The sequence below is a fragment of the Bufo gargarizans genome, chromosome 3 (assembly GCF_014858855.1).
Source record: "Bufo gargarizans isolate SCDJY-AF-19 chromosome 3, ASM1485885v1, whole genome shotgun sequence".
Lineage (NCBI taxonomy): Eukaryota > Metazoa > Chordata > Amphibia > Anura > Bufonidae > Bufo > Bufo gargarizans.
Window position 1 is genome coordinate 377929571 of NC_058082.1, and position 144179 is coordinate 378073749.

Consider the following 144179-nt stretch of genomic DNA (forward strand, 5'->3'; position numbering starts at 1 on the left):
TTTGTGATCATTAAAGCCTACTAGGCCAACAATGGGCAGACACTGCAGAATCATTGTTTTCTGGGTCACTAAACTGTCACTGAACTACCTCAGCACAAGCATAGGCTTTGAAAAAAGTCATCACCTGCAATCTCCCAAACATGCGCACAAACACAGTCATCACTACACCAAGATTGACGCATAGAGGAATAAAATTTGTCATGAGTGTGTCAACTATTGACAACTCTTTGCGTTGTCTAAAATTTATTTGATACACATCCCCTGATAGGGGACGTAACAGGGATTAAACTGATAAGAATAGTACTACTTAACACACCACTCATATAGGGTGGCACAGTACATTGCATGGTGCACGCGCAGTGACCCAAATTGGAAGAAGGAGGACCAACCAAGCATCTTTTTCCATCTCCCGGTTCCTAAAATCTATTCCATAGACTGGCCCCTGATAGTGGACGTAACAGGGATTAAACTGATAGGACTAGTACTACTTAACATACCACTCAGATCGGGTAGCACAGTACATTGCACGGCGCATGCGCAGTGCCCCAAATTGGAAGTAAGAGGACCGACCAAGCATCTTTTTCCATCTCCCGGTTCCTAAAATCTATTCCATACACCGGCCCCTGATAGGGGACAAAACAGAGATTAAACTGGTAAGAACAGATTTTTTTAATTTAATAAAAAGAAGATAACCTCTGCGGAGCTGGGTATTTTTTGGGCGCGTTACTGAACGCTCATGCACAATGGCTGTAGGCTCATGCGTCCTTTTGCAGAGGTGACAAGCCTGGTCAGTCAAACCCAAGGTAACATCATCGACCTCATCCCATATGTGTTTTTTCTGGAGCGTGCCCTGCGAAGAGTGCTGGATCAGGCCGTAGATGAGCATGAAGAGGAAGAGTTGTGGTCACCATCACCACCAGAAGCAGCCTTGTCGTCGTCGATTGCTGGACCTTCGGCAACGCAGAGAGAGGAGTCTGAAGAAGTGGAGTCAGAGGAGGAAGGTGGCTTTGAGGAGGTGGAAGACCACAGCAAGCGTCCCAAGGGGCTTGTTATCACCTTTCAGGGACCCTTGATGTTGTACGTGGCTGGGTGGAGGAAGAGACCTTCAATGACGTCAGTGAGGACAAGGAACGGGACATGGCTAGCTTGGTATCCAACCTTGTACAAATTTGGAGTTTGCGGTTGTGCAAATGGACTGTTTGCGGTTGTTTGCGGTGTGTTAAACGGGGAGTTTGGTCTGTCATTGTGAAGCGGGCGTAACCCTTACACTACCTGATCGATACAACATCATACCTGATGTTTTAAAGCACGTTATTCCAAACAATTTAGGAATGTTAGGTTTTTTATACGTAATTTTCCATGGGAGTTTTGCCATGGATCCCCCTCCAGCATGCCACAGTCCAGGTGTTAGTCCCCTTGAAACAACTTTTCTATCACTATTGTGGCCAAAAAGAGTCCCTGTGGGCAGGGCCGTCTTTAATATTGATTGGACCCTGGGCAAAAATTTACTTGGGCCCCCTGGATCCCGCCTTCCCACACCTTAGCAGGCAATCACGCACTCCACCACAACACACACACAAAAAATCCACATATCTGGTAGAGTACAGTGAATGACTGTAAATACTTCCAGTTCTGAAGACTCCAGCGGCTCAGGATCAGTGCTCTGGGCAGCTGGGCTCAGGCTGGAAGTGGGCACCACTCTGCAGGAAGGAGACCGGGGCTCGGCTCACCCTAGTGTTACAGTGCACCCCAGCAACCCACAGTATGCAGTATAGCACCCTATAGTATACAGCACCCCACACTATACAGTACCCCACAGTATATAGTATAGCAGCCCACAGTATACAGCACCCCACAGTATACAGTAGAGCAGTATAGCACCTCACCGTATACAGCACCCCAAACTATACAGTACAGCAGTATAGCACTCCACACTATACATCACCCACAGTATACAGTACAGCAGTATAGCACTCCACAATATACAGCACCCACAGTATACAGTATACAGGCCCCCACACTATACAGGCCCCCCCACACACTATACAGGCCTCCCCCAGTATACAGGCCTCCCCGTATACAGGCCCCACACAGTATACAGGCCCCACACAGTATACAGGCCCCACACACACAAACTATATACAGCCTCCCCCCCTAACACACTATATACAGGCCCCACACAGTATACAGGCCCCACACAGTATACAGGCCCCACCACACAGTATACACCCCACCACACAGTATACAGCCCCACACAGTATACAGCACCCCACTATACAGTAGTTTACAGTATATTAGCATAACAGCCCCTGAGTGTCACCTTTTTCTGATATAATCTTCACACAAAAAAGCTCCACTAAAGGCAAACTTCACCTGCAACACTCCTGCTAGGACCTGTGATGACCTCATAGCCATGTGACCAGTAATATTGCTAGGTTACTGGTCACATGGTGATGATGTCATTAAGGTCCTAGATCACATTCACAGCTCTAACACAGTACGATGCCGGGACTCACCCCCTGTGAAGCTGACAGCCTGACACCCGGGGCAGTGGCTAGCAGGGCTCAAGAGGCAGCTGCCTTGGGCCCCCCAGGAGCAACTGGGCCCGGGGCTGCTGCCCCTTTTGCCCCTTGGTAAAGGCGGCCCTGCCTGTGGGTTTTAAAATTTGCCTGTCTATTGAAGTCTATGGCGGGTCGCACGTTCGCGAACATTTGCGGAAATTAGCGTTCGCCGTTTGCGAATGGAAAATTTTATGTTCGCGACATCTCTATTGTTAGAGGCTGAATGTAATATGAGAGATCAATTGGCTCACTATGTAAGGAATAAAAAGAACAACCGGATAGCATTTCTACATAAATATCACCTTTGCAATCACCATTTTGATAATATAGTACATAAATACTGGCACCTATTGGGTAAATCATAAACAACGGTGGAAGAATTTAGAAATCCACCGCTTATTTGTAATAAGGGCAGCCCCAAATTCAGGGACCAGTTGGTACGTGCGGATATTGGCAATACAAACAGAAGGAATACAACAAACCTTAAGATGTCAAAAAAGTTGAACATTTCCCTTTTTGCATTGTTTGCAGTGTAGTAGGGCCAATACTTTTATCAATATAACAAAACAATCACAAATACAGGTGCACTCTGCAGTCTCACTAAACCCTCAAACTGATTTTAAAATTGAGAGATTAGTCAACATGTCCTACGGTGTAGAACATGTCTAAGCCCGGGCACCACGTCAAGGTTTCTCAAGTAGCCCGGGACCTAACACTCTCCTATCTGAGCCGTATGGGCGATACCAGGAGCCAGTGGGCAAATTACAGGAGCATGAGGCCGACTCACAAACAGCTCACCAGTTACCTCCAGCATGTAACCATGCTTGCAATGGGAGGAGGGAGGAGTCTGTGAGTCCCACTCAAGACTGACTGATATGGCCCAGGCCTCACAGGTGCACCTAAATGTGGCCTGTAGATGGAAAACAGGCACATTTAAATTGGAGTTTATACACCTCCAGGAATCTATATATACAAACTAAAAAGACAGGGTGGCATTAGCAGGAGGTGCTCAAACCCACATGCAGTCGTGCATATATACAGGGAGCAAATCCTGCACTTGTGGCCCGTTGCTAATGGCGATCCCCAGCAAAATGCATACGGTGAAGTATTGGCCACCCTGTCTTTTTAGTTTGCCAATACTTTTATCACCCACACACAGGGAAATCATACCATATCAAGGGTTACTACACATGCAATACCCAGATTGTGATTTAATTAATAAAATATGCCTGTTCCGTCTGGTGGAGATGGAGAGTTTTAAAAGCCTTATGGCTTTCCTACAGTACATCGTGCCCAGCAGCCACTACTTTTCCAGGCGAGCCATCCCTTCCCTGCACAACCAAGTGGGGGACAAAATCAGGTGTTCACTGCGCAACGCCATCTGTGGCAAGGTCCACCTAACTACGGATACGTGGACTAGTAATCATGGTTAGGGATGTTATATCTACCTAACAGCACACTGGGCAAATGCAGTGGTGGCTGGGGATAAGTGGATAGCAGTTTGGCGCATATCCTTCCACCACCGAGGATTGCAGGACGCTTCTCTTTGCCTCCTGTTGCTTCCTCCTCCTACTCCGCTTCCTCATCCTCTACCGCTTCCTCATCTGGTCAGCGTAACACCTTCACCACCAACTTCAGCACAGCCAGGGGTAAAGGACAGCTGGCAGTTTTAAAACATATCTGTTTGGGGGACCGCGCAGAAGCTGTAGATGGGCATGGGACAACAGACAATGAGTGGTTGGTGCCAGTGAGCGACAAGCCCGGCCTGGTGGTGTGCGGCAATGGGCAAAATCTCGTAGCAGCTCTGGGACTAGTTGGTTTGACGCACATCCCTTACCTGGTGCATGTGCTGAATTTGGTGGTGCAGAGATTCTTTAAAAATTACGCAGATATGTCAGAGCTGCTGAAGAAAGTGCGGGCCATCTGTGCGAGCTTTCTACGTTCTCACCCTGCTGCTGCTCGCATGTCAGTGAGGCAGCGTAACTTCGGCCTTCCCGCTCACTGCCTCATATGCGACAGTGCCCACAAGGTGGAACTCCACCTTGCACATGCTGGCCAGACTGTGCGAGCAGCAGCAGGCGATAGTGAAGTTTCAGCTGCAGCACGCATGGGTGAGTTGGTCAGCGGAACAGCACGACTTCACCAGCAATGAGTCGGCCTCTATGTGAGACCTGTGTTCCTTGTTGTGCTGTTTCAAGTACTTCACCAACATGGCCAGTGCCGATGATGACGTTCTCAGCGTTACTATTCCACTTCTATGCCTCCTTGAAAAAACGCTCCTGGCGATGATGGAAGAGTATGTGGCACAGGAGGAGGAGGAGGAAGAGGGATCATTTCATAGGGTTCCAGGCCAGTCATTGTGGCCATGCTGCTGGACGTTACCTTCCTTAATTCCGTCACTGGAGCGTGATCGTAAGATGCGCGAGTACAAGCGCAAGATGGTAGACAAGATTATTTTTTTATTTTTACGTATTTTATTTTAAGTAATTTCACTAATTTGTCTGTTACATTGTCGGGTGAAATTCGCTAATTTTTGGCTGTGATATACCCCTACTCTACCTAGTGTACAAGGAAATACATTTCACTAATTTGTCTGTTACATTGTTGGGTGAAAAATGTTCATCTTTTGCGCTAGAAAGTACATTTGCAGCCTACACGGCACAAATCGGGTGAGGCCAGAACAAGTACATACTATAGTAGATTGGGGGGCTGACAGTGCCTACAGTTCCTTTGCATTGTCTCCCACCCAGTCCCCTACTGAAAGATCAGAGTTGTCACCTACAGCCCATGGTCATCTGTCTTTCAACTCACCCCCTTGCAAATTAGGCAAGCAATCTGAGCCCCAAGTCATGCAGCAGTCTGCTATGCTTTTTTATGACTCTGCTGACAGGGTTTCCGTGGACCATCCACATAGCCCTGCACCAGAAGTGGAACAGCCACTTATGTTTCAGGATGAGGACATTAGAAGACCACCGCAGCACGTCTCTGATGACAAAAACACATGTGCCAACTGCTACGGCTTTCTACAGTATGCAGACCGACAAGGAGGGCAGGGGTAAAGAGTGGGTGGAAGATGATGTGGAGGATGATGAGATACTAGACCCCACATGGAATCAAGGTCATGCGAGTGACCTGTCTAATTCAGAGGAAGAGGCGGTGATCGCACAGAAGCACCAGCACAGCAAAAGAGGGAGAAGGGTGCAAAAGCGTCTGTAACATTCTTGGGTGACATTTTACCATTTTTGCAGATGAAAAACCCCTGCTCTGCATAGGTGACAGGGACTTAAATTTCTAAAATTTGTCTTTAATTGACGCGCTCCCCCTCCTTTCATTTGATCCTTCCACTTTAACAACTTGTCCCACAATTCCGCTCGATCATATTTCAGCCATGGTAGACGCAGAAAAGAACATTGAAAGTTGATAGAGAAGATATCCAATTGGATCGTCAACGTCACGGGGACGTGCGATCAGGCAGAAGTTATTTAGAGTCAACAAAGCTGTATCCCTTCTTTCATTTGATCCTTCCGCTTTAACAACTTGTCCCACAATTTTGCTCGATCACATTTCAGCCATTGACCTCCCTTGGATATGATACCCCTTTCTCACGCTGCCTCTCCAGCATGGAACCCTGATTCACCGCTAACCGTGATCAACATGGTAGGCACAGAAAAGAACATCGCAAGTTGATAGAGCAGATATCCAATTGGATTGTGGACATCACGGGGACGTGCATTATGGTGGAGAAGTATGTGTGCACACGCCTTCACGTACTGACTGATGGGTCTGCCCCCTTCAACTTCTGGGTCTTTAAATTGGGCACATGGGCTGAGCTTGTTGATTGTTTAGCACGGCTGGAGGCGGTAATCACAGGTTATATTTCCCAATATTTTGGGGTCTACCCAAAATTAAACAAAAAAATAATAATATTAAAATAACAAACCAGTGTTGGCTATCTCAACCTCCTCCACCGTCGCTTCCACCTACACCACCACATCCACTGTCTCCTCAACCTCCTTACTCCATATGGACCTCGTCCTCCTAGATCAAGATTATATATTTTTTTATTTTATGTATTTTATGTTTGGGTCCCCATTGACTTCAGTGGGGTTCGGGATTAAGTTCGGGTCCTTTTTTTGTGAATTTCGGCCGAACTCGAACATCCAGGTGTCCGCTCAACACTAGTTACTTGTAATGCACGTTAGCGATGATTTTTTCAATTCTCGGACCGTGTTAAGGGCCCTTGACACTGGCAACTCTGATTGAACAATGTCAGACTGTGAATGGACAGTCTGGGAACAGCTCACCACACAGTACTAATGCAACGGAAGCAAGAACGGCAAGGGTTCCCTTTAAGAAATGGTGACTATAGCGGTACCCAGGTGTAGGAATGGCCGAGTGGTATAGGGTGGCCTATAATGTCCCTTAATATTGTGTCTGTCATGGTGCTCCTACGTGGATACATTGGACCCCAGGCGTTGGCTAAATACCCAAGATAACATGAGGTTAACCAATAAAGACAGTAGTGGGGTGCAAAGGTAGTAATGCCACTCTGTGGCGTTACACTAAGAAAACAATATGCTCCACAATTATTATTTCATGGAGAACATACAGATGTAGCAGGGTTAGCACTCAAGCTCTTAACTCAAATTTCTTAACCCCTCACATTATCTTGAGACAAAAGCCATTGTAAAGCAATTGAAGGTGTTTGCTTAAAGCATTTAGTTTAGATAACACGTCTCATAAATTATGAGTGTTAACTCTACTACATCTGTAAGTATTTAATAAAAGAAAAGCGGTGACAGGTACTATTTAAAAAAATATTATGCAACACTGGCATTGTGGTTTTTTTTTTATTGTTCCTCCAGGATCTTCAATAGCTTCCTGCATTGACTTTTGACATGTTCACAACTACTCCACATAGTGGTGTTGCACCACCATAATTTGCGGTGGAAATGATGTGCCAAATGTAAACTATCATTAATTAGAGGATGTGTGGAAAGTTATGTATTTCTGTTCTGTCCTTTTTAAGTAATCATGACTTTCCTAAAGATCCTTATCATCTAGAGATAAGTGAGACCTTGAACTTTGTGTGCAGCACTGTTCTTCCTGCTTGCATGATCCTCCCTAAATGATGGCCTTCAACTGGATAGCAGTAGTTTCCTAACTAAGTGCAGGGACCTACAGGGAAAAAAAAGGGACAAAATAATAAACGTAGTGACACAGAGTGGATAACTGATGGGATGGGTCAGAACCAGAACAGACCCAAATGGGTTATAGCAAAGTCATACAAGCCAGAGCCAATACCAGTCTCACATGAAGAATAAAATGAAACGCCAAATAAAAAAACTAGAATGCAGAAACGTGCCAAGCCAAGAAGTCAAACCAGGAAATAACATCAGGGAAAAGTGGGATAATCAAGGACAGGTCCAAAAATCCAGATGTAAAAACACAATAAAACAGGGTATATAATTAGACAGCTAATCACAGGTAACTGTGGCCAGCAGTTGCCTGTTTAAATAGAGCGCTCCTAGGTCACGTGAGACATCCACCCAAATGACCTGTGATGTCAAGATGCAGGATCCTAACCTCCCCCATTATCAGCCAGTGCTCCAGCTCATGGAGCCTTGCCAATTACAACAACAGGATGGCGGTAGCACAGCCCACAATGGAGTACGCCTGCCAGCAATACAATGGGGCTGAAATGCTGGAAGTGCAGCAAAGCGGAGCTCACCCACTGGCCAGGATGCCGGCAGAGCAGATCCAATAGATCAAGCTTGCTGGGTCTCGTGTAACTCAGGCAGAAGTGCCAGCACCTCTGACTGCTAACAGGACATGTCTGCTGGTCAGTGATAATCATATTTCTTATTTTCTCATTGGTATCATATTCCCATGCTCTGCGCTCAACTAAGTAACAGGTTTGATATATACTTTTCCCATGGATTGATAAGCAAATACTGTACAGTGAAAAGGTATGGTATGAAAACACTTTTTGCTAAAAGGTTTTAAATTAGGCAATAATGTTATCTTATCAAAACCTGATAGCTAGACAAACAAGGTAACTGGCATACTCCGTACACAGAAATACTTTGGTAATGCACAATATGAATATAAACCTTTTATTACTAAATTATTAAATGTGAACTGTTCTCAGAACTGAAAAGTCATGCCTCATTAGATAAATTTAAATGTAAAAGAGTGTGGATTTTGTTTTATATCACAGGGGTTTTCTATATGTAATACATCTTGATGCCACCTGTCCGTGAGGAGCAGGAGCAGAGGATGTGAGCGGTAGAGGCCCTGATGTTGTGTAATGGTGTACTTCTCAGGCCATTGCTCCCTGTTGATCGGTGCAGTAGAAAGGTGATTCAAAGGCTCCGACCATAAGTAAAAAAAATTAAAGTCTCTATTTATTCAGTGCAAAAGATAACTAGTAGTATATCCAACAGTAGTTTGTGAAAAGTGCAATTTCTGTTCAGTATCCCACATAACAGTTACCTCTACAGCACCCTGCCCCTTTAATAGTGACCTCCACAGAACTCCACCCCTTAAAACTGAACCCCCACAGTTCCCCACCACTTTAAAATGTGACCTCCACAGCACCCCACCCCCCTAACAAAGACCTCCATAGCGGCCTGCCCCCCTTAACAGTGACCTATCACAGCGACCTACTTCCTAACAGTCACCTCAACAGGGCCATGCCCAGTTAACATTGACATCCACAGCACCCTGTCCCTTTAATTGTGAACTTCCACAGTACCCTGCTCCCTTAACAATGAGCTCCTCAGCACCTTACTCCATTAACAGTGACCTCTACAGTATGCCATTGCCTTAACAGTGACCTCCACAGCAGCTGCCCATTTAATAGTGACCTCCACAGCACCCCACCCTCTTAACTGTGACCTCAACAGTGGCCCAATATCTTAACAGTGACCCTCTGACCCCCTGCCCCTTTAACGGTGACCTCCACAGCATCCTGCCCCCTTAACAGTGACCTCCATCATTCCATGCCCCTTAGCAGAGACTACCACAGCACCTGCCTCTTTAACACTGACTTCCACAGTACCCCGATCCCTTAACAGTGAGCTCCACAGTACCCTGCTCACTTAACAGTGTTCTGAACAATGCCCTGCCCCTTAACAGTAACCTCCACAGTGCCCACCCCTTTAACAGTGACCTCCACAGCGGCCACTCCAACGCCCTAGGATGGTCCTGATCAGGAGTATAGAACAAGCTACAGTTAGCTAGTCTAGACTTTACCAAATAAAATGGCTATTCCGTTCTAGGCAGACAATCACAATTTATACTACCCTCTGACATGTTATAGCCTGTACTGTGGGTTTTGGGTTGTTATGGAAACCTGATGTAAAACTGTTCGTATGTCGAGACTGAAGGACCTGTGAACTTCCATCGGCTGTTAAGGTTCATGTGACTGTGTGAATGGCAGTTGGGATCTGAGTGAAAGACCTGTGGGCTTCTATTGGCTAATGCAGGTCATATATACTATCTCTCTCTATCTCTCTCTCTCTCTCTCTCTCTCTCTCTATATATATATATATATATATATATATATGGACCCGGCTTCGCACTGGTATATTTCATCTATTTTATTTAATGTTTGTGTGTCGTTGAAAAATATCAAAAGTATCCGCCATAACAGTGACCTCTACAGCACCCCGTCCCTTTAACAGTGAACTCCACAGCCCCCTACCCCTTAACATTGACCCCCCCCCACAGTGCCTCGTCTCCTTAAAATGTGACCTCCACAGCAGCTTACCCCCTTAACTTTAACCTTCACAGCAGCCCACCCCTTTAACAGTGATCTCCACAACACAGCACCCGCCCACCTAACAAAGACCTCCACAGCGGCCCACCCCCCTTAACAGTGACAGCAACCACCCTGTTAACAGTCACCTTTACAGAGCTCATCCCTAATAGGTACCATCTTAAGAGTGGACAACCGCACTCATCTCTTCAAAATACATATTAGCAATAGGTAAACCTATAAAGCACTCAAAACATTAATTGGTAGCCCAGAAAAGGGGGGTGGGCAGTTAGAATATATTATATTATATACTGAATAGGACTTATTATAAAATATATATAAATACACTGAACAAAAATATAAACACAACACTTTTGGTTTTGCTCCTATTTTGCATGAGCTAAACTCAAAGATCTGAAACATTTTCTACATACACAAAAGACCCATTACTCTCAGATATTGTTCACAAATCTGTATAAATCTGTGTTAGTGAGCCAAAATAATCCATCCCACCTCACAAGTGTGGCATATCAAGGTGCTGACTAGACAGCATGGATATTGCACAGGTGTCCCTTAGACTGCCCACAACAAAAGCCCACTCTGAAAAGTGCAGTTTGATCGCACAGCACGATGCCACAGATGTTGCAACGTTTGAGTGAGCGTCTAATTGGCATGCTGACTGCAGGAATGTCTACCAGAGCTGTTGCCCGTGCAATGAATGTTAATTTCTTTACTATAAGCCGTCTCCAAAGGCGCTTCAGAGAATTTGGCAGTACATCCAACCGGCCTCACCACCGCAGACCACGTGTAACCACACCAGCCCATGACCTCCACGTCCAGCATGGATATTGCACAGGTGTCCCTTAGACTGCCCACAGTAAAAGCCCACTTTGAAATGTGCAGTTTGATGGCACAGCACGAGGCCACAGATGTTGCAACGTTTGAGTGAGCCTGTAATTGGCATGCTGACTGCAGGAATGTCTACCAGAGCTGTTGCCCATGCAATGAATGTTCATTTCTTTACTATAAGCCATCTCCAAAGGTGCTTCAGAGAATTTGGCAGTACATTTAACCGGCCTCACCACCGCAGACCACATGTAGCCATACCAGCCCATGACCTCCACATCCAGCATGTTCACCTCCACAGGCCACAATCAACAACCTGATCAACTCTATGCGACAGAGATGTGTTGCACTGCGTGAGGCAAATGGTGGCCACACCAGATACTGACTGGTTTTCTGACTCCCCCCAGTGCACATTTTTAGAGTGGCTTTTTATTGTAGGCAGTTTAAGGCACACCTGTGCAATATTCATGCTGTCTAATCAGCACCTTGATATGCCACACCTGTGAGGTAGGATGGATTATCTCTGCAAAGGAGAAGTGCTCACTGACATAGATTTATATAGATTTGTGAACCATTTTTTTGAGTAATATGTCTTTTGTGTATGTAGAAAATGTTTCAGATCTTTGAGTTCAGCTCATTCAAAATGGGAGCAAAACCGAAAGTATTGTGTTTATATTTTTGTTCAGTGTATGTGTGTAATACGATCCTAAAGTGCTAGTGCAAAGGTAAAAACAAAGTGACAGTGCCAAAAAGTGCAATGTGCTCGTGAGAATGAACATGCATGTGAACATATATACATGTATGTATGCATATATACCTACATGGCCACCTACATATGGCCATAAACATATCCATACATACACGTGTGACATAAGCAAATGCATAAAGTGCATTATAATTACACATAAACAGAAAAGAAGCTCCAGCACCAGACGTAGACGTTTCAAAAATCCCAGTCTTTATTCACCAAAATATTCCAAGTAAATACAGCAAACAGTGGCACTGGTTCCCACTTACTCCCAGTAGATTTACGCGTTTCGAACAGCAGTGTTCTTAGTCATAATCCAAAGTGTCTGACATGCTCCGAGTTGAAATAGGGTCCAACTCCGGTGTCCCAACCCCCAGGGAGGGGTTTGAGAAAACAGGGTGGACACAAGATCAACTAGGTCCATGTGAAACACCTGTACAAACATGCTCACCCGTGACATATACTATCCAGACACTTTGGATTATGACTAAGAACACTGCTGTTCGAAACGCGTAAATCTACTGGGAGTAAGTGGGAACCAGTGCCACTGTTTGCTGTATTTACTTGGAATATTTTGGTGAATAAAGACTGGGATTTTTGAAACGTCTACGTCTGGTGCTGGAGCTTCTTTTCTGTTTATGTGGATCTAGATCAGAACTGGCTTGGGTCCGCCCCATGCACCGTCACACAGGATGATATAGGTGAGCTGGCCGTAACTTCTTTTGTCTACAATTTACAAGTGTCCGTGCTCACCTGGTCCTGAACAAATTTGTTATACCCTATATGGGTTGATATCACGTCTCGCAACCAAACATTCCAGTGTGAACACTGGCCCACGTGTCTCCCAGTCAAACATGGCTTTTGCTGCATGTCCAGACCGCAAATCCAAAGCGGACAAAGTCTTCTCAACACAGGAATTAAATCTGAGCGAGGGGAGTGGTATGAAATCCCAACTGCAGGAATTAGAAAAACTCCTGACTAGGGATGAGCGAACTCGAACTGTATAGTTCGGGTTCGTACCGAATTTTGGGGTGTCCGTGACACGGACCCGAACCCGGACATTTTCGTAAAATAGCGTCATACTACTTGCCCCAAGAGGCCGTCACAGCCATGCCTACTATTGGCATGGCTGTGATTGGCCAGAGCACCATGTGACCCAGCCTCTATGTCATGGTCTTACCTTCTTGCTGTTCTCCTTCGTTTGACATGTGCTGGCGGCCATCTTGGTTTCTGGGTTTCTTGTAGCCTCCCACCTTGCGGCTCCCTCCTTCCCACTGGGAGGAGCTGGATGCCTAGCTCATATATATAGGAGGTCTATGGCTTCAGTTCCTTGCTTGGTCCTCCTGTGTTCACATGCTTCTAAGACTGCTGCTGCTTCTGGTTCCTGATCCTGGCTTCGTCTGACTACCCTGCTGGTTCCTGATCCAGGCTTCGTCTGACTACCCTGCTGGTTCCTGATCCAGGCTTCGTCCGACTACCCTTCTGGTTCCTGACCACTGTCTTCGCAAGACCCTGCTTCGGTTTAGCCATCCGTTTGGACTTTTGCCTTACAGCTTGATCTTCAATAAAACCTTCTTATTTCCACCTATCTCTTGTTGTACGTCTGGTTCATGGTTCCATGACACTCTATTTAAGCTGGAGTCACATAGCGCCGCCTGTCACTCTGCTCTGATTAGCGTAGGGAGAGGTTGCGGCTGCGACAGTAGGGCGAGATTAGGCAGATTAACTCCTCCAAAGGACTTGATTAATCGATCGATCTGCAGCTGTGCATCATTGAGCTGCTGATACTCAATTGCTCACTGTTTTTAGGCTGCCCAGACCGTTTGTCAGTCACATTTTTCTGGGGTGATCAGCGGCCATTTTGTGTCTTGTGGGGCGCCAGCACAAGCTGCGACCAAGTGCATTTAACCCTCAATGGTGTGGTTGTTTTTTGGCTAAAGCCTACATCAGGGTGAAGCTGTCACACCAAGTGCATTTAACCAGCAATAGTCTGTTTATTTTTTGGCCATATACTACATCAGGGGCAAGCTGCGCCTGTCACCAAGTGCATTTAACCCTCAATGGTGTGGTTGTTTTTTGGCTAAAGCCTACATCAGGGTGAAGCTGTCACACCAAGTGCATTTAACCAACAATAGTCTGTTTATTTTTTGGCCATATACTACATCAGGGGCAAGCTGCGCCCGTCACCAAGTGCATTTAACCCTCAGTAGTGTGGTTGGTCAAGCTATCACACCAAGTGCATTTAACCAGCAATAGTCTGTTCATTTTTTGGCCATATACTAAATCAGGGGCAAGCTGCGCCCGTCACCAAGTGCATTTAACCAGCAATAGTCTGTTCATTTTGTGTCTTGTGGGGCGCCAGCACAAGCTGCGACCAAGTGCATTTAACCCTCAATGGTGTGGTTGTTTTTTGGCTAAAGCCTACATCAGGGTGAAGCTGTCACACCAAGTGCATTTAACCAGCAATAGTCTGTTTATTTTTTGGCCATATACTACATCAGGGGCAAGCTGCGCCTGTCACCAAGTGCATTTAACCCTCAATGGTGTGGTTGTTTTTTGGCTAAAGCCTACATCAGGGTGAAGCTGTCACACCAAGTGCATTTAACCAGCAATAGTCTGTTTATTTTTTGGCCATATACTACATCAGGGGCAAGCTGCGCCCGTCACCAAGTGCATTTAACCCTCAGTAGTGTGGTTGGTCAAGCTATCACACCAAGTGCATTTAACCAGCAATAGTCTGTTCATTTTTTGGCCATATACTACATCAGGGGCAAGCTGCGCCCGTCACCAAGTGCATTTAACCCTCAGTAGTGTGGTTGGTCAAGCTGTGACACCAAGTGCATTTAACCAGCAATAGTCTGTTCATTTTTTGGCCATATACTACATCAGGGGCAAGCTGCGCCCGTCACCAAGTGCATTTAACCCTCAGTAGTGTGGTTGGTCAGGCTATCACACCAAGTGCATTTAACCAGCAATAGTCTGTTCATTTTTTGGCCATATACTAAATCAGAGGCAAGCTGCGCCCGTCACCAAGTGCATTTAACCAGCAATAGTCTGTTCATTTTTTGGCCATATACTACATCAGGGGCAAGCTGCCCCCGTCACCAAGTGCATTTAACCCTCAGTAGTGTGGTTGGTCAAGCTATCACACCAAGTGCATTTAACCAGCAATAGTCTGTTAATTTTTTGGCCATATACTACATCAGGGGAAAGCTGCGCCCGTCACCAAGTGCATTTAACCCTCAGTAGTGTGGTTGGTCAAGCTGTCACACCAAGTGCATTTAACCAGCAATAGTGTGGTTATTTTTTGGCCATATCCCAGTCTAATTCTGTCACTAAATCCATACCGGTCACCCAACGCCTAAATACTAGGCCTCAAATTTATATCCCGCTAAATCTGTCGTTACCGCTGTCCTGTTGTGGCTGGGCAAGTTATTTAGTGTCCGTCAAAGCACATTTTTTGCTCAGGGTTGAAATACAATTCCCAATTTAGCAATTTCATAATTTAGTGGTTTCTGCTATATCAGAGCTATTTGAAATCTATCCCTAAAAGGGTATATAATATTCAAGGTGCACATAGGGTCATTCAGAATAACTTCACACACACGCTACTGTGCATTTCCAAGTCCAATTCTGTTAGTAAATCCATACCGGTCACCCAGCGCCTAAATACTAGGCCTCAAATTTATATCCCGCTAAATCTCTCGTTACCGCTGTCCTGTTGTGGCTGGGAAAGTTATTTAGTGTCCGTCAAAGCACATTTTTTGTTCAGGGTTGAAATACAATTCCCAATTTAGCAATTTCATAATTTAGTGGTTTCTGCTATATCAGAGCTATTTGAAATCTATCCCTAAAAGGGTATATAATATTCAAGGTGCACATAGGGTCATTCAGAATAACTTCACACACACACGCTACTGTGCATTTCCAAGTCCAATTCTGTTAGTAAATCCATACCGGTCACCCATCGCCTAAATACTAGGCCTCAAATTTATATCCCGCTAAATCTGTCGTTACCGCTGTCCTGTTGTGGCTGGGCAAGTTATTTAGTGTCCGTCAAAGCACATTTTTTGTTCAGGGTTGAAATACAATTCCCAATTTAGCAATTTCATAATTTAGTGGTTTCTGCTATATCAGAGCTATTTGAAATCTATCCCTAAAAGGGTATATAATATTCAAGGTGCACATAGGGTCATTCAGAATAACTTCACACACACGCTACTGTGCATTTCCAAGTCCAATTCTGTTAGTAAATCCATACCGGTCACCCATCGCCTAAATACTAGGCCTCAAATTTATATCCCGCTAAATCTGTCGTTACCGCTGTCCTGTTGTGGCTGGGCAAGTTATTTAGTGTCCGTCAAAGCACATTTTTTGTTCAGGGTTGAAATACAATTCCCAATTTAGCAATTTCATAATTTAGTGGTTTCTGCTATATCAGAGCTATTTGAAATCTATCCCTAAAAGGGTATATAATATTCAAGGTGCACATAGGGTCATTCAGAATAACTTCACACACACGCTACTGTGCATTTCCAAGTCCAATTCTGTTAGTAAATCCATACCGGTCACCCAGCGCCTAAATACTAGGCCTCAAATTTATATCCCGCTAAATCTCTCGTTACCGCTGTCCTGTTGTGGCTGGGAAAGTTATTTAGTGTCCGTCAAAGCACATTTTTTGTTCTGGGTTGAAATACAATTCCCAATTTAGCAATTTCATAATTTAGTGGTTTCTGCTATATCAGAGCTATTTGAAATCTATCCCTAAAAGGGTATATAATATTCAAGGTGCACATAGGGTCATTCAGAATAACTTCACACACACGCTACTGTGCATTTCCAAGTCCAATTCTGTTAGTAAATCCATACCGGTCACCCAGCGCCTAAATACTAGGCCTCAAATTTATATCCCGCTAAATCTGTCGTTACCGCTGTCCTGTTGTGGCTGGGCAAGTTATTTAGTGTCCGTCAAAGCACATTTTTTGTTCAGGGTTGAAATACAATTCCCAATTTAGCAATTTCATAATTTAGTGGTTTCTGCTATATCAGAGCTATTTGAAATCTATCCCTAAAAGGGTATATAATATTCAAGGTGCACATAGGGTCATTCAGAATAACTTCACACACACGCTACTGTGCATTTCCAAGTCTAATTCTGTCACTAAATCCATACCGGTCACCCAGCGCCTAAATACTAGGCCTCAAATTTATATCCCGCTGAATTTGAATACAATACATTGGGCCAAATAATATTTTTGTTGTTGTGGTAAACTATAACAATGAGGAAAACATCTAGTAAGGGACGCGGACGTGGACATGGTCGTGGTGGTGTTAGTGGACCCTCTGGTGCTGAGAGAGGACGTGGCCGTTCTGCCACATCCACACGTCCTAGTGTACCAACTACCTCAGGTCCCAGTAGCCGCCAGAATTTACAGCGATTATATGGTGGGGCCCAATGCCGTTCTAAAGATGGTAAGGCCTGAGCAGGTACAGGCATTAGTCAATTGGGTGGCCAACAGTGGATCCAGCACGTTCACATTATCTCCCACCCAGTCTTCTGCAGAAAGCGCACAGATGGCGCCTGAAAACCAACCCCATCAGTCTGTCACATCACCCCCATGCATACCAGGGAAACTGTCTCAGCCTCAAGTTATGCAGCAGTCTCTTATGCTGTTTGAAGACTCCGCTGGCAGGGTTTCCCAAGGGCATCCACCTAGCCCTTCCCCAGCGGTGAAAGACATAGAATGCACTGACGCACAACCACTTATGTTTCCTGATGATGAGGACATGGGAATACCACCTCAGCATGTCTCTAATGATGACGAAACACAGGTGCCAACTGCTGCGTCTTTCTGCAGTGTGCAGACTGAACAGGAGGTCAGGGATCAAGACTGGGTGGAAGACGATGCAGGGGACGATGAGGTCCTAGACCCCACATGGAATGAAGGTCGTGCCACTGACTTTCACAGTTCGGAGGAAGAGGCAGTGGTGAGACCGAGCCAACAGCGTAGCAAAAGAGGGAGCAGTGGGCAAAAGCAGAACACCCGCCGCCAAGAGACTCCGCCTGCTACTGACCGCCGCCATCTGGGACCGAGCACCCCAAAGGCAGCTTCAAGGAGTTCCCTGGCATGGCAATTCTTCAAACAATGTGCTGACGACAAGACCCGAGTAGTTTGCACGCTGTGTCATCAGAGCCTGAAGCGAGGCATTAACGTTCTGAACCTGAGCACAACCTGCATGACCAGGCACCTGCATGCAAAGCATGAACTGCAGTGGAGTAAACACCTTAAAACCAAGGAAGTCACTCAGGCTCCCCATGCTACCTCTTCTGCTGCTGCCGCCTCGGCCTCTTCTGCTGCTGCCGCTTCGGCCTCTTCCTCCGTTGGCACCTGCCGCCCAGCAAACAGGGGATGTACCACCAACACCACCACCACCTCCGTCACCAAGCGTCTCAACCATGTCACACGCCAGCGTTCAGCTCTCCATCTCACAAACATTTGATAGAAAGCGTAAATTCCCACCTAGCCACCCTCGATCCCGGGCCCTGAATGCCAGCATTTCTAAACTACTGGCCTATGAAATGCTGTCATTTAGGCTGGTGGACACAGACAGCTTCAAACAGCTCATGTCGCTTGCTGTCCCACAGTATGTTGTTCCCAGCCGCCACTACTTCTCCAAGAGAGCCGTGCCTTTCCTGCACAACCAAGTATCCGATAAAATCAAGTGTGCACTGCGCAACGCCATCTGTAGCAAGGTCCACCTAACCACAGATACATGGACCAGTAAGCACGGCCAGGGACGCTATATCTCCCTAACTGCACACTGGGTAAATGTAGTGGCAGCTGGGCCCCAGGCGGAGAGCTGTTTGGCGCACGTCCTTCCGCCGCCAAGGATCGCAGGGCAACATTCTTTGCCTCCTGTTGCCACCTCCTCCTTCTCGGCTTCCTCCTCCTATTCTTCCACCTGCTCATACAGTCAGCCACACACCTTCACCACCAACTTCAGCACAGCCCGGGGTAAACGTCAGCAGGCCATTCTGAAACTCATATGTTTGGGGGACAGGCCCCACACCGCACAGGAGTTGTGGCGGGGTATAGAACAACAGACCGACGAGTGGTTGCTGCCGGTGAGCCTCAAGCCCGGGCTGGTGGTGTGTGATAATGGGCGAAATCTCGTTGCAGCTCTGGGACTAGCCAATTTGACGCACATCCCTTGCTTGGCGCATGTGCTGAATTTGGTGGTGCAGAAGTTCATTCACAACTTCCCCGACATGTCAGAGCTGCTGCATAAAGTGCGGGCCGTCTGTTCGCGCTTCCGGCGTTCACATCCTGCTGCTGCTCGCCTGTCTGCGCTACAGCGTAACTTCGGCCTTCCCGCTCACCGCCTCATATGCGACGTGCCCACCAGGTGGAACTCCACCTTGCACATGCTGGACAGACTGTGCGAGCAGCAGCAGGCCATAGTGGAGTTTCAGCTGCAGCACGCACGGGTCAGTCGCACTACAGAACAGCACCACTTCACCACCAATGACTGGGCCTCCATGCGAGACCTGTGTGCCCTGTTGCGCTGTTTCGAGTACTCCACCAACATGGCTAGTGGCGATGACGCCGTTATCAGCGTTACAATACCACTTCTATGTCTCCTTGAGAAAACACTTAGGGCGATGATGGAAGAGGAGGTGGCCCAGGAGGAGGAGGAGGAGGAGGAAGAGGGGTCATATTTAGCACTTTCAGGCCAGTCTCTTCGAAGTGACTCAGAGGGAGGTTTTTGGCAACAGCAGAGGCCAGGTACAAATGTGGCCAGCCAGGGCCCACTACTGGAGGACGAGGAGGACGAGGATGAGGAGGAGGTGGAGGAGGATGAGGATGAAGCATGGTCACAGCGGGGTGGCACCCAACGCAGCTCGGGTCCATCACTGGTGCGTGGCTGGGGGGAAAGGCAGGACGATGACGATACGCCTCCCACAGAGGACAGCTTGTCCTTACCCCTGGGCAGCCTGGCACACATGAGCGACTACATGCTGCAGCAACGACAGCAGAGTTGCCCACATTTTAACCTGTGCGGACTACTGGGTTGCCACCCTGCTGGATCCACGCTACAAAGACAATGTGCCCACCTTACTTCCTGCACTGGAGCGTGATAGGAAGATGCGCGAGTACAAGCGCACGTTGGTACATGCGCTACTGAGAGCATTCCCAAATGTCACAGGGGAACAAGTGGAAGCCCAAGGCCAAGGCAGAGGAGGAGCAAGAGGTCGCCAAGGCAGCTGTGTCACGGTCAGCTCCTCTGAGGGCAGGGTTAGCATGGCAGAGATGTGGAAAAGTTTTGTCAACACGCCACAGCTAACTGCACCACCACCTGATACGCAACGTGTTAGCAGGAGGCAACATTTCACTAACATGGTGGAACAGTACATGTGCACACCCCTCCATGTACTGACTGATGGTTCGGCCCCATTCAACTTCTGGGTCTCTAAATTGTCCACGTGGCCAGAGCTAGCCTTTTATGCCTTGGAGGTGCTGGCCTGCCCGGCGGCCAGCGTTTTGTCTGAACGTGTATTCAGCACGGCAGGGGGCGTCATTACAGACAAACGCAGCCGCCTGTCTACAGCCAATGTGGACAAGCTGACGTTCATAAAAATGAACCAGGCATGGATCCCACAGGATCTGTCCGTCCCTTGTCCAGATTAGACATTAACTACCTCCCCTTAACCATATATTATTGGACTCCAGGGCACTTCCTCATTTAATCCTATTTTTATTTTCATTTTACCATTATATTGCGAGGCTACCCAAAGTTGAATGAACCTCTCCTCTGTCTGGGTGCCGCGGCCTAAATATATGCCAATGGACTGTTCCAATGTTGGGTGACGTGAAGCCTGATTCTCTGCTATGACATGCAGACTGATTCTCTGCTGACATGAAGCCAGATCCTCTGTTACGGGACCTCTCTCCTCTGCCTGGGTGCTGGGCCTAAATTTATGAAAATGGACTCTTACAGTGGTGGGTGACGTGAAGCCTGATTCTCTGCTATGACATGAAGACTGATTCTCTGCTGACATGAAGCCTGATTGTCTGTTACGGGACCTCTCTCCTCTGCCTGGGTGCTGGGCCTAAATATATGCCAATGGACTGTTGCAGTGGTGGCTGACGTGAAGCCTCATTCTCTGCTATGACATGCAGACTAATTCTCTGCTGACATGAAGCCAGATCCTCTGTTACGGGACCTCTCTCCTCTGCCTGTGTGCTGGGCCTAAATATATGCCAATGGACTGTTGCACTGGTGGCTGACGTGAAGCCTCATTCTCTGCTATGATATGAAGACTGATTCTCTGCTGACATGAAGCCAGATTGTCTGTTACGGGACCTCTCTCCTCTGCCTGGGTGCTGGGCCTAAATATATGCCAATGGACTGTTGCAGTGGTGGCTGACGTGAAGCCTCATTCTCTGCTATGACATGCAGACTAATTCTCTGCTAACATGAAGCCAGATCCTCTGTTACGGGACCTCTCTCCTCTGCCTGTGTGCTGGGCCTAAATATATGCCAATGGACTGTTGCACTGGTGGCTGACGTGAAGCCTCATTCTCTGCTATGATATGAAGACTGATTCTCTGCTGACATGAAGCCAGATTGTCTGTTACGGGACCTCTCTCCTCTGCCTGGGTGCTGGGCCTAAATATATGCCAATGGACTGTTGCAGTGGTGGCTGACGTGAAGCCTCATTCTCTGCTATGACATGCAGACTAATTCTCTGCTGACATGAAGCCAGATTGTCTGTTACGGGACCTCTCTCCTCTGCCTGGGTGCTGGGCCTAAATATATGCCAATGGACTGTTGCACTGGTGGCTGACGTGAAGCCTCATTCTCTGCTATGACATGCAGACTGATTCTCTGCTGACATGAAGCCAGATTGTCTGTTACGGGACCTCTCTCCTCTGCCTGGGTGCTGGGCCTAAATATATGCCAATGGACTGTTGCACTGGTGGCTGACGTGAAGCCTCATTCTCTGCTATGACATGCAGACTGATTCTCTGCTGACATGAAGCCAGATTGTCTGTTACGGGACCTCTCTCCTCTGCCTGGGTGCTGGGCCGAAATTTATGACAATGGACTGTTGCAGTGGTGGGTGACGTGAAGCCTGATTCTCTGCTATGACATGAAGACTGATTCTCTGCTGACATGAAGCCAGATCCTCTGTTACGGGACCTCTCTCCTCTGCCTGGGTGCTGGTCCTAAATATATGCCAATGGACTGTTGCAGTGGTGGCTGACGTGAAGCCTCATTCTCTGCTATTACATGCAGACTAATTCTCTGCTGACATGAAGCCAGATTGTCTGTTACGGGACCTCTCTCCTCTGCCTGGGTGCTGGGCCTAAATATATGCCAATGGACTGTTGCAGTGGTGGCTGACGTGAAGCCTCATTCTCTGCTATGACATGCAGACTAATTCTCTGCTGACATGAAGCCAGATTGTCTGTTACGGGACATCTCTCCTCTGCCTGGGTGCTGGGCCTAAATTTATGACAATGGACTGTTGCAGTGGTGGGTGACGTGAAGCCTGATTCTCTGCTATGACATGAAGACTGATTCTCTGCTGACATGAAGCCAGATTGTCTGTTACGGGACCTCTCTCCTCTGCCTGGGTGCTGGGCCTAAATATATGCCAATGGACTGTTGCAGTGGTGGCTGACGTGAAGCCTCATTCTCTGCTATGACATGCAGACTAATTCTCTGCTGACATGAAGCCAGATTGTCTGTTACGGGACCTCTCTCCTCTGCCTGGGTGCTGGGCCTAAATTTATGACAATGGACTGTTGCAGTGGTGGGTGACGTGAAGCCTGATTCTCTGCTATGACATGAAGACTGATTCTCTGCTGACATGAAGCCAGATTGTCTGTTACGGGACCTCTCTCCTCTGCCTGGGTGCTGGGCCTAAATATATGCCAATGGACTGTTGCAGTGGTGGCTGACGTGAAGCCTCATTCTCTGCTATGACATGCAGACTAATTCTCTGCTGACATGAAGCCAGATTGTCTGTTACGGGACCTCTCTCCTCTGCCTGGGTGCTGGGCCTAAATTTATGACAATGGACTGTTGCAGTGGTGGGTGACGTGAAGCCTGATTCTCTGCTATGATATGAAGACTGATTCTCTGCTGAAATGAAGCCAGATCCTCTGTTACAGGACCTCTCTCCTCTGCCTGGGTGCTGGGCCTAAATTTATGACAATGGACTGTTGCAGTGGTGGGTGACGTGAAGCCTGATTCTCTGCTATGACATGCAGACTGATTCTCTGCTGACATGAAGCCAGATTGTCTGTTACGGGACCTCTCTCCTCTGCCTGGGTGCTGGGCCTAAATTTATGACAAAGGACTGTTGCAGTGGTAGGTGACGTGAAGCCTGATTCTCTGCTATGACATGCAGACTGATTCTCTGCTGACATGAAGCCAGATCCTCTGTTACGGGACCTCTCTCCTCTATCTGGGTGCTGGGCCTAAATTTATGAAAATGGACTCTTACAGTGGTGGGTGACGTGAAGCCTGATTCTCTGCTATGACATGAAGACTGATTCTCTGCTGACATGAAGCCAGATCCTCTGTTACGGGACCTCTCTCCTCTGCCTGGGTGCTGGTCCTAAATATATGCCAATGGACTGTTGCAGTGGTGGCTGACGTGAAGCCTCATTCTCTGCTATTACATGCAGACTAATTCTCTGCTGACATGAAGCCAGATTGTCTGTTACGGGACCTCTCTCCTCTGCCTGGGTGCTGGGCCTAAATATATGCCAATGGACTGTTGCAGTGGTGGCTGACGTGAAGCCTCATTCTCTGCTATGACATGCAGACTAATTCTCTGCTGACATGAAGCCAGATTGTCTGTTACGGGACATCTCTCCTCTGCCTGGGTGCTGGGCCTAAATTTATGACAATGGACTGTTGCAGTGGTGGGTGACGTGAAGCCTGATTCTCTGCTATGACATGAAGACTGATTCTCTGCTGACATGAAGCCAGATTGTCTGTTACGGGACCTCTCTCCTCTGCCTGGGTGCTGGGCCTAAATATATGCCAATGGACTGTTGCAGTGGTGGCTGACGTGAAGCCTCATTCTCTGCTATGACATGCAGACTAATTCTCTGCTGACATGAAGCCAGATTGTCTGTTACGGGACCTCTCTCCTCTGCCTGGGTGCTGGGCCTAAATTTATGACAATGGACTGTTGCAGTGGTGGGTGACGTGAAGCCTGATTCTCTGCTATGACATGAAGACTGATTCTCTGCTGACATGAAGCCAGATTGTCTGTTACGGGACCTCTCTCCTCTGCCTGGGTGCTGGGCCTAAATATATGCCAATGGACTGTTGCAGTGGTGGCTGACGTGAAGCCTCATTCTCTGCTATGACATGCAGACTAATTCTCTGCTGACATGAAGCCAGATTGTCTGTTACGGGACCTCTCTCCTCTGCCTGGGTGCTGGGCCTAAATTTATGACAATGGACTGTTGCAGTGGTGGGTGACGTGAAGCCTGATTCTCTGCTATGATATGAAGACTGATTCTCTGCTGACATGAAGCCAGATCCTCTGTTACAGGACCTCTCTCCTCTGCCTGGGTGCTGGGCCTAAATTTATGACAATGGACTGTTGCAGTGGTGGGTGACGTGAAGCCTGATTCTCTGCTATGACATGCAGACTGATTCTCTGCTGACATGAAGCCAGATTGTCTGTTACGGGACCTCTCTCCTCTGCCTGGGTGCTGGGCCTAAATTTATGACAAAGGACTGTTGCAGTGGTAGGTGACGTGAAGCCTGATTCTCTGCTATGACATGCAGACTGATTCTCTGCTGACATGAAGCCAGATCCTCTGTTACGGGACCTCTCTCCTCTATCTGGGTGCTGGGCCTAAATTTATGAAAATGGACTCTTACAGTGGTGGGTGACGTGAAGCCTGATTCTCTGCTATGACATGAAGACTGATTCTCTGCTGACATGAAGCCAGATCCTCTGTTACGGGACCTCTCTCCTCTGCCTGGGTGCTGGTCCTAAATATATGCCAATGGACTGTTGCAGTGGTGGCTGACGTGAAGCCTCATTCTCTGCTATTACATGCAGACTAATTCTCTGCTGACATGAAGCCAGATTGTCTGTTACGGGACCTCTCTCCTCTGCCTGGGTGCTGGGCCTAAATATATGCCAATGGACTGTTGCAGTGGTGGCTGACGTGAAGCCTCATTCTCTGCTATGACATGCAGACTAATTCTCTGCTGACATGAAGCCAGATTGTCTGTTACGGGACCTCTCTCCTCTGCCTGGGTGCTGGGCCTAAATTTATGACAATGGACTGTTGCAGTGGTGGGTGACGTGAAGCCTGATTCTCTGCTATGACATGAAGACTGATTCTCTGCTGACATGAAGCCAGATTGTCTGTTACGGGACCTCTCTCCTCTGCCTGGGTGCTGGGCCTAAATATATGCCAATGGACTGTTGCAGTGGTGGCTGACGTGAAGCCTCATTCTCTGCTATGACATGCAGACTAATTCTCTGCTGACATGAAGCCAGATTGTCTGTTACGGGACCTCTCTCCTCTGCCTGGGTGCTGGGCCTAAATTTATGACAATGGACTGTTGCAGTGGTGGGTGACGTGAAGCCTGATTCTCTGCTATGATATGAAGACTGATTCTCTGCTGACATGAAGCCAGATCCTCTGTTACGGGACCTCTCTCCTCTGCCTGGGTGCTGGGCCTAAATTTATGACAATGGACTGTTGCAGTGGTGGGTGACGTGAAGCCTGATTCTCTGCTATGACATACAGACTGATTCTCTGCTGACATGAAGCCAGATTGTCTGTTACGGGACCTCTCTCCTCTGCCTGGGTGCTGGGCCTAAATTTATGCGAATGGACTGTTGCAGTGGTGGCTGACGTGAAGCCTCATTCTCTGCTATGACATGCAGACTAATTCTCTGCTGACATGAAGCCAGATCCTCTGTTACGGGACCTCTCTCCTCTGCCTGGGTGCTGGGCCTAAATTTATGACAATGGACTGTTGCAGTGGTGGGTGACGTGAAGCCTGATTCTCTGCTATGACATGCAGACTGATTCTCTGCTGACATGAAGCCAGATTGTCTGTTACGGGACCTCTCTCCTCTGCCTGGGTGCTGGGCCTAAATTTATGACAATGGACTGTTGCAGTGGTAGGTGACGTGAAGCCTGATTCTCTGCTATGACATGCAGACTGATTCTCTGCTGACATGAAGCCAGATCCTCTGTTACGGGACCTCTCTCCTCTATCTGGGTGCTGGGCCTAAATTTATGAAAATGGACTCTTACAGTGGTGGGTGACGTGAAGCCTGATTCTCTGCTATGACATGAAGACTGATTCTCTGCTGACATGAAGCCAGATTGTCTGTTATGGGACCTCTCTCCTCTGCCTGGGTGCTGGGCCTAAATATATGCCAATGGACTGTTGCAGTGGTGGGTGACGTGAAGCCTGATTCTCTGCTATGACATGCAGACTGATTCTCTGCTGACATGAAGCCAGATCCTCTGTTACGGGACCTCTCTCCTCTGCCTGGGTGCTGGGCCTAAATTTATGAAAATGGACTCTTACAGTGGTGGGTGACGTGAAGCCTGATTCTCTGCTATGACATGAAGACTGATTCTCTGCTGACATGAAGCCAGATTGTCTGTTACGGGACCTCTCTCCTCTGCCTGGGTGCTGGGCCTAAATATATGCCAATGGACTGTTGCACTGGTGGCTGACGTGAAGCCTCATTCTCTGCTATGACATGCAGACTAATTCTCTGCTGACATGAAGCCAGATTGTCTGTTACGGGACCTCTCTCCTCTGCCTGGGTGCTGGGCCTAAATTTATGACAATGGACTGTTGCAGTGGTGGGTGACGTGAAGCCTGATTCTCTGCTATGATATGAAGACTGATTCTCTGCTGACATGAAGCCAGATTCTCTGTTACGGCACCTCTCTCCTCTGCCTGGGTGCCGGGGCCTAAATATCTGAGAATGGACTGTTCCAGTGGTGGGTGACGGGAAGCCAGATTCTCTGCTATGGGACCTCTCTCCATTTGATTTTGGTTAATTTTTATTTATTTAATTTTTATTTTAATTCATTTCCCTATCCACATTTGTTTGCAGGGGATTTACCTACATGTTGCTGCCTTTTGCAGCCCTCTAGCCCTTTCCTGGGCTGTTTTACAGCCGTTTTAGTGCCGAAAAGTTCGGGTCCCCATTGACTTCAATGGGGTTCGTGTTCGGGACGAAGTTCGGATCGGGTTCGGATCCCGAACCCGAACATTTCCGGGAAGTTCGGCCGAACTTCTCGAACCCGAACATCCAGGTGTTCGCTCAACTCTAGTTATCTGGTTCTTCCTAAGCCGCTGTTCCATCCAGTTCACACTATGCGGTTCCGGAGAATATGGTAGTAATTGGATCCCGGAGACAATATAATCCAGCAAGGGATATCACCATGGACTCACCTCAGTGCAGGAATAAAGGTCTAACCTGTTGTTATGTGTTCTGGGGATAATATTATTAGAACTACATGATACAATGTGTTTTTAGCAGAATGTGACGTAATTAAATTACAGCGCAATGTATCTTGATGCTTTAATTTGCTTCTGTCAATCTAACCTAGTATCCACATGTGGAAACAATGTAATGTGTGTTATGTATGGCTACCTAGACTGCATCAATGTGTAGGAGCTATATGATTTTATTTTTATTATTACTTAGATGGATAGTATATGTCACGGGTGAGCATGTTTGTACAGGTGTTTCACATGGACCTAGTTGATCTTGTGTCCACCCTTTTTTCTCAAACCCCTCCCTGGGGTTTGGGACACCGGAGTTGGACCCTATTTCAACTCGGAGCATGTCAGACACTTTGGATTATGACTAAGAACACTGCTGTTCGAAACGTGTAAATCTACTGGGAGTAAGTGGGAACCAGTGCCACTGTTTGCTGTATTTACTTGGAATATTTTGGTGAATAAAGACTGGGATTTTTGAAACGTCTACGTCTGGTGCTGGAGCTTCTTTTCTGTTTATGTGGATCTACATCAGAACTGGCTTGGGTCCGCCCCGTGCACCGTCACACAGGATGATATAGGTGAGCTGGCTGTAACTTCTTTTGTCTGCATTATAATTAACCACAATTGAAAACCAAGACATAATTCACTCTCTATAATGTATACATAATATAAAAGTGCTACGTGTGATACATATTCCAATTACTACCCCGGGAGAGACGATAATGTGGTCAATGCCCCGAAACCTCAGAAGTGAGCTGTCTGAACCATGCATTTCCTTAAAGTGTCTGGGAATTGTATGTAGTGTACTTACATCTTCCTCATCTCTGGCTGATTGTATCCCCAGCACATGTTTTCTTATTCTACATCTGACCTGACATGTAGTCATTCCTATGTATCTTTTTATAAGAGCAAATTGCCCAGTAGATGGCCCCCACAGTAGTACACGTGATTGTATGTGTAATATTATATTGTCTGATACCTGAAGAGTCCCAGAATCTGTCCGCTCTATCCATGTTATAACATACCACACATTTTCCCCATTCTTTATTGCCCCATGGGGGTCTTCCTGATCCGAAAATACTGCACAGATTTCACATAGTGGCTTCTAACCAAGTGGTCTCTTAGATTATTTGCCCTTTGATAAGAAATGAATAGATATATAGGAACAGAACATCCTAAAGAGCTGAGACCCGGTCTAAAACCTTACCGGACACCCAATGTACACAGTGCCTGGTCCTTTAACAGTGACCTCCACAGTGCCAGCCTCTTTAACAGTGACCTCCAAATCTCTCGCCTCTTTAACAGTGACCTCCACAGCGCCCGTCCCTTTAATGCAAGGGCTACATGACGACATGTGTCGCACAACATTTTTTTGTCTCAACAATTTTTTATAATGATTGGCTATGGTGTCGCAGAGCGACATGTGACATGCTGCGACTATGATACGATAATCACAAAAAATACATCCAAGATGGATGCATGTAGCAGCGTAGTTGTGCCCTATGTGTTGTGCGAGTTATTATCGTGCTGTAGCCCTAGCCTAAAGCTGACCTACAGCAGGGAAGAAAAATGGCTGGGTTGTTATAAAAACCTGGAGAAAAACTGTGTGTATGTGGAGACTAAGGGCCTGTGAGCTTCTATTGGCTGATAAGGGACATGTGACCATGTGTATGGCAATTGGTATATGAAGCAAAAGACTTGCAGGCTTGTATTGGCTAATACAGGTCATTTTTGGGAATATGTCAGGAAAGGTAAATCCTAGAGAGCTGAGACCCAGTCTAACACCTTCCCTGACACCTAATGTGTGACAAATTTGGTGAATATCGGTCCAGTTGTTTGGTCGCGCATAAAGAACAGACAGACGGACGGACAGAAACTCATTTTTATAATATAAGAGAGTAGCAGAAGAACCCGTCTTCGCATGGGTACATTTCATCTATTTCATTTAATGTTTCTGTGTGTCGTTAAGATATCAACAGTATCCCCCATAACAGTCACCTCTACAGCACCCCGCTCCACTGTCTGCTGAGCTGTGTATCTAATCCTATCCTGTGTGATACTGTCTGCTGAGCTATGTATCTAACCCTATCCTGTGTGATACTGTCTGCTGAGCTGTGTATCTAATCCTATCCTGTGTGATACTGTCTGCTAAGCTATGTATCTAATCTTATGTTGTGTGATACTGTCTGCTGAGCTATGTATCTAATCCTATTATGTGTGATACTGTCTGCTGAGCTATGTATCTAATCCTATCCTGTGTGATACTGTCTGCTAATCTATGTATCTAACCCTATCCTGTGTGATACTGTTGCTGAGCTGTGTATCTAATCCTATCCTGTGTGATACTGTCTGCTAAGCTATGTATCTAATCTTATGTTGTGTGATACTGTCTGCTGAGCTATGTATCTAATCCTATTATGTGTGATACTGTCTTCTGAGCTATGTATCTAATCATATCCTGTGTGATACTGTCTGCTAATCTATGTATCTAACCCTATCCTGTGTGATACTGTCTGCTGAGCTGTGTATCTAATCCTATTCTGTGTGATTCTGTCTGCTAAGCTATGTATCTAATCTTATGTTGTGTGATACTGTCTGCTGAACTATGTATCTAATCTTATTCTGTGTGATACTGTCTGCTAAGCTATGTATCTAATAATATCCTGTGTGATACTGTCTGCTAAGCTATGTATAAATTCATATCTTGTGTGATGCTGTCTGCTAAGCTACGTATCTAATCTTATGTTGTGTGATACTGTCTGCTGAGCTGTGTATCCTATCCTATCCTGTGTGATACTGTCTGCTGAGCTATGTATCTAATCCTATCCTGTGTGATACTGTCTGCTAATCTATGTATCTAACCCTATCCTGTGTGATACTGTCTGCTGAGCTATGTATCTAATCCTATCCTGTGTGATACTGTCTGCTAATCTATGTATCTAACCCTATCCTGTGTGATACTGTCTGCTGAGCTGTGTATCTAATCCTATCCTGTGTGATACTGTCTGCTCAGTATCTAATATCCCATCCTATGTGATACTGCCCGCTGAGCTGTTTATCTAATCCTGTCATGTGTGATATTGTCTGGCTCAGCTATGCATCTAATCCTATCCTGTGTGATACTGTCTGCTAAGCTATGTATATAATCCTACCCTTTGTGATACTGCCTGTTGAGCTATATATCTTGTCCCATTCTGAGTGATACTTTCTGCTAAGCTTTGTATCTAATACAGTCCTATGTGATACTGTCTGCTTAGTTGTGTATCTAATCCTATGTTGTTTGATACTGTCTGCTAAGCTTTGTATCTAATTCTATCCTATGTGATACTGTCTGCTGAGCCATGTATCTAATTCTTGATAAACTGTGTGTCTAATAATATCCTGTGTGAAATTGTCTGCTGAGCTGTGTATCTAATCCTATCCTGTGTGATACTGTCTGCTGAGCTATGTATCTAATCCTATCCTATGCTATGCTGTCTGCTGAGCTATGTATCTAATATCCTATCCTGTGTGATACTATAGATACTCTATGCAGTTGGCATATGTAGAGAAACACTTGCAGGCTTATATTGGCTAATGCAGGTCATTAGAGAGCTGAGAGACGGTCGAAAAACTTCCCGGACACCTAATGTACCTGTGTGCCAAATTTGGTGAAGATCAGTCAAGTCGTTTGGTCGCACATAAAAAAAAAAGATAGACAGACAGATGTCCAGACAGACTTCCAGTCAGAAACTCATTTTTATATCTTAAAATACTAGCAGAAGGACCCGTCTTCGCATTGGTATATTTCATCTATTTAATTTAATTTAATGTTTCTGCGTGTCGCTAAAGATATCAACAGTATCCCCTATCACAGTGACCTCTACAGTACCCCACCAACTCAACAGTGAACTCCACAGCCACGCACCCCTTAACACTGACCTCCCCCACAGTGCCCCGCCTCCTTAAAATGGGATCTTTATAGCAGCCCATCCTCTTAACTTTGACCTTCATAGCAGCCCACCCCTTTAACAGTGAGTTTCATAGCACCCCACTCCCTTTACATTGACCTCCTCAGGGGCCAGCCCCCTTAACAGTGACCTAAACAGCACCCCCAAACCTTAAAGGGATTCTGTCACCAGATTTAACAGTATTAAGCAAGATGACATTAGCAATGTGCTAATGTCAGCTAAACCTAACATACCTATTCCTACTTTTATCTATGCCCCGTTAAGCCAAAAATCTAACTTTTATAATATGCTAATTAGCCTCTAGAAACAGGGGGGGGGGGGCGTTGTTCCTGCTCCTAGAGCAGGGGTGCACAACGTTTCCTGGTTGGGGGCCACATTGCCAGACTGAACCAATGACGAGGGCCGAAATTAAAATGTAAAAGTGTATTAACAACTGAAATATTGTACTTATGACATTTTGAACACACATTATATACCATTAATGTCTAGTTACACTTCCAGGACTCCCATCTAATGGGAAAAATACATGAAAAATATATGTGAGTAGCCACAAGACATAGGCATACATGTCAGTTACCAGATGGTTGGGGGCCACACAGAATGGTATCAAGGGCCGCATGTGGCCCCCGGGCCGCAGGTTGTGCACCCCTGTCCTAGAGGCTCCGTTCTCCCACCTTTGTCACCTCCCTCCAAGTCCTGATTGACAGGGCCAGGCAGCGCTCTCATCTGTCTGCCAGTCCTGTGCTCTTGTGAAATCTTGCAGCGTTCAGCATTCGGCGAAGACGCAGTGAGGGAAAGATGCTCGCAGGCTGCCAGCTTACTCACTGTGCCTGCGCTGGATACTGAACGGCACGAGATTTCCCAAGAGCACAGGACTGGCAGACAGATGAGAGCGCTGCCTGGCCATGTCAATCAGGACTTGGAGGGAGGCGAAAAAAGGTGGGAGAGCGGAGCCTCTAGGAGCAATAACAATGCCCTCCCTGCTCCTAGAGACTAATAAGCATATTATAAAAGTTAGATTTTGGCGTAACAGGGGCATAGATAAAAGTAGGAATAGGCTAGTTATGTTTATCTGACATTAGCACATCGCTTATGTCAGCTAGCTTAATAGGGTTAAATCTGGTGACAGAAACCCTTTAATACTGACCGTCAAAGGGGACCATCCCCTTATCTGTGACCTCCACAGCACCCATCCCTTTACCAGTGACTGCCACAGTACCCCGTTCCCTTAACAGTGACCTCCACAGTACACCGCTCCCTTAACCCCTTAAGGACTCTATTTCACCTTAAGTACTTGGTCATTTTTTGCAAATCTGACCGGTGTCACTTTAAGTGCTGATAACTTTCAAACGCTTTTACTTACCCATGCCATTCTGAGATAGTTTTTTAGTCACATATTGTACTTCATGACACTGCTAAAATTGGGTCAAAAAAGAAAATTTTTTTGCATAAAAAAATACAAAATTTACCATAAATTTTGAAAAATTAGCAAAATTTTTAAGTTTTAGTTTCTCTACTTCTGTAATACATAGTAATACCCCCAAAAATTGTGATGACTTTACATTCCCCATATGTCTACTTCATGTTTGTATCATTTTGGGAATTATATTTTATTTTTTGGGGATGTTACAGTTTTAGAAGCAAATTTCAAAAATGTTCAGAAATTTTCCAAATCCCACTTTTTATGGACCTGTTCAGGTCTGAAGTCACTTTGTGAGGCTTACGTAATAGACCCCATTTTAGAAACTAATACCCCTCATGGTATTCATAACTGATTTTACAAACTTTGTTAACCCTTTAGGTCCTCCACAAGACTTCATGGCAAATGGACATAAAATTTAACAATTTTGATTTTTTGGAAAATGTTTCCAATATAATCAATTTTTTTCAGGAAGAAAGCAAGGGTTTAACTGCCCCCAAAAACTCAATATGGGTTGTTCTGATTCTGTAGTTTGTAGAAACACCCTATATGTGGTCGTAAACTACTGTTTGGCCAAAGGAGAGGAACGCCATATGGTTTTTGCAAGGCAGATTTTGCAGGACTGGTTTTGTTTATACATTTGTCCCATTTCAAGCCCCCCGTTGCACCCCTAGAATAAAAATTCCAAAAAAGTGACTCCATCTAAGAAAGTACACCCCTCAAGGTATTCAAAACTGGGTTTACAAACTTTGTTAACCCTTTAGGTGTTCCACAAGAGTTAATGGCAGATGGAGAAACAATTTTGGAATTTCAAACTGTTGAAACTACTATTTGGCTAAACAGCAGGACATAGAAGAAGGGGAACGCCATATGGTTTTTGGAAGGCAGATTTTGCTGGACTGGTTTATTTACACCATGTACCCTTTCAAGCCCCCTGATGCACCCCTAAAGTAGAAACTCCATAAAAGTGACCCCATCTAGGAAACTACGGGATAAGGTGATTGTTGTTTTGGGACTATTTTATGGTAAATATGATTTTTGGTTGCTCTATATTACACTTTTTTGAGGCAAGGTAACAAAAAATGTAAATTCTAAAATTGTTTCTACATTCGCTATTTAGTTTTGTGGAACACCTAAAGGGTTAACAAAGTTTGTTAAGTAACTTTTGAATACCTTGAGGGGTGTAGTTTCTTAGATGGGGTCACTTTTTTGGAGTTTCTAGTCTAGGCTACATCATTGGGGCTTCTAATGGGACATGGTGTAAACAAACCAGTCCATCAAAATCTGCCGTCCAGAAACCATATGGCATTCCCTTCGTTCTATGCCCTGCCGTGTGGCTATATAGCTATTTACGACCACATATGGGGTGTTTCTGCAAACTACAGAATCAGGGCAAAAATATTTAGTTTTGGTTGGCTAACACTTGCTTTATTACTGGTGTTTTGGCACCGTTTTTATTTTATATTTTTAATGCTGTTCATCCGAGGGGTTTCGTCAAATGTTATTTTTATAGAGCAGATTCTTACGGACGCGGCGATACCTAATATGTCTACATTTTAAAATTTATTTAGATTTTACACTATATTTAGTTTACAAAATATATATATTTTACGAACCCCCAAAAATTATTTTAGTATCAAATTTTTTTTTTTTTGTTGGGCGACTATCTAATGTAGGGGCTCATTTTTTGCGGGATGAGATGGCGGTTTTATTGGCACTAATTGGGGGTGAATATGACATTGATCGCTTGCTATTACACTTTTTGTGATGTTAGGCTTTTTTTACACTTTTTTATTTTATTTTTTTAACGCTGTTCATCCGGGGGGGGTTGGGTTACATGTTATTTTTATAGAGAAGATTTTTACGGATGCGGCGATGCCCAATATGTATGGCTCTCAGACTTTGGAGACACTAAGCAGGCATCCTCAATCTGCGGCCCTCCAGATTTTGTAAAACTGCAATTCCCACCATGCCCTGCTGATGGCTGTAGGTTGTCTGGGCATGCTGGGAGTTATAGTTTTACATCATCTGGAGGGCCGTAGTTTGAGGATGCCTGCACTAAAGCTAATATTTTTTTGGGGGAAAAAATGGTTCTGTGTCTCCAAAGTCTGAGAGCCATAGGTTTTTATGTTCTCTAGGGGACTGTTGGGGATTATAAAAATGTAGTACTCCATGGAAGTGTGATACTCACTGAAGCAATCGATAATGCAGAGGCCCGGATGATCAGGTCAAGTGTCACATTGAGTGGTGGTGTCCTTCTGTATCCCCCTCTTGTGACACCCTCTGCATCTTTTTTGGGTTCGTCCCTTCTTTCCAGTATGGGGGACCACACCTGGAAATTGTTGGCCAGGGACGATCTGGGTCCCTCCAATTCCCGAGGTACTCCGGCCTGCTCTTTCCCGGTCTGAAAACATCAGGTTCTTGAGGACTAACTCATAGAATTGGAGGAATGTCCCTGTGCTGCCAGTGCTTCGGGATAGCGCTGGGGGGGGGGGGGGGGGTGCAAGTGGCAGGGGGGGGTCTAGGGTCTCAAAGCTCGAAAATAATAAATTTAGATAAAGTGGTTTTGTTTTTGTTTTAGTTTTTTTTTCCTAACTTACTTTTCCCGTCTATCCCTGCCTAACGGTACCTCTCCCTCACTGACCCTAACCTACCTGGAGGGTGATGGGTGCAGGAGGGTGATGGGTGCCGACGGGGGGGATCGCAGGAGCCTGGTGAGGATGGTTGTGGATGGTGCAGGTGCTGAAACAGGAAGAGCAGGGGAGAGAGGAGCGCCCGGAGTTTGAATCTCCCACCTCTCTCCCCTCACCAATCAGTACCTTGGACAGCACCTCCACCCCTAATCAGCACCATGGCCAGTACCGCCTCTCCCAAATGCTCGGACTGTGATTGGTGGTGTGTAATCACACCACAATCACAGTACTTTTCCGCTTCATCCGGTCACCAGAGACCCGAATGGACCAGAAACGCAGCAAACGGTTTTCTGCGATCGCCGATATGGGGGGTCACATGACCCCCGACGTTGTGACAGGATGCCCGCTGAATGATTTCAGCGGACATCCTGTTCCGATTAATCCCCGCTGCGCCGCAATCCCGTTTTAAACCCATGACGTACCGGTACTTCATGGGTCCTTAAAGGCTCTGGACCCATGCCGTATCGGTACTTCATGGGTCTGTAAGGGGTTAACAGTGACCTCATAGTACCCTATGACCATGTGTGTGGCAGTTGGGATATGAAGAGAAAGACTTACAGGCTTGTATTGGCTAATGCAGGTCATCTTTTAGGAATATCTTAGGAAAGGTACGTCCTAGAGAGCTGAGACCCAGTCTAAAACCTTCCCGGACACCTGATGTACCTATGTGCCAAATTTGGTGAAGATAGCTCCAATTGTTTGCTCAGAGAACAGAGAGACAGAAACTCATTTTTATATATATGAGAGTGGCAGAAGGACCCGGCTGCGCATGGGTATATGTCATCTATTTCATTTAATGCTTCTGTGTCGTTAAAAAATATCAACAGTATCCCCTATAACAGTGACCTCTACAATAGCAGGTCGAACTGTCTGCTAAGCTGTGTATCTATTCCTATCCTATGTGATACTGTCTGCTGAGCTATGTATCTAATCCTATCCTATGTGATACTGTCTGCTGAACTATGTATCTAATCCTATCCTGTGTTATACTTTCTGCTGAGATATGTGTCTAATCCTATCCTATGTGATACTGTCTGCTAAGCCATGTATCTAATCCTATATTGTGCGATACTGTCTGTTAAGCTATGCATCTAATCTTATGTTGTGTGATACTGTCTGCTGAGCTGTGTATCTAATCCTATCCTGTGTGATACTGTCTGTTAAGCTATGCATCTAATCTTATGTTGTGTGATACTGTCTGCTAAGCTATGTATCTAATACTATTATGTGTGATACTGTCTGCTGAGCTATGTATCTAATCCATCATGTGTGATACTGTCTGCTGAGCTATTTAATCCTTGTTGAGCTATGAATCGAATGATATCCTGTGTGATACTGTCTGCTAAGCTGTGTATCTAATCCTATAATGTGTGATACTGTCTGCTGAGCTGTGTATCTAACCCTATCCTTTGTGATACTGTCTGTTGAGCTATGTATCTAATCCTATCTTGTTTGATACTGTCTGCTCAGCTATGTATCTAATCCAATCCTTTGTGATACTGTCTGCTGAGCTATATATCTAATCCTGTCCTGTGTAATGCTGTCTGCTGAGCTGTGTATCTAATCCTATATTGTGTGATACTGTCTGTTAAGCTATGCATCTAATCTTATGTTGTGTGATACTGTCTGCTAAGCTAGGTATCTAATACTATCCTGTGTGATACTTTCTGCTGAGCTATGTATCTAATCCATCATGTGTGATACTGTCTGCTGAGCTATTTAATCCTTGTTGAGCTATGAATCGAATGATATCCTGTGTGATACTGTCTGCTAAGCTGTGTATCTAATCCTATAATGTGTGATACTGTCTGCTGAGCTGTGTATCTAACCCTATCCTTTGTGATACTGTCTGTTGAGCTATGTATCTAATCCTATCTTGTTTGATACCGTCTGCTCAGCTATGTATCTAATCCAATCCTTTGTGATACTGTCTGCTGAGCTATGCATCTAATCCTGTCCTGTGTAATGCTCTCTGCTGAGCTGTGTATCTAATCCTATTCTATGTGAATCTGTCTGCTGAGCTGTGTATAAAATATCCTATCCTGTTTAATACTCCCTTGTGAGTAGTGTATCTAATCCTGATTGAATATTTAAGAACCTGCGAAATGCTAAAGCCTGTGATGAGTTGCTATGGAAACCTTGAGTAGGACCTGCAAGCTTCTATTGGCTGATAAGGGACATGTGACCGAGTGTGTATGGCAGTTGGCATATGAAATGAAACACTTGCAGGCTTATATTGGCTAATGCAGGTAATTTTTTAAACACTTCACATCCACCCATAGGATTTAAACGTCCTATGGATAGATGTTTATCTCTGAATGGATGTTCTGGAATGTCCATTCAGAGATGGCAGCTGCATGCTAATTGTGCAGCTGCCGAGCGGGGTGCCTGCTGTCAGCAGTGCCACCCATAGAGAAGGAAGAGACTGTTCCCAGGTGTCCCTGCCTTCTAGATCAGGAAACGCCGGGGTCTGGAGACTGCAGAAGCTGTCGGGTCTTTCATAGACCTCGATCAGCCTTGCACTGAGGCTGTACAGCATTGTGTTCCGCTGTACAGCCTCTCTGGGGGGTGTATTTCCACTGCAACTGGGGTTACTATGTCAGCTCCAGTTACAGGAGAAATCAATGAAAAAATAAATTAAGTGAAGGTAAATGTCCCCCAAAGGTCTTGTATGACCTTATGGGGGAAGCAAAGTGCAAAATATAAAATAAAAAAAAGTGTTAAATATTTTTTTTTTTTTAAGTTTCTCATATAAAAATAAAATCCCCAATAAAGTAATTTACATAAAAAAATTGAAATAAATAAATAAAATATACATATTTGGTATTGCTGCATCCATAACGACTGGCTTTGTAAATATATGACATGATCCACCCCGTCTGAAAAAACTGTGTCAAAAAAGCTATTTTTGTCACCTTACATCACAAAAAGTACCAACTCCAAGTGATAAAAAAAGGGGTATCTCCCACAAAATGGTACCAATAAAATCATCACCTAATCCCCCAAAAAAGGAGCCCCTACATAAGAAAATCTCTCAAAATGAAAAAAACTATAGCTCTCAGAACATGGAGACATTAAAACATAATTTTTTTGTTTAAAAAATGCTATTATTTGGCTAAAGTGAAATTTAAAAAAAGTATACGTGTTAGGTATTGCCACGTCCGTAAAAACCAGCTCTATAAAAATATCACATGACCTAACCCCTCAGGTGAACACCATAAAAAAATTAAATAAAAACAGTGTCAAAAAAAGCCTAGAGCTGAGACACGGTCTAAAACTTTCCCTGACACCTGATGTACCTGTGTGCCAAATTTGGTGAAGATCGGTCCAGTCGTTTGGTTGTGCATAAAAAACAGATAGACAGACAGACTTCCAGACAGAATTCCAGTCAGAAACTCATTTATATATATATAAGATACTAGCAGAAGGACCCGGCTTCGCACTGGTATATTTCAGCTATTACATTTTATGTTTCTATGTGTCGTTAAAAGTAGAGTTGCTATAGGAAGTGGACGCGATGACGTGAGGGTGTAGCGTTGCCTTCTCCCCCCTCCTCCAAAGCCAGATCTCTTCCACAGCACGAGTAGACGTCGTGCCTGATCGCAAGCTGTAAGAATTGCCTGCCATCATATTGGGACTAATTAACTGCCGGCCTGCCCTTGCCTGCCTTGGGCTTGGGGGGTGGAAGCGCCGCCGTCTGTGTTTGGTGGTGTTCCCCCTGTGTGTCTCCAAGCCGTGATGCCTTTGTGATTGGGATGCTTTCTGGACCCTTCCGGCTGGCCTTTCCTGCTACTCCACCTGTCCGATTTTGATCCTGCCTGCATAGCTGCTCCTGACTGCTCCATCGGTGGCCCCGTTCCTCTGGGCGTGTAGCGGTCCTGCAGTGTACCCTGGACTTTTGGAATTATACCTAACCCCACTGGACTTTACTCTTTTTTGAAACATGGACTTTACTCTTAAACCCCTTTTCCCAGTTCTTTTTTTTTTTTATACCAATTACAATACTAACCCCTTCTGTTGAAGTTTGAGGGGTGGAAAGAAGGAAAAAGAGAGAAAAAGTATATATTAAAATCTATACTGGGATATAAAAAAAAAGGGGTAGGAAGAAAAAGGGTGAAAACAACTGGAAAAAAAAATCAGGGATGATAAAGGAAAAAAAAAAGGAGGGGCGGTGAGGAGAGAGACTGAAGAGAAGTAAAAAGGAGTATTCAAAGAAAACAAGAGGGGAAAAAAAAGGGGAAAAACACAAAAGAGTGACCAAAAAAATAAAATAAAAAGAATGGCCCCTAAACAGAACAGACGTTCAACGGATTTGACTTTGTTTAAGGCAGGACAGAAACAGAGTCCTCCAGAATTGATCAATTTTTGAGATCACCAAATTTGAGTACCAGGTCGGGTCCAAAAGGGAGGCAGGACATTAATGCAAGAAAAAATACTTCCGAACGTAGATCGAAGGAGGCACCTGAGGGGGACCCCCATATCGGTGACAGGGAGATGCCTATGTATGACTCCTCCCCAATAGAAGAGATTTTATCCATTGTTAAAGACAACGGAAAAGCGATACAAAATATTGCAGTTCAATTGGGGTCAGTACAGACAGACGTCCTCATCAAAAAAGATGATTTGATAAAGATTCGTGATAAAATTAAATGAATTATAAAGCACAGTGAATGACACGGAGATAGAGGTGAAAATATTAAAAAAAGGAGAATATAACATAAAAAAACAATATAATCACCTAAAAAAAATTGGTGGATTTAGAAGATCGGTCAAGAAGATGCAATGTTCGAATTATTGGCTTACTAGAATCTTTAGATGACAAAGATCTAGCAGGAATGTTGCAATTCATAATTTGGGATCATTTTGGGAAGGAATATTTTTCACCATTGTTTCTAATTGAAAGGGCCCATCGAATCCCTGGGGGAAAACCCACTCTGGGGAGGCTGCCAAGGACTGTAATCATCAAGATGTTAGCCGCCTGTGATAGAGATATGATCCTCAGGCGAGCTCAGGATTCCCCTCCAATTTTGCATAATGGGTGTAAACTCCAGTTTTTTCCTGATTTCTCCAAAGTGGTTCAACATAAGAGACACACTTTTTTGGATGTTAAAAAACGCCTTCAGGGCAAGGATATTAAATGCTCTTTTTCTGTATCCAGACAAATGAAGGATTGTGTTTAATGAAACTGTGTTTTTGTCACTCCAGATGTGGCCACTGATTGGCTAGATAGGAAAAATAAATTATTTTCCTTTTTTGACTGAGGGAGGTTCAGCTGAGGGAGTGGGCAAGGGATGGTCCTAGCTAAGAGGTCTGTTACCTTTTGTTACAGATCAAGGGGGATTTGGGGATTGCGGCTGGGGAGGAGTAATAGGGGAGGGTGGGCTATGGTGCGTCCTTTTTCTTTAGAGGTGGGGAGCGAAGTGATGCCAGGGACTCTACTAACTGGAGGTTTTATTATTAAATAATGACTACAAGAATACCAACATGGAATGTTCGCGGTCTTGGGGAGAAGAAAAAAAGGCAGGTGGTTCTAGATTTGATACAGAGACATTTGCCAGCTTTAGTTAGCTTAGAAGAAACCCACTTTACACAGGATACAATCTTTTGTCTTGGGGGGAGGTGGGCCACCCAGGTCTACAACTCTACATATACCATCTATTCCAGAGGAGTTACTGTTTTAATCCATAAACAGATTAACTTTACATGTTTGAAATCTTCTGTTGATAGACAGGGGAGATATGTCTTTCTCCATGGTAGGTTAGATGGAAAGTTATTAATTTTGGCCTTTATTTATATTCCTCCTCCCTTCTCTATGCAAATATTGACCTCTTTGATGGCGCTTGTGGATCAGTAGCCCCAATGTATGGTAGTGGTCAATGGGGATTTCAATTGTTTTATGAAACCTAAGGTACTCCTGTGTTAGTAAATCGGGAAGCTCTATGTCTAGAATTGATCTGGCCTTGATAAACAAGATACTTGTATTGTATTAAACGGATGAAATACAAGACCAGATCCGTATCTGACCATGTTCCCTTTTTATAGAGCTATGTATGGTCAGGAATAATTTTAGTCTGAAACTCCCATTTAGATTGCCAATTATTAATATCCAATGGGGATTCAATCATAACCAGATAAAAAAGGAGATTATTTTCTTTTGGGATAAAAATATATTTTTAGCCAAATCCCAATTTGTTTGGGACGCGTTTAAAGCGGTTATGAGAGGGATTTTAATTAGTACAATTGCTGATCTAACTAAGCGTTATTCAAGGAGGGAGAAAGAATTGGCGGAAGCAGCTGGGGCTGGAATGGCTGGCTTTATTAGTTTAAGAACAGAGGAAGCTTGAGAGATTATGCAGAGGACTAGACAGGCCTTCTCTGATTTCCTTCTGGATAAAGCACAACAGAGGTTATTCTTTAGAGGACAAAAATATTTTTATGAGGCAGAACGTCCTGGGAAGATTCTGGCCAGGGTAATAGCTAGTCAGGATCGAAAAAAAGAGATTTGCAGTATTCGTGCCTCAGATGGGACAATTATTGAAGATCAGGACGGAATAATAAAAATATTTCTGAATCATTTTTGTGATATATATAAATCAGAGAGTGTTCTCTCAGAGGAAATTATGGACTCATATTTGGATTCTATTTCCCTTCCAACGCTTAAGGATGGTCAAAAAGAACGTCTGGAGATGGATTTGTCTCTTTAGGAGATAGAGGAAGCAATTGACTCCTGTTCAGGTAATTCCTCCCCTGGACTGGATGGACTCCCTTATGAATTTTATTGTAAATATAGGGAGATTATTCTTCCCCATCTGTGGAGAACACTCTCTGATTCAATAAAGTAGGGAGTTCTTCCAGAAACAATGACAGAGGCGGTGATTACAGTTATATTAAAGAAGGGTAAAGACCCCATGATTTGGGGTCATATAGCTCTATCTCTCTCCTTAATACAGATGTTAAACTTCTGGCAAAAATGTAGGCACGGCGGCTATCCAGTGTTATGACATCAATTATACATCCAGACTAAAATGGTTTCATGCCTAATAAAGGGGCCCATTATAATCGCCACCGTCTTTTTGACAACTTGCAGACCTCCAAGTCTATTGACGCTTCCAAGGCCTTTGATAGGGTTGAGTGGGGGTTCCTTTGGAGAGTGCTTCAGAAGATGGGCTTTGGCCCCAGATTTAGCAACATGATTAAACTTCTGTATAGATCTCCTACTGCAAGACTAAATATAAATGGCAATATTACAAGAAGTTTTTGTATGACTAGAAGCACTCACCAGGTATGTCCACTCTCTCCTCTTCTATTTGATATCCACATTGAGCCCCTGGCTGCTAGGGTCAGACAAGACCCCCAGGATTCTAGGGTTTGGGGTATCAGGAAAGGAAGATCGCATTTCACTATATGCAGATTATATTTTATTTTATATTCAACAGACCCAAGCTGCTTTGTTACATAACAATCAAATGATCAATCAGTTTGGAGAAGTTTCAGGTCTGGATGCAAATTGGGAAAAAATTACTCTTATGCCCTTGGATAATATGTCCTCCCCACGTAAAAAATCTTTTCAGTATTTAGGTATCACAATCTCTCCAAAGGTGGAAGATTTTATCCCGCTTAATCTAATGCCATTGATAAATAAGTTGAGGTCTAAAATAACAACATGGCTTTGCTTATCTTTATCAAAGGCCGATAGAATATCTTTAGTTAAGATGGTGATTCTCCCTCAGTTACTTTATCTCTACAGGAACTCTCCAGTTTGGATCGGGGACAGGTTCTTTAAATTAATTGAATTATTAATGACCTACTCTGGGGGAGGAAACATATTGGACTTAAACTAGAGCATTGGTATAAACCCTTGGAGAGAGGAGAACTTAATCTTCCCTGCTTCAAGGAATACTTTTTAGCTATTCAACTTTGCTTGTTCAGGGAATGGAATGATAGCCCGCTATGTAGATATTTACTGAATAAATCTCCATATGATAAAAAAATTTCGATAAGGAATTTAAATCCGCCAGGAATCTTTTTATGAAGTCATGGTATTCTATTCTATTTTGGTTTGGATTGAAGGGTTCAATGGGATGCACTCCTCTGTGGTATAATAGGCACTTTCAAACTTTAGTTGAATTAGGTAGAGATCCATATTGGCAAAAAAGTTATATATTATATGTGACACAGGTAGTAGTAGGTAATGGGGACATAGTCCCATTTACGGTATTATCATAAAAATAAAAAATACAGAAATTAACATGGTTTCACTACTTACAGTTAAGATCTGCACTTTTAAAGGATAACTGTCACACTTAGACCCAAATTTAAATTTTCATATATGTAGTTACTAATAACATGATATTCCAGAGTCAGTTACTATTAGTCTGACTTACCCCATATTTAATAAGATTCAGCCCTTAGCAACCAGTCTGCCTAAGACTGCAATTTCACTATTCAGTTAAGATGGCCGCCACTGCCCTCACCCTGAGGCTAATCCCGCCTGCCCTCACTAACCAGTAACAATAGCCCCCCAAAAGTGTCAGTAACCAGAGCCCTCCCCCTAAAGGGTTAATCTCTTGCAGCACAAAGGGGTCCTCTTACCACATGTTGCTTTCATTTATACACTGAGCAGATGGCAGATCTCCCTTCCCTGGTCTGTGCTGCTTCGGGTCTGCATTCTCCAGCTCTGCTGAGTGAGGGAGCGTCTGCCAAGCGCAGGGACAGGGAGAAGTGCACACAGCCCAGGCACTGTTTTCAGCTGCTGGGGAGGACCTGGCTTTAATCATTTACTTACAGTCCCTCACTGTCAGTAATGTGACCTTGCAGGCTGGTGCTTCTGCATCCTCGGTCCTTCAACACATAGATGGACCTTGCCTAGCAACCTGATTTTAAGTAGAGGTAAAAGTAGGCAGTACAGGGAACAAAACTGTGGAATTAAGGGGTGATTGAGTACACAGTGAAAAGTTGAAATAGCGCCACCAAGGTGATATTAATCACCACAATCCAATACTCCCCAAAAATATATATGACAGTTATACTTTCTATATCCTCCTGAAGAAGCAATAAGCGAAACGTGCGTCGAGGATTGTTTGGCAGTGACGGTCCGCAATTGAGTCGCTGGACATTGGGGTAAGAGAGGATCTTAAAGTATTTTTGGTGCTCAGATAATAGATTGTATGCAACATGTTGTGGACTATATATGGCACCGTCCTCCTAACATAGATATTATTGATACCCTGCTTTCAGCTGCTATTTACATTTAAGGTGTGAGATAACTGCATTGAAGATTGGAAAAAAGCTCATATATTGCATGCAGATTCAATTATGTATTAAGTGCAGTGTCTCACACGGTAAATGTAAAATATTATAAGATCTTTCATTTGAGAATATAGCATCCATTGTGGACTGCTCTGTGCAAACACCCTGTGTGGTCTCTATGTGTATGTATTTTTGTCTATATAATTTATATTTTTTATGTTAAATAAATACTTATTTTATTGGGTATTTTATGTTACCAGTTCTCTTTTGTTGAACAGTTATACTTTAAGTATAAAAAAAAAAAATTGGCTTGATATACACACTTCTACACAACTTAATGATTTGATAAGGGAATTTGGAACATGGTATGAAGATTTCCCAACTTTACAGAAATATAATTAAAGCACGATTTGTAGATACCTGTTCTCCAGGACAGAGGGCTTGTCAAAATTTATGTGCAATAACTTTTCTGGACGACAGGGAAGAGGTATTTCAGGATTTAAAAGTGGTTTCACAGTAAATTCAATCACGTTGTGGTGCAGTTTAATATTTTGCATAGACTCTATGTTACACCTCTTTGGCTTAAGAGATGTGGTATTAGGAGTGATTCCAACTGCCCGAGGTGTGATACTCCTGATGCGGATTATTTGCATATTTTCTGGTTCTGTTCAGAGCTGAAACAGTATTGGGGGACTATTCATGAATACATAGAGGGAAAGCTGAATGTACGGATACCTTTTACTGCTGAATACTGGGTATTGGGTGATCTTGCCAAGGTGCGGTGCCAGCAGGATAAAAAAAAAACTCATGTACAAGATAATGTTTCTGGCCAGACTGTTCTTGGTTTGCGCAAGATGCTCCTAGTATGAATACATGGCTAAACCTGATAAACACTAATAAGAGATATGAATATATTTTATATAAGCAAAGAAACATTGAGATAAAATGGCTTTGAATTTCGGGAGATTGGAGCCCTTAGAGCTCCCTCGGCTCTCTCTAGTCCTCTCCATCTCTCCCCCGTCTTGTTACGGAGCAGAGGTGGTGAGGGAGGACGCACCATGGGAGGGGATTGGGAGGGCTTGGGGGTCACTTTTGTTTAAAAAAATGTTAAGATCTATATGTTTTTATATTACTGATTGTTAAGATTTGAGCGGACACCTGGATGTTCGGGTTCGGCCAAACTTCACAAAAAAGTTCGAGTTCGGGACCCGAACTTGACTCTGAACCAGAACCCCATTGAAGTCAGTGGGGACCTGTTGAGGAAGGGTGGCACGTATTGTATGTGTGTATGTGTGTATGTGTATGTATTGGCGGTGCATAGTGGCCCGCGGATACATATACATATATATATATATATATATATATATATATTAATATATATATGTGTGTGCCCCTTTAATATATATATATATATATATATATGTGTGCCCCTTTAATATATATATATATATATGTGTGTGTGCCCCTTTAATATATATATACAGTCATGTGAAAAAATTAGGACACCCTTTGAAAGCATGTGGTTTTTTGTAACATTTTTAATAAAAGGTTATTTCATCTCCGTTTCAACAATACAGAGAGATTAAAGTAATCCAACTAAACAAAGAAAACTGAAGAAAAGTCTTTTCAAGATCTTCTGTAAATGTCATTCTACAAAAATGCCTATTCTAACTGAGGAAAAAGATAGGACACCCTTGCCCCTAATAGCGAGTGTTACCTCCTTTGGCTGAAATAACTGCAGTGAGACGGTTCTTGTAGCCATCTACCAGTCTTCGACATCGGTCTGAGGAAATTTTACCCCACTCCTCAATGCAGAACTTTTTCAGCTGTGAGATGTTTGAGGGGTTTCTTGCACGTACAGCCCTTTTCAAGTCACCCCACAGCATCTCAATGGGATTCAAATCTGGACTTTGACTTGGCCATTCCAGGACTCTCCATTTCTTCTTTTTCAGCCAATCTTTGGTTGATTTACTAGTATGTTTTGGGTCATTGTCATGTTGCATGGTCCAGTTCCGCTTCAGCTTTAATTTTCTAACTGATGGTCTCACATGTTCTTCAAGCACCTTCTGATACACAGTAGAATTCATCGTGGATTCTATGATGGTGAGCTGACCAGGTCCTGCTGCAGCAAAGCAGCCCTAAACCATGACACTTCCACCTCCATGCTTCACAGTTGGTATGAGGTTCTTTTCTTGGAATGCTGTGTTTGGTTTACGCCAAACATGTCCTCTGCTGTTGTGTCCAAATAATTCAATTTTGGACTCATCTGTCCAAAGAACATTATTCCAGAAGTCCTGGTCTTTGTCAACTTTATCTCTGGCAAATGTCAGTCTGGCCTCGATGTTTCTCTTGGAAAGCAAAGGTTTCCTCCTTGCACACCTCCCATGCAAGTTAAACTTGTACAGTCTCTTTCTGATTGTAGAGGCATGTACTTCTACATCAACAGTAGCCAGAGCCTGCTGTAGTTCTCGAGATGACACTTTAGGGTTTTTGGAGACCTCTTTTAGCATCTTGCGGTCTGCTCTTGGGGTGAACTTGCTGGGGCGACCAGTCCTGGGCATGTTGGCAGTTGTTTTGAAAGCCCTCCACTTGTAGACTATCTTCCGGACAGTGGAATGGCTGATTTCAAAATCTTTTGAGATCTTTTTAAATCCCTTCCCAGACTCATAGGCTGCTACAATCTTTTTTCTGAAGTCCTCTGACAGCTCTTTTGCTCTCACCATGGTGCTCACTCTCACTTCAACAGTCAGGAGCACACCAAACTAAATGTCTGAGGTTTAAATAGGGCAAGCCTCATTCAACATGCAGAGTAACGATCTACTAATTATGTGCACCTGGTGTGATATACCTGTGTGAGATCTGAGCCAATTTGAGAGGGAATACATGTGAGGGTGTCCTATCTTTTTCCTCAGTTAGAATAGGCATTTTTGTAGAATGACATTTACAGAAGATCTTGAAAAGACTTTTCTTCAGTTTTCTTTGTTTAGTTGGATTACTTTAATCTCTCTGTATTGTTGAAACGGAGATGAAATAACCTTTTATTAAAAATGTTACAAAAAACCACATGCTTTCAAAGGGTGTCCTAATTTTTTCACATGACTGTATATATATATATGTGCCCCTTCAATATATATATATATATATATATGTGCCCCTTAAATATATATATATGTGCCCCTTCAAGATATATATGCCCCCTGAATATGTCACACACAGCCCCATATCATATAAACCCCCCCTACATGGACCCAGATGCATCAATGTGAATGTGGCCCAAGCATTCACATTGATGTATTCTGAGTAAAGGCGCCAGGATGACCGGATAAGGTCTGGTCATTCTGGTGACCTCAAAAGGATTCAAATTCTAATGAATTTGAATCCTTTTGTTCTAATTATCTGCAGCCCGGCTGGAGATAATTAAAGCATAATAGAGAAAGAGGAGACACCTCCGCTCCCTCTATTATGCGCATTCCGGCATCGCAATTACCATTGCGATGTCCGGAATGCCGAGAGCTGCAGACGGGAGATCAAAGGATCTCCCGCCTGTCAGCAAGTACACGCGGCCCTGCGGAGCGCGTGCAGGGATGCGCGGGCAGGCGCGGCGACGTCATCTCACCGCGCCGGCCCACGTGTCCCTCACAGTGGTGCGCGCTCGCGGCACGGAATGCGGGCAGCTGGACATATAAGTCCGGCGGGCCCGACACTAGAGGAGAAGAGAGCCGGCCACCCACCCTCCCTGTAAGGATCATCCCCTGGACTGATGAGCCCCCCTGGACTGACGAGCCCCCCTGGACAACGAGCAGGATATTAAGTATCAAATACCCCTTTCCATTAACCCTCCACTATCCCACCAACAATTAACCCCTGATTTCCCTACCACTATCCCACCAAAGTTTATAGCCCCTTGTTCCTTGTCTCCCCCTTGTTCTCTGCCACAAATCCTACTCCTAGTCCCTACCTGGATAACCCTCCCAGTCCCTGCCTACCTGTATTACCCCTGCACCCTAGTCCCTGCCCTGATCCTACCACCCCTAATTACCCTCCCTGATCTTATCCACTGTATAACCCCTTTCTTCCCCCTGTGTCCTCCTTAGTGGTTGTGGTACACCCCGGTTAACCCCCGTTAACCCTCGTCGTGCCCCCTAGGGAAAGAATATTAGTCAGGTGGGTGGGTTGTTAATGTTACTTGTATGTGTGTATTGTATAGTTAGTTTGTGGGTGGAATTTGGGAACGTGTAGTGTAGTTGAGTACTGTAAATTTAGTGTTGTGTTGTCAGTATTGCGCGCGTAGTGTATTGTAATAAATACCGTAATATTTGTACCCTTTGTGTAGTGTGTACTTGTTAGCGGTAGTAAGTAAGGCGCATGCAGCTAGTGTAGCGATCAGTGTAAGCATAGCGAAAGTATTGTGTATTATATAAAGGCATAAATAGGCGGAGTCTTCACTAGACGGTTCCTCCTCTTTAGGAATATTAATTATCGATATTCGCATAATATTGGTGATTAATATTTCCCCTTTACAGGACCCGAACTTTGGAGCACTAAAATGGCTCTAAAAAAGTCATGGAAAGGGTTAGAGGGCGGCAAATGGCAGCAAAATGTAGTTAAGAGCATGGCAAGTGCCGGGGCATGGCCTGACCGAGCTAGATGGCGGCTGCTTGTTAGCAGAGCTCTCGCCACTAGTACCCGTCTAAGCCTCAATTAGCGTTATCCTGACCTCGGTATGAAGATCCAGCCGAAGGATTGCATGCAGACTGCACCGGGGCGCAAAGAGGACCCAAGCTCCTGCCTAGAGATGGACAAATATCTAAGTAAATCGGCTGCCCAGCCGCCGGCGCGGCCCTCCAAGAAAAAGCGCCGAAACCTCCCGGCTCGGCTACAGGAGATCATGCTTCAGCCCAGCTTCCCGGAGATGATAGTGCATCGCACAGCGAAGAGAGGTCCGGACTTACTAGGGAATTTCTTGAAGAAGCCCTACAGCGAGCACTTGCCCCTCCAGCCGCGGACCTGGTGGCGATTAAAGCAGATGTACACCACACAGGTGACCGAGTTGAGACACTGGAGCAGTCGCAAGACGCCATGCTCACCTTCAATGCAGAGGTGAAAGACTCCCTGCTCTCACACGCCAGGGCGATGAATACACTCCTGCTTTAAATGGAGGATCAGGAGAACAGGAACAGAAGGAGGAATATCAGGCTCAGGGTGCTTCCAGAGGCGGATGATAAGGAGGACTTATTTGAAATTATGAACTCCCTCTTCAATACGCTACTGGACCCAGAGCAAGCGGCACAAATCACTGTGGAGAGAGTGCACAGAGCATTAAAACCGAAGCCGGCGTCTCGAGACAATACAAGAGAGATAATCTGCGGTATCCTGAGCTACAGAGACACCGAATTAATACTTCAAGCGGCTAGGAAGCAGGGACAAGTGAAGCTTCAAGGCGCCCATGTTCAAGTCTATCAGGACTTAGCTGCATCTACACGGCAAAAAGGCGCTTATTGAAGCCACTCACTGATCTTCTACGGTCGTCCAAGTTCCCATATAGATGGCTCTTTCCATTTGGGATTTCTATCACAGTGGGGAACCGCTGCTACACCGTCCGATCGCCTGAGGACCTACCACCGGTCTGGGAAGCACTACAGCAACCGCCGGTTGAGATTCCCTCCTGGTTACCCGTTCTACCCGTGGAGGACTTACCACCGCTCCCCCAGGTGTCTAGATGGATGAAACCGAAACCCCAAAGATCTGGGAAGAATAAGAGGGCATGGTCCCATGGAGTTCCAGCCTAAGGGTTCGCTGTTAACGCCATTTTCCTTCCTTTTAGCAGTTGCAGCATTGCTGCTATGGCCGGACAGCGTCTTTGTTACTTACCTTGCCTCTTAGTATTTCTAACACCAGGCAGAGTCACTGGCATTCTCATTTGTTACCTTCATATTCGGTTGTAAGCCCATACCCAGCTGTATGACTGAGTTGCCTATAACTACGCTCTGCCATGCTGCTTTGTATTGTGTCTTTCCTTCCTCAGCAAAAATGTTGGTCAGGATAGCTTTATTTTCCAAGCACTAATTTAATATGAATGAGGCTTAGAAATGGGGTTCTGGGTTGGTTGGGATACACATGGTGTCAACATGTGCAATTCTTTTACCTCCCCCCGGTCCAAAATTCCATATTTCTTTGCTATCACCTTTAAGTTACAGTTATTGTTTTATATGGTTCAATGACTTGTTAAGTACATCCATGCTGTCTGGTAAGAAACACGACCTCAATTTGCAGAATATCATTTTACTGAGATGGCTCCGTTAACTCTATGTTTCTCCACCCTTAATGTACATGGTTGTAATAGCCCCAGAAAACGCAGTAGAGTATTTCAAGTTCTCAGGAGAATTGGCGCGGATATAATACTCCTCCAAGAGACCTATTTCTCCCATTTACATGTTCCTAATTTAGAACATAGCCCTTTTAATGTGTGGTACCATGCCACTTCCAGTAGTTCTACGGCCAGAGGAGTCAGCATAGGCTTCAAGCGAGGCACCCTTTTTACATTCCACTTTGCAGTGAAGGATCCGGAGGGGAGATACCTATTATTGAAAGGAGAGATAGGACACGTAATTGTCACAATATGCAATCTTTATGCGCCAAATATGAAACCGTTTAGTTGGCTGACAGAAGTGCTGGACAAGATTGGTCCGTTTGCTGCTGGTTTATTGTTAATTGGTGGGGATCTTAATCTCACCCTGAACCCTTTGCTTGACTCCTCTGCCCAGAAATCAGCCGTCTCATTCCGAACTCTCAGAACGGCTCGGACACATCTTAGATCTTTGCACCTTAGTGATGTTTGGAGATCGGCGCATGGTGACAGGCGTGATTACACGTTCTATTCTAACCCTCACAAATCATACCAGAGGTTGGATTACCTCTTTGTGCAGGATAAATACTTGCCAGCAGTTCAGTCCTCCACTCTCCACAATATTACGGTCTCTGACCATGCGCCGGTCTCCCTTGTCATTGGATTTCCAGAATTGTGTGGTAGAGAGTGGACCTGGAGGTTAAATCACACCCTTCTGGATTCGCAAACTCAAATAGATTCCATCTTGCAAAAGCTACAGTCATACTTCTCTACCAACGCAACGCCCAATATGTCCCATGAAATAGTATGGGAGGCGCATAAGGCGGTAATGAGAGGAGAATTTATCGCACTAGGGTCTTATATTAGCAAAACGAGAATGCGGAAATTGTCAGACCTCTTATCTCGCATCGCTAGCTTAGAATCATCCCATAAACGCTCTTGTGCGCTCAGGGATCTGGAGGAGTTAATGGCCGCAAGACGAGAATTACAGGAGTTGCTAAACATCTAAAAGTGAAACACAAACATTATGTCCACGGAAATACGGGCGAAAACTAATGTCTGCACTCATTAAAAAACGAGACGACCAGGTTTTCATTAGGCGCATGAAATCGCAGGCAGGGTCTGTTGTGACCGACACCCGGGATATACAGTATCTAAAGTCTTTAGAGATTATTACCATAATCTGTACAACCTTAGAGGGGAGGAACAAGAGGAGGTACTCATAGACCGCAACAAGGAGATCGAACATTTCCTGAGGGCATTGAACCTTCCCACCCTCAATGATTCCTCCAAATCATCACTGTTGGCCCCTATTACTTTAGCTGAAGTAAAAAAGGTCCTAAATACAACTCCATCAGGCAAGAGCCCAGGTCCTGATGGTTTTACAGTGGCCTACTATAAAAAGTTTTTTCCGGATTTGGGTCCACAACTAGTAAATTTCTTTAACGCTCTTTTAAGCGGAACCCCCATAACTAGACAGGCTCTAGAGGCACATATAGTTGTGCTGCCTAAACCAGGCAAAGATGTTGAGGTCCTCTCTAGCTATAGACCAATCTCTCTGCTAAATGCAGACGTGAAGCTATGGGCTAAGGTCCTGGCTAACAGGCTATCCCCTTTACTCCCGGGGATTATATCCCCTGAACAATCAGGCTTTGTGGGGGGCAGGGAATGCAGAGACAGCACCTTCAGAGTTCTTCAAGCTCAGCAATTTGCTTTAAAACAAGGGAAGAAGCTTGTGTTCCTCAGCACCGATGCCGAAAAGGCGTTTGATAGAGTGTCCTGGGATTACATGGAAGCCACATTGCATAAGTTTGGCCTCCCCCCCCCCCAATTTGTGGGGGCAGTGCTGTCTCTGTATTCTAACCCCTCCGCAAAAGTGCAAGTGAGCGGTATCTTGTCACCTCCCTTTAAGATCTCAAATGGGACGCGCCAGGGTTGCCCGCTCTCGCCCACATTGTTTATTCTATGCTTAGAAACATTTATACAATCCCTGAGGCAAGATCCTGGAATTCAGGGGCTCACAATAGGCAGGGACTTACATACTGTCGCCACGTTTGCGGATGACATGCTCATTTTTTTGACTAATCCTGAAAAGGCATTTCCAGCTCTCTTACAACAACTGGACGTGTATGGCGCCCTGTCCAATTTTAAGATCAATCTTTCTAAATGTACGGCAATGGGTATTAACATCTCCCATTCATCTGTCATGAAATTGGAAAGGGATTTCCCGTTTGAGTGGAATAATTCCCATATTAAGTATCTGAGAGTCAATGTAACTAAAGACCCTAGTTTGCTATTCCATCAGAATTATTTGCCATTATACGACAGCATAAAACAACAATTAGCCGATATAAAGATCCCCTTTTTATCCTGGTTAGGGAGGAAAAATTTATTAAAGACCTACATTTTACCTAAGGTATTATACACTCTACAGACCTTACCTATTCCCCTTCCTCAATCCTTCCTGGCAAGAATCCATAGTCTCTTTTCCTCATTTGTATGGGGAGGCTATAAGCCCAGGTTGGCATATAAGATCCTCACTAAACCCATATTTAGAGGAGGATTTGGTCTCCCAGATGTTGCAGCATATTATAGAGCTGTTCAGCTCAGACTACACTCTGAAATTTGCAATCCTATAAATACAAAACTCGGTTGCAAGTTAGCTAGGAATATATTGGGCCCCAGGGGTGTGGCGGCATTATGGGACCCTAAATTAGCGACGAATCATACTATAGGTAAGGGGGGGACTAAACTCTCTGCAGGGGGTTATGGTCACCTGGTCAAAGATATCACCACTCCTGCGCAGCTCCCCATTAATAACTGTTGTACAACCGTGTTGTATGATTATAACCTGTTGTTCATGCTGGGGTGTGGATGGGAGTTTACCTGATCCCCAACCATAAAACGTGATATTGGTCAACTGTGGCCTTGACAGTTCTGCTACATCCTCACACCCATCTGTAGTTCAACTATTGTACTGGTATTATGTCAATTTGCATTATTAATCTGCCTGCCATCATACACCTTTTTCACGTTGTGTAGTCTTCTTCTCATACTTCTAATATGTAAGTGCTGGACCATGGCTGTACTTTTACGTTTATGTTAACGTTTTACAATATGATATGCACCTTATCTTTACTTTGTACACTGAAGATAATCTTAAATAAAGATTTATTAAAAAAAATAAAAAATAAAAAAAAAAGCATGGCAAGTGCCCTGCAAACAAATGTGCATAGGGAAATGATTTTAAATAACATAAAATACATAAAAATATAAAATTATAATCTTGATCTTGGAGGATGAGGTCCATATGGAGTAGGAGGCTGAGGAGGCAGTTGATGTGGCGGTGTAGGTGGAAGCGGCGGTGGAAAAGGAGGAGGTAGTCTACACTGTTCTTTGGTTTTAATCATTTTTTTTTTGTTTAAATTAGGGTACACCCCAAAACATTGGGAAATTTAACCTGTGATAACCCCCTAAAGTCATGGCTAAATAAACATTCATACAATACACTGGCTGCAGGGCAGGGCAGCACCTCCAAGGCGTAAAGGACAAGCTCAGGCCATGTGCCCAATTTGGAGACCCACAAGTTGAAGGGGGGAGACCCATCAGTCAGTACGTATAGGAGTGTGCACATACTGCCCCACCATGTTGCTCGTCCCCATGATGTACACAATCCATTTGGATATCTTCTCTAACAACTTTCGATGTTCTTTTCTGCGCCTACCACGTTGATCACAGTTATCGGCGAATCAGGGTTCCTCGCTGGAGAGGGAGCGTGAGAAAGGGAGACCACATCCAAGGAAGGTCAATGGCTGCAATGTGATGGAGCGGAAATAAGGGACAAGTTATTAAAGCGACGAATTTTAGAAATGTTATTCCCTGTCACCCATGCAGAGCAGGGGTTTCTATCCGTCAAAATTGGTAAAATGTCACCTGACAATGTGACAGACGAATTTTAAAAATGTATGTCCCTGTCACCTATGCAGTGCCCCAGTGACGTCCACCATCCATTTAGATATCTTTTCTATCAATTTTCTATGTTCTTTTCTGTGCCTACCATGTTGATCACTGTTATCTGCGAATCAGGGTTCCATACCAGAGAGGGAGCGTGAGAAAGAGAGACCACATCCAAGGGAGGTTAATTGTTTCAAATTAAATATGATAGAGTGGAAATATGGGACAAAGTATTGAAGCTCAAATGTGGGACAACTTGTTAAAGTTTAAGCATTGAATGAAAGGAGGTGGCGCGCATCAATTAACCCCTTAAGGACACGGCCATATTTCACCTTAAGGACCAGGCAATTTTTTGCAAATCTGACCAGTGTCACTTTATGTGTGAATAACTTTAAAACACTTTTACTTATCCAGGCCATTCTAAGATTGTTTTTTCACATATTGTACTTCATGACACTGGTAAATTGGAGTAAAAAAAAATATTTTTTATTTATAAAAAAATACAAAATTTACCAAGAATTTTGAAAAATTTGCAAATTTCCAAGTTTCAATTTTTTTTCTACTTCTATAATACATAGTAATACCTCCACAAATAGTTATTACTTTACATTACCCATATGTCTACTTTATGTTTGGATTATTTTGGAAATGACATTTTATTTTTTGGGGACGTTAGAAGTTTAGAAGCAAATCTTAAAATATTTCAGCAATTTTCAAAAACCCACTTTTTAAGGACCAGTTCATGTCTGAAGTCACCGTGCGAGGCTTACATAATATAAACTAATGACCCCATTCTAGAAACTACACCCCTCAAAGTTTTACAAACGTTGTTAACCCTTTAGGGGTTCCACAGGAGTTAATGGCAAATGGAGATGAAATTTCTGAATTTTCAATTTTAATCAATTTTTCCAGTAACAAAGCAAGGGTTAAAAGCCAAACAAAATGCTATATTTATTGCCCTGATTCTGCAGTTTGCAGAAACACCCCATATGTGGCCATAAACTACTGTACAGGCACACGGTAGGGCGTAGAGGGAAAGGTGCGCCGTGTGATTTTTGGAAGGCAGATTTTGCTGGACTGATTTATTTACACCATGTCCCATTTGAAGCCCCCCTGATGCACCCCCTAGAGTAGAAACTCCATAAAAGTGAACCCATTTTGGAAACTACGGGATAAGGTGGCAGTTTTGTTGGGACTATTTTTAGGGTAGATATGATTTTTGGTTGCTCTTTATTACATTTTTGTTAGGCAAGGTTGCCAAAAATAGAAATTCTGAAATATCCTCTCCATTTTCCATACACTGTTGTGGAACACCTAAAGGGTTAATAAAGTTTGTAAAATCAGTTTTGAATACCTTAAGGGATGTAGTTTCTTAGATGGGGTCACATTTATGGAGTTTCTACTCTAGGGGTGCATCAGGGGGTATTCAAATGGGACATGGTGCCAAAAAAAAGGCCATCAAAATCTTCCTTCCAGAAACCATACAGCGTTTCTTTCCCTCCTGCGCCCTGCTGTTTGGTCATACAGCAGTTTACGACCACATATGGGGTGTTTCTGTAAACTGCAGAAATAGGGTAATAAATATTAAGTTTTGTTTAGCTGTTAACCCTTGCCTTGTTACTGGAAAAAACGGATTAAAATGGAAACTTTGCCAAAAATAGATGTTTTGGCACCATTTATATTTTTTGACTGTGTTCATTTGAGGGGCTAGGTCATGGGGTATTTTTATAGAGCAGATTATTCTGGATGTGGTGATACCTAATATGTCTACTTTTTTTTATTTATTTTAGTTTTTACAAAATATTTTTTTTTGTTTTTGTTTTAGTGTCTCAAGTCTGAGAACCATAGTTTTAGTTTTTTTTTTTCCGATTGTCAGTGGCTAAATAGAATTAAAATTGGGAAAGGGGATTATACATTTTTTATTCCATGGAAGTGTGGTACTCCCTGAAGCAACCGTCAATGCAGAGGCCCGGATGATTGGGGTACGTGTCACACTGAGTGGTGGTGTCCTTCCCTTTGTCTCCAACCCAGTCCCCTGCTGAAAGATCAGAGTTGGCACCTGCAGGCCATGGCCATCAGTCTTTTACCTCCCCCCCCCTTGCAAATCAGCCAAGCAGTCTGAGCCCCAAGTTATGCAGCAGTCTCTTCTGCTTTGTGATGACTCTGCTGGCAGGGTTTCCCAGGGCCATCCACATAGCCCTAGAAGTGGAAGAGATTGAGTGCACGAATGCCCAACCATTTATGCTTCAGGATGAGTACATGGGAGGACCACCGCAGCACGCCTTGGATGATGAGGAAACACAGGTGCCAACTAGAGATGGCCTTGCAGTTCGCCCGGTGGTCTTTTCGCAGCAAACTTTGCGTGTTCGCGAATCACCGAACATGCGAACATATGGAGATATTCGCACCCGCTATATTCTTTTACATTATGAAGAACTTTGACCCATGACACATCCATTAGGTGGTACAGGACAGCCAATTGAGACATTTCAGCACATGGACATACCCCCTACCTTATAAATAAACCTGATCTGGCAGCCATTTTACATTCAGTGTTTTGCCAGTGTAGGGAGAGGTTGCTGTGTGGAGCAGGGACAGACTGTTAGTGACACCAAACACTAGCTAATAGGGCCACAAAAGTCCTTTTAAGGACTGGTAAAAGTGTGGTATCGATAGGTGTGATACACAGAGGGGTGCGATATACTTATAATATACTTGTATAATGAGTCAAAAGCACATAGATCTATATAGTGATCACCTGGAAGTGAGGAGCCTAGGGGCTAGGAGCTTTCTAGGGCCATTTTTATATAGGGTAAGGTTCCGGATGGGGTCGCTCTTATCAGGGCGGGTGGTCTGTGGTTAGGCTATCAGGGCCAGAATAGCACCCTCTGTAGGGCAATATCAGGGACATGTTTGTTGCTTTCCGTCCGGGATTCATGGATGTGCACTGGAACCCCCCCCCCCCCGGATTGTGGTAGGACATATGGTTTCGGTTTGTTGCCGCCGAGCACTTGTTATTGCCTACCACATCTATGCTTTTTGCTTAACTTTAATAATTTAATTAATTTTCATTTTGAGGGATATCTTTTCCATTCACACGTCCGCAAAATGGGTCCGCATCCGTTCCGCAATTTTGCGGAACGGGTGCAGACAAAATTAATTTTCAATGGGGCCGGAATGTGCTGTCCGCATCCGCATTTGCGGATCCACATTTGTGTATCCACACTTCCGCATCTGTGCTTCCGTTTCTGGAAAAAAATAGAACATGTTCTATTCTTGTCCGCAATTGCAGACAAGCTAGACATTTTCTATTATAGTGCCGGCGATGTGCGGTCCGCAAATTGCGGAATGCACATTGCCAGTGTCATTGTTTTGCGGATCCGCAAAACACTTACAGACGTGTGAATTGACCCTCATAGTAAAATTATTAAAGGTTACGTTTTATCTTTATGTATATTCTAATGGATTGCCTTCCTTGTACAATGTTATAATATACTTTCTATGTTATAAAGTATATTATAGTGCATTTGTGTTGTGCGGCAGTTGTGTGCGGTTCTGCTGCGATACTGCAGGTATATAGAAGGACAAGCGTTATTGGAACAAATAATTTCTACTGGTGGGATATAACAGTCGTCCCCCCAAAAAACTGATTGAAGCGGGGTGTTATATATCAATATTCTTTCTTTATAGTGCATTTAGGTACTGTATAGTACATTTGAGAATGCGCGTACGCAAAAATTATATTGGCGAAATTTCACATTGAAAAAAATTATCAATGGAGATCGAAATTCGAATAATACATCTGGTATGTCACTGTCCAAGTTGTCGGACTATTTGTGCACTTCTAGTAATTATTTATTGGCTGGAAATATGAGCTGAAGGTTTTTCAGGCTCGCCTGCCATTAAAATGAATGGGACACGCCGTGATCTTGCAGTTTGCGAACATTTGATTGCGGCTTACTGCAGTGTGCAGACCAACAAGGAGGGCAGGGGTGAAGACTGGGTGGAAGATGATGTGGAGGATAATGAGGTCATCGGCCTCACATGGAATCAAGGTCATGCGAATGACCTATGTAGTTTGGAGGAAGAGGCGGTGGTTGCACAGAGCCACCAAAACAGCAAAAGTCTGTTACATTGTTGGGTGACATTTTAAAATTTTTGCTGTGAAAAAAACCCTGCTCTGCATAGGTGACAGGGACCTAAATTTAAAAAAATCGTCTCTTACATTCTTGGGTGACATGTTACCATTTTTGCCGTATACAAACCCCTGCTCTGCATAGGTGACAGGGACCTAAATTTCATAAAATCATCTGTTCCATTGGTGGGTGACATGAACCCAGTTTTGCCATGAATAAAATCCTGCTCTGCATAGGTGACAGGGACCTAAATTTCTAAAATTTGTCTATTACATTGATGGTTGACATTAACCCATTTTTGCCTGTGAAAAACCCCAGCTCTGCATTGCTGACAGGGAACGAAATGTAGTAAAAACGTCTGTTACTGATAGGAAGATGCGTGACTACAAGCGCAGGCTGGTAGACACGCTGCTGATGGCATTCCTACCTGACAGTGGGGGCTCAGTGGAAGCACAAGGCAAAGGCTGAGGAGACAGAAGAGGCCACCAACGCAGGCAGGGTTAGCATGGCCGAAATGTGGAAAAGCTTTGTCAGCACGCCACAACAACCAGCACCACCAGCTGATATGGAACGTCTTAGCAGGAGGCAGCATTTTAGCAACATGGTGGAGCAGTATGTGTGCACACGCCTACACTTACTGACTGATGGGTCCACCCCCTTCAACTTCTGGGTTTCCAAATTGGGCACATGGCCTGAGCTTGCCCTTTACGCCTTTGAGGTGCTGGCCTGCCCTGCAGCCAGTGTATTGTCTGAACATTTGTTTAGCAAGGCAGGAGGGGGTTTTCACAGACAAACACAGCCGCCTGTCCACAGCCAATGTGGACAAGCTCACTTTCATTAAAATGAACCAGGCAGGGATTCCACAGGACGTGTCCATATCTTTTGCAGAATAGACATGTATACCGGCCTCACCCAGCCATTGTTGTACTCCAGCGCAATTCCTCTTTGTTTTATTTTTTATATTTACCCAAATAAAAATTATATAAAATAAATAAAAAACTAAACCAAAAAGCAGTGTTGGCTAACTCCTCCTCCTCCAACGCGGCTTCCTCCTACACCACCACATCCACAGCCTCCTCAACCTCCAACTCCATATGGACCTCCTCCTCAAGATTATAATTTTTTATTTCTACGTATTTTATGTTATTTTAAGTCATTTCCCTATCCACATTTTTGCCATGCTCTTAAACACATTTTGCTGCTTTTTGAAGCCCTCTAGCCCTTCCCATTACTTTTTTAGAACCATTTTAGTGCTCCAAAGTTTTGGTTCCCGTTGAATTCAATAGGGTTCGGGGTCAAGTTCGGATCAAGTTCGGGTCCCGAACTCAAACTTTTTTGCGAAGTTCAGCCGAACCCGTCAAATCCGAACTTCCAGATGTCCATTCAACTCTAATGATCACCTGATGTGTACGTCTTAACCTTTGTGAGACCTCAGCACACGTCTAGTCGAGTGGCTTTTGTATTCAATCTTTATTTTACCAGTGGTACAATCTCATGACATTTATTGCTTATTGCAACGTTTAGGGCCCAGTTTGGTGCCCTTTGTCAAGCTATAAATGTGAACACAGAACAATACAATTAAAAATACATCAGTGGAAATTCATTCATATACACATCAATTCTCCTGTAATATTTCATATTTATCAATCCTTAACAAGTCCAAAAAGACATCAATCACTGTGTCGAAATTCATCCGTTATTTTAATTCTTAATAAATAATTAATGCCATAGAGGGAGACGTGTTCATACTAAAAATGCAGGTACTGTTCCTACATCAATGAAACACATGATTTGACGGTAGACATAGCCACAGACATCATTAAAGAGAACGGCTGTACACTAGTGTCAAGACTCATAAATGTATGATACAGAAATACAATTCGAAGGAACATGATTAGGAAAAACATGATTAGGACATGATTAGAAAAAGCATGATTAGGACATGATTCGAAGAAAAATGATTAGAACCAAGGAACCGATACATGATTAGAAAGACAGGGTCAATACATGATTTTAGGGAGATAACATGATTAAGGTATATGGTGGAGTCATAGTTAGGGTTTATTATTCAAGTACAGTATCAAGATCATGGGGGTTGACCAATTGAAGGTTCCCCTGTTACATGTATATTCTCACAACTTCAAAAGTTATCCCCTATGTTCACCCAGAGGGGGAGAAGAAAAAAGGCATTCAAGATGTCAAAGCCATCTGGGGTAGTGGCAGCAGCGGTGTGAATCCAGAGCCCGGATGGTGCACAGTACCATATATTGCACACAGTAGTAAATTTAACTATAAATATACTGGTCGATCCCCATGTGGTTACCTGAATGGCCGGTCACAGTGTTTCCACGGCGTGCGGTGCATGGGAAGCACGCCGTGGTGTTTTATGCAGAGTCTAACTGGACGTCCGGTGGTAGCCGGCGTACGTGGGGGGCAGAGCTGGCTGGCGGTGCATCAGGACTTCGCGCATGCGCATTGTCCCTATGTGTCCGGCGGCGACATCTTGGTTCCTGGTGCTATGTGGAAGGAAGAGTAGGCGCATGCTTAATAGTGTCTTGAATCTCCCACAGCCATTTTAGATCCTGGTGGCACTGGAGATTCATACACATTATTCTAATGAGAGCTGGAACATAAGCTGATTAATTCTATTGGTTTAATTTCCTTTATATGGTGCTACTAGTTTTGTATGTCAAACACATGCATTTCTCATGTCTGTAATCATGACTACGTATATCTTAGGAATACTATACCCATTGGCCGTAATACATTAATTCGACTATAGATGCTGATGGAGGATTGTCTACAGTTAAGGTTCTACGTGGAATCATGCGGATACGCTGCATGGGACGAACCTATTGGAGAGAGTGTAAAAAACACGTATGAGTCAAGGTATTAAGCATTCATTAAGTTAGACATACTTATAATCCTTGTTAAGGCCTCCCAGGCCCAAAGTACCCAAGCGGCGTATCCATTGCATTTCTCTTCAATGTAACATGTCATCACGACTCCCCCCTCTCCGGGGGTTTGGGACCCAATCGATCACCTGAAAGCGCAGTTGGCTGGGTGTGTATTTGTGTTCCTGGAAGTGTTGTACTAATGGGGCCTCCTTTTTGTTAGTACGGATATTAGACTTATGTTGGCTAATTCTGTCTTTTATTTTTTGTGTGGTTTCACCCACGTACCCCAAGCCACAGGGGCACTTGATGAGATAAATGACATAATTCGTCATACATGAAAAGTGGCCCCTAATGTAGTACTTTTTCCCTGAGGAGGGGTGCGTAAAATAATTTCCTTTCGTGACATTGCCACACTGGGTACATCCCAAACATGGGTACGTACTCAAGTAAGGCGAACTTCACAAAAAAGTTAGGGTACACCCCAAAACATTGGGAAATATAACCTGTGATAACCACCTCCAGTCGTGCTAAACACACGTTCAGACAATACACTGGCTGCAGGGCAGGCCAGCACCTCCAAGGGGTAAAGGGCAAGCTCAGGCCATGTGCCTAATTTGGAGACCCAGAAGTTGCAGGGGCTGACCCCTGTCAGTCAGTTCGTGTAGGCGTGTGCATACTTAGTGCTCCACCATGTAGCACGTCCCCGTGATGTTCACGATCCAATTTAATTTCTGCTCTATCAACTTTCGATGTTCTTTTATGCGCCTACCATGGTGATCACATGTGGCGGGGAATCAGGGTTCTAGGCCAGAGAGGGAGCATGAGAAAGAGAGACCACATCCAAGGTAGAATTCATTTTTTCAAATTTAAAATTATAGAGTTGAAATATGGGAGAAATTATTAAAGCGTAAAAGTGTGACAACTTTTCAAAGTTTAAGCATTGAATGAAAGGATGTGGCACGCATTAATTACTGAATAATATATTAAATTTTATTCCCTGTCACCTATGCATATCAGGTGTTTATTCAAGTCTGAAATTGTATAATGTCAACCTAAGATTGTAACAGAAAAATTATTGAAATTATTAAGCTGTCAACTACGGTAGCTAGGGGTATATTATTCACCCAAAAATGTAACTGAACAATTTTTTTTTTTACGGTCTACTAGCTATAGGAGTGGTACATCACACCCAGAAATTGGTGAATTTCCCCAGAATATATAACTGACAATTATTATTTTTTTTAACCTGTCTACTAGGTATAGTAGTGGTACTATACACCCAAAATTGTTAATTTTGCCAGAAAATGTTACTGCCAATTTTTTTTTTTTTTTTTTTTAACGGTCTACTAGGTATAGCAGTGGTACTATACACACCAAAATTGGTGAATTTCACACAAAAATGTAAATGACAATTTTTTTTTTTTTTTACCGGCCTACTAAGTATAGCAGTGTTACTATACACCCAAAAATTTGTTAATTTCCCCCGAAAAAGTAAATGACAATTTATTTATTTTGTTTAACCTGTCTACTAGGTATAGCAGTGGTACTATACACCCAAAAGTTGGTGAATTTCACCAGAAAATGTTAATGACAATTTTTATTTTATTTTTTTTAACCGGCCTACTAGGTATAGCAGGGTACTATACACACAAAAATTGGTGAATTTCACCAGAAAATGTAAATGACAAAGTAGTGAAATGATATAAAATAAAACAAGTAGAAAAAAATATATGGATTTATGAGGTGGAGTTCCATATGGAGTAGGAGTTTGAGGAGGCGGTGGATGTAGCGGAGTAGGTGGAAGCGGTGGTGGAGGAGGACGAGATAGCCAACACAGGTTTTTGGTTTTAATTTAATTTTGCAAAATTAAGGTACACTCCAAAAGAGTGTGAAATAACCAAAATACAAACATGAGCAATTGCGCTGCAGTATAACAATGTCTGCTTAGTGCCGGTATACATGTCTATTCTGCACAAGGTACGGAGAAGTCCTGAGGGATCCATGCCTGGTTCATTTTAATAAACGTGAGCTTGTCCAAATTGGCTGTACACAGGCAGCTGCGCTTTTCTGTGATGACGCCCCCTGCTGTGCTAAACACACGTTCAGATAATACACTGGCTGCAGGGCAGGCCAGCACCTCCAAGGCGTAAAGGGCAAGCTCAGGACATGTGCCCAATTTGGAGACCCAGAAGTTGAAGTGGGCAGACCCATCATTCAGTACATGTAGGCGTGTGCGCACATACTGCTCCACCATGTTGGTGAAATGCTGCCTCCTGCTAAGACATTCCATATCAGCTGGTGGTGCTGGTTGTTGTGGTGTGCTGACAAGGCTTTTCCACATTTTAGCCATACTAACTCTGCCTTATGAGGTGCTGGCAGTGCCCCAGCTGCGTTGGTAACCTCTTCCTCGTCCTCTGCCTTCGCCTTGTGCTTCCATTGTGCCCCCGCTGTCAGGTGGCACACCAGCGCGTCTACCAGCGTGCATTTGTACTCGCGCATCATACGATCACGCTCCAGTGAGGGAATTTAAGACCGTACATTGTCCTTGTAACGGGGATCCAGCAGCGTGGCCACCCAGTAATCAGCACAAGTTAGAATGTGGGCAACTCGGTGGTCATTGCGGAGACACTGCAGCATGTAATCGCTCATGTGTGCCAGGCTGCCCTCCTCCTCCTTCTCCTCCTCCTGTGCCACATCCTCTTTCATCATCGCCAGGAGCGTTTTTTAAAGGAGGCATAGAAGTGGGATAGTAACGCTGAGAACGGCGTTACTGGCACTGGCCATGTTGGTGGAGTACTCGAAACAGCGCAACAAGGAACACAGGTCTCGAATGGAGGCCCAGTCATTAGTGGTGAAGTGGTGCTGTTTCGCAAAGCGACTCACTCGTGCATGCTGCAGCTGAATCTCCACTATCACCTGCTGCTGCTCGCACAGTCTGGCCAGCATGTGCAAGGTGGAGTTCCACTGCTACAAGATTTTGCACATTATCGCACACCACCAGGCCAGGCTTGAGACTGACTGGCACAAACCACTCATCAGTCTGTTGTTCATGCCCGTCCACAGCTCCTGCGCGGTGTGGGGTTTGTCCCCCAAACAGATACATTTTAAAACTGCCTGCTGTCGTTTCCCCTTGGCTGTGCTGAAGTTGGTGGTGAAGGTGTTACGCTGACTGGATGAGGAGCTGGTAGAGGATGAGGAAGCAGAGTAGGAGGAGCAAGCAACAGGAGGCAAACTGAAGCGCCCTGCAATCCCTGGTGGTGGATGGACATGCCCTAAACTGCTATCTGCCTCAGTCCCAGCCGCCACTGCATTTACCCAGTGTGCTGTTAGGGAGATATAATGGCCCTGACTGTGCTTACTGGTCCACGTATCCGTAGTCAGGTGCACCTTGCCACAGATGGCATTGCGCAGTGCACACCTGATTTTGTCCCCTACTTGGTTGTGAAGGGAAGGGATGGCTCGCCTGGAAAAGTAGTGGCGGCTGGGCACAACATACTGTGGGACAGCCACCGCCATAAGGCCTATAAAACTATACGTCTCCACCAGACGGAATGACAGCATTTCAAAGGCAAGTAATTTAGAAATGCTGGCATTCAGGGCTAGGTATCGTGGGTGGGTAGGGGTAGTACTTCCTCTTCTTCCTCTTCAGCGTTTGGGATATGGAGAGCTGAATGCTTCCGTGGGACATTGTGGAGCTGCTTGGTGACCCAGGTGTTGGTGTTGCTGGCAGATTCTCTGTTTGCGGGGAGCCAGGTGGTACTGTCACTCCAGAGGTCCCTGGCTGCGGTGGGCAGTAGGAGGTGTACTGTCTAGAGGATGGCCGCTCCGCTTTTGCACCCTGCTCCCTCTTCTGCGTCTGCTGTGCTGGTGGCTCTGTGCGACCACAGCCTCTTCCTCTGAACTACATAGTTCAATCGCATGACCTTGATTCCATGTGGGGTCAAGGACCTCATCGTCCTCCACATCATCTTCCACCTAGTGTTCACCCCTGCCTTCCTTGTTGGTCTGCACACTTTCGAAAGCCCCAGCAGTTGGCACCTGTGTTTTGTCATCACTCGAGACGTGCTGCGACGGTCCTCCCATGTACTCATCTTGGAAGATAAGTGGTTGGGCATCGGTGCACTCAATCTCTACCACTTCTGGGGCAGGGCTAGGCTAGGTGGATGGCCCTAGGAATCCCTGCTAACAGTGTCATCAAAAAGCAGAAGAGACTGCTGCATGACTTGGGGTTTAGAGTGTTGGGCTGATTTTCAAGGGGGTGAGGTGAAAGACTGATGGACATCGGCTGCAGGTGCCAACTGTGATCTTTCAGCAGGAGACTGGGTGGGAGACAATGTGAAGGAACTGGATCCACTGTCAGCAACCCAATCTACTATCACCTGTACTTGTTCAGGCCTCACCATTCGTAGAGCAGCATTAGGCCCGACCAAATACCGCTGCAGGTTTTGTCGCCTACTCGCACCTGAGGAAGGGGTTTCTTTTGTGCGTGTAGCTGGCACATATCAACCACGTCCTCTCCCTGCAACAGGAGCTCCACCATCAGCACCACGACCTGTGCCATGTCCCTTATTTGACACTCTCCTCATATTTTTCGAATTTAGGATCTTGCCCTAAATGGGTGTTTAATTAATAGTAGAATAGAACAACAGTATGTAAAGGGTGTATCTCACACGGCCTGAACCAGACTAGGCCTCAATAAAAAAAAAAATTGCCCAAAATGGCTGTATTTCAAATGCCTTATTCAAACCCCTGTATGTAGAGGGGTTATCTCACACGGTCTGAATCAGTGTAGGCCGGAAGTAAATATTTCTTTGCCCAAAATGGCTGTACTTCAAATGGCTGTATTTCAAATGCCTGATTCAAACCGCTGTATGTAGAGGGTGTATCTCATAGGGCCTGAACCAGTGTAGGCCTGAATTCAATATTGGTGCACCAAATGGCTGTATTTAAAATCTCTGAATGTAACCCAAATGTATTAAGGGTGTATCTCACAATGACATCTGCATCAAAGGCTGCCAACTAAATTTTTTGTGCCCAAATAAGTTTTTGTTTAACAACTGAATTTGACAGCAGTATGGAAGCCTGTAATTTTCACTGCAAGGCTTGAAAATTGTGTTTTTTTGTCAAAAAAGTGTGTTTTTCAATCCCTAGAAAATGATAGGTGTATTTCTAGCTTAGATTGCACACTGACTAATCCAGATGTTGTAGATTGCTAAGAAAGTCTTTTTTTGGTAACACAATATGAAAGCTGTAAATATTAAACTTGAATTTAACACTTGCAGATCTGGAAAATACTGTTTTTTGAAAAGAATAGTGTGTTTTTCAAACCACAAAAAAATAGCTTAAATTGCACACTGAATAATCCAGATGTTGTAGTTTGCCCAAAAAAAATGGTGATTTGCAATGTCCCAAAAGCTCAGATGCAGTGCTGGTGCACTGAGCTTACATAAAATGGCCGCCGCTGCCACCCACCTAACAGAATTATAAAAGTTTTTTTTTTTTGGGGCCAATGGCCTCAGGGCAGGGTAAAACGATTGTGTCCTGCACCCACACAACTATTTATCTGTAGATCACTGAGTTAGATCCTCTCCTATTCTCTCCCTGAGATCACAAGTCCAGCAGCATCCTCTCCCTACACTTGTAACAGCAGAGTGACGTGCAGCGCTATGTGACTCAAGCTTATATAGATCACATATATGGGTCACATCCTGCTCTAGCCAATCACAGCCATGCCATTAGTAGGCATGGCTGTGATGGATTCTAAGGTCAGACAGTTAACCGCTTGTTGAAAAAAAGCGCCAAGAAAGCGCCGAACACCGAACCCGAACTTTTACGAAACATTTCGGATTCGCTTCGGGGGTCCAAAATCCTAAAGTTCGGTACAAACCCGAACTTTACAGTTTGGGTTTGCTCAACCCTACATAGCACCTCTCCAGTTGCTCTTCCTGCTCCAGGAATCCAAAAGCAGGGTCTAACCCAGAATTTCATTGTAGCTATAAACAATAGTGCTCAGAGACTAGACTACATCCATGCTGACTTCTGTGACTGCAATCCTAACCCTTTCCAGCATTTCTTATCCATTGAAATGACAGCTCTGTTTAACTGCAAAACAAAATGGCTGCCTCCAGAAAATCAATATGGCAGCCTTCATGAAAATTTAAATAGATGGAACACTGAGCGTGTCACAATGGAACCCTTCAGCATCCATGGATGATGACATCACAATGGACCCTTGCTGTTTTCCTTCCTGGCAGCAGCCATGATCCTTCATTCTTCAGTCAGGTGTGAATCCATGCACATCAACAGGTATGGGTGCCAATCAAGAGGTAAGGGTGCGATCTTGTGTGTGTCAAACAAAGGTGTCAGTTTATGGAAAGATTTGTTTGAGGAAAAAATGGCGCTTCTGTGCAAAATGGAATACTGTCCAGCGTCTATTAGCAGGCCCAGAACACAAAAGCCTTCTTAACTGTTTCTGACGGTATGGCCATATAAACTCCAAGAGTACCCCTCTTTATCCTCTGTCGCAACTTGGGGGAAGGAAGCGGCCACCGACAGAACTATGCCTTTTCTGTTTTTTGCTTTTTGGCCACTGCAATGCAGGTGCAGATCACCAAGTATAATGAGATACCATACCTTTTATGGATTTTTGTAGCTGGCAGAATGAGAATGCGCCTGTTGTCCAATCAAAGTTCTGTGCTATTTATGATTGTACATAGCACCTCTGCAATTGCTCTACCTGCTCCAGGAATCTAAAAGCAGGTTCTAACCTAGAATTTCATTGCAGCTATTGTTGTGATGTGCTCGTGGTAGGCTATGGTAGTGGCGGCAGTATTGAGGCAATCACAGACAGTTTTTGTGATACACCCGGACTTTATTCACACCAAAGGCATACAGGCAATGTGCAGACCACACGGGTACATATCCACATAGTGCATAGAACAAAAAGTCCTTCCATAGCAAATAAACAGCAGGTTTGAGTCACCTTGTTTCTGGACAGACCACACCGATCCTGCAGGCTTCTAGGCTACCTGCCTTTGTCTCCCTCAGGTCAGAGCCCCTTCAGCTAGTAGCACCACAGGTCCCAGGGCTATCCTTCAGTTTGTGCTGCAGCCTGTCTCTCCTTGACCAGCACTGCCTCTGTCTGTCAAAATCTCCAGCCCAGCAAGACACACCACATCCTGCTTCAGCAGGCTGGATTCTTCCATGGCCCAGCTCCACCAAAAACCTGGGCTGGCCATGGGGAACAGGCACCGACCCTGCTCTTTACCTGTTCCCAGTAAGAACCAGCCCAGACACGCTGCGCCAGCAGCATTCGCCGCTGTAACCGCAATGATCTGGTTCTTACTCCACCTAGGCCAGGACCTCTGGTGGCACGTATCTTCCGTCCATTATTATCCCGGGGACTCTCCTACATATCCCCCCCTTTGTTCAACCCTGAGGGCTTTAACATACTGTTCAAGCCTGAGGGGCTGAACACATGCACAGCAGTGTACCCGGGACAGGTTATCTGCGTTCCCCTGTAAGCGGCCGGCCCTGTGCTCAACAGTGAACTTAAAGTTCTGGAGGGACAAGAACCACCTGGTGACCCGAACGCTCCCCTCCTTTGCCTGACTCATCCACTGGAGAGGGGAGTGTTTGGTCACCAGACGGAACTTTCTCCCTAAGAGGTAATATCTGAGATACTTGAGTGCCCACTTGATGGTGAGGCACTCTCTCTCCACTATGCTATACCGGGTTACTGCTGGGGTAAGCTTGCGGTTTAGGAAAACCACAAAGTGTTCTTCCCCATTGAGCTGGAAAAGCACATCCCCTAGTCCTACTCCCAAGGCATCTGTTTGAACTAAAAACTCACGCTTGAAATCGAGCGTCACCAGAACCGGGAACCCACTTCAAACGGGAGAATGCCTCCTCCTCCTGCTCCCCCAGCGAACCATCACCGACTTTCTACCCTTCAATAGTCGAGTTAACAGGGCTGCCAAGGTGGCAAAATGGGGAATGAACCTCATATAATACCCAATCAGGCCCAAAAATGACCGTACTTGCTTGGACGTACAAGGCCTAGCCAAATCCGGATTGCTTCAACTTTACTCACTTGGGGCCTAATGACTCTGCGTCCAATCACATACCCCAAATAGCGAGTTTCCTCTAGCCCCGCCAAGGTTTTTTTGGGTTGGTGGTCAACCCCGCGTTCCTGAGAGAATCTATCACTGCCTGAAGTTTTGACAAATGACCCTCCCAGTCCGGGCTGAACACAACTATATCATCCAGATACGCAGAGGTATACTGGTGATGGGGCTTGAGGACAACATCCATCAGACGCTGGAACGTAGCCGGAGCGCCATGAAACCCAAAAGGCAACACCCGATACTGAAAAAGCCCTTCCTAGGGCGCCGGCCTGCTGGGGGCGCCCTGGTGGGCTCCCCCTGACTGGGGCTGCAGCCCTGGGCGACAGGGCGAGAGGTCCTTCTTAATTATGGCAGAGCAGGCATTTGCTTACCCTGATGGCAAGTGCCTGCTCTGCCAGTAAATTACCGGAGGAGAGGAGGCGGGCAGAAAGGGAGGCTGTTCTAGCAGCTCCCCACTCCTCCCTCGCGCGCCCTCTGTTATGCCGGAATATGACATAATTATGGCCCCGGCATACTAAACGGCGCGCTGGAGGACTGAGGAGCTGCACCACACTGGACCCCAGGGAGGTGAGTGTTTAAGTGTTTGACTGAGTGAGTGTCTGCCTGTGTATTTATGTCAGTAAATGAGTGCATGTATGTCTTCCTGTAAGTAAATGTATGTTTTTCTGTCATTGAGGGTCTGTGTGTGTATGTCAGTGAGTGTGGATGTCTGTCGGTCAGTAAGTGTCTGTGTGTTTGTCAGTGAGTATGTGTAGGTTTGTCAGTGAGTATATGTGTGTGTTTGTCTGCCAGTGAGTGAGTGTCTGTCAGTGAGTTTCCCTGTATGTGTGTGTTTCAGTGGGTAGGTTTAAGTAGTAAGAGGGTATATGTTTCGTCAAACTAAAAGTGACAGGTATCACGCCCCCTTTTATACAGCTAAACCCGCCCCTTTTATATTGATTGATATTGTTTGATATAAAGTTTATATCGCTTGATAGTGTTTGATATAAAGAGTATAGTTTGATATAAAGTTTATATCGCTTGATATTCATTTTATATCGCTTGATATTGCTTGATATTAAGTTTATATCACTTGATATTGTTTGATATAAAGAGTATTCGTCCATTAAGGTCTTACCACTTCTGCCAACTTCTTACTACAGAGGGCAACATCCTCCCAGACATTCTTCTCAGATTAATGTTAGTGTTAAAACAGGATGTTGCGCTTTTTGAGAGACTCATGACAGCTTACTACAGATGGTGAAATCTAATGTCCGGCAGTTACAAAAAAAAATATATATAAATATATATATATATATATATATATATATAAATAAATAAGAGAGACATCAACTAATGAATGTGCTAATAGTTGCAACATGTGTTTTACAACAGGACCCGCATATATAAAACAGGACACAGTCTGTGTATGGTTAGCACAGAGATACGTATACGTACATGCATAGGGCTATCCAACTATCTTTCTATATCCAGCTATGTGTTATCTATCGATGTATCTATACATCCATATACCCCATCTATCTAAAGTCTACCTATCAATTTATCTAACTATCTATCCTTATTAGGGATGAGCGAACTCGAACTGTATAGTTCGGGTTCGTACCGAATTTTGGGGTGTCCGTGACACGGACCCGAACCCGGACATTTTCGTAAAAGTCCGGGTTCGGGTTCGGTGTTCGTCGCTTTCTTGGCGCTTTTGTGACGCTTTCTTGGCGCTTTTTGAAAGGCTGCAAAGCAGCCAATCAACAAGCGTCATGCTACTTGCCCCAAGAGGCCGTCACAGCCATGCCTACTATTGGCATGGCTGTGATTGGCCAGAGCACCATGTGACCCAGCCTCTATTTAAGCTGGAGTCACATAGCGCCGCCCGTCACTCTGCTCTGATTAGCGTAGGGAGAGGTTGCGGATGCGACAGTAGGGCGAGATTAGGCAGATTAACTCCTCCAAAGGACTTCACTTGTTTAATCGATCGATCTGCAGCTGTGCATCATTGAGCTGCTGATACTCAAATGCTCACTCACTGTTTTTAGGCTGCCCAGACCGTTTGTCAGTCACTTTTTTATGGGGTGATCGGCGGCCATTTTGTGTCTTGTGCGGTGCTGCGACCAAGTGCATCCAAGCTGCGACCAAGTGCATTTAACCCTCAATGGTGTGGTTGTTTTTTGGCTAAAGCCTACATCAGGGTGAAGCTGTCACACCAAGTGCATTTAACCAGCAATAGTCTGTTCATTTTTTGGCCATATACTAAATCAGGGGCAAGCTGCGCCTGTCACCAAGTGCATTTAACCCTCAATGGTGTGGTTGTTTTTTGGCTAAAGCCTACATCAGGGTGAAGCTGTCACACCAAGTGCATTTAACCAGCAATAGTCTGTTCATTTTTTGGCCATATACTACATCAGGGGCAAGCTGCGCCCGTCACCAAGTGCATTTAACCCTCAGTAGTGTGGTTGGTCAAGCTGTGACACCAAGTGCATTTAACCAGCAATAGTCTGTTCATTTTTTGGCCATATACTACATCAGGGGCAAGCTGCGCCCGTCACCAAGTGCATTTAACCAGCAATAGTGTGGTTATTTTTTGGCCATATCCCAGTCTAATTCTGTCACTAAATCCATACCGGTCACCCAGCGCCTAAATACTAGGCCTCAAATTTATATCCCGCTAAATCTCTCGTTACCGCTGTCCTGTTGTGGCTGGGAAAGTTATTTAGTGTCCGTCAAAGCACATTTTTTGTTCTGGGTTGAAGTACAATTCCCAATTTAGCAATTTCATAATTTAGTGGTTCCTGCTATATCAGAGCTATTTGAAATCTATCCCTAAAAGGGTATATAATATTCAAGGTGCACATAGGGTCATTCAGAATAACTTCACACACACGCTTCTGTGCATTTCCAAGTCTAATTCTGTCACTAAATCCATACCGGTCACCCAGCGCCTAAATACTAGGCCTCAAATTTATATCCCGCTAAATCTCTCGTTACCGCTGTCCTGTTGTAGCTGGGAAAGTTATTTAGTGTCCGTCAAAGCACATTTTTTGTTCTGGGTTGAAGTACAATTCCCAATTTAGCAATTTCATAATTTAGTGGTTCCTGCTATATCAGAGCTATTTGAAATCTATCCCTAAAAGGGTATATAATATTCAAGGTGCACATAGGGTCATTCAGAATAACTTCACACACACGCTACTGTGCATTTCCAAGTCTAATTCTGTCACTAAATCCATACCGGTCACCCAGCGCCTAAATACTAGGCCTCAAATTTATATCCCTCTAAATCTCTCGTTACCGCTGTCCTGTTGTAGCTGGGAAAGTTATTTAGTGTCCGTCAAAGCACATTTTTTGTTCTGGGTTGAAGTACAATTCCCAATTTAGCAATTTCATAATTTAGTGGTTCCTGCTATATCAGAGCTATTTGAAATCTATCCCTAAAAGGGTATATAATATTCAAGGTGCACATAGGGTCATTCAGAATAACTTCACACACACGCTTCTGTGCATTTCCAAGTCTAATTCTGTCACTAAATCCATACCGGTCACCCAGCGCCTAAATACTAGGCCTCAAATTTATATCCCGCTAAATCTCTCGTTACCGCTGTCCTGTTGTAGCTGGGAAAGTTATTTAGTGTCCGTCAAAGCACATTTTTTGTTCTGGGTTGAAGTACAATTCCCAATTTAGCAATTTCATAATTTAGTGGTTCCTGCTATATCAGAGCTATTTGAAATCTATCCCTAAAAGGGTATATAATATTCAAGGTGCACATAGGGTCATTCAGAATAACTTCACACACACGCTTCTGTGCATTTCCAAGTCTAATTCTGTCACTAAATCCATACCGGTCACCCAGTGCCTAAATACTAGGCCTCAAATTTATATCCCGCTAAATCTCTCGTTACCGCTGTCCTGTTGTGGCTGGGAAAGTTATTTAGTGTCCGTCAAAGCACATTTTTTGTTCTGGGTTGAAGTACAATTCCCAATTTAGCAATTTCATAATTTAGTGGTTCCTGCTATATCAGAGCTATTTGAAATCTATCCCTAAAAGGGTATATAATATTCAAGGTGCACATAGGGTCATTCAGAATAACTTCACACACACGCTTCTGTGCATTTCCAAGTCTAATTCTGTCACTAAATCCATACCGGTCACCCAGCGCCTAAATACTAGGCCTCAAATTTATATCCCGCTAAATCTCTCGTTACCGCTGTCCTGTTGTAGCTGGGAAAGTTATTTAGTGTCCGTCAAAGCACATTTTTTGTTCTGGGTTGAAGTACAATTCCCAATTTAGCAATTTCATAATTTAGTGGTTCCTGCTATATCAGAGCTATTTGAAATCTATCCCTAAAAGGGTATATAATATTCAAGGTGCACATAGGGTCATTCAGAATAACTTCACACACACGCTACTGTGCATTTCCAAGTCTAATTCTGTCACTAAATCCATACCGGTCACCCAGCGCCTAAATACTAGGCCTCAAATTTATATCCCGCTAAATCTCTCGTTACCGCTGTCCTGTTGTAGCTGGGAAAGTTATTTAGTGTCCGTCAAAGCACATTTTTTGTTCTGGGTTGAAGTACAATTCCCAATTTAGCAATTTCATAATTTAGTGGTTCCTGCTATATCAGAGCTATTTGAAATCTATCCCTAAAAGGGTATATAATATTCAAGGTGCACATAGGGTCATTCAGAATAACTTCACACACACGCTTCTGTGCATTTCCAAGTCTAATTCTGTCACTAAATCCATACCGGTCACCCAGCGCCTAAATACTAGGCCTCAAATTTATATCCCGCTAAATCTCTCGTTACCGCTGTCCTGTTGTAGCTGGGAAAGTTATTTAGTGTCCGTCAAAGCACATTTTTTGTTCTGGGTTGAAGTACAATTCCCAATTTAGCAATTTCATAATTTAGTGGTTCCTGCTATATCAGAGCTATTTGAAATCTATCCCTAAAAGGGTATATAATATTCAAGGTGCACATAGGGTCATTCAGAATAACTTCACACACACACTTCTGTGCATTTCCAAGTCTAATTCTGTCACTAAATCCATACCGGTCACCCAGCGCCTAAATACTAGGCCTCAAATTTATATCCCGCTAAATCTCTCGTTACCGCTGTCCTGTTGTAGCTGGGAAAGTTATTTAGTGTCCGTCAAAGCACATTTTTTGTTCTGGGTTGAAGTACAATTCCCAATTTAGCAATTTCATAATTTAGTGGTTACTGCTATATCAGAGCTATTTGAAATCTATCCCTAAAAGGGTATATAATATTCAAGGTGCACATAGGGTCATTCAGAATAACTTCACACACACGCTTCTGTGCATTTCCAAGTCTAATTCTGTCACTAAATCCATACCGGTCACCCAGCGCCTAAATACTAGGCCTCAAATTTATATCCCGCTAAATCTCTCGTTACCGCTGTCCTGTTGTAGCTGGGAAAGTTATTTAGTGTCCGTCAAAGCACATTTTTTGTTCTGGGTTGAAGTACAATTCCCAATTTAGCAATTTCATAATTTAGTGGTTCCTGCTATATCAGAGCTATTTGAAATCTATCCCTAAAAGGGTATATAATATTCAAGGTGCACATAGGGTCATTCAGAATAACTTCACACACACGCTTCTGTGCATTTCCAAGTCTAATTCTGTCACTAAATCCATACCGGTCACCCAGCGCCTAAATACTAGGCCTCAAATTTATATTCCGCTGAATTTGAATACAATACATTGGGCCAAATAATATATTTGTTGTTGTGGTGAACCATAACAATGAGAAAAACATCTAGTAAGGGACGCGGACGTGGACATGGTCGTGGTGGTGTTAGTGGACCCTCTGGTGCTGGGAGAGGACGTGGCCGTTCTGCCACATCCACACGTCCTAGTGTACCAACTACCTCAGGTCCCAGTAGCCGCCAGAATTTACAGCGATATATGGTGGGGCCCAATGCCGTTCTAAGGATGGTAAGGCCTGAGCAGGTACAGGCATTAGTCAATTGGGTGGCCGACAGTGGATCCAGCACGTTCACATTATCTCCCACCCAGTCTTCTGCAGAAAGCGCACAGATGGCGCCTGAAAACCAACCCCATCAGTCTGTCACATCACCCCCATGCATACCAGGGAAACTGTCTCAGCCTCAAGTTATGCAGCAGTCTCTTATGCTGTTTGAAGACTCCGCTGGCAGGGTTTCCCAAGGGCATCCACCTAGCCCTTCCCCAGCGGTGAAAGACATAGAATGCACTGACGCACAACCACTTATGTTTCCTGATGATGAGGACATGGGAATACCACCTCAGCATGTCTCTGATGATGACGAAACACAGGTGCCAACTGCTGCGTCTTTCTGCAGTGTGCAGACTGAACAGGAGGTCAGGGATCAAGACTGGGTGGAAGACGATGCAGGGGACGATGAGGTCCTAGACCCCACATGGAATGAAGGTCGTGCCACTGACTTTCACAGTTCGGAGGAAGAGGCAGTGGTGAGACCGAGCCAACAGCGTAGCAAAAGAGGGAGCAGTGGGCAAAAGCAGAACACCCGCCGCCAAGAGACTCCGCCTGCTACTGATCGCCGCCATCTGGGACCGAGCACCCCAAAGGCAGCTTCAAGGAGTTCCCTGGCATGGCACTTCTTCAAACAATGTGCTGACGACAAGACCCGAGTGGTTTGCACGCTGTGCCATCAGAGCCTGAAGCGAGGCATTAACGTTCTGAACCTGAGCACAACCTGCATGACCAGGCACCTGCATGCAAAGCATGAACTGCAGTGGAGTAAACACCTTAAAACCAAGGAAGTCACTCAGGCTCCCCCTGCTACCTCTTCTGCTGCTGCCGCCTCGGCCTATTCTGCTGCTGCCGCCTCGGCCTCTTCCTCCGCCTCTGGAGGAACGTTGGCACCTGCCGCCCAGCAAACAGGGGATGTACCACCAACACCACCACCACCACCTCCGTCACCAAGCGTCTCAACCATGTCACACGCCAGCGTTCAGCTCTCCATCTCACAAACATTTGATAGAAAGCGTAAATTCCCACCTAGCCACCCTCGATCCCTGGCCCTGAATGCCAGCATTTCTAAACTACTGGCCTATGAAATGCTGTCATTTAGGCTGGTGGACACAGACAGCTTCAAACAGCTCATGTCGCTTGCTGTCCCACAGTATGTTGTTCCCAGCCGGCACTACTTCTCCAAGAGAGCCGTGCCTTCCCTGCACAACCAAGTATCCGATAAAATCAAGTGTGCACTGCGCAACGCCATCTGTAGCAAGGTCCACCTAACCACAGATACGTGGACCAGTAAGCACGGCCAGGGACGCTATATCTCCCTAACTGCACACTGGGTAAATGTAGTGGCAGCTGGGCCCCAGGCGGAGAGCTGTTTGGCGCACGTCCTTCCGCCGCCAAGGATCGCAGGGCAACATTCTTTGCCTCCTGTTGCCACCTCCTCCTTCTCGGCTTCCTCCTCCTCTTCTTCCACCTGCTCATCCAGTCAGCCACACACCTTCACCACCAACTTCAGCACAGCCCGGGGTAAACGTCAGCAGGCCATTCTGAAACTCATATGTTTGGGGGACAGGCCCCACACCGCACAGGAGTTGTGGCGGGGTATTGAACAACAGACCGACGAGTGGTTGCTGCCGGTGAGCCTCAAGCCCGGCCTGGTGGTGTGTGATAATGGGCGAAATCTCGTTGCAGCTCTGGGACTAGCCAATTTGACGCACATCCCTTGCTTGGCGCATGTGCTGAATTTGGTGGTGCAGAAGTTCATTCACAACTACCCCGACATGTCAGAGCTGCTGCATAAAGTGCGGGCCGTCTGTTCGCGCTTCCGGCGTTCACATCCTGCTGCTGCTCGCCTGTCTGCGCTACAGCGTAACTTCGGCCTTCCCGCTCACCGCCTCATATGCGACGTGCCCACCAGGTGGAACTCCACCTTGCACATGCTGGACAGACTGTGCGAGCAGCAGCAGGCCATAGTGGAGTTTCAGCTGCAGCACGCACGGGTCAGTCGCACTACAGAACAGCACCACTTCACCACCAATGACTGGGCCTCCATGCGAGACCTGTGTGCCCTGTTGCGCTGTTTCGAGTACTCCACCAACATGGCCAGTGGCGATGACGCCGTTATCAGCGTTACAATACCACTTCTATGTCTCCTTGAGAAAACACTTAGGGCGATGATGGAAGAGGAGGTGGCCCAGGAGGAGGAGGAGGAGGAGGAGGAAGAGGGGTCATTTTTAGCACTTTCAGGCCAGTCTCTTCGAAGTGACTCAGAGGGAGGTTTTTGGCAACAGCAGAGGCCAGGTACAAATGTGGCCAGCCAGGGCCCACTACTGGAGGACGAGGAGGACGAGGATGAGGAGGAGGTGGAGGAGGATGAGGATGAAGCATGGTCACAGCGGGGTGGCACCCAACGCAGCTCGGGTCCATCACTGGTGCGTGGCTGGGGGGAAAGGCAGGACGATGACGATACGCCTCCCACAGAGGACAGCTTGTCCTTACCCCTGGGCAGCCTGGCACACATGAGCGACTACATGCTGCAGTGCCTGCGCAACGACAGCAGAGTTGCCCACATTTTAACCTGTGCGGACTACTGGGTTGCCACCCTGCTGGATCCACGCTACAAAGACAATGTGCCCACCTTACTTCCTGCACTGGAGCGTGATAGGAAGATGCGCGAGTACAAGCGCACGTTGGTAGACGCGCTACTGAGAGCATTCCCAAATGTCACAGGGGAACAAGTGGAAGCCCAAGGCCAAGGCAGAGGAGGAGCAAGAGGTCGCCAAGGCAGCTGTGTCACGGCCAGCTCCTCTGAGGGCAGGGTTAGCATGGCAGAGATGTGGAAAACTTTTGTCAACACGCCACAGCTAACTGCACCACCACCTGATACGCAACGTGTTAGCAGGAGGCAACATTTCACTAACATGGTGGAACAGTACGTGTGCACACCCCTCCACGTACTGACTGATGGTTCGGCCCCATTCAACTTCTGGGTCTCTAAATTGTCCACGTGGCCAGAGCTAGCCTTTTATGCCTTGGAGGTGCTGGCCTGCCCGGCAGCCAGCGTTTTGTCTGAACGTGTATTCAGCACGGCAGGGGGCGTCATTACAGACAAACGCAGCCGCCTGTCTACAGCCAATGTGGACAAGCTGACGTTCATAAAAATGAACCAGGCATGGATCCCACAGGACCTGTCCGTCCCTTGTCCAGATTAGACATTAACTACCTCCCCATAACCATATATTATTGGACTCCAGGGCACTTCCTCATTCAATCCTATTTTTATTTTCATTTTACCATTATATTGCGAGGCTACCCAAAGTTGAATGAACCTCTCCTCTGCCTGTGTGCTAGGCCTAAATATATGCCAATGGACTGTTGCAGTGGTGGCTGACGTGAAGCCTCATTCTCTGCTATGACATGCAGACTAATTCTCTGCTGACATGAAGCCAGATTGTCTGTTACGGGACCTCTCTCCTCTGCCTGGGTGCTGGGCCTAAATTTATGACAATGGACTGTTGCAGTGGTGGCTGACGTGAAGCCTGATTCTCTGCTATGACATGCAGACTGATTCTCTGCTGACATGAAGCCAGATCCTCTGTTACGGGACCTCTCTCCTCTGCCTGGGTGCTAGGCCTAAATATATGCCAATGGACTGTTGCAGTGGTGGCTGACGTGAAGCCTCATTCTCTGCTATGACATGCAGACTAATTCTCTGCTGACATGAAGCCAGATTGTCTGTTACGGGACCTCTCTCCTCTGCCTGGGTGCTGGGCCTAAATTTATGACAATGGACTGTTGCAGTGGTGGCTGACGTGAAGCCTGATTCTCTGCTATGACATGCAGACTGATTCTCTGCTGACATGAAGCCAGATCCTCTGTTACGGGACCTCTCTCCTCTGCCTGGGTGCTGGGCCTAAATTTATGAAAATGGACTGTTGCAGTGGTGGGTGACGTGAAGCCTCATTCTCTGCTATGACATGCAGACTGATTCTCTGCTGACATGAAGCCAGATTGTCTGTTACGGGACCTCTCTGCTCTGCCTGTGTGCTAGGCCTAAATATATGCCAATGGACTGTTGCAGTGGTGGGTGACGTGAAGCCTCATTCTCTGCTATGACATGCAGACTGATTCTCTGCTGACATGAAGCCAGATTGTCTGTTACGGGACCTCTCTGCTCTGCCTGTGTGCTAGGCCTAAATATATGCCAATGGACTGTTGCAGTGGTGGGTGACGTGAAGCCTCATTCTCTGCTATGACATGCAGACTGATTCTCTGCTGACATGAAGCCAGATTGTCTGTTACGGGACCTCTCTCCTCTGCCTGGGTGCCGGGGCCTAAATATCTGAGAATGGACTGTTCCAGTGGTGGGTGATGGGAAGCCAGATTCTCTGCTATGGAACCTCTCTCCAATTGATTTTGGTTAATTTTTATTTATTTAATTTTTATTTTAATTCATTTCCCTATCCACATTTGTTTGCAGGGGATTTACCTACATGTTGCTGCCTTTTGCAGCCCTCTAGCCCTTTCCTGGGCTGTTTTACAGCCGTTTTAGTGCCGAAAAGTTCGGGTCCCCATTGACTTCAATGGGGTTCGGGTTCGGGACGAAGTTCGGATCGGGTTCGGATCCCGAACCCGAACATTTCCGGGATGTTCGGCCGAACTTCTCGAACCCGAACATCCAGGTGTTCGCTCAACTCTACTCCCAAATAAAATATAGAAAAGAAAACAAGAGGGGGGGGGGGGGGTAGGGGAAACTGTCCTGTATGTATATGATCTGCTTCAAAACCAAAATAAGTAACCTCAGCATGGTCAGCTCACCTGTACACTGGCATCATACTGCCAGCTGTTAGTGGAAGGTTTAATTGCTTAAACCTGGTACTAATGCTTTAAATTCAAATCCCACTTGCTGCCACCAATCTGTCAGGATTTTGCCTGTACCTCAGACCGGAATCAGGTACCAGGAGTCAGTCGAGACAAGTACTCACACTACACACACTAGAGACTTTGATCACCCTGCTTCCTACAATCTACTAGATTGCACGGGAGAGGAAATTGTTGCCGGTTCCTTCTAACAACTAATAAACTTCTGAGATTTGCATTTTAAAGCAAACAGGTAGCTGAAAATTAGGAACTCTAATTGCCTTAAAAAATATTGCCCGTGTTAGGTTAAATAATTGATTTTAATAAAAATTGAAAGTTGTAAAAAACAGAAGCATACAAATATACACAGAACAGTTTTTAAAATGGATGAAAGAAAACTGACGCCTACTTTACTCACACAGAGACTTGCAGCTATCAGGTCCTGAGGTAAGACAGAAAGACGCAGATCCTCTTTCAATCAGACTGGCCTCCAAATGGGGAACCCAGTACAATCTGCTCTGTCCAATTTATAAGAATTAGTCCAGGCAGTCTGTAAACCCCCCTTTAGGGTGTGACATATGGGTTGTCTGTGACTTTTATGACTGGTCAGTCACACTGAAATCTGGTCTAAAATGGATTTCTGCCGATAACTCTACACAGGAAAATGCCCGTCCGATAATTGTGGGCTCATTTTTCAGCTCTCAGTATTGGGGTCACGGGGGTACCAAACATGGGGTGACCACGTGAACCCAATCCGAAGAACAGATTTTCTGAGCCAGAATTTATCATAAGTGGGCGGTTTTTGGTATGTGTTGTGGCATCGTCGCCTCCTGACCGTTAAAATGGCGTACATCAATAATCTCTATTGAGCTGCATTTTCGAGTTTTGACCGGTGTAAGATTTTTGGAATTTCCCAATGACAGGGAGGTGTGGAGAGCAGCTTGCCCCCCACTCTCTGGAAAAGTGCCCCTATCATAAAGTAATAAACCCCTTTGAAGCTGTCCACTATACAGGCATGTTTATATAAAGTGTCGTGGAGGCCAGTGATTGTTGTCACCTCTGGGTCAGGGACTAAGAAGTTTATGGCGGTGGTCTGGTTTAGGATGTGGGGGAAGATGGAGAGGGAGAGAAGGGACAGTTATTTGTTTGAATTAGGGGGAGCTCCGAGTCCCCAGAACACAGGCCAAGCACTCATGCTCAGTGTGCCACACTCAGTGTCTAGAATTCGTCCATGCTGACTTCTGTGGCTGCAATCCTAACTCTTCCCAGCATTTCTTATCCATTGAAATGACAGCTCTGTTCAACTGCAAAACAAAATGGCTGCCTCCAGAAAATCAATATGGCAGCCTGCATGAAAATTTCAATAGATAGAACACTGGGCGTGTCACAATGGAACCCTTCAGCATCCATGGATGATGACATCACAATTGAACCTTGCTGTTTTCCTTTCTGGCAGCAGCCATGATCCTTCATTCTTCAGTCAGGTGTGGATCCATGCACATGAACAGGTATGGGTGCAAATCAACAGGTAAGGGTGCATTTTTGTGTGTGTCCAACAAAGGTGTCAGTTTATGGAAAGATTTTTTTGAGGGAAAAATGGCGCTTCTGTGCAAAATTGAATACTGTCTAGCGTCTATTAGCAAGCCCAGAACACAAAAGCCTTCTTATCTGTTTCTGACGGTATGGCCATATAAACTCCGAAAGTAACCCTCTTTACTAGGGTTGAGCGAATCCGAACTGTAAAGTTTGGGTTCGTACCGAACTTTAGGATTTTTGGACCCCGGACCCGAACATTTCAGTAAAAGTTCGGGTTTGGTGTTCGGCGCTTTCTTGGCGCTTTTTGAAAGGCTTTCATATTCTGTGACCAAAAAAACTCTTTTTTGGCAATATATACAACATCTGGATTAGTCAGTGTGCAATTTGAGCTAGAAATACACCCATCATTCTCTGGGGTTTTAAAAACACACTATTTTCAGGCCTTGCAGCATCAACTCGTGTGAAATTACAGGCTTTTATACTGCTATGAATTTCAGTTGTTAACCCCTTAAGGACTCAGCCCTATTTCACCTTAAGGACTTGGCCATTTTTTGCAAATCTGACCAGTGTCACTTTAAGTGCTCATAACTTTAAAACGCTTTGACTTACCCAGGCCGTTCTGAGATTGTTTTTTCGTCACATATTTTACTTCATGACACTGCTAAAATTGAGTCAAAAAAATTAATTCTTTTGCATAAAAAAATACAATTTTTACCAAAAATTTAGAAAAATTAGCAAATTTCAAAGTTTCAGTTTCTATACTTCTGTAATACATAGTAATACCCCCAAAAATTGTGATGACTTTACATTCCCCATATGTCTACTTCATGTTTGTAGCATTTTGGGAATGATTTTTTATTTTTTGGGGATGTTACAAGGCTTAGAAGTTTAGAAGCTTAGAAGTTTAGAAGCTAATTTTGAAAATCCCTTTTTATGGACCAGTTCAGGTTTGAAGTCATATTGTGAGGCTTAGATAATAGAAACCTCCCCAAAATAACCCCATTCTAGAAACTACACCCCTCAAGGTATTCAAAACTGTTTTTTCAAACTTTATTAACCCTTTAGGTCTTCCACAAGAGTTAATGGCAGATGGAGAAACAATTTCAAAATCTCTATTTTTTGGAAAATTTTCCAATATAATCTATTTTTTCCAGGAGTAAAACAAGGGTTAACTGCCAAACAAAACACATTTTCAGGACTGGTTTTGTTTCTACCATGTCCCATTTGAAGCCCCCCGTTGCACCCCTAGAAAAGACATTTCAAAAAAGTGACTCCATCTAAGAAAGTACACCCCTCAAGGTATTCAAAACTGGGTTTATAAACTTTGTTAACCCTTTAGGTGTTCCACAAGAGTTAATGGCAGATGGAGAAACAATTTTGAAATTTCTATTTTTTGGAAGATTTTCAATTTTAACCCTTACTTTATTAATGGAAAAAATGGGTTAACAGCCAAACAAAACTCAAAATGGGTTGCCCTGATTCTGTAGTTTGCAGAAACACCCCATATGTGGTTGTAAACTACTATTTGGCTAAACGGCAGGACATAGAAGAAGAGGAACGTCATATGGTTTTTGGAAGGCAGATTTTGCTGGACTGGTTTATTTACACCATGTACCCTTTCAAGCCCCCTGATGCACCCCTAGAGTAGAAACTCCATAAAAGTGACCCCATCTAGGAAACTACGGGATAAGGTGGTTGTTGTTTTGGGACTATTTTAGGGGTAAATATGATTTTTGGTTGCTCTATATTACTCTTTTTTGAGGCAATGTAACAAAAAAATGTAATTCTAAAATTGTTTCTACATTCGCTATTTAGTTTTGTGGAACACCTAAACGGTTAACATAGTTTGTAAAGTAACTTTTTTTAATACCTTGAGGGGTGTAGTTTCTTAGATGGGGTCACTTTTTTGGAGTTTCTAGTCTAGGCTACATCAGGGGGGGCTTCTAATGGGACATGGTGTCCAAAAAAAAACTGTCCATCAAAATCTGCATTCCAGAAACCGTATGGCATTCCCTTCGTTTTATGCCCTGCCATGCGGCTATATAGCCATTTACAACCACATATGGGGTGTTTCTGCAAACTACAGAATCGGGGCAATAAATATTGAGTTTTGTTTGGCTGTTAACCCTTGCTTTATTACCGGCAAAAAGGATTCAAATGGAAATTTTGCCCAAAAATGGGTGTTTTGGCACAGTTTTTATTTTATATTTTTAACACCGTTAATCCGAGGCATTTGGTCAAAAGTTATTTTTATAGCGAAGACTTTTATGCACTGCGACGATGCCCAATATGTATGGCTCTCAGACTTTGGAGACACTAAGCAGGCATCCTAAAACTGCGGCCCTCCAGATGTTGTAAAACTACAATTCCCTACCATGCCTTGCTGATGGCTGTAGGTTGTCTGGGCATGCTGGGAGTTATAGTTTTACAGCATCTGGAGGGCCGCAGTTTGAGGATGCCTGCACTAAAACTAATATTTTTTTGGGGGAAAAAAATTGTTTCTGTGTCTCCGAAGTCTGAGAGCCATAGTGTTTTATGTTCTCTAGTGGACTATTGGGGATTATAAAAATTTAGTACTCCATGGAAGTGTGATACTCCCTGAAGCAATCGATAATGCAGAGGCCCGGATGATCGGGGCACGTGTCGCACTGAGTGGTTGTGTCCTTCTGTATCCCCCTCCTGCGACACACTCTGCACTTTTTTTTGGGTTCGTCCCTTCTTTCCAGTATGGGGGACCACACCTGGAAAGTGTTGGTCAGGGACGATCCGGGCGCCTCCAGTTCCCGAGGTACTCCGGCCTGCTCTTTCCCGGTCCGAAAAGATCAGGGCCTTGAGGACTGCCTCATAGAACTGGAGGAATGTCCCTGTGCTGTCAGCTCTTCGGGATAGTACAAAAGAGTTGTACATGGCAACCTGTACCAAGTAGACCGCAACTTTTTTGTACCATGCCCGGGTTTTGCGCATGGCGTTATATGGCTTGAGGACTTGATCAGAGAGATCAACTCCTCCCATAAACCGATTGTAGTTGACGATACAATCGGGCTTGAGGACCGTTGCCGTGGTACCTCGCACAGAGACTGGGGTGGTGCTGTTACCGTGGCTTGTGGACAGCATAAGGACATCCCTCTTGTCCTTATACCTGACCAGCAACAGGTTTCCACTGGTAAGTGCACGGGTCTCACCCCTGGGAATAGGTACCTAGAGGGGGTAGGCAGGGAGGCCGCATTGATTTTTCCGCACGGTCCCACAAGCGAACGTGGATCTGGCGGCAAGGGACCTGAACAAGGGAATGCTGGTATAAAAGTTATCCACGTACAAGTGGTAACCGTTATCCAGCAGTGGGTACATAAGGTCCCACACGAGTTTCCCGCTAACACCCAGAGTGGGGGGCATTCTGGGGGTTGAATACGGGAATCTCGCCCCTCGTACACGCGAAATTTGTAAGTGTACCCTGAGGTACTCTCACAAATTTTGTATAGCTTCACGCCATACCTCGCCCGCTTTGTGGGAATATATTGGCGGAAACTGAGTCTCCCCTTGAACGCAACGAGAGACTCAACAACCGCAACCTCCCTTCCAGGTACGTAGGCCTCCATGAATTTGGCCCTAAAGTGATCGATGACCGGCCGTATCTTATACAGCCGGTCATAGGCAGTATCATCTCAGGGTGGACATGCTGCATTATTGGAATAATGCAGACATTTCCGGATGGCCTCAAACTGGGGACGTGTCATGACCATACTGTACAGTGGGGTCTGGTATAGGATGTCCCCACTCCAGTATTGCCTGACACTGGGTTTTTGGACTAGACCCATATGCAGCACGAGGCCCCAAAATGTCCTCATCTTGGCTGCACTGACCGGCGTCCAACCACCGGGTCTAGCCAAAACTGAGCCTGGGTTTTGAGCGACGAACTGTTGGGCGTACAGATTCGTCTGCTCCACCATCAGATTCACCAGTGGGTTACTGAAAAAAAAAACTAAAATAGTCAATTTCAGTAAACCCCACTGTGGGAATCTGGATTCCAGGATTGCCAGCAAAATCCGGAATCTCAGGCTCAAAGTCCACTGGGGGACACCAGCTAAGTTCATCGGCAGGGGGCTCCGGTGAACTTATTTGGTGGGCGGCTCGTACTAGGGTGGGCCACAGGATCCCTAGCATGTGGGGCCCCTGAGGAGTAGGCAGATGATGAAAGGAATGTGGGGTCATCCTCATCCTCACTGGGGCTCTCAGAGTCGGAGGCAATCTAGGCATATGGCTCCCCGGACGAGAACATCCGGCGGGCCATGGGTGTGTGTGCGTGTAGGTGTGCGTGTGTGGAATACTTTATTATATGTGTGTGTGGGGGCAACGGGTGTTCGCGTACTAAAAAAAGGCAAAAAAAAGGGCGAGTGTTAGGAAAAAAAAAAATTCAAACTTGCTGATCAGCGGTACAACGCTGATCAGCGGTGGGGTGGTGGGGCGGGCGATGTGCTAACAGTGGACGGACGCTAAAAAGTGCCGACCAGTCAGCGCATGCAGAAAAAAAAAGTGGTGGTAAGGGGGCTGGTGGTGAGGAGGAAGGGGGGAGGTTGGTGGGGGTTGGGAGGGCTGGTGGTGGTGGGGAGCTGGTGGGGGGGGCAAGTGGCAGGGGGGGGTCTGGGGTCTGATGGATCAAAGAAAGTTTGGAATAAAAGTGCTTTTTTTTTTTCCTAACCTTTCCCTTCTTTCCCTGCCTAACAGTGCCTCTCCCTCGCTGACCCTAACCTACCTGGGTGGCGATGGGTGCAGGAGGGTGATGGATGGCGATTAGGGGGACACAGGAGCTGGTGCTGGACGATTCTGCCGGGTGCTCGTGCAGAACAGGAAGAGGAGGGGAGAGAGGAGCGCAGGAAGTTTGAATCTCGCGCCTCTCTCCCCTGCACCAATCAGCACCCTGGACAGCAGTGTTCAGCACCAGGGCCAGCACCGCCTCTGCAAATCTTCGCATTGCGATTAGTGGTGTGTAATCACGCCACCGATCGCAGTGTTTTTCCGGTTCATCGGGTCACAGGACACCCGAATGGACCGGAAACGCTGAAAACCGCAGGTCTGGATTGACCTGCGGTTTTCTGCGATCGCCGATACGGGGGGGTCAAATGACCCCCCCCTGTGTTGTTACGGGATGCCAGCTGAATGATTTCAGCCGGCATCCCGTTGCGATTAACCCCCGCGGCGCCGGAATCTCGATTTAAAGTTAGGACGTACCGGTACGCCCTGAGTCCTTAAGGACTTGGGAAATAGGGCGTACCGATACGCCCTGCGTCCTGAAGGGGTTAAACAAACACTCGTTTGGGCAAAATAAATTTAGTTGGCAGCCTTTGATGCAGATGAAATTGTGAGATACACCCTTAATACATTTGGGTTAGATTCAGAGATTTGAAATACCGCCATTTGGTGCACTAATATTTAATTCAGTCATACAGTGGTACAGGCCCTGTGAGATACACCCTTTACATAGAGGGGTTTGATTCAGGCATTTGAAATACAGCCATTTTGGGCAAATAAATATTTAATTTAGGCCTACAGTGGGTCAGGCCATGTGAGATACACCCTGTATATACACGGCTTATATTCTTTCATTAATAAAACACCCTTTTTGGGGCAAAATACACAATATTTCAGGCCTTGCAGCATAAGGACGTTTGAAATTCCTGGGTTATATACCGCTGCCATATTGAGTTATTAAACAAACACCTTCACCACCAACTTCAGCACAGCCAGGGGTAAACGACAGCAGACATTTTTAAACTTATCTGTTTGAGGGACAAACCCCACACCACGCAGGAGCTGTGGACGGGCCTTAAACAACAGACCGATGAGTGGTTTGTGCCAGTCAGCCTCAAACCCCTCCTGGTGATGTGCGATAATGAGCGAAATCTCGTAGCAGCTCTGGGTCTAGCCGGTTTGACGCACATCCCTTGCCTGGCGCATGTGCAGAATTTGGTGGTGCAGAGATTCCTTAAAACGTACCCCAAAATGTCAGAGCTTCTGCATAAAGTGCAGGCCATCTGTGCGCGCTTTCAGCGTTCTCACCCTGCTGCTGCTCGCCTGTCAGCACTGCAGCGTAACTTTGGCCTTCCCGCTCACCGCCTCATATGCGACATGCCCACAAGGTGGAACTCCACCTTGTACATGCCAGCCAGACTGTGCGAGCAGCAGCAGGCGATAGTGGAGTTTCAGCTGCAGCACGCACAGGTGAGTCGCTCGGCAGAACAGCACCACTTCACCACCAATGATTGGGTCTCCATACGAGACCTGTGTTCCTTGTTGCACTGTTTCGAGTACTCCACCAACATGGCCAGTGCCGATAACACCGTTCTCAGCATTACTATCCCACTTCTATGCCTCCTTGAAAAAACGCTCCTGGCGATGATGGAATATGATGTGGCACAGGAAGAGTAGGAGGAAGAGGGATCATTTTGTAGGGTTTCCAGCCAGTCATTCCCAAGTGGCTTTGAGGGTGGGTTCCTGCACCCACAAACCCAAGGTACACAATTGTCCAGCCAGGGCACAGTTCTGGAGGATGACGAGGTGGAGGATGAGGAGATGGAGGAGGAGGAACCATGTTCACAGCAGGGTGGCACCCAGACCAGCTCATGGCCATCACTGGTGCGTGGATGGGGGGATACAGAGGACACAGACGATATACCTCCCATAAAGGACAGCTTTTCGTTGCCTCTGGGCAGCCTGGCACACATGAGCGATTACATGCTGCAGTGTCTCCGCAATGACCGCCAAGTTGCCCACATTCTAACTTGTGTTGATTACTGGGAAGCAATGCTGCTGGATCCCCGTTAAAAGGACAACGTACCGTTCTTAATTCCATCACTGGAGCGTGATCGTAAGATGCGCGAGTACAAGGTAGACGCGCAGCTGGTGGCATTCTAACCTGACAGCGGGGGCACAGTGGAAGCACAAGGCGAAGGCAGAGGTTCGCCAACGCAGTTGGTGCACCACCAGCAGCTCAGAAGGCAGGGTTAGCATGGCCGAAATGTGGAAAAGCTTTGTCAGCACGCCAAAACAACCAGCACTACCAGCTGATACAGAACGTCTTAGCAGGAGGCCGCATTTCACCAACATGGTGGAGCAGTATGTGTGAACACGCCTACACGTACTGAATGACGGGTCTGCCCCTTCAACTTCTGGGTCTCTAAATTGGGCACATGGCCTGAGCTTGCCCTTTACGCCTTGGAGGATTAAATGAACCAGGCATGGATCCCTTTAGGACTTGTCCTTACCTTGTGCAGAATAGACATGTATACCGGCACTAACCAGCCATTGTTATATTGCAGTGCAATTGCTCATTCTTGTATTTTAGATATTTCACACTCTTTTAGAGTGTACCCTAATTAAAAATAATTTTAATTAAAACCAAAAACCTGTGTTGGCTACCTCGTTGTCCTCCACCTCCGCTTTCACTTACACTGCTACGTCCACCGCCTCCTCAAACTCCTACTTCATATGGAACTTTACCTCATAAATCAAATTTTTTTTTATTCATTTGTATGTATTTTATTTTATATCATTTCACTACTTTGTCAGTTAAATTTTTGGGTGAAATTCACAAATTTTGGGGTGTATAGTACCACTGCTATAACCTAGTAGAAAGGTTAAAAAAATAAATAATTGTCAGTTACATTTTTGGGTGAAATTCACAAATTTTGGGGTTTAATATACCCCTCCTCTACCTAGTTGACAGCTTAATAAATTTCAATAATTTTTCTGTTACATTCTTGGGTTGACATTATACAATTTTAGACATGAATAAACACCTGCTATGCATAGGTGACAGGGAATAAAATTTTATAAATTATTCAGTAATTAATGCGTGCCACATCCTTTCATTCAATGCTGAAACTTTGAAAAGTTGTCACACTTTTATGCTTTAATAATTTCTCCCATATTTCAACTCTATGATTTTAAATTTGAAAAAATGAATCCTCCCTTGGATGTGGTCTCTTTCTCACGCTCCCTCTCTGGCCTGGTAAACTGATTCCCCGCCACCCGTGATCACCATGGTAGGCGCATAAAAGAACATCGAAAGTTGATAGAGCAGATATCAAATTGGATAACGTCATGGGGACGTGCGACATGGTGCCCCCACAGTAAGTGTGCACACGCCTACACGAACTGACTGACAGGGGTCAGCCCCTGCAACTTCTGGGTCTCCAAATTGGGCCCATGACCTGAGCTTGCCCTTTACCCGTTGGAGGTGCTAGCCTGCCCTGCAGCCAGTGTATTGTCTGAACGTGTGTTTAGCATGACTGGAGGGGGTAATCACAGGTTATATTTCCCAATGTTTTGGGGTGTACCCTAATTTTAAAAATAAAATTTAAAACCAAAAAGCAGTGTAGGCTACCTCCTCCTCCTCCTCCACCGCCGCTTCCACCTACACCGCCACATCCACAGCCTCCTCAACCTCCTACTCCATATGGACCTCGTCCTCTTAGATCAAGATTATACATTTTTATTTTTACGTATTTTATGTTATTTAAAGTCATTTCCCTATCCACATTTCCCTATCCACATTTGTTTGCAGAGCACTTGCCATGCTCTTAACCACATTTTGATGCCATTTGCAGCCCTCTAGCCCTTTCCATGACATTTTTACAGCCATATTATTGCTCAAAAGTTCGGGTCCCCATTGACCTCAATGGGGTTCGGGTGCGGGGTCAAGTTCGGGTCCCGAACTCAAACTTTTTTCTGAAGTTCGGCCGAACCTGTCGAACCCGAACATCCAGGTGTCCGCTCAACTGTACTCTTTACAGGATGTTGCAACTTGGGGGAAGGAAGCGGTCATTGACGAAGCTATGCCTTTTCTGTTTTTTGCTTTTTGGCCACTGCAATGCAGGTGCAGATCAGTTTATCATCTGCAACTCACCACCTATAATGAGATACCATACCTTTTATGGATTTTTGTAGCTAGCAGAATGAGAATGCCTGCTCTACCTGCTCCAGGAATCCAAAAGCAGGTTCTAACCCAGAATTTAATTGTAGCTCAGTGTCTAGAATTCGTCCATGTTGACTTCTGTGGCTGCAATCCTAACCCTCCCCAGCATTTCTAATCCATTGAAATGACAGCTCTGTTTAACTGCAAAACAAAATGTTTGCCTCCAGAAAATCAATATGGCAGCCTCCATGAAAATTTCAATAGATCACTGAGCGTGTCACAATGGAACCATTCAGCATCCATGGATGATGACATCACAATGGACCCTTGCTGTTTTTCAGCCATGATTCTTCATTCTTCAGTGTGGCAATATGAACATTGAGGTGTTGTTTCCCCAGGTTCCAGTCCGGGACTTGAGGCATGCTTATGTCCAGGGATCCTATTTAATCCTGCTACTGGATCTTGGGTGTGTCTCACTCTAGAGTGTCTTGTGAAGCAAAGTCCTGGTGAGGCTCTGTGTGAGTGGTCTCAGCCGGGTGGGCTGAGGGGCCACGAGGCTAGGCGATAGCCTGAACTTTGAGGGGCGCGGTGACTCCTGTGAAACAAGAATAACAAGGCCAGAGTTGGGAGGACTACTGAGCCACAATCCCCCAAAATGTATTGAAGTGTCACAGCCTGGAGGTTGCTGGACTGAATGGCTGAGGAAAGACACATTTGTGTTCCATGTGTGAACAGTGCTCTCTAGGTGAGTCAGGGATACGCTTATGTGTTTAGTTAGAGCCTAGCCGGGCAAGGGTTTGTTATTTTGTGTGGATGTCACACGTGATAAGTTGAAGCTGTGACTTCTTAGGCTACTTTCACACTTGCGTTCGGGGCTCCGCTTGTGAGTTCTGTTTGAAGGCTCTCACAAGCGGCCCCGAACGGATCCGCACGGCCCCAATGCATTCTGAGTGGATGCGGATCCGCTCAGAATGCATCAGTCTGGCAGCGTTTGTCCTCCGCTCCGCTCAGCAGGCGGACACCTGAACACAGCTTGCATCGTTCGGGTGTCCGCCTGGCCGTGCGGAGGCAAACGGATCCGTCCAGACTTACAATGTAAGTCAATGGGGACGGATCAGTTTGAAGTTGACACAGTATGGCTCAATTTTCAAATGGATCCGTCCCCCATTGACTTTCAATGTAAAGTCAAAACGGATACGTTTGCACTATCATGAATAACAAAAAAAATGCAAACGGATCCGTTCTGAACGGATCTAAGCGTTTGCATTATAGGTGCATTCCGTCTGTGCAGATACCAGACGGATCAGCTCCGAACGCAAGTGTGAAAGTAGCCTTAACCTGTGCTTTGCTAAAGTGTCTGAAATAAAGCAAGAGTTTGGACATTATAATCGTGTCTGCGAATATATCTGTGAGTGTGACCCCCTGAAAAGAGACGATCCATTACAATTGGTGGAGGATGCGGGCAAGTTGACATGCTAGGGGCAAAGCTGAGACTGCAGGTGCTGCTAAAAGCTTTTTTGCTGTGTGTGGAGTTAAAGGGCGGAAGCCTGTTTGTCCAGTGGAGCAGGTCCTGTTCAATAGAGTGTGGACTATTTTTCTGTGGTGCAAGTAAAACTGCAGTGAATTAAAGGGTCAGTAGCCCAGCAATAGTAGACTTGTGGCTGAAAGTTTTTTTTGCTACCATGGGTCTCGGGGAAGAGTACGTCCGGCGGCGCTGGCGCATATAGAAGGCAGAAGAAATGGCCATAGCAATTGGCTAAACTAAAAATGAATTGGCAAAATTTGATGCAGAGCGAGAGGCTTTGGAGGAACAGTTGCAGCTGGCCTTGAGAAATGGGTTCTCAACACTGTATGGACCCTGTACAAAGTTCCAAGAGGTTGGTGGTGTGCCGGGACTATCGGGGGAAAAGCAAAGATATGCCGTTGCCAAGGGCAACCGAACAGTCGGTAAGATAAAGAGATGGAGAGCGGTTTAGCTCTCAGGAGGTCAAATGTTCCCTACCAGTGGAGACAGAGTCCTAGAGAGGATGTGCTGAGGATCTGCAAGGCTGTTGCTAGATGGAGCGGAGCAAGTGGCTCATATTCTGTGTCTGGAGATCCCAAGGACAGGTCTCCCGAGAGTGTGACTCCACATCTGGAACCACTGCAGTCAGGAGGATTTTGTAATGGGGGATCCTGGAGTATCCTTGGATTCTGGGACTGCCAAACCTGTGACATCGCTGGGTAAGATCATTCCTGATATTAATTATGTGACAGACCCAGTGACAGTGAGGCGGCGGCAGGGGATACCTGCTGGGACTGTGAGTAATAAATCACAGAGGCGAGGAACTGTCTCGGAAGTGTGTGACATTGGAGAAAACGCAGGGTCTGAACAGGTGGGTAAGCCTGTTGCGGTTGTTCCCTTGCAGGGAGAAGGTTGTTGTGTTGCCCAAAATGCCCGTGACCAAGGCTAGGCATGGGGTGGAGACAATTAGAGACCCTATGATGGCCCGGGTAAGAGATAGCATAATATGGAAACCTGAGATAAATAAAGTGATAAATATGCTGGACAGACATGCGGTTAATGAGGACTGTCAGGTAGTTCTCACTTGTTTTTGTGATTATTGAGTGTGAGGCTATAGTGACAGCTGGTACTGATTGACTTGCTGCCGTAAATTCGACCGTACATGAGAGAAGGTTGTTCCGTGATTTGTGGGGTAGAAACACTTCTACGGCCGGTCACGTAACTCCCGCAGAACTGGTACCCAGCCCATTAAATGAAGTGAAAAAGTACCATGTTTGCTGAAATGCATAATGAAAACAGTGATCTAGTTAAAGTAAAAAATGAAAATGTGAGGTCATGTGAAGTATATGATGATGACATGTCTTTTCACTTTCAGGATGTGATCAGGAGAGAAGTGCCCCCTCCTGATAAAAATATATGTGATACAAAAATGCTGGTTAATGTTGTGAGCCCAGAGGGTGTATAACACGTACCGGAGGTGGATATGCAGTACCCACAGTTTTTTTTTGTTGCTGGGGAAGTGTCCAATGTGGGGACTAGCACATGGGGGCCCGTAGAGGTCAGAACTGATAATGATGACACAAGTAATATAAGTGATGCGTGTGCCGTGGCCGATAGCAAGTCAGAGAGAGAGGCTGCCATGTCGAGTTCTTGCCAAATTGACATAGTTACGGGTAGCAACCAGAGTTATAGTTGTACCTGACGTGACTAGAGTTGAGTGGGGAGACGCCAGCCTAGTGTCTGAGACCCATATTCAGGCAGCGGTAGATGACCTGACCTGTCAGTACAGCTGCAATCATGAAGATGATTTCTCTCTCTCCACACCGTCCCTAGATATGATAGAGAAGGGACTAGTTGTCATCATAAAGACATTGAAGAAGGCTGCAGAAGGGTCAAAAGAAGGGACCCTGGAAAAGATGAGTGAACTGAAGGGTCTACTGCCTGGTATCTCGGAGAAGAGGAAAGACTCCAGAAAGACACAGAAGTCTATAGTCGACATCAACAATGGGCTTGAAGAGTCCCTGGGTGGAAATCCCATAAAGTATCTAAAGGAGAAGGGTGGTACTCCTTCGGCTGATGCGGCAGCAGAACAGAGTAAAGAGCCGCTGGAACAGGAGGCCCAAGAGTGGGGCGCTTCCAACAAGCTAGTGCGAAAAACCTAGAAGTAACAGAAGTTTGGCCAGCTCCTGGCTGCAGTGAAATACATATCAGCTCGGTATGCCGAAGAACGTGACTAGCCTGGGGGGGGGGGGGAGCTAGCGCCTGTGCTGAATAGCTGCATCCGGCTGAAGCTCCTGCTTACAACCTGCTGTGAGGACGGCAATCTTTAGCCTAAAGAGCACAAAATGGTCAAGTACGGTGGACAGAAGCAAGGGGATCCTGCCCCGCAAGCTAAATCATCTCCCGCTGTGTCAGACATGACAAAATATTTGAAAAAACAGCAAGCAGCCGCAAGAATCCAAGATGGCCACGGCTCCCACCAGCATCACACGCTGCCGCGCATAGAGTCAATCCGAATGTGAAGATGACCTGGGGGAAGCTGGTGAGTCACAAAACCTCCCGATTTCACGCCGCTTTATTAAACAAGCCCTGGAGGAGGCTTTGCACCCCATTTACTCCAAGCTACAGGAGGTAGCCCACGAAGTTCAGCAGATAGGCCATAGAGTGGATTCTTTGGAGACTACACAAGCAGCGGCGTTAGACCACAGCGCTGCAGTCACACAATCCCTATCTGCTTGCCAAAATCATATAAACCAATTATACGCATCCCTGGAGGACCAGGAAGATCGCGGCAGGCGGAATAATCTCCGGTTCAGAGGTATCCCAGAATCGGTCTCAGCCTCCGACATCCCAAATGCTATCTGTCACCGCCAGACATCTGAGAAGCTCTGACAGACTTTCTTCAGAATCTCCTGCTTGAGGGTCTTTTGATTTGCTTTCGTTTTGTCATCTTGCTTCCCTCTCTCAGCTGTCATCTAGTTGCACTGATTGCATCCCTTTAAATCCCCTCCCATACTACATCACTTTGCGGTTTATACAACTTCCTGGAGTGTGTGCATGCTGGATGCTACAACTGATGCTTCTACAGATAAGTCTGTTCATTTATTTGTGTTTTCCTGTTTGCTTGATCCTAGGTGACCCTGACTCCCTCCGTATTAAGTGTAGGTAGCCGGTGGTTGTGTCCCCTCACTATTATAGGGTGTTCAGGTGTCATACAGTCGAGGAACGAGGGTATGCAATTATCTACCATAGAGATTTTTGCATAGTCTGAGCAGTAAGGAAGAGAGATAGGGCTGTTACAGGGCTTACCCTTTGGTTCCTTAGTTTTGGATAAAGTCAGTCGGATCTTCATTTGTGTCTTCTAGTTTTCTGTAATACCTTCAGCGACACTATCATGAAGATAGTTGCCTCTCTTCTAGGGGACTTTGACCCTGCTATGCTTATAAGCGAACGGGCTCATAGAGCTTTACGCCCATGTCCTAAGGACAGTGATCCTCCAAGGGACATTATTTGCCGATTCCTGAACTTTCAGGACAAGGAAGCGATCTTAAAAGCGTCTAGAATCGCACCCTCAATTCTCCTGGATGAGGCCCCAATACAAATATACCAGGACTTATCCCCATCTACACTGCAAAAACGCAGACATTTAAGGCCTCTTACATTACTTCTCAAGGAAAAGAAGATCCTATACAGATGGACCTTTCCATTTGGGCTTTCCTTTATGGTCTATGGTCTCTGATCACCATCACCTCCTTCTCTGATCTATCAGAAGCATATACTGCTTTGGACTCTCCTTCACTAGACATTCCTGATTGGGATAAAGTACAGGATATTTCATCTCTACCTCCGCTCCCTATTCTTCAACCTTGGGAACTTTCTACAACGCCAAAGAAACAAAGGTCCAAGAAGATTAAGGATTCAACAACGCCTAAGAAAACACACTCCTCCCAAGAAGGCTCCTGAGGATCCTGTATCTGAACCAACATTCTCTATTGAAAGAACACTATAATCTGTCTTCTCCCTTGCTCAGCTCACTTCCTCTATATATCGTGTATAGGTATACTAGAGGTTATCCCTATCATCACCTCCACTGCTCTTCCCACCTTATCTTTACATCTATTCTTTTTCATCAAGCTCTCCCTCATGTACTTCCACTTATTTTCACCTTTGTTTTATTTCTGCCTTTTTTTATTAACCCCCATTTTATGCTCCTATGTCTTTTTTCCAATTTACATTTGCTCTTGCTTCTCCCCACCTGGATACAGGTAACAAGTGAATTAACATTCACTCTCCCCCTATTTGTTCTCGGTTGATAACCATACAACCATTTACTATGTTGTTTATCCACTCTATGTGGTCCCGAGTTTCAGTTCCTTTTTTATTTTGTTATAGTGTTGGGCTTTTTGCATTTGCTACATCACCTACTGTAATGACCGGCAACACGCACAGGGAGGAAAACAGGGAAAGCCCTGCCCAAGGGAGAGGGAAAGGTGGTGACCCCTAACTCACCTTGCAGCTGGCACCTGCCTGCCCTGACGTCCCTAGACGGGTTCCTCACCCGTGCGGCGATCACGTGCCTAAACCCTGGCTTTCCCTGAAATGAGCCCTAGATAATGAACGGGCCGGTGGGATCGCTAGTCCTCACCACTGCACTAAGAGGGAAACACCAGGGAGAGGACAGACAAACACAGACAAACACAAACACCCAGGTGGACGGCAACAATTGTCCACAAAGGTCAAACAGGGATCCGGAGGGTAGCGTTCTAAGGCAACACTCAGAGAACGCAGCAACACAGCTCCAGTGGGTCAGAATAGATGTCCAGGCAGGAAGCTCTATATCTGGCAACCAGAGAAGTGTGAGAGGGGAATATAAGTAGGATTGGGAGTGCTGGACAAGGAACAGCTGAGAGAAGGAGCTACGGATCCCTGAGTGAGCCAAAAGGGTTTGTAAAGCAAACCCAGAAAGCTACAATAAGGAAACTTCCCTATCTGACATAGAGCGTGCAGCCAACCGCTGCGACCTCCTGACCCCGGGTACAACGGAGTCAGGCGTGGCTCTTGACACCCTCGTGACAGTACCCCCCTCTCTACGAGGGGCCTCCGGACACTCAGGACCAGGTCTCTCAGGATGAGAGGCATGAAAAATCCGGACTAGCCTGTCGGCGTTTACCTCAGACGCAGGAACCCACATTCTTTCCTCGGGACCGTAACCTCTCCAGTGCACCAGATATTGGAGAGAGCGGCGGACCCGACGAGAATTAACAATTTTGGATATCTGAAATTCCAAACTACCATCCACGACAACAGGAGGGGGTGGCAGCGGTGACGGTTCTAGAGGTGGAACATATTTTTTGAGTAACGACTTATGAAAGACATTATGGATTTTAAAAGTCTGAGGTAACTCCAGGCGAAAAGCCACGGGGTTGATGATGGCTACAATCTTGTAAGGACCAATAAACCTAGGACCCAGTTTCCAAGAGGGAACCTTCAACTTGATATTCCTAGTAGACAACCACACATAGTCATTCACTCCTAGGTCCGGACCTGGCGACCGTCTCTTATCAGCCATGCATTTGTATTTACCTCCCATATTTTTCAAGTTAGCTTGCACCTTCTGCCATACTGATGAAAGAGATGACGAAAACCGTTCCTCTTCGGGAACCCCAGAAGACCCCCCCTCTTTGAAAGTACAGAATTGGGGATGAAAACCATATGCACCAAGAAAAGGTGACTTGCCAGTGGATTCCTGACGGCGATTATTTATGGCAAACTCAGCTAACGGTAAATATGACGACCACAACTCTTGGTTTTCAGACACAAAACATCTTAGATATGTCTCCAGGTTTTGGTTGGTACGCTCAGTCTGTCCATTCGACTGAGGATGGAAAGCTGAGGAAAAGGACAAGTGAACCCCCAAACGGGAACAAAAAGCTTTCCAAAATTTAGAAATAAACTGGGTTCCCCGATCCGAAACAACATCGGAGGGGACCCCGTGAAGCTTCACGATCTCACTGACGAATACCTGAGCAAGAGTTTTAGCATTAGGTAGTGCGGGTAACGCAATAAAGTGTGCCATTTTGCTAAACCTGTCCACTACTACCAAAATCACTGTTTTACCCGCAGACAAAGGTAAGTCAGTGATCAAATCCATAGACAGATGTGTCCATGGTCTATTGGGAATGACGAGTGGTAATAGAGACCCTGCAGGACGTGTATGTGAAACTTTTGCGCGCGCACAGGTAGAACAAGAAGACACAAAATCCAATACATCCTGACGCAACCTTGGCCACCAAAAACGACGAGACAATAGCTCTAAGGTTGCTTTACTACCCGGGTGCCCAGCAAGTGCCGAATTATGATGTTCCTTTAATAATTCGAGACGTAGGTTCAACGGTACAAACAATTTCTCTGAGGGGCAAGAGACCGGGGCGTCCCCCTGGGCCTCTAACACCTTCCCCTCCAAAGCAGAGTGTACCGCAGAGACAACTACTCCTCTTTGTAGAATGGGTACCGAATCACTCACATTACCCCCTCCAGGGAAACAACGAGATAGTGCATCAGCCTTGGTATTCTTTACCCCAGGACGATAGGTAATCACAAAGTTAAACCTGGTAAAAAATAGCGACCACCTAGCCTGTCTAGGGGTGAGACGCTTAGCTGATTCGAGGTACAGCAGATTTTTGTGGTCCGTAAACACAGTGACGGGGTGGACTGCCCCCTCTAAAAAGTGACGCCACTCCTCAAACGCAAGTTTAATAGCTAACAGTTCCCTATTGCCAATATCGTAGTTGTGTTCTGCTGCAGATAGTTTTTTAGAAAAGAAAGCACAAGGACGCCATTTGCCAGGAGACGGACCCTGAGACAGCACAGCCCCCACTCCCACCTCTGATGCATCGACTTCAACAATAAAAGGCTGAGAGACATCAGGTTGGACTAGTACAGGTGCTGAGGTAAACCTCTCTTTTAGAGAGGAAAAAGCAACTTTAGCGGCGTCAGACCATTTAGAAAAATCAGTCCCCTTCCTAGTCATGTCAGTAAGGGGTTTTACGATCACCGAATAATTTTTAATGAATTTCCTATAGAAATTCGCGAAGCCCAAGAACCGTTGTAGTGCTTTGAGGTTCTCAGGAAGATCCCAATCCAAAATTGCCTGGACCTTCCTAGGATCCATACGGAAACCTGACGCAGATAAATAATAACCTAGGAATTGTATCTCCTGAACGGCAAAAACACATTTTTCAATTTTAGCATATAATTCATTCGTCCGTAGGACCTGTAGTACTTGTCTGACATGCTCCTCATGTGTTTTCAGATCAGACGAATAAATTAAGATATCATCTAGGTATATTACCACAAACCTGCCGATTAGATGACTAAAAATGTCATTAACGAAATGTTGAAAGACGGCAGGAGCATTGGTCAGGCCGAAAGGCATAACTAGATTTTCATAATGCCCCTCAGGGGTGTTAAAAGCTGTTTAACACTCATCCCCCTCTTTAATACGAATCAGATTGTAGGCCCCCCTAAGATCGAGTTTGGAGAACCACCTAGCACCCGCAATCTGGTTAAACAGGTCAGGAATGAGAGGAAGAGGGTATGGGTCTCGGATGGTTATCCGATTTAATTCACGAAAATCTAGGCAAGGACGCAGGCCCCCATCTTTCTTTTTAACAAAGAAAAACCCTGCAGCCACGGGTGAAGAAGAGGGTCTGATGTGTCCCTTAGCCAAACTCTCGGAGATATAATCCTTCATGGCTTGTCTCTCTGGACCTGAAAGATTATATAACCTGGTCTTGGGTAATTTTGCGCCGGGAATAAGGTTAACCGGGCAATCATAAGGACGATGAGGTGGTAACTTCTGACAACCCTTTTCAGAAAAAACGTCCTCAAAGTCCGAAACAAATGTAGGTAGGGTAGTTATGGAGGCGAATAAGCAATTGCTATTTAAGCAATTTTCTCTGCACGGCTCACTCCACTCCAATATCTCCCTGGCCTGCCAATCCACCACTGGATTGTGCGCTACCAACCAGGGAAGGCCCAGCACCACCGGAGTGGGAAGCCCCTCCAGAACATAACATGAGAGCATCTCGTTATGGTGGTCCCCTACCCGAAGGTGTAAATTATGAACGATGTGGGTGAGGTTTCTCTGAGACAGAGGAGCAGAATCTATAGCAAATATGGGAATAGGTCTCTGTAACGTACAGAGAGACAAACCCATAGTGCGGGCAAAATGGGCATCTATCAAATTTACCCCTGCTCCACTGTCTAGAAAGAAAGAAACAGTCTCCGTCTTATCACCAAAAACAATAACCGCTGGCAACACAAATTGCGATGTACGTATGGAGGAAACGTATACCCCCCGGCTGACATCCTCCACACAGCCTGGGGTTAGTAGTTTTCCGACGGTTTTTTTGTTTCTGAGGAAAGAAGGACAGACGTTAATGAAATGACCCCTCTCCCCACAAAAAAAACAACCCCCACGCCTACGGCGAACCTCAGGAGGACGGACCTGACGAGTAGTTCCTCCTAGCTGCATAGGCTCGTCTATGTCCGTACAGACTAACTGCTGCTTGGGAGGGGTTACCAATTGCTCCGGTTTTTTCAACCTGTCCCTAAGGCGTCTATCTATACGGATAGAAAGGGACATAACTGCATCAAGGGAAAAGGGGGTCTCATACAATGCAAGCGCATCCTTAACCCTTTCGGATAACCCAGAGCAGAACTGACTCCTGAGAGCCGGGTCGTTCCATTGGGTATCCGTAGCCCACCTACGGAAGTCAGAGCAATACTCCTCTACCGGCCGCTCTCCTTGTAGGAGTCTCCGTAATTTTGATTCAGCCAGTGCGACTCGGTCAGGGTCGTCATATATGAGACCCAAGGCCCCGAAAAACTCATCCACTGACCGAAGAGCCTGGGAATCAGTAGGTAAAGAGAACGCCCAGGACTGCGGGTCCCCCTGCAGCAGGGAAATAACAACACCCACCCGCTGTTCTTCATTACCAGAGGAGTAAGGACGCAGTTTAAAGTATAGTTTACAGGCCTCACGGAACGTCAAAAACTTGTCCCTTCCCCCAGAAAATCTATCAGGGAGAGGGACCTTGGGTTCCGCAACAACCTGGTTACCAGTAGCAACCGCTGGGCTTGCGGTCTGTTGTAATTGCTGCTGTTGCTGGAGGACCGACGCCTTCAATCCTGCCACCTCCAAAGACAGGCCATGAAATTGTTCGGATAGAGCAGCAATTGGATCCATACTGGATTCTAAGTAGGTAAAAAAAAAATTTTTTTTTTTTTTTTTTACCTACACAAAAATACGGGCCAGATATAATGTAATGACCGGCAACACGCACAGGGAGGAAAACAGGGAAAGCCCTGCCCAAGGGAGAGGGAAAGGTGGTGACCCCTAACTCACCTTGCAGCTGGCACCTGCCTGCCCTGACGTCCCTAGACGGGTTCCTCACCCGTGCGGCGATCACGTGCCTAAACCCTGGCTTTCCCTGAAATGAGCCCTAGATAATGAACGGGCCGGTGGGATCGCTAGTCCTCACCACTGCACTAAGAGGGAAACACCAGGGAGAGGACAGACAAACACAGACAAACACAAACACCCAGGTGGACGGCAACAATTGTCCACAAAGGTCAAACAGGGATCCGGAGGGTAGCGTTCTAAGGCAACACTCAGAGAACGCAGCAACACAGCTCCAGTGGGTCAGAATAGATGTCCAGGCAGGAAGCTCTATATCTGGCAACCAGAGAAGTGTGAGAGGGGAATATAAGTAGGATTGGGAGTGCTGGACAAGGAACAGCTGAGAGAAGGAGCTACGGATCCCTGAGTGAGCCAAAAGGGTTTGTAAAGCAAACCCAGAAAGCTACAATAAGGAAACTTCCCTATCTGACATAGAGCGTGCAGCCAACCGCTGCGACCTCCTGACCCCGGGTACAACGGAGTCAGGCGTGGCTCTTGACACCCTCGTGACACCTACTTTTAGCTCCATCCTTTGCTCTACTGAAACCAAGTCATGTCAGACTTAAACATAGTATCCTATAATGTAAAGGGTTTGAGATCCCCCTCTAAACGCACCCAAATATTTTCCCTTCTCTGGAAAGAAAGAAGTTCGGTGGTATTCCTGCAAGAAACCCATTTCAAGAGCATAATAACTACCCGGATCTCTTTTTTTCTAGATTTCCTGCATGGTATCACAGTGGCGCAAATGGAGCGGCCTCTAGGGGGGGTCAGCATTGGTTTTCGACGGGGTACCTCCTTCACTTATCTAAACCATATTCAAGACCCAGAGGGTCGCTACATTATACTGAAAGGTAAAATTGGCCAAACGTTGTATACCTTTGTTAACACCTACGCCCCCAATGCTGACCAACCTAGATGGATTGCTGAACTTCTTTCCCTAGTAGAGACACATAGTGAGGGCATACTAGTTTAAGCGGGTGATTTAAACATGACCTTCAACCCCCTGATTGACACGTCCTCGAAAAAGTCAACTCTATCAGCTGGGGCTACCCGTGCTACTCTGGCTAGATTGTTTAATTTAGGGCTTGTCGATGTTTGGAGATGCTTTAACCCCAATGTTATTGACTACTCTTTTTTTCTCCTCAGCCAACAATTCTTACAGCAGAATTGACTACATACTAATCTCAAAGGAACATCTGCAACTCTGTTCCTCAGCACGAATAGGGTCCATGATGCTTTAAGATCATTCACCAATCTTCTGCACTCTCCGCCTTCCTCATGGATTGGGTAAGAAAACTTGTTGGAGGTTCAATGAGTCCATTCTGAACAATGTTACCCATAAAAACCGTATTGTGTCCCTCCTAAAATAATACTTTCTCATAAACCAAACGCCTGACACCTCTCCTAACACCCTGTGGGATGCCCATAAAGCATATATAAGAGGTCAGCTAATTAGTCTTGGCTCATATCTGAGAAAAGAATCTGATAAGAAGATAAATTCTCTCCTTTCCCGGATCAACTCCTTAGAGAAAACACACAAAATTTCCTTGCTCCAACTTCACTTATCTGAACTGCTAGCACTTAAAACTGAGTTTAAAAACTTGCTAAACGAGCACTCCGCTAAGTTTTTCCTATCCTCTCAACAAAAAAATGTTGCACATGGGGATAAAGCTACAAAGTACCAAATGCAGAGAATTAAATGTATAAAATTAGCAAGTCATGTGCAAAACATTACTTCCCCTTCAGGTTCCATATTATTCAGAACTGAAGAAATAGCAGAACAATTTAAACTCTACTATGAATCTCTTTATAACCTCCCCTCCCCATCCCTCTAAAACCTCACTTATGAGAAAAAACATAATATTTCCTCCTTCCTTAGTACACTAAATCTCCCACCCTTTCTGTCGAGCAGCAATGACTTACTTGCGGCTCCCTTCACCCTGTCTGACATCCAGACAGCACTAAAATCTTCCCCAACAGGGAAATGCCCAGGCCCAAATGGTTTATCTTTGTCTTACTACAGAACTTTTTCTGATATTCTACTTCCCTAACTTCTCCCAATTTGCAATAATGCCCTACTCAATACCCCTATTTCAACTGACATGTCTAAAGCCACAATAACGAGTATCCCCAAACCGGATAAAGATCCTTCATTATGCTCAAACTATCGCCCCATCTATTTGCTTAACTCCGACCTTTAATTACTAGCTAAAATGTTAGCTAATAGATTACAAAACTTTCTTCCCTCTTTAATCCATCCAGACCAGGTAGGATTTATAAAAGGAAGGGAGGGGAAGGATAATGTTATGAAAATACAGAATTCTCTGTATTTCTCCTCTCTCAAAGAGATCCCTATCGTCCATTTAGGTACTGATGCTGAGAAAGCTTTCGACAGAATTGATTGGGTTTATATTATCCTCACACTTTTTAAATTTAGCTATGTACCACTCTTCCTCAGCATTAGTATCTGTCAATGGCACTTTATCCTTTAGCTTCCGCATAAAAAATGGAACTAGGCAGGTGCTGCCCCCTTTCCCCCCTTATATTTGTACTAGTCATGGAAACAAAATTGGCTGCATTTGCTGACGACCTTTTAATTCTCACAACTAACCCGAAAAAATCTATCCCATCCATCTTATCCTTATTAGAACTATTTGGCTCCCTATCTAACTTTAAAGTTAATCCCCCTAAGTCCCAACTCCTTCATAGAGGCTTTTCCCCCTCAGCAATTAATTCCCTCAAATACCAATCACCATATACTCGACTCTTCCCCCCGTGCATCACCTGTCCTCTTGGTTTGACACAATTGGGTCAAAGAAACCACCCCAAAGAATAATTTCTTCCCTATGCAACCGGATGAAAACTCCCTTATCACTTACCAAAAAAGCTATAATTGGCACCTGGAAAAAAGATCTGGGTCGTTCATTATCGCCTACAGAGATCAAATTAGTAGTTTCTATTCCCCATAAAATTTCCAGATGTGTCCAAATCAAGGAAAATGGATACAAAATTATGATGAGGTGGTATAAAACACCAGAAAATATTGCACAATATGTTTCTGATGTTTGTTGGAGATGCAAAGCCTCTAAGGGCACCTTCTACCACATATGGTGGAGTTGCCAGACCATTAAAGACTGGTGGTGCAACATAATAAAAAAATGCAATCACATCTGTAACACATCCTTTCGGTGTTCCCCAGACCTAACCCTCCTAAGTCTAGGTCTAAAAAAAAGAAGTAAACAGGGTAGATCACTATTTCTCATTCTCCTAGCAGCAGCCAGAATCCTAGTAGCGTCTGCTTGGCTCTCCACTGAAGTCCCAGAGGAAGCCAAATGGATTGAAAAAGTAGACCAGATCTATAGGTTAGAAGAACTCTCCCACTAGGAAACCCACTCATGTCCTGCCTTCCTGGATATTTGGTCTCCATGGAAAAAATATAGAGGCTTCTCCATGAGGTTTAGCGATAGCCTGAACTTTGAGGGACGCGGTGACCCCTGTGAAACAAGGATCACGAGGCCAGAGTCGGGAGGACTACTGGGCCACAATCCCCCAAAAGGTATTGAAGTGTCACAGCCTGGAGGTTGCTGGACTGATTGGCTGAAGAAAGCCACATTTGTGTTCCATGTGTGAACAGGGCTCTCTAGGTGAGTCAGGGATATGCTTATTTGTTTAGTTAGAGCCTAGCCGGGCAAGGGTTTGTTTTCTTGTGTGTGAATGTCACACGTGATAAGTTGAAGCTGAGACTTCTTAACCTGTGATTTTCTAAGGTGTCTGAAATAAAGCAAGAGTTTGGACATTATAATCGTGTCTGCAAAAATATCTGTGAGTGTGACCCCTGAAAAGAGACAATCCATTACATCAGTCAGTTGTGGATCCATGCACATTAACAGGTATGGATGCCAATCAACAGGTAAGGGTTCATTTTTGTGTGTGTCAAAGTTGTCAGTTTATGGAAGGATTTGTTTGGGGAAAAAATGGCGCTTCTGTGCAAAATGGAATACTGTCCAGTGTCTATTAGCAGGCCCAGAACACAAAAGCCTTCTTATTAGGGATGAGCGAACCCGAACTGTATAGTTCGGGTTCGTACCGAATTTTGGGGTGTCCGTGACACGGACCCGAACCCGGACATTTTCGTAAAAGTCCGGGTTCGGGTTCGGTGTTCGTCACTTTCTTGGCGCTTTTTGAAAGCCAATCAACAAGCGTCATACTACTTGCCCACAGAGGCCGTCACAGCCATGCCTACTATTGCCATGGCTGTGATTGGCCAGAGCACCATGTGACCCAGCCTCTATTTAAACTGGAGTCACATAGCGCTGCCCGTCACTCTGCTCTAATTAGCGTAGGGAGAGGTTGCAGCTGCGACAGTAGGGCAAGATTAGGCAGTGATTAACTCCTCCAAAAGACTCCCTCCATTGATCGATCTGCAGCTGTGGATGATTGAACTGCTGCTATTGAATTGCTCACTGTTTTTAGGCTGCCCAGAGCGTTTTTCAGTCACTTTTTTCTCGTTTTTCGGCGGCCATTTTGTGACTTGTGGTGTGCCAGCACAAGCTGCCACCAAGTGCATTTAACCCTCAATAGTGTGGTTGTTTTTTGGCTAAAGCCTACATCGGGGTGAAGCTGTCACACCAAGTGCATTTAACCAGCAATATTCTTTTTTTTTTTTGGCCATATACTACATCAGGGGCAAGCTGCGCCTGTCACCAAGTGCATTTAACCCTCAATGGTGTGGTTGTTTTTTGGCTAAAGCCTACATCAGGGTGAAGCTGTCACACCAAGTGCATTTAACCAGCAATAGTCTGTTTATTTTTTGGCCATATACTACCTCAGGGGCAAGCTGCGCCTGTCACCAAGTGCATTTAACCCTCAATGGTGTGGTTGTTTTTTGGCTAAATCCTACATCAGGGTGAAGCTGTCACACCAAGTGCATTTAACCAGCAATAGTCTATTTTTTTAGCCACATACTACATCAGGGGCAAGCTGCGCCTGTCACCAAGTGCATTTAACCCTCAATGGTGTGGTTGTTTTTTGGCTAAAGCCTACATCAGGGTGAAGCTGTCACACCAAGTGCATTTAACCAGCAATAGTCTGTTTATTTTTTGGCCATATACTACATCAGGGGCAAGCTGCGCCTGTCACCAAGTGCATTTAACCCTCAATGGTGTGGTTGTTTTTTGGCTACATCCTACATCAGGGTGAAGCTGTCACACCAAGTGCATTTAACCAGCAATAGTCTGTTTATTTTTTGGCCATATACTACATCAGGGGCAAGCTGCGCCTGTCACCAAGTGCACTTAACCATCAGTAGTGTGGTTGGTCAAGCTGTCACACCAAGTGCATTAGACCATCAATAGTGTGGTTATTTTTTGGCCATATCCCAGTGTAATTCTGTCAGTTAACGTATACCTGTCACCCAGCGCCTAAATACTAGGCCTCAAGTTTATATCCAGCTAAATCTGTCGTTACTGCTGTACTGTTGTGGCTGGGCAAGTTATTTAGTGTCTGTCAAAGCACATTTTTTGTTCTGGGTTGAAATACAATTCCCAATTTAGCAATTTCCTAATTTAGTGGTTTCTGCTGTATCAGGCCTACTTTAATTACGTCCCTAAAAGGGTATATCAGATTCAAGGTGCACATAGGGTCATTCTGAATAACTTCACACACACGCTACTGTGCATTTCCAAGTCTAATTCTGTCAGTAAATCTATACCTGTCACCCAGCGCCTAAATACTAGGCCTCAAATTTATATCCAGCTAAATCTGTCGTTACTGCTGTACTGTTGTGGCTGGGCAAGTTATTTAGTGCCCGTCAAAGCACAGTTTTTGTTCTGGGTTGAAATACAATTCCCAATTTAGCAATTTCCTAATTTAGTGGTTTCTGCTGTATCAGAGCTATTTGAAATCTATCCCTAAAAGGGTATATAATATTCAAGGTGCACATAGGGTCATTCTGAATAACTTCACACACACGCTACTGTGCATTTCCAAGTCTAATTCTGTCAGTAAACCTATACCTGTCACCCAGCGCCTAAATACTAGGCCTCAAGTTTATATCCAGCTAAATCTGTCGTTACTGCTGTACTGTTGTGGCTGGGCAAGTTATTTAGTGTCCATCAAAGCACATATTTTGTTCTGGGTTGAAATACAATTCCCAATTTAGCAATTTCCTAATTTAGTGGTTTCTGCTGTATCAGGCCTACTTTAAATACATCCCTAAAAGGGTATATCAGATTCAAGGTGCACATAGGGTCATTCTGAATAACTTCACACACACGCTACTGTGCATTTCCAAGTCTAATTCTGTCAGTAAACCTATACCTGTCACCCAGCGCCTAAATACTAGGCCTCAAATTTATATCCAGCTAAATCTGTCGTTACTGCTGTGCCTGTATTAGTGTAATACGGTACCTAAATAGATAGCCAGATAGTGTTAGGTGTCTGTAAAAAAAGGCCTGAATTTGAATTCAATACATTGGGCCAAATAATATTTTTGTTGTTGTGGTGAACGATAACAATGAGGAAAACATCTAGTAAGGGACGCGGACAAGGACATGGTCGTGGTGGTGTTAGTGGACCCTCTGGTGCTGGGAGAGGACGTGGCCGTTCTGCCACATCCACACGTCCTAGTGTACCAACTACCTCAGGTCCCAGTAGCCGCCAGAATTTACAGCGATATATGGTGGGGCCCAATGCCGTTCTAAGGATGGTAAGGCCTGAGCAGGTACAGGCATTAGTCAATTTGGTGGCCGACAGTGGATCCAGCACGTTCACATTATCTCCCACCCAGTCTTCTGCAGAAAGCGCACAGATGGCGCCTGAAAACCAAGCCCATCAGTCTGTCACATCACCCCCATGCATACCAGGGAAACTGTCTGAGCCTCAAGTTATGCAGCAGTCTCTTATGCTGTTTGAAGACTCCGCTGGCAGGGTTTCCCAAGGGCATCCACCTAGCCCTTCCCCAGCGGTGGAAGACATAGAATGCACTGACGCACAACCACTTATGTTTCCTGATGATGAGGACATGGGAATACCACCTCAGCACGTCTCTGATGATGACGAAACACAGGTGCCAACTGCTGGACTGTTGCAGTGGTGGCTGACATGAAGCCTGATTCTCTGCTATGACATGCAGACTGATTCTCTGCTGACATGAAGCCAGATTCTCTGTTACGGGACCTCTCTCCTCTGCCTGGGTGCTGGGCCTAAATATATGACAATGGACTGTTGCACTGGTGGCTGACGTGAAGCCTGATTCTCTGCTATGACATGCAGACTGATTCTCTGCTGACATGAAGCCAGATTCTCTGTTACGGGACCTCTCTCCTCTGCCTGGGTGCTGGGCCTAAATATATGCCAATGGACTGTTGCAGTGGTGGCTGACATGAAGCCTGATTCTCTGCTATGACATGCAGACTGATTCTCTGCTGACATGAAGACAGATCCTCTGTTACGGGACCTCTCTCCTCTGCCTGGGTGCTGGCCCTAAATATATGCCAATGGACTGTTGCACTGGTGGCTGACGTGAAGCCTGATTCTCTGCTATGACATGCAGACTGATTCTCTGCTGACATGAAGCCAGATCCTCTGTTACGGGACCTCTCTCCTCTGCCTGGGGCCTGGGCCTAAATATATGTCAATGGACTGTTGCAGTGGTGGCTGACATCAAGCCTGATTCTCTGCTATGACATGCAGACTGATTCTCTGCTGACATGAAGACAGATCCTCTGTTACGGGACCTCTCTCCTCTGCCTGGGTGCTGGGCCTAAATATATGCCAATGGAATGTTGCACTGGTGGCTGACGTGAAGCCTGATTCTCTGCTATGACATGCAGACTGCTTCTCTGCTGACATGAAGCCAGATTCTTTGTTACAAGACCTCTCTCCTCTGCCTGGGTGCCGGGGCCTAAATATCTGAGAATGGACTGTTCCAGTGGTGATACAAATGGAAAAAGGCTCCGGCACCAGAAGGACGTGATGAAAAAATCCCGGTCTTTATTTGGTCACCATACATTAGGTACATCCAGCAACAGTGATACTGTGACCCACTTATCCCCACGATCTACGCGTTTTGAACAGTGTTGTTCTTAGTCATGATCCATGATCCTCTCTCCTCTGCCTGGGTGCCGGGGCCTAAATATCTGAGAATGGACTGTTCCAGTGGTGGGTGACGTGAAGCCAGATTCTCTGCTATGGGACCTCTCTCCAATTGATATTGGTTAATTTTTATTTATTTTATTTTTATTTTTAATTATTTCCCTATCCACATTTGTTTGCATGGGATTTACCTACATGTTGCTGCCTTTTGCAGCCCTCTAGCCCTTTCCTGGGCTGTTTTACAGCCTTTTTAGTGCAGAAAAGTTCGGGTCCCCATTGACTTCAATGGGGTTCGGGTTCGGGACGAAGTTCGGATCGGGTTCGGATTCCGAACCCGAACATTTCCTGGAAGTTCGGCCGAACTTCTCGAACCCGAACATCCAGGTGTCCGCTCAACTCTACTTCTTATCTGTTTCTGACGGTATGGCCATATAAACTCCAAGAGTACCCCTCTTTACCCTCTATCACAACTTGGTGGAAAGAAGCGGCCACCGACCGAGCTAAGCCTTTTCTGTTTTTTTGCTATTTGGCCACTGCAATGCAGGTGCAGATCAGTTTATTGTCTGCAACTCACCACCTGTAATGAGATACCATCCTTTTATGGATTTTTGTATCTGGCAGAATGAGAATGCGCCTGTTGTCCAATCAAAGTTCTGTGCTATTATTGAATGTACTTAGCACCTCTGCAATTACTCTACCTGCTCCAGGAATCCAAAAGCAGGTTCTAACCCAGAATTTTGTTGTAGCTATAAACAATAGTGTTGAGCGCGAATATTCGAATAGCAAATATTTATCGCAAATATCGTAACTTCGAGAATTCATGAAGATGTAGAATATATGACACTATATTCATTAAAACAAATATTTGTTTCCTCTGAAGCTAAATAAAATCATAGATAGATAATTGCTTAGGCCAAATGCATTTTGAAGAATTATATTATATATTTTGTCTTTCAGAAAATTATTAAAAACCTCCCGATTTCTATTTTTCCCGTCAGTGTTGTTCACGTGAATAATTACATTTAAATAAGCCCATTAATCACATCGCACCTGTCAACTGTTGTTGGGTTGGTAATTGAATTTGTCAAAGATAGCACTATATTCTCCATATTTGTAAATTCTAACTATCGAAGTTCCTTCAACATCTTCTTCTTGATTATTACTATGTACTGCATTACTCAAAGGCCTTTTCCAACTAGAATCAAGCACATAGTTAAAAAATTTTGCATATATTAAAATGGAAGCATCCCAATTTGTTTTCCATATGTAAGAATTTTAAAGTATGAGATATAAAAAATGTTATCCTTAAAGTATGCGCTTAAATATAATAGCATAATGGCAATCCCAATCCGTATTTTTCGAATATAGCGCTATATTCGTAATTTTACGAATATAGCACTATATTCAAAATATTCGTCATTTCAGCAAAGTCAAGCATTGCTATGCTTATTGCTTAAAGCTTGTGTGCGATCCGATCTACCCCCATATTGTAAAGACGATTTTTCGCAAAGGCTAAGTTATGTTCCATGACAAGCAACCGTACCGAGAATTTACTTGACATGTAAAAAAACATTCAGTATCCGTACTCATTTAATTTAAAAATTTCAATATTTTGTATTGTATGCGAAAATTTGCTGCTATTACATTCACAAAAAATCTTTTCGTGTAATGGTTTTCCCCCCTAAAATACTGTTAGCAAGTATTTCACATATAGTGTATATTAAGAGAATAATCGGCACTTAAATATTACCAGACATCCTATTGTGTACTGACTGAGTTACCCTTGAAATACTATTCCATGTAGCCTATTTTACAACGGTTCTTGTTATGCGAAAAATCGATCCTTAAACATTAGCGGAATTCTATTCGTGTAAGGGCGAATAGTAGAATATTGTGAAATATTCGTAAAATGAATATTACAATTTTTAGTTTTTCTTGTATTCCATGTGAGGTGATTGCTAACACCTCCCTAGTCTTGCTTATAGCCAATGAGAAGGCATTGTCACAGCTTAGCAACATCCCTAGCAACCAATCAGAAAGTAGTCTACCTCCCACTATATAAATCGAGGCACTCACCGGCATCCATTTTGTGGGGTTGGTTTTTGGAGAGATAGGAGCTATTGGTTGTGTGCTGTGCGTTTTCATTGTTCAAGAAATTCAAATTCAAACTCTTATTTAGCTATTTAGTGTTAGGTAGTGATTAGGGAACAGCTTTTAGGGTCTGAAATTTGGAATTATTAGATTAGTTAGGTAAAAGATACAGTTAGCTGATTTTAGTGCAGGAATCTGTGTAGGGCATTAGGGATAGGGAGTTAGGGACTTGAAAATACATATAAATATAGAATAATAGCTTAGGTTAGAGTTTAGGGCTAGTAATAACAGATTTTAGGTTAGGTCAGTTAGAGATTTAGGGTAATTTTGTGTCTGTCTGTCTGTCCGTCCTTGTTAAAAAGTTCTATTTTACTAGTTTTTTGTTTAGGTTAGGCTTATCTATCTTGTCTTTGTGTCTGACTGTCTGCATGTTTCTGTGTTAGAATGTATTGAAAAATGTGTGTGTGTGTATATATATATATATATATATATATATATACATACACAGTACAGACCAAAAGTTTGGACACACCTTCTCATTCAAAGAGTTTTCTTTATTTTCATGACTATGAAAATTGTAGATTCACACTGAAGGCATCAAAACTATGAATTAACACATGTGGAATTATATACATAACAAAAAAGTGTGAAACAACTGAAAATATGTCATATTCTAGGTTCTTCAAAGTAGCCACCTTTTGCTTTGATTACTGCTTTGCACACTCTTGGCATTCTCTTGATGAGCTTCAAGAGGTAGTCACCTGAAATGGTCTTCCAACAGTCTTGAAGGAGTTCCCAGAGATGCTTAGCACTTGAGTACAAGGCTGGATGGTTGAGGCTGTTAGAACTGTCTATTCTTCACAAGGTACAGACAAGTCTTGAGGGATCCAGGCCTGGCTCATTTTAATGAACGTGAGCTTGTCCACGTTGGCTGTGGACAGGCAGCTGCGTCTGTTTGTAATGACGCCTCCTGCCGTGCTAAATACACGTTCAAAGAGTACACTGGCTGCAGGGCAACTTCAGAGCAACCTCTTCACTGACTTCAGAGGACGGTGTAGACGTGCACATGTCCTTAGCACTGGGTGTGAGCAGCGCCAATCGTGTATGGGTCTGGCGACCTGTGTTGCACATGCCTCCTCACAGACAAATGGAGGACAACAAAGACACTACTAAACCCTTGCAGTCCTTCATCCCTCTGGCTCAGAGGAATCAGAACACGTCAAGTCATGCTGCGTTAACGCAGTGGTCTGCTACAGAATTTATGCGCCTTATATTGAAAATTACAGCTGAATGTTGCTGGTGTAGAGGACTATAATTAATTAAAAATAGAGTGTGTTTAAAATGTAAAATTGCTTTACTTAAAAAAAAATTAAATGTAAATGTTTCATATATTATATATGTTACCACATTACAGTTTTAGACTATGAAAATACTAATGTAACATGTTTTTAATTAATTTTTGGTTGTGTTCCTGGTCTGATGGGTGGTCCAGTCATGAATTCACATTCCTGCTGCACAGTGTTGGTGCTGCCCCTGTTTGTTGGTGGGGCCATTCCGGGTAATATATTTTGGCTGCACATTTAGCTGCTGCCTGTCCTGCTGAGTTGGCACTAGCTATATGTGGGCCTCATACTAGACCATTTTAGACCATTTTCAAAAATCCTGTGGTGGATGCTGCTGCCTGTCCTGACTCCTGATCTATCTGAGTCATCTAGGGGCCCAATAACACTCGATCTGCTGCTGCTGCTACCTATCATGCTGAGTTGGCCCTAGCTAAATGTGGGCCTCATACTAGATCATTTTCAAAAATCCTGTGGTGGATGCTGCTGCCTGTCCTGACTCCTGATCTATCTGAGTCATTTAGGGGCCTAATAACACTCGATCTGCTGCTGCTGCTGCCTGTCCTGCTGAGTTGGCCCTAGCTATATGTGGGCCTCATACTAGACCATTAGAAAAAAATCCTGTGGTGGATGCTGCTGCCTGTCCCAATCTATATGATTCATCTAGGGGCCTAATAAGACTACAATTCTAAAATGTGTGTAATAAATGTTCTAAACACTGTAAAAAAATTCTAGAACTGACAAGTAAAAAGATGGATATTTAAGATAGATAGAAATATAAACTTTATTATCCTGCTTGGCAATAACTAAAACATTTTGTGAAATAAAATCTTACAAAAACCACAATCGAAATCCATGAAATGTTTAATAGTGTAAGGAGGTGATTTTTTAAAAAGCACAATGAAAAGAGAACTAAAGACATTGGTACTGAACATTTGTTTACCTGTATGAAAAAACAAATAATATTTATTGAAATTTGAGACAAAAATCAATATGCTAGGGAGCATAAAGATCAGACTCTGGAGCAATGTCAGAATTTTATGTTGTTAGATGATTGAAGATTTAACACGTTCCAGAGTGATAGGCTCAACAAAAAGAGAGGAAGATGAAGTGATTCACCCATCATGCCTAGTGCCTACTGTACAAGCCTGTGGGTCCAGTGCTATATTCTGGGGTTGCTTCAGTTGTTCAAGTCTATGTTAACAACAGTATGTTTTGCAAGAATGAGGTCACATCATCAGATCGAGTGACCAAGTTATTAATACATCAATGATTTTTTCCATGATGCCATGAGCAGTCCTGAAGAAGACAATGCCATCATGCATCTTGTATAAAATGTGAGATAGTGGTTCAGGGAGCATTAGACCTAATTTAAATCCAGGTACAAACCACAGATTCAAGACCTTTACCACAGTAATTTTATTTCTATAACAGTGTAGTTACTGGTTATTTTCTGCCTTATTATGCATAGTTATGACTCATAATTTGTGAATCATAACTTTTGAGTCGGCATTTTACTACAGTGTTAACTATAAAACATGAAGGTTCTTAATCGTGCATAGACAACCAGCATGGATCACTTTTCCTACTTTGCACTATAACAAGTCTAGAGAGTAGAATTCTCACAACATGGTTTGGATTGTTCATATTCATGCATGTGCTGTGTTAATTATGTATTGTCAAAATTTATTTCAAAAAATTATCCTGTGTTTGGCTTCATTTACAAAATTAAAATATTTTACTTTATTTTATTATGTTTTATAAAAATGTTGTGGTTCACGCTGTAGCAAGTTGGGGACCGCATGTGGCCTTCCCTTGTCAAAAAGTCTTGTGCACTAAAAATTGTTCTGGACTTATTGAAAATTATTTTAATTTTTTATTTTGCTATGGATTAAGATTCGAACATGGAGTTGTCTGTTGTCCTGGGAGGGATGGCTGACTTCTGTGCTGACCTATCTACATGGTTGGGTGTGACTGGCGTTATACTCATCCGTGTGGCAATCCGGTTTTGTTAATAAAGCCTGAATGACACATGTATATAGGGCTAGTTACTTTTATATATTTCTTTTAAATATTTACAATTATGTAATGATGATTTGCACATGCATTGTATAGATAGTGTAACGGGATTAACTCCTGGGATAGACGGGCGCTATAGGCACATAAAACACAGTCCAGTCCAAGCAAGTATGGTGCAACTGGCCTGTTTTATTGATTTTTTCAGAAAAAGAAATATTAAACAAAACAGTTCAAAACAAATTAAATGTCTGGCCACTACATCTAAACAGGCAGTAGTCCCTAACTACATGGAACTGAGCCTTGTGCCCAGCTCCATCAACAAAACACACTGTTGATTTTTACTCACAGAGCAGGTTCTTCCCAGGAGCAGAGAGAGCAGCTAGTGAGCTGTTTGCCCTTTTATAGAACACTCAGGTTCCAAGGTGATTAGCCACAGTTACCCTGAGACTGCTGGTATCCAGGGAAACAGGGGGAGGGGATACCACCTTTAACTCACCCTTGGCCCCTATACCCCCTTGACCCATAACAAAAGACACCAACAACTGTATCACTTTATTGCTGGGTGGTGATCGGCCGCAGCTTCTTTATTAAAGCGGCAAATTTTAATAAACCATAATATCGGAACAGTATGCCAAAGGCTGGACTCCCAGTGGGCAAGTTAAACCGTAATCATCAGAGCTGTCTGCCAACCGCTGGACTCCCAGCGGGAAATTACTTCATCTGCTACCACCATATCTCCGCTGTACTCAAATGCCGCCAGCTGTGACTTCATAAACTCGACCAAAATTTGCAGCTCTCCAGAGCCGTAATATCCAAAACTGCTGGACTCCCAACAGGGTCTCTTAAGAATAGAAAAAACAAAACAGAATAACCAAGTATCCATAACTGACCAGAACCGTGCACTTCGACCCGCCTCACAAGAATAACCGCAAAGGGAGGGAGGGCCAATCTGCTTTCACTTGCAAGAGGAAGTGACCAGGACAGAGAGGAGGTATATGTGACCTTCAGGATTTCCTGCACCGCCCCCATCCTGTCTAAGGAGGATCCCCAGGGATTAACCCTCAATGACCCTAATCTGCAACCTACTTAACCATTACTGAGACGGGGCCAGATTCCTGAATGCCCCTAAGGGGAAAAGGGGGGGGGGGGACCATCAGTCCCTAAGCACCCTCCCTATACAGTCAGGCGCTTTCCAATACCTGGAGTGGCTAACTGGAGCAAGGACCCACCCAACTCTCCCTGCTCCAAGCAGCCAGGCCCTTCTAACCAGGTTTTTTAACAAAACCCTTGCAAAGAGAAAAACCTAGTTTTCCTTGCTGTCAATTCCCTGGCTGCTTTTTAGAACATAAAGGACATGAACCTAGCTCAAATGTAGACTCCTTCTACCACTTTCCCCCTGGTCCTGTCACAATAGACACAGCTTTAAACAAAAATTATAAAAAAATATGTACTATATAATGTTCTGGAAGTCAGGTCACTAGTTAGAGAATTCTTATACTCAGAGTCATGTAATCACATTTTTCGGTCTGTTTGGCGGAAGCAATGCCAGGACATTTTAATATTTTTTTTTAAGTGCGGTATCAAGGATCTGTGCTGTTTAGTTTTTTTACCACATGCCTTTACCTTTTTGCTTGTTATTACTGACGTTATTTTTTATTTTTTTGGTGGGTCATCAGAATTAATTCTAAATAAATTGGATATTAGTTCTCACTCTTATGAATTGAGCTCTTTTAATAATAAAAAAAAACGTTTTTGTTCCTAATCATTTAATTGGCTGGATACAAATATTAATAATTTTTATTCTTATACCAAAATTTTTTATTTTTTTATTTTTAAATGTATTAATCATTAAAATTTGTGTCCAATTTAAAAAATAATGTATTTAAGTTCAAAGAAGCTAATTCTTGTATTTATAGATGTAACTTGCTGTATTAGATTTGTTTTTATTTTTCTAAAATAAATTGGATTACCTATTAATAAAGAAAACATTTCAATTTTCTTTTACACTTAACGCTAAAAACGAATAACATTTTGCCGTCTGTTCCTGTAGAGTGAGTCAGGGCTATGTGTAGACCTTAAACTACAACATTAACTAACCATCTGCCTGCTGCTGGTTTGTCAAGATGATTCGGAGATTGGTGTAGGCCTTATAATCCACCGTTAGCAATAACTGCTGATATTATCCAGATCATTAATGATTATGTATAGGCCATATACGCCACCATTATCAAGGACTACTTCTATTATCAATATGCATTGAAGTTCTGTGTAGGACAAATAATGTCCCTTTTATATGTACATGCAGGTGATCTTTGTCAGTCTACTGATGAGTTTGTGATGGAGTATAGGGGCCTTACTGTAACCTAATGTTTAGAAATTAATAAGAAAACTTCAATTAATAAAATAACAACAAACACATAATATTTAACAAATCTCTTTTTATTTAAGAAATTATAATATTAAAACAAAATGCGGATGTTATTACATTCAGAGAATTTTCATGTGACATAGACATCCGATTACCTTTATAAAGCAAAATACATATAATAATAAAAATATAAAGTCAAGGGAGAGGTGACAAGGAGAGGGGAGGTAAGAGAGGAGGGGGGGGGGGGCAAGGGGGGGAAAGGGGAGGAATAGGGTAAGGTACAGGTTGCATATTATAACAGTCAACATCTCAGCTTATATAATTACACGCGAATGTATCTAGAATGTAAAAAGTTTAGGTACACTGTAAATTGGCCTCAGACCACTGTCTCAGGCAGACCATTCATACATGGGTATAACTTTTCCCGAGTGATAAATAAATAAACTCATCCCTCAGCTTGCACTTTTTATTAGACAGCTACTTTTGAATATATGGCAAGTATAAGCAAAATGTCAGATCTCTTTTTGGATCAGTTCATTTAATAGGTCTGATCCCAGAATCCCTTATAAGTTCCTTGAGTCGCGGAACACCTTCCAAGGATTCCATAGCTTCAGAAACTTAGAGTGTGATCTGGTTGCCCAGCTAGCGAGTTCCTCCATCAGAAAGACTTGGTCGATCTTTTCAAACCAATGTTTTAAAGACGGGGGAGAGGTACTGAGCCAGTTTACTGGAATTAATAGCCTTGCTGATTGAATAAGTAGAGTGGGTAGGTCGAACTTCGAAGGCTTCCAGCTCTTGGACGGGAGCCAAAGAAGGACTGAACAAGGAGTCAGTTCTATTGTAGTTCCACAAATTTCATTAACTTTTATCTCGACCTGTTCCCAAAACGCACGTATCAGGGGGCAATTCCACATGATATGACCCAGTGTACCTGTTTAGGACCCACATCTCCAACACTTATCATTATCTGCACATCCCATTCTAAAGAGCTTGTGAGGATCATTGTACCACCTGGTAAGTGTTTTAAAAGAATGTTCCTGAACCTTTATACACTTGGAAAATCCATGGGAATTCAAGAACATAGCGTCAATCTCTTGGGGAGAAAATGATAAATCTAGATCATTTTCCCAAGCTCTTATAAAAGCTTGAGTACTGTTTCCTTTTTTGGGGATCAACCAATTGTACAAAAGCGATATACCATGTCTGGGAAGAGTATTATGGGAAGATAGCTGTTCAAACCAAGTCAGAGTAGGCGAGGTAGTAAATTTGGCACGAAGAGCCTGACATATATTTTGAAATTCTAACTGTGCCAAGAAGTCTCCTTCTTTGGTGTAGTTGTAGTCTAGGATGGAGATTTTCTCCTTCTGCCTCAGCTCCGATAACAGATCAATTATAGACACCTCTTTTAGGGTACCCCAGAATTGTGGGATGTCTGGTAGATCAGGTTTGATGAGATAAGGCACAAGATTTGCTGGTAGGTTGGAAGGAGGATCTGAAAATAGGCGGACTTCGGGTTGAAGACTACGAATAGCTAAATAAATGCCTTTAGATAAGCCTATGGGAGAGTTTGTGGGGGTGGTGATACCCCATAACCCAGCCTGTTGTTTACTTGACAGAAGGTCCAGTTCTATATCTGTACCGATCATACGGTATTTAGGTATACATACTTGTAACCAGCGTTTCAGCTGAATTGCTTTATAGTAGTAATGTATATCTGGTAGGCCCATTCCTCCGTTTGGGCGAGTGCTGATCAGTTTGTCGTGTGCTACCCTAGGTTTTTTATCCCTCCAAAGAAATGAGGTAAATATTTGTCTGATTTTTTTAAAAAACGAGTTAGGGACATGGATGGGGTCCATTTGTAGGAGATAAGTTATTTTTGGAACAATATAAGTCTGTAAAAGATTCTTACGTCCAATCCAAGAAACCCAAGGTATTGTTAATGATTGGAGTTGAGTTTGGATCTTTTTAAGTAGAGGCAAATGATTCAGTCTGAACAGGTTGGATGGGTCTTTTGTGAGCTCAATTCCCAAATAGGTAAGGGAGTTATCGTTCCATTTAAAGGGAAAGGAGGTTTTGAGGTAATGGACCATTTGGGAGGTTAATGCTACACCCATGGCTACCGATTTCGAGTAGTTTATTTTGAAGTTAGAGACGGTGCCAAAAGTAGAGAAGAGATCTAGTATATGGGGAAGCGCTTGTTTCGGATTCGATATAAGCAACATTAAATCGTCCGCGAAGGCTGCGCATTTATGTTCGGTTTTGTTTAGCGATAAGCCACGGATATTTGGATTGTCCCTGACAGCCTGCAATAGTGTTTCCATCACCATTATGAACAGGGAAGGTGACAAGGGGCAGCCCTGTCTGGTGCCGTTGGTTATGGGGAAAGACTTGGATAGGGTACCGTTAACTCTAACTTTGGCACTGGGGTTATGATAAAGTGACATTATAGCTTTTATGAACTGGTCGGGGATACCAAATTTTTGTAAAGTCTTTTGAGTGTATAACCAGCTAACCCGGTCAAACGCTTTTTCTGCGTCTGTGCTTAGTAATACCAGTGGTTTAGAGTTATTCTTAGCCCAATAGATGGCATTAATAAGTCTACTAGATTGACAGTTTCCTTCTCTCCCTTTAACAAATCCTGCTTGCTCTATGTTAATAATTCGAGGTATTATGGAAGCTTAACCTAGAAGCTAGAATTTTTGCCCAGACTTTACATCTATGTTGAGCAGGGATATGGGTCTATAATTACCAGCAATCACGAGAGTCCTTGCCTTCTTTCGGTATTATGGTAACTATGGCCTCTAAAGATTGTTTTGGGAGGAATTCGCCTGTAGATAAAGCTTGACACCATTTAGCCAGTTGTGGGGATAATATGTTTAAAAACTTTTTATAATATCCTGCTGGTAGACCATCTGGTCCTGGTGCTTTAGCCAAGGGCATACTTTTAATGATGTTCTGTACCTCATTTTCTGTTATTGGCTGCAACAATGAGGAGCTCTCCTCTTGGCTAATTTTAGGAAGCTTTAGGGTCTCCAAAAGTTATCCATTCGTTTCGCTCTCTACCGAATCATGATAACATATTTGGGGTTTCGCCATTCCCTTTATCTAGATTATATAAATTACCATAAAAGGAGCAAAATTCCTTTGCTATAGCTTCGGTGGATGAGACCACTACACCCTCTTTAGTTTTGATTGAGGTGATAAATTGGGCGTCTTTTCTCTGCTTGATCAGATGTGTCATGTATTTGTTTCCCTTATCGCCATGAATGTATTGTTTAAACTTAGTATATTGGTAGGCCTTTGCGCATTTAATATTGAGTAATTCTTTTAGTTTTCTCCTTAAAGTAGCTAGTTCCTCAGATGCAGCAGATCTCCTAGATTGCTTCTGAATAGATTCAATCACAGAGATTTGATGGATAAGAGAATCAAGCTGTTTCTGCCTTTCCTTTTTTATCTTGGAGCCTAGCGCAATGAATTCTCCGCGAATAAAAGCTTTGTGGGCTTCCCATATGATGGATTGGGGTGTGTCTTGTAGTTTATTTTCTTGGAAGTAGTATGATAGTTTAAGGGCAATATCTTCTCTATGTTTTTCAGCGTCTATAAGCGTTTCGTTTAATCTCCAGACCCATTCCCTTGCTGGAAGATTGGAGAAATTTATGGAGGAGGTGACTGGGGCATGATCGGAGATTGTAATAGGACCTATATATGATTTTTTCAGCATAGTCAGGTGGGGGTTAGAGAGAAAAATATAGTCTAACCTTTGGTAAGACTGGTGGACAGCTGAATAAAAGGAGTAGTCTTTAGTCGTGGTGTTAATTGACCTCCAGGTGTCCGTTAAATACATATTTTTCAACAATTTGTGTATTCCGCCTAGCATCTTCTGGGATTTAGCAGTAGTGACTAGTGACGAATCAAGGTGGGGATTCAGGGAAACATTTAGATCCCCTCCAATTATTTTAATCCCTTCTGCAAAGTCATTAAATCTAGAGAGGGTTTTCTTAAGCCAACTATGTTGTCTGGTATTAGGTGCATATAGACATGCAAGGGTTAAAACCAAGTGTCCAATTTTACCCTTCACAAATAGGAATCTGCCGTCAGGGTCTTGCTGAACAACAGTCATAACAAATGGGACATTTTTGCTAATTGCTATGCTAACACCCCTAGATGCAGATCCATATGTGCTATGAAACCATTGCGAATATCTCACCTTAGACAATTGTGGGATTTTGTTTGACTTAAAGTGAGTCTCCTGGAGAAAGCATATGTCACTCTTATTCTTCTTCAATAGAGTGAAAATTTGGGATCTTTTCTGTGGTGTGTTGCAGCCTCTGACATTAAAGGTAGTTATGTGTAGGTCTGTCATGATAAATAAGGTGAGTAGTGCTGTTTATTATTCTGAGTATACATGAAGAGGGGTACAACCCAAAGCGAAACCAGTAGACAATGTCTAAATTGTTTAGGGTAGCTGAGAGAGTGGCCATTTAATGCAGTGAGCACGTGTCCTGTTAATAAGCTGAGTGCAATTGTGAGGGGTGTGGGGATCCGCTCTGGTAGGCAGTGGTAGCGAGTCAGTGCAGTATAGAGGCAACACAGAATGGTCTTGGTGTAAAACACGATGCTTTGTTTATTCACACGGTGCATATTTGTGAAAGACGGTGCAGTTCATAGGGAGGGTGGTCACACACAACAGCAAAATAATAGTTCAAACACAGCAAGTCCCTGCTGCAGGCTACTTGAGGCCTGTTTCAGTCACATAAAGCAAAGTCTATTTAAAGCCAGGAGTAATGTCACCTTTTTCTCCTTGGTGAAGTAAGTCCATGGGTCTTGCTTCTAGCCACAGGACACGGATCCCTCCTGGTTTCAGCTGCAGGATCCTGCACAGTCCTCCACAGGCCTCAGCACACAGCCCAGCTCACCTCCACTTCTCACTCTCACAGCCAGAGAACACAGAAGCTTCACATTGCACACCACACCCTTGTTGCTGGTCAGGTTTTAACCCTTCCCTGCAAAACCTGGCCTGGACCGTGGGGAGACAGGCACCCGCCCGCATATCTGCCTGCTCCCAATAAGAGCCGGCCCGGATCAGCTGTGTTAACAGCATAACCGCTGCAAAATGCACTTTTCTGGCTCTTACTCCACCGGGGCCAGGACCCCCGGTGGCACGTACCTCCCGTCTACTACCACCCCAGGTACTCTCCTACAGGGGGTTCAACACTAAAAAGGTAAATGAACTAGGTATGGGGAAAAATAGAAGTATTTGGTAAATACTGTTGAAAAAGTGCCACCGTTGCCGGCCGTGGCAAACCATAAAGGGACCGAGATGTATCCTAACCCGGATCATCTTAACCCACACTGCTAATAGATGATAAATCACCATATCATAGTAATATTAAACCAAAGTTATTTAGGCAAACTATTAAGGTTGCTAATAGAATGCACATCAAGAGAACCTTAAACAAGACTTATACTAAGACTTATGACAAAGGCTCCATATGGAGGAGTCTGTACGTCTGCAATTATAACACAGTATGATGAAAACTTAAAAGCTTAAAAACTTAGAAACTAAAAGACTTGAAAGACTTAAGGGTGTTACAGAAAAACCTGTGCCGCTGAAATAGGAGAAAGTCGCTATTGCTGCATGCAGTTCAGCGCAAGTTCATACCCGATCCGTATTATCGCGGCTCTGAGATCAGTTTATCGCAAGTTCGAATGGAATCAGGTAAGGTCTCTCCTCCCCTGCATCTTTCTGTTGATGGGCGATTTTTGCTTGGAGTGTACGGACCAAGACTCTTGAATGAGGAGTTGAGGGAGTTTAGGAACCGCAATATCCACAGCGAGCCAGCTGTCCATCTTTATAGGGGAAACATCCAAGATCTTCCAAGCTTGGGGTAGATCCTGTGGAGAACGAATCACGCAGCGTCGGCCATTCTTGGCAAAGGTAACCCCGAACGGGTATAGCCACTTATAGAGCAGGTTGTTATTCCTTAGATGGTCGGTCAAGGGTTTTAAAATCCTGCGCTTTGCTAGGGTGGATGATGCAATGTCCTGAAATAGTGAGATGGAGGATTCACCGATTCTCAGGTCTGCGCTCTTGCGGGCAGCTTGTAAAATGGCTGCTGTGTCCCTGAAACTTAGCAGACCACAAATTACATCTCTGGGGGCTTCACCCTCTTTAGGAACTGGGCGCAGCGAGCGGTGAATTCTTTCAATAGTAATCTCTGCTGCTCTAGTGTCCCCTAGAAGTTTAGCAAATAAGGATTTAGCAACTGCTTCCAATTCGTCCGGGGTAATCGATTCGTCCAGCCCTTTCAGCCTAATATTCTTGCGTCTGCTCCTGTTCTCTTGGTCCTCGATCATGAGGAAGGCATTATTAAGAGAGGAGACCTGCGCTTCCATTGCTGTTATTAGCTCGGCACTGTGGGACGTAGCATGCTCTTGTCGGGTCTCAAGTTGTTCTACCCGATTCCCCAGGGCGCGCATGTCATGTCTGAGGTCCTGGACCTCCTGGAGCAGAGGAGCAAGGGCTTGGGATAATGTTTCTTTGAAGAAGGCTTTGGTAAGAGTGTCGCTTTCTTTCTGAGCTGGTTCCTCTTCAGGGGTATCCGTATAATCGGCTTCTCCTTCCTCCTGATCTGATTCCCGCTCTGCTTCTTTTTCTATGCGGCGGGCCGCCATCTTAGCTGCACGAGTAGGGGACAGTGTCGACTTCTTGCTGAAGAATCTGTCCATTTCACCCTGATTTTTCTTAGATCTTGGAGTGTCAGGGGCATCTCTGGATCTATCTCTGCCAATTTTGCCCATTTTCAGGCTATTCAGAGTGTGCAAAAGCTGTGCAATGTGGGTTAGATGGGAGAGAGCTCCTGCTCAAGCCTCCGTCTTGTTCAGCGGTTAGGCTCCGCCCTAACAAACACATAATATAAGTTAAATATTAAAACATTATATTTGTATAAACAAAAAAAGTAATTAAATTAACAATTTGCCTTAAGGCAAGGCTTTTAATTTATTGTGGAGGTTTAGGAGTTCCTCCATGGCCTTGGTGTGCTGCTCCTCCAAAACCGACATTTGGTCGGAGTACTGGAGCCTCATCTCCCTAATTTTTCTGTTGTGCTGCTCCCGGAACTCCCGCGATTGCTGGGTGTGGTCCTGTTGAAGGGGCACAATTTTCTTTTTCCAGCTCTTTAAGTACTGTTAAAAAAAAAAATATATATATATAATAAAATAATATATATATATATATATATATATATATATATATATATATATATATATATAATATAATAATATAATAAAAATAAAATAAAGGTTTATTAGTTTGTAAGCAGATTACATGCAATTTAGTGAATATTGTATAAAGCTGTTGACTATTGGCGATTGTACATGAAAAAAATACTGTTGAAGAATACATTTTTCTATTTTATAATCGTTTTATTTTTAAATAATATTGCCTCTACCGGATTGAAAAGTGTCAAAACTATAAACAAATTAATTTATCTACATCATAACCGTTATCTGATACTAAATAACACTCGACTGTAATAAAGCATTCCGAAATTAAAAAAATACCTATATTTTATTAATTGAGATGTAAATAGTATTCTATCATATTTTGCAAAAAAAATAAAAAAATCTTAAATGTAAACTGTGGTCGTCAAAGTGAATTCACCTCCAGAAGTCTTTACTCTTGTATGGCGACTGTGGCAAAGTACAACGGGGTTGGCAGGTGGTTGGCACAACAATAGTGTTCTTGTTATAACTTGATCTTTGCCATAATTATAAAAAATTTTATTTTAACAATATTACATTTAGAAACTAAGGATTAGAAGCTAAGGGCAATGTGTTTTGGGCTGTATTTTTACATATACCCATGCTGGGTGAGAGAAATATCTCTGTAAATTGACAACTTTGTATAAAAAAATGTAAAAAGTTTTCTTCTACAGAGATATTTCTCTCACCCAGCATGGGTATATGTAAAAATACACCCCAAAACACATTGCCCTGCTTCTCCTGAGTACGGCGATACCACATGTGTGACACTTTTTTTCAGCCTAGGTGCGCAAAGGCGCCCAAATTCAAATGAGTATCTTTAGGACAGGTCATTTTTACGCATTTGAATTCCAAACTACTTCTCACGCTTTAGGGCCCCTAAAATGCCAGGGCAGTATAAATACCCCACAAGTGACCCCATTTTTTTAAATAAGACACCCCAAGGTATTCCGTGAGGGGCATGGCGAGTTCATAGAATTTTTTTTTTTTGGCACAAGTTAGCGGAAAATGTTTATTTTTTATTTTTTTTTACAAAGTCTCATATTCCACTAACTTGTGACAAAAAATAAAATTTTACATGAACTCGCCATGCCCCTCATGGAATACCTTGGGATGTCTTCTTTCCAAAATGTGGTCACTTGTGGGGTATTTATACTGCCCTGGCATTTTAGGGGCCCTAAAGCCTGAGAAGAAGTCTGGAATCCAAATGTCTAAAAATGCCCTCCTAAAAGGTACTCATTGGAATTTGAGCCCCTTTTCACATCTTGGCTGCAAAAAAAGTGTCACACATTTGATATTGCCATACTCAGGAGAAGTAGGGCAATGTGTTTTGGGGTGTATTTTTACATATACCCATACTGTGTGTGAGAAATATCTCTGTAAATGACAACTTTTTCAATTTTTTTATACAAAGTTGTCAATTTCCAGAGATATTTCTCTCACCCAGCATGGGTATATGTAAAAATAAACCCCAAAACACATTGCCCTACTTCTTCTGAGTACGGCGATACCACATGTGTGACACTTTTTTGCAGCCAAGATGCGCAAAGGGGCCCAAATTCCAATGAGTAGGATTTCACAGGGCATTTTTTACGCATTTGGATTCCGTGAGGGGTATGGTGAGTTCATGTAAGATTTTATTTTTTGTCATAAGATAGTGGAATATGAGACTTTGCAAGAATAAAAAAAAGAAAAATTAATTTGCACTAACTTGTGCCCAAAAAAAAATCTTCTATGAACTCGCCATGACCCTCAAAAGTGATCTTTATAGCACCGCAGCGATTTTACGGTTTCTGCAGTCAAGAAAAGGCATTTTCTATATAGTTCTGGCAATAAGCGGATCCGCAAAATGCGGAAAGCACATTGCTGGTGTCCGTGTTTTGCAGATCCGCGGATCCGCAAAACACTTACGGACGTCTGAATGGAGCCTTACAGGGGGGTGATCAGGGGTTAATAAGGGGTTAATAAGTGACAGGGGGTGTGTGTGTAGTGTAGTGTGGTGCTACTTACAGAGCTGCCTGTGTCCTCTGGTGGTCGATCCAAGCAAAAGGGCCCACCAGAGAACCAAGTAGCAGGTATATCAGACGCTGTTAACAAAACAGCGTCTAATTTACCTTTCTGGGGTTAAAAAAAATCGCATCTACAGCCTGCCTGTGAATGATCGCCGTTGGCAAGCTGTAGTTCAACTAGTTCACCATGCGATCCTGTGAATGCGCGCTCACGCGGCATTAGCGTGACCTGGGAGAGGTCACACTAATGCCTTTCGGCGTTAATGTGACGGGAGATGGTTAAAAAGGCTGTTAAGATAAACTGTGGACAGGCCATCCCAACGCAGAACAATCTGAGAAGGGAACCAGAACGGTGACAGACTGTAAAGAGTGTTGCGATAGTACTGTCTTGTTACCCTGCTTGTAATGAACTGGAAGTGTGGGACTTTCTGTTATCCAATATAACGAAACTAATACGTGTGTGTGTGCGTGTGTGAATGAGTTTAAACAGCAAAAGCACATATTTACCCTTCTTGTGTGGGGTGGTCAATAAGCCATCCTTCTCCTCTTCCTCATCTTCAAAAACTGGGGGGGGTGACGGGGGGGGTGACTCTGGTAGGGTTGAGGGTCCACCCTGTTCCTCCGCTATTAACTCCCCCTCCTATGGTGGTGGTGCAGGGGCATTTGGTGGCCCTGAGGGTCCTGGCTGCTCCCCCTCCTCCCCCTCAGAGGCAGACACCTCCCACAAATCCCTCCTGGCAGGCCTGACTTATGTAAAAATAAAAATCACAAATAATAAATGTACATCAGCATTACGTTACTTTTGTTTATTTCACCAACACTCAGTAATCATTGTACCTGGACAGTGTGTATCCCGGATCTGGCGGATTCTCTCAAGATGCCGCCGCTTGAGGTCCGACCACTTTTTTAGCATGGCCATCCGACTATGTTGTCCGTCATGCTCCTTCCATAATTCGAATCGTAGTCGACGGACAATGACCTGCTTGGCTCGCTGGGAGCGGATCTCGTCATAGCCTTTCTCTAACATGCGCTGCAGGATTAAAAAAGGAAGCATTTAATAAAAAAAAATGTAATAAACTAAGATTACGCAACTTTAACATTAGCAGAAGAGGAGTACATCAGGCTATCCCAGGAAGGTGAACAAGCGGTCGGATCCATCCTGCCGCTAGTTCACTTATGCCCCCAGACAGTGGCATAGCTAGAAATTACTTGGACACACAGCAAATTTTTTAATGGGGCCAACCTACCTACCACAGAAATTTTTTCACAACCCCTTCCTTTCATGCCACCCCCATAACTGTGGATAGTAAAGATTGCTCTCTCACACCAGGCCCGGCAGCTGTTCTATCCGTTCACTACACTGTCTATACTGTCACTGTATATCATTTCATTGTGTAAGGCCTCCTGCATCCGACCGATGTGTGCACCCGTGGCCGTTGGCCCGTGTAACGTTTTTTTCTGAGGTCCCATTGACGTTCAATGGGTCCGTTTTGTCACCCGCGCCCGTGACCCGTGTTTCCTGCCTGTCAAAAAATATAACCTGTCCTATTTTTTTCACGGCTAACGGGTCGCGGCCCCATTCAAGTGAATGGGGCCGTGAAAAACAAAGTTACACACCCGTTTAACATCCGCGTCCGCGCCCGTTTTATTTCATCCTTCTGGCATGGGCAAATTGTCTGGCCAAACTTGTAGCAATAAAATTGAAAAAATATATATATACAGGAAGTTTTAGGTGATAGGATATGCTAATTTCTAGCCATCTGTGGCAAACAGCTTGTGTGTGGTGAGGCAGCCATTGCAGCAGGTTATTTTCATCCACCATGCCGCGATGGAATGTTGAAAAACTAATAACCCTCGTCCAGGAGAGGCCCGAGCTATGGGATACCCGTAAAAATTCCTATAGTGACCGATTAAAAAAAGATGCTTTGTGGGAGCAAGTGGCACGGAGCATGCGCAGAAGTGAATGGGCCAAAGCTGATAGCCGAGACAGGGCAGAATTAGGTAAGTGTTAGCAATGTAGTTGTGCTGTCCTTGCCCTCTGTGTGGCCCTAAGATGTAGTTTTAAATTTCCTGAGGTGACAATAGTGTTTTTGGGTGGTCCAGCCTCCTTTTGCCTAAAGGCCTGTACATGGTTTTTTAAAGAGACGTCTATTTTTCCCTTTTATTAATTATTTACCTCACAATTGTCTATTATGTAATTTCTAAACAGTTAAACAAACCAAAACCCGCTGGGCGCGTTGCCAGGGACCAATTCCGGCGGGAGATGACCAGCAAAGGCCGGAGTGGGGAGGGAACCTCAACGAAACGGGCCTATATTTATACGGCTCAGTTGCAGTTTCTAAGGCCAGTAATGGAATTGAGGCCGTAAGTATTTATAATGTATTTTTCAAAATGTTTAATATTTTCACACTTACATTTGATTTTTGACAAGCTAAAGTGTCCAAGAAACTAATGGATACAGTTGTGTTGTTCTATTGAAGACCTATACTTTCTGTAGGGCAGCCATGTCATAACTGACTACATCCAGTTCTTTACCAACTGAAACTCCCAGCATGATAGAATAGCTGTAAGCTAATCAGTCCTGCTTGGAGTTGTAGTTGGGCATCAGCTGGTGGGCAACAGATTGCACATGCCTGGTGTTGGTTGGCTACATCAGTTTTGTGGTGGAGTCAAACCAGGGGCTACCGCTTATGAGCTGAATGATGAGACGACACGTGTAGTGTGCAGATGGCGCCTCCCTTCTCTGTATTGTTCGTGTAGAAATTTATTGACCCTCCTGGAACATAGATGTTTCCAATTGGAACAAGAAAAGCAAATAGAGATGACACTTGCGCACTGCACGCATTATTTCCTCATACAGTAGATCATCGTGTTTGTTGGCTCCTAGTCACACACCAATATTTTAAAAAGCTTTCAGAAAGCCTCCCGTTTAAATGGGAGCCCGGACTAGGGTTTTTTGGTAAAATATTTTTGGGCGACATGAGATTTGTACCATAGCGACCTATTATCTAACTTTTGGATGTTTTGGAAATGGTTACCCTTTAGGTATTGGCATTGTCATTTATATTGCTGAAATGGTATTGCACCAAACACAACATGGGTTCCTTACATTGCTCCTATAAAATGACAATAACCAGATCCTAAGCAAAAGGGTAAAACTGATGTTGCAACTACGCTTGACCAGCAGGATTAAAACTACTACTCTCACCATGGTCAAGTGTGGCCTGGTACATGTTGTTTCTCTGTAAATTATGTTCTACTAGGTTCAAATTACATCTTGTATCTTTGGATGGTGGTAGTGGGGCACATACAGATGAGTTGGCCTGAATTTCAGCACTGGCTTTGGTCCTTGAATGAGGAATCCTCTTCAGAGGCTGGACAGCTCCAAACAGCAAACAATGTTTTCCCATTTCCGGAACATTAGGCCTTTACAAGACGTATCCCATCAATAGATTTAAAATGCAATTCAAATTGGATTTCCGCATTGAAGCAATTATTCTTTGTGTAAAATCAAATCTCTGATGTATGCTGCCACTCCGTATATATATTGTATTCACACGGTTGTTTTCGACTAATATAATCTATGTACTTTTGTAATGTTGAAATCAAATGATCTAATGTTTATTTTTCATTTTTTTCAAATACTGTGTACTGTGGGCAGTCTGGATCCGTCCCAAGATTCAGATACGTCGGGCAGTGAAACCCCTGCAGTATTTTCACCCCAAGCAAGTCCTGCTCCAACGCCGGATGAGGACCCGGAGGACTCCACACTGGCCGAGGCCCCCCTACCACTGGCCATTCCACCCCGGATTGTCCAGCCCCAGCCCAGACGTTGCCGCCAAGTCCTTCCCTCTACCTCTGGGCAAGAGAGTCGGGAAGTAATTGACGCCCGCGTCATCAATTTTCTTGCCCAGGAGGAGGAGTGATGGAGTTGAGGAGAAAATGTTACGGGGCTTAGGGCCGCTAATGAAGCACGTCACTCCTTTGGAGCATCATGAGTGCCTTGCTTCATTAGCGGTCATTATAAAAATGTTTGCTCTACCCAACCATGGTGACATTCTGGGGAAGCTAAATGGCATGAAAGTCGACATTGAGAATGCCGGACAGCAGCAAAGGACCCTTTGAATTTGCGCCCCAAACATCCCAAGGGCCTTCTTACCAACAACAACCCCAGTATGGACTACCCCAGGGCCCAATGCAACAAGTGGGTCAGCCCCTTTACCCGAGCAGTTTCACATCTGTGGCACCTCAACAGGCCAATGTAAGGTCACGGTCCACGTTTACACCGGAATCATTCACTCAGGACCTTCTGCATTTGTAAACATGTTTTAACTTTTTGTTAGGAGTAGGGATGAGCGAACCCGAACTGTACAGGTCCTTCTCAAAAAATTAGCATATTGTGATAAAGTTCATTATTTTCTGTAATGTACTGATAAACATTAGACTTTCATATATTTTAGATTCATTACACACCAACTGAAGTAGTTCAAGCCTTTTATTGTTTTAATATTGATAATTTTGGCATACAGCTCATGAAAACCCAAATTTCCTATCTCAAAAAATTAGCATATTTCATCCGACCAATAAAATAAAAGTGTTTTTAATACAAAAAAAGTCAACCTTCAAATAATTATGTTCAGTTATGCACTCAATACTTGGTCGGGAATCCTTTAGCAGAAATGACTGCTTCAATGCGGCGTGGCATGGAGGCAATCAGCCTGTGGCACTGCTGAGGTGTTATGGAGGCCCAGGATGCTTCGATAGCGGCCTTAAGCTCATCCAGAGTGTTGGGTCTTGCGTCTCTCAACTTTCTCTTCCCAATATCCCACAGATTCTCTATGGGGTTCAGGTCAGGAGAGTTGGCAGGCCAATTGAGCACAGTAATACCATGGTCAGTAAACCATTTACCAGTGGTTTTGGCACTGTGAGCAGGTGCCAAGTCGTGCTGAAAAATTTAATCTTCATCTCCATAAAGCTTTTCAGCAGATAGAAGCATGAAGTGCTCCAAAATCTCCTGATAGCTGGCTGCATTGACCCTGCCCTTGATAAAACACAGTGGACCAACACCAGCAGCTGACATGGCACCCCAGACCATCACTGACTGTGGGTACTTGACACTGGACTTCAGGCATTTTAGCATTTCCCTCTTCCCAGTCTTCCTCCAGACTCTGGCACCTTGATTTCCGAATGACATGCAAAATTTGCTTTCATCCGAAAAAAGTACTTTGGACCACTGAGCAACAGTCCAGTGCCGCTGTTTCTGGTTCAAAAGTGGCTTGACCTGGGGAATGCGGCACCTGTAGCCCATTTCCTGCACATGCCTGTACACGGTGGCTCTGGATGTTTCTTCTCCAGACTCAGTCCACTGCTTCCGCAGGTCCCCCAAGGTCTGGAATCGGTCCTTCTCCACAATTTTCCTCAGGGTCCGGTCACCTCTTCTCGTTGTGCAGCGTTTTCTGCCACACTTTTTCCTTCCCACAGACTTCCCACTGAGGTGCCTTGATACAGCACTCTGGGAACAGCCTATTCATTCAGAAATGTCTTTCTGTGTCTTACCCTCTTGCTTGAGGGTGTCAATGATGGCCTTCTGGACAGCAGTCAGGTCGGCAGTCTTACCCATGATTGCGGTTTTGAGTAATGAACCAGGCTGGGAGTTTTTAAAAGCCTCAGGAATCTTTTGCAGGTGTTTAGAGTTAATTAGTTGATTCAGATGATTAGGTTAATAGCTCGTTTAGAGAACCTATTTATGATATGCTAATTTTTTGAGATAGGAATTTTGGGTTTTCATGAGCTGTATGCCAAAATCATCAATATTAAAACAATAAAAGGCTTGAACTACTTCAGTTGGTGTGTAATGAATCTAAAATATATGAAAGTCTAATGTTTATCAGTACATTACAGAAAATAATGAACTTTATCACAATATGCTAATTTTTTGAAAAGGACCTGTATAGTTCGGGTTCGTACCGAATTTTGGGGTGTCCGTGACACGGACCCGAACCTGGACATTTTTGTAAAAGTCCGGGTTCGGGTTCGGTGTTCGTCGCTTACTATTGGCATGGCTGTGATTGGCCAGAGCACCATGTGACCCAGCCTCTATTTAAGCTGGAGTCACGTAGCGCCGCACGTCACTCTGCTCTGATCAGCATAGGGAGAAGTTGCAGCCGCGACGTTAGGGCGAGATTAGGCAGTGATTAACTCCTCCAAAAGACTTCATTCAGAGATCGATCTGCAGCTGTGGATGATTGAACTGCTGCTATTGAATTGCTCACTGTTTTTAGGCTGCCCAGAGCGTTTTTCAGTCACTTTTTTCTGGGGTGATCGGCGGCCATTTTGTGTCTTGTGGTGTGCCAGCACAAGCTGCCACCAAGTGCATTTAACCCTCAATGGTGTGGTTGTTTTTTGGCTAAATCCTACATCAGGGTCAAGCTGTCAAACCAAGTGCATTTAGCCAGCAATAGTCTGGTTATTTTTTGGCCATATACTACATCAGGGGCAAGCTGCGCCTGTCACCAAGTGCATTTAACCCTCAATAGTGTGGTTATTTTTTGGCCATATCCCAGTCTTAGTGTCCGTCAAAGCACAGTTTTTGTTCTGGGTTGAAATACAATTCCCAATTTGGCAATTTCCTAATTTAGTGGTTTCTGCTGCATCAGGCCTACTTTAAATTTATCCCTAAAAGGGTATATCAGATTCAAGGTGCACATAGGGTCATTCTGAATAACTTCACACACACGCTACTGTGCATTTCCAAGTCTAATTCTGTCAGTAAACCTATACCTGTCACCCAGCGCCTAAATACTAGGCCTCAAATTTATATCCAGCTAAATCTGTCGTTACTGGTGTGGCTGGTCAAGTTATTTAGTGTCCGTCAAAGCACAGTTTTTGTTCTGGGTTGAAATACAATTTGCAATTTAGCAATTTCCTAATTTTGTGGTTTCTGCTGTATCAGGCCTACTTTAAATTTATCCCTAAAAGGGTATATTAGATTCAAGGTGCAGATACGGTCATTATGAATAACTTCACAAACACGTACTGTGCATATCCCAGTCTAATTCTGTCAGTAAATGTATATCTGTCACCCAGCGCTTAAATACTAGGCCTCAAATTTATATCCAGCTAAATCTGTCATTACTGCTGTACTGGTGTGGCTGGTCAAGTTATTTAGTGTCTGTCAAAGCACAGTTTTTGTTCTGGGTTGAAATACAATTCCCAATTTAGCAATTTCCTAATTTAGTGGTTTCTGCTGTATCAGGCCTACTTTAAATTTATCCCTAAAAGGGTATATTAGATTCAAGGTGCAGATAGGGTCATTCTGAATAACTTCACACAGACGCTACTGTGCCTATCCCAGTCTAATTCTGTCAGTAAACGTATGCCTGTCACCCAGCGCCTAAATACTAGGCCTCAAATTTATATCCAGCTAAATCTGTCATTACTGCTGTACTGGTGTGGCTGGTCAAGTTATTTAGTGTCCGTCAAAGCACAGTTTTTGTTCTGGGTTGAAATACAATTCCCAATTTAGCAATTTCCTAATTTAGTGGTTTCTGCTGTATCAGGCCTACTTTAAATTTATCCCTAAAAGGGTATATCAAATTCAAGGTGCACATAGGGTCATTCTGAATAACTTCACACACATGCTACTGTGCATTTCCAAGTCTAATTCTGTCAGTAAACCTATATCTGTCACCCAGCGCCTAAATACTAGGCCTCAAATTTATATCCAGCTAAATCTGTCGTTACTGGTGTGGCTGGTCAAGTTATTTAGTGTCCGTCAAAGCACAGTTTTTGTTCTGGGTTGAAATACAATTCCCAATTTAGCAATTTCTTAATTTAGTGGTTTCTGCTGGGTCAGCCCCTTTACCCGAGCAGTTTCACATCTGTGGCACCTCAACAGGCCAATGTAAGGTCACGGTCCACGTTTACACCAGAATCATTCACTCAGGACCTTCTGAATTTGTAAACATGTTTTAACTTTTTGTTAGGAGTAGGGATGAGCGAACCCGAACTGTATAGTTCGGGTTCGTACCGAATTTTGGGGTGTCCGTGACATGGACCCGAACCTGAACATTTTTGTAAAAGTCCGGGTTCGGGTTCGGTGTTCGTCGCTTACTATTGGCATGGCTGTGATTGGCCAGAGCACCATGTGACCCAGCCTCTATTTAAGCTGGAGTCACGTAGCGCTGCACGTCACTCTGCTCTGATCAGCATAGAGAGAGGTTGCAGCCGCGACGTTAGGGCGAGATTAGGCAGTGATTAACTCCTCCAAAAGACTTCATTCAGAGATCGATCTGCAGCTGTGGATGATTGAACTGCTGCTATTGAATTGCTCACTGTTTTTAGGCTGCCCAGAGCGTTTTTCAGTCACTTTTTTCTGGGGTGATCGGCGGCCATTTTGTGTCTTGTGGTGTGCCAGCACAAGCTGCCACCAAGTGCATTTAACCCTCAATGGTGTGGTTATTTTTTGGCCATATACTACATCAGGGGCAAGCTGCGCCTGTCACCAAGTGCATTTAACTCTCAATAGTGTGGTTGGTCAAGCTGTCACACCAAGTGCATTTAACCATTAATAGTGTGGTTATTTTTTGGCCATATCCCAGTCTTAGTGTCCGTCAAAGCACAGTTTTTGTTCTGGGTTGAAATACAATTCCCAATTTGACAATTTCCTAATTTAGTGGTTTCTGCTGCATCAGGCCTACTTTAAATTTATCCCTAAAAGGGTATATCAGATTCAAGGTGCACATAGGGTCATTCTGAATAACTTCACACACGCTACTGTGCATTTCCAAGTCTAATTCTGTCAGTAAACCTATACCTGTCACCCAGCGCCTAAATACTAGGCCTCAAATTTATATCCAGCTAAATCTGTCGTTACTGGTGTGGCTGGTCAAGTTATTTAGTTTCCGTCAAAGCACAGTTTTTGTTCTGGGTTGAAATACAATTCGCAATTTAGCAATTTCCTAATTTTGTGGTTTCTGCTGTATCAGGCCTACTTTAAATTTATCCCTAAAAGGGTATATTAGATTCAAGGTGCAGATACGGTCATTCTGAATAACTTCACACACACGCTACTGCACATATCCCAGTCTAATTCTGTCAGTAAACGTATAACTGTCACCCAGCTCCTAAATACTAGGCCTCAAATTTATATCCAGCTAAATCTGTCGTTACTTCTGTACTGGTGTGGCTGGTCAAGTTATTTAGTGTCCGTCAAAGCACAGTTTTTGTTCTGGGTTGAAATACAATTCCCAATTTAGCAATTTCCTAATTTAGTGCTTTCTGCTGTATCAGGCCTACTTTAAATTTATCCCTAAAAGGGTATATTAGATTCAAGGTGCACATACGGTCATTCTGAATAACTTCACACACATGCTACTGTGCATTTCCAAGTCTAATTCTGTCAGTAAACCTATACCTGTCACCCAGCGCCTAAATACTAGGCCTCAAATTTATATCCAGCTAAATCTGTCGTTACTGGTGTGGCTGGTCAAGTTATTTAGTGTCCGTCAAAGCACAGTTTTTGTTCTGGGTTGAAATACAATTCGCAATTTAGCAATTTCCTAATTTTGTGGTTTCTGCTGTATCAGGCCTACTTTAAATTTATCCCTAAAAGGGTATATTAAATTCAAGGTGCAGATACGGTCATTATGAATAACTTCACAAACACGTACTGTGCATATCCCAGTCTAATTCTGTCAGTAAACGTATACCTGTCACCCAGCGCCTAAATACTAGGCCTCAAATTTATATCCAGCTAAATCTGTCGTTACTGGTGTGGCTGGTCAATTTATTTAGTGTCCGTCAAAGCACAGTTTTTGTTCTGGGTTGAAATACAATTCCCAATTTAGCAATTTCTTAATTTAGTGGTTTCTGCTGTGTCAGGCCTACTTTAAATTTATCCCTAAAAGGGTATATCAGATTCAAGGTGCACATAGGGTCATTCTGAATAACTTCACACACACGCTACTGTGCATTTCCAAGTCTAATTCTGTCAGTAAACCTATACCTGTCACCCAGCGCCTAAATAATAGTCCTCAAATTTATAGTCAGCTAAATCTGTGGTTACTGCTGTGCCTGTATTAGTGTAATACGGTACCTAAATAGATTGGGTCAAATAATATTTTTGTTGTTGTGGTGAACGATAACAATGAGGAAAACATCTAGTAAAGGACGCGGACGCGGACATGGTCGTGGTGGTGTTAGTGGACCCTCTGGTGCTGGGAGATGACGTTGCCGTTCTGCAACAGCCACACGTCCTAGTGTACCAACTACCTCAGGTCCCAGTAGCCGCCATAATTTACAGCGATATTTGGTGGGGCCCAATGCCGTTCTAAGGATGGTAAGGCCTGAGCAGGTACAGGCATTAGTCAATTGGGTGGCCGACAGTGGATCCAGCACGTTCACATTATCTCCCACCTGCGTCTTCTGCAGAAAGCGCACAGATGGCGCCTTAAAACCAAGCCCATCAGTCTGTCACATCACCCCCATGCATACCAGGGAAACTGTCTGAGCCTCAATTTATGCAGCAGTCTCTTACGCTGTTTGAAGACTCCGCTGGCAGGGTTTCCCAAGGGCATCCACCCAGCCCTTCCCCAGCGGTGGAAGACATAGAATGCACTGACGCACAACCACTTATGTTTCCTGATGATGAGGACATGGGAATACCACCTCAACATATCTCTGATAATGACAAAACACAGGTGCCAACTGCTGCGTCTGTCTGCAGTGTGCAGACTGAACAGGAGGTCAGGGATCAAGACTGGGTGGAAGACGATGCAAGGGACGATGAGGTCCTAGACCCCACATGGAATGAAGGTCGTGCCACTGACTTTCACAGTTCGGAGGAAGAGGCAGTGGTGAGACCGAGCCAACAGTGTAGCAAAAGAGGGAGCAGTGGGCAAAAGCAGAACACCAAGAGACTCCGCCTGCTACTGACCGCCGCCATCTGGGACCGAGCACCCCAAAGGCAGCTTCAAGGAGTTCCCTGGCATGGCACTTCTTCAAACAATGTGCTGACGACAAGACCCGAGTGGTTTGCACGCTATGCCATCAGAGCCTGAAGCGAGTCATTAACGTTCTGAACCTTAGCACAACCTGCATGACCAGGCACCTGCATGCAAAGCATGAACTGCAGTGGAGTAAACACCTTAAAACCAAGGAAGTCACTCAGGCTCCCCCTGCTACCTCTTCTGCTGCTGCCGCCTCGGCCTCTTCTGCTGCTGCCGCCTCTGCCTCTTCCTCTGGAGTAACGTTGGCACCTGCCGCCCAGCAAACAGGGGATGTACCACCACCACCACCTCCGTCACCAAGCATCTCAACCATGTCACACGGCAGCGTTCAGCTCTCCATCTCACAAACATTTGAGAGAAAGCGAAAATTCCCACCTAGCCACCCTCGATCCCTGGCCCTGAATGCCAGCATTTCTAAACTACTGGCCTATGAAATGCTGTCATTTAGGCTGGTGGACACAGACAGCTTCAAACAGCTCATGTCGCTTGCTGTCCCACAGTATGTTGTTCCTAGCCGGCACTACTTCTCCAAGAGAGCCGTGCCTTCCCTGCACAACCAAGTATCCGATAAAATCAAGTGTGCACTGCGCAACGCCATCTGTAGCAAGGTCCACCTAACCACAGATACGTGGACCAGTAAGCACGGCCAGGGACGCTATATCTCCCTAACTGCACAATGGGTAAATGTAGGGGCAGCTGGGCCCCAGGCGGAGAGCTGTTTGGCGCACGTCCTTCTGCCGCCAAGGATCGCAGGGCAACATTCTTTGCCTCCTGTTGCCACCTCCTCCTTCTCAGCTTCCTCCTCCTCTTCTTCCACCTGCTCATCCAGTCAACCACACACCTTCACCACCAACTTCAGCACAGCCCGGGGTAAACGTCGGCAGGCCATTCTGAAACTCATATGTTTGGGGGACAGGCCCCACACCGCACAGGAGTTGTGGCGGGGTATAGAACAACAGACCGACGGGTGGCTGCTGCCGGTGAGCCTCAAGCCCGGCCTGGTGGTGTGTGATAATGGGCGAAATCTCGTTGCAGCTCTGGGACTAGCCGGTTTGACGCACATCCCTTGCTTGGCGTATGTGCTGAATTTGGTGGTGCAGAAGTTCATTCACAACTACCCCGACATGTCAGAGCTGCTGCATAAAGTGCGGGCTGTCTGTTCGCGCTTCCGGCGTTCACATCCTGCCACTGCTCGCCTGTCTGCGCTACAGCGTAACTTCGGCCTTCCCGCTCACCGCCTCATATGCGACGTGCCCACCAGGTGGAACTCCACCTTGCACATGCTGGACAGACTGTGCGAGCAGCAGCAGGCCATAGTGGAGTTTCAGCTGCAGCACGCACGGGTCAGTCGCACTACGGAACAGCACCACTTCACCACCAATGACTGGGCCTCCATGCGAGACCTGTGTGCCCTGTTGCGCTGTTTGGAGTACTCCACCAACATGGCCAGTGGCGATGACGCCGTTATCAGCATTACAATACCACTTCTATGTCTCCTTGAGAAAACACTTAGGGCGATGATGGAAGAGTTGGTGGCCCAGGAGGAGGAGGAAGAGGGGTCATTTTTAGCACTTTCAGGCCAGTCTCTTCGAAGTGACTCAGAGGGAGGTTTTTTGCAACAGCAGAGGCCAGGTACAAATGTGGCCAGCCAGGGCCCACTACTAGAGGACGAGGAGGATGAGGAGGAGGATGAGGATGAAACATGGTCACAGCGGGGTGGCACCCAACGCAGCTCGGGCCCATCACTGGTGCGTGGCTGAGGGAAAGGCAGGAGGATGACGATATGCCTCCCACAGAGGACAGCTTGTCCTTACCTCTAGGCAGCCTGGCACACATGAGTGACTACATGCTGCAGTGCCTGCGCAACGACAGCAGAGTTGCCCACATTTTAACGTGTGCGGACTACTGGGTTGCCACCCTGCTGGATCCACGCTACAAAGACAATGTGCCCACCTTACTTCCTTCACTGGAGCGTGATAGGAAGATGCGCGAGTACAAGCGCACGTTGGTAGACGCGCTACTGAGAGCATTCCCAAATGTCACAGTGGAAGCCCAAGGGCAAGGCAGAGGAGGAGCAAGAGGTCACCAAGGCAGCTGTGTCACGGCCAGCTCCTCTGAGGGCAGGGTTAGCATGGCAGAGATGTGGAAAAGTTTTGTCAACACGCCACAGCTAACTGCACCACCACCTGATACGCAACGTGTTAGCAGGAGGCAACATTTCACTAACATGGTGGAACAGTACGTGTGCACACTTCTCCACGTACTGACTGATGGTTCGGCCCCATTCAACTTCTGGGTCTCCAAATTGTCCACGTGGCCAGAGCTAGCCTTTTATGCCTTGGAGGTGCTGGCCTGCCCGGCGCCCAGCGTTTTGTCTGAACGTGTATTCAGCACGGCAGGAGGCGTCATTACAGACAAACGCAGCCGCCTGTCTACAGCCAATGTGGACAAGCTGACGTTCATAAAAATGAACCAGGCATGGATCCCACAGGACCTGTCCATCCCTTGTGCAGATTAGACATTAACTACCTCCCCTTAACCATATATTATTGTACTCCAGGGCACTTCTTCATTCAATCCTCTTTTTATTTTCATTTTACCATTATATTGCGGGGCAACCCAAAGTTGAATGAACATCTCCTCTGTCTGGGTGCTGGGGCCTAAATATATGCCAATGGACTGTTCCAATTTTGGCTGACGTGAAGCCTGATTCTCCGCTATGACATGCAGACTGATTCTCTGCTGACATGAAGCCAGATTCTCTGTTACGGGACCTCTCTCCTCTGCCTGGGTGCCGGGTCCTAAATATATGACAATGGACTGTTACAGTGGTGGCTGGCGTAAAGCCTGATTCTCTGCTATGACATGCAGACTGATTCTCTGCTAACATGAAGCCAGATTCTCTGTTACGGGACCTCTCTCCTCTGGCTGGGTACCTCAGCCTAAATATATGCCAATGGACTGTTGCAGTGGTGGCTGACGTGAAGCCTGATTCTCTTCTATGACATGCAGACTGATTCTCTGCTGACATGAAGCCAGATTCTCTGTTACAGGACCTCTCTCCTCTGGCTGGGTACCTGGGACTAAATATATGCCAATGGACTGTTGCAGTGGTGGCTGACGTGAAGCCTGATTCTCTTCTATGAGATGCAGACTGATTCTCTGCTGACATGAAGCCAGATTCTCTGTTACGGGACCTCACTCCTCTGGCTGGGTACCTGGGCCTAAATATATGACAATGGACTGTTGCAGTGGTGGCTGACGTGAAGCATGATTCTCTTCTATGACATGCAGACTGATTCTCTGCTGACATGAAGCCAGATTCTCTGTTACGGGACCTCTCTCCTCTGCCTGGGTGCTTGGGGCCTAAATATATGCCAATGGAATTTTGCAGTGGTGGCTGACGTGAAGCCTGATTCTCTGCTATGGGACCTCTCTCCAATTGATATTGGTTAATTTTTATTTATTTTATTTGTATTTTTATTCATTTCCCTATCCACATTTGTTTGCAGGGGATTTACCTACATGTTGCTGCCTTTTGCAGCCTTCTAGCTCTTTCCTGGGCTGTTGTACAGCCTTTTTAGTGCCGACAAGTTCGGGTCCCCATTGACTTCAATGGGGTTCGGGTTTGGGACGAAGTTCGGAACGGGTTCGGATCCCGAACCCGAACATTTCCGGGAAGTTCGGCCGAACTTCTCGAACCCGAACATCCAGGTGTCCGCTCAACTCTAGTTAGGAGCACTTTATATGTCTTTTCCTTAATGTTGGAACCATTGGCTTCCATTTGATTACGTTGATCTCAATCTTCAACATAAATGTTGTTTGGGCCAAAAAGTAGTCAACTGTTTTTTATTTGGCACACTACACAAAACATTTCCTTTTCAAATTTCTATATAAAAAATAAACATCACACACTTTAACTCACAAAGCAACACTTTATTTGGATGAGCAACAGCTTTATTTTGGGATACGGTCATGAAGAGGTATTAGAAAAAAAATTGGACCAGAAAATACAAATATAAAGATGTTAAAGTCAATTTACATTTTGACCAAAACATCATTTATATTACTTTATATGCAGATTTAAATGTGTGATGTCCCAAAAATCTCAGCCCGCAAGCCCACGTAAAGAGTCCTCATTATTTTGCGAGTCCCTACACTCAACTACCACAATAATTTTTAGTATTCTATCTACAAAAAAAAAAAGCTAAGGAGCCCAGAAGATTTCAAAAACTGCCACGAATAGCGTCCCTCTGCCATGGCACGGATCCCTCTAGGGTTGTAAAAGTAGTCTGCATAGAGTTCCCGAACTGCAATGCCTGCAGTCCCAGGTCGCCTATGCAGGGTCCTTTCTAAACCCAAATCTGAAGACGTAGGAAGCTCTTCCATGTCAACAGAAGAGGAAGCCTCGTGAATCCTGGTGAAGTTGTGTAGAACAACACATGCTTTAATCACCAGGGTAGCATTCTCCGGAGCCATCTGTATGGATGACAAAAACACCCTCCACTTGCTAGAGAGTATCCCGAAAGCGCACTCAACATACCGACGGGCACGAGTCAAGCGGTAGTTGAATATACGCCTCCTGACATCCAAACCACGCTTTGGAAAGGGCTGCATAACATGTGGAGTCAATGCAAACCCTTCATCCGCCACGATGACAAATGGAGCCGGCGGGCCTGCATATCTGGGCAGTCTTCTGGACTCCGGCAGGGCAAGCTGGTTGGCACGAAGCCGCTCACCCATTCTAGAAGCACTAAAGATGCGAGCATCCGCAGTGCTTCCATAGGCCCCGATATCAACTATTATAAACCAGTAGTTACTGTCAGCAACAGCCATAAGCACTATAGAAAAATATTGTTTATAATTGAAGAAACGGGTCCCTGAGTGTGGCGGCTTCTTCACACGGATGTGCTTGCCATCCATTGCCCCGATGCAGTTTGGAAACTGCGCATAATTTTGGAAGCCCTTAGCGATCCGAACCCAATCGTCCACCTTGGGCTGCGGCATCACCGTCTCTCGGAGTTGCTTCCACATGACATGGCAAGTGTGTCGTACAATACTGGAGATCGTCGAGGTTCCTAAAAGAAACTCAAAATGCAGTGATGCAAAAGAGTTCCCAGTGGCAAGGAATCTGTTGAGAAAAAAAAAAAAACAGTAAACTGCAAATATAAGGGAACAACAGATTCCAGATTCAAGTATAATGTTGTATACACACCATGTCTAGTCGTGGTGAACCTATGGTACGGGTGCCAGAGGCGGCACTCAAGGCCCACTGTGTGTGCACCCACACCCATTGAAAAGACTATGGTTTACAAATATACACCCTTGAGTTTACAAAGCATTCATCAGCACAAGGCACACTATGCAAACTACCGGCAGCACTGATTTGAAGCCTGAAATTATAGCAAAATGCAAAAATGCAATGACGTTAAACTATATTGTAGTACAGTATTCATGCAAAATTGCTGTGTTGAAATTTTGAAAAAAATGCTACGGATCTGGC